The sequence below is a fragment of the Maylandia zebra genome, linkage group LG15, assembly GCF_041146795.1.
Source record: "Maylandia zebra isolate NMK-2024a linkage group LG15, Mzebra_GT3a, whole genome shotgun sequence".
NCBI lineage: Eukaryota > Metazoa > Chordata > Actinopteri > Cichliformes > Cichlidae > Maylandia > Maylandia zebra.
Genome location: NC_135181.1, coordinates 10,047,537 through 10,191,715, shown reverse-complemented (window position 1 = coordinate 10,191,715; position 144,179 = coordinate 10,047,537). Strand labels below are relative to the sequence as shown.

At 41.4% G+C, this 144,179-nt stretch overlaps 5 protein-coding genes across 11 annotated transcripts; 2 read left to right on the top strand and 3 right to left on the bottom strand.

Moving 5' to 3' along the window:
- Positions 1-45,573: 45,573 nt before the first annotated feature.
- On the bottom strand, positions 45,574-74,257 carry rps6kc1 (ribosomal protein S6 kinase polypeptide 1). Of its 2 annotated transcripts, XM_004541811.4 has the most exons (16): positions 74,059-74,255; positions 72,720-72,755; positions 71,524-71,644; positions 69,954-70,069; positions 69,784-69,877; positions 69,618-69,671; positions 68,733-69,155; positions 68,294-68,418; positions 67,976-68,074; positions 66,244-66,291; positions 65,584-65,716; positions 58,082-59,719; positions 55,341-55,430; positions 49,736-49,818; positions 47,900-47,995; positions 45,574-47,117 (listed from the first exon to the last, which is right to left on the bottom strand). In XM_004541811.4, the coding sequence occupies exons 1-16, from the start codon at positions 74,158-74,160 to the stop codon at positions 47,016-47,018; spliced, it is 3,360 nt and encodes a 1,119-aa protein (XP_004541868.3). In that variant the 5' UTR covers positions 74,161-74,255; the 3' UTR covers positions 45,574-47,015. The 2 variants fall into 2 exon arrangements, with proteins under 2 accessions (XP_004541868.3, XP_076729969.1); XM_076873854.1 differs by lacking the exons at positions 45,574-47,117; positions 47,900-47,995 and adding an exon at positions 48,666-49,495 and having other exon boundaries at positions 74,059-74,257.
- A 326-nt stretch (positions 74,258-74,583) lies between these two features.
- Positions 74,584-82,973, bottom strand: moxd1l (monooxygenase, DBH-like 1, like). The gene is made up of 13 exons (XM_004541812.4): positions 82,619-82,973; positions 80,740-80,886; positions 79,847-79,999; positions 79,681-79,764; positions 79,303-79,458; positions 78,624-78,726; positions 77,497-77,666; positions 77,334-77,422; positions 77,140-77,236; positions 76,988-77,047; positions 75,894-76,012; positions 75,722-75,800; positions 74,584-75,089 (listed from the first exon to the last, which is right to left on the bottom strand). Exons 1-13 carry the CDS (start codon positions 82,886-82,888, stop codon positions 74,934-74,936), a joined length of 1,683 nt encoding a protein of 560 aa, XP_004541869.3. The 5' UTR covers positions 82,889-82,973; the 3' UTR covers positions 74,584-74,933.
- A 5,938-nt stretch (positions 82,974-88,911) lies between these two features.
- Positions 88,912-105,161, top strand: snx9b (sorting nexin 9b). Of its 4 annotated transcripts, none has more exons than XM_004541813.3 (19): positions 88,912-89,238; positions 90,591-90,677; positions 92,506-92,580; positions 93,491-93,616; positions 94,134-94,211; positions 95,213-95,375; positions 98,412-98,550; positions 98,812-98,899; positions 99,140-99,265; positions 99,435-99,552; positions 99,632-99,762; positions 100,665-100,768; positions 100,871-100,974; positions 101,148-101,225; positions 101,454-101,530; positions 102,489-102,578; positions 103,341-103,455; positions 103,543-103,634; positions 103,828-105,161. In XM_004541813.3, the coding sequence occupies exons 1-19, from the start codon at positions 89,227-89,229 to the stop codon at positions 103,873-103,875; spliced, it is 1,851 nt and encodes a 616-aa protein (XP_004541870.2). In that variant the 5' UTR covers positions 88,912-89,226; the 3' UTR covers positions 103,876-105,161. The 4 variants fall into 4 exon arrangements, with proteins under 4 accessions (XP_004541870.2, XP_004541871.2, XP_023010189.1 ...); XM_004541814.6 differs by having other exon boundaries at positions 88,913-89,238; positions 98,815-98,899; XM_023154421.3 differs by lacking the exon at positions 94,134-94,211 and having other exon boundaries at positions 88,914-89,238; positions 98,815-98,899.
- A 921-nt stretch (positions 105,162-106,082) lies between these two features.
- On the bottom strand, positions 106,083-111,585 carry si:ch211-203k16.3 (angiopoietin-related protein 1). 2 transcript variants are annotated; one of them, XM_004541817.3, is made up of 9 exons: positions 111,386-111,585; positions 110,859-111,105; positions 110,246-110,461; positions 109,110-109,229; positions 108,887-109,001; positions 108,654-108,791; positions 107,619-107,835; positions 107,329-107,524; positions 106,083-107,256 (listed from the first exon to the last, which is right to left on the bottom strand). In XM_004541817.3, the coding sequence occupies exons 2-9, from the start codon at positions 111,012-111,014 to the stop codon at positions 107,110-107,112; spliced, it is 1,305 nt and encodes a 434-aa protein (XP_004541874.3). In that variant the 5' UTR covers positions 111,015-111,105; positions 111,386-111,585; the 3' UTR covers positions 106,083-107,109. The 2 variants fall into 2 exon arrangements, with proteins under 2 accessions (XP_004541874.3, XP_004541873.3); XM_004541816.3 differs by having other exon boundaries at positions 111,410-111,585.
- An 11,938-nt stretch (positions 111,586-123,523) lies between these two features.
- Positions 123,524-124,643, top strand: LOC101479191 (uncharacterized). 2 transcript variants are annotated; one of them, XM_004541818.5, is made up of 3 exons: positions 123,524-123,638; positions 123,805-123,852; positions 123,949-124,643. In XM_004541818.5, exons 2-3 carry the CDS (start codon positions 123,810-123,812, stop codon positions 124,569-124,571), a joined length of 666 nt encoding a protein of 221 aa, XP_004541875.1. In that variant the 5' UTR covers positions 123,524-123,638; positions 123,805-123,809; the 3' UTR covers positions 124,572-124,643. The 2 variants fall into 2 exon arrangements, with proteins under 2 accessions (XP_004541875.1, XP_004541876.1); XM_004541819.5 differs by having other exon boundaries at positions 123,533-123,638; positions 123,810-123,852.
- The last annotated feature ends 19,536 nt before the right edge of the window (positions 124,644-144,179 follow it).

Below are 144,179 nucleotides of genomic sequence, written 5' to 3'. Positions count from 1 at the left end.
CTAATCTTTTAACATGGAGCGTCAGTCGGACTGAGGGGAAGAATTTTGATACGCTTCTCCCCCTTGGACGAAGGCTACAGAGGAAGTGGACTCCAGACTCTTCGGAAAACACTAATACCCATCATCCCATGGGGACATGGAAGAATGTGTTCTGATGCTGCTTATCAAAGCAAGAACACTGAAACGCAAGCAGCCAAGTAAAGAGGCCAGGGACAAAACAAGCATTGTAACTGTCCCTCATTTGGACACTGACCATAAAAGAACACTCAGGAAGACAATCCACTGTTCTATGTAGTACGTGAAATCAATTAAGGTTAGGGCCCATGGAAAACTGGAGCAGAGAATCACTCTGGGTAAGCTCACTGTTCCGAATTGTTGGAAAGAGGGAACACTGAATACTCAAGGACAGGAGGATACTTTCTGGGATGTCTGGAGGTCATTCCATATAACAAGTCTCTCCTCAGTCTACCAGCATTAAAGTCTAGTTTAATGGTAAGCAGCGAACATAATGATAAAAAAGCATAACGTTTATTGAGGCACGCTTAGCCTCAGTCTCAGTAGATCAGTCCACTGTCAGTGCCTGGTTACCTCAGGTGATGGCTCTGCAGATACCCTTTAACACATTTGGCAAATGTATCTGCAAACCACTTTGCAACCCACCTCCATCCCCCATCTCCTCTTTTCCTGTCAGTGCCATATCAGCTGTCAGTGGTGCTGCTGCTGCTCTCCCCTCCTCTGGCCAGTGGTCAGTGGCCCTTTGGCACCAAATATAAATGACTACAGATGGAAATCAGTCACTGTTGTCTACAGTGGTTCTGAATGAAGTTTATTATGCTATGTTTGTACTTTGCACTTGCTTGGTTGCATTTACTCTAGGACTCTTAAAAGGAAAGAAGAAAGTGCTTTTAACCGAATCAGATAAAGTGTGAGAGAGCAGAGATAGGGGTGGAAGCTAGAGGGAGATTGCTAAGTCGTTGAGAGCCTATCTAATCCGGAGGTTTCCCACTGCCACCATGTCTTAAAGCAGATCTCAGTAGGAGGTGATGAGATGCTCCTTGGGGCTCAGGACCCTAATGGTTTGATTAAGCTCATCCAGGCTTGTACTGAAGCGACTTAACCTCCATTTAAGGGCTAGACAAAGACGGGGCCGCAGGGATGAATAAGAGTATTAAATCTGACTGCCAGGCTCAGAAACATACAGATGTAGCTCATACACAGTGTATACAATCACACACAGGGATTCAAGCATTGTACAATGTGTATATATATGTGCATCTACAATATATGCAAAGCTACAATGCCTTTGTTTACTGAGCAAGTTTTAGTGAGTAAAGTAAAGTAGAGTAAAACCGTCTACTTTAAGCAATGTGTTGGCACATTAAGGGTTAAGGCTGCCATCTCTCTATCCCTGACTTTTCTGGCTGGGCTATAAGGCTACTAAGTAGCAGCTGTCCACCTGGCGAAGGAAGAAGCTTCTACTGACACAGACTCGCAAACAGTTCACGCACACACACATATCACAAACACGCTAACAGAGACATAGACATATATGCCCTCTTGAGGAGAAAACAGTGCTGAAACTCCACCTCATACAAGCCTGTTGGTTTGTGCACAATAAATAATAATAACACAGACACTTTTTGCGGAGGAGAGGCCCAGATGGTCAGGGAAGGGAGCAGTGCCCATGTCGGTGAGAGAGAAAAGAGAGAAAGCGAGCTAGGGAAAGAGTGAAATAGCTGGAAAAAAAGAGGCAAGGGGACACGTGCCAGAACCAAGTGGAGGAGCTGAAACAGGAAGACAACATCACACCAGCTTGGCCAGCCAGAGCTGCAGACAGAGAAAGGGGCCATCTATGTTTTCAAACACACACAGTCTGTAATCACATGCTTCTGCTAAACTGCAGCCTTTAAGGTCTTTAGGGCAACAGTAAAGGATTTAAAGGAAGAGCTTAGCATTATCTAAAAATTTAATTAATTTATTTTCATTAGTTACACGGAAGGTGAATACCAGTAAAGATACTGATACTGTGCACAAAAGCGGAATACAACAGGAAATAGCAGTTTCATGTCCCAAAAAAAAGGAAAAGGAACCGACAAATACACTAGACTGTATGCTGAATTGTATTCAAATAGCTATGCATGCATGCAAAAAACAAAACAAACTCCTCCCCCCAAAAATCACAGCACCGTGATTACGGAGGGATCATAGATTGCGCAGAACTTCAACAAGTTATTGTTGAAGTTCTGCTTGTACTTTTTTCCTACTGCTGGATGTCTAAGGCTGCACCTAAGCCCCTTGTACAGGAACCTCAAAGATCTTCTTTTGGTCTCTATCCAGAGCTCATAGCGAATGGAACATAAATGAACTGGTAAATTGAAAGCTTCAGCTTGCATCTCAGCTCTCAGCTATTTGCTATAACACACCATTGCTAACATTACTGATGCTGCACAGATCATATTGTTCATCTTACGCTACTTCTGAACAAGCTACAGAAGTACTTAAACCTCTTTGCTTGGGGCAGCAACTCTCTGCCACCTAGCCTGGGTTTGAGATCCATGAAAATCAGAAACAGCACCAGCGAGGGGCAACTTAGCTGAGCCCAAGACCAACTGAAAACATACACACTTCATATAAGGACTGGATAGCATGTAACACATGCCCTGAAATCTCACGGTCCCAAATTTCCCTCAGCAGGGTCTCTGAGGGCACATGAGCATAAGCCTCCTCCAATTCCACATTACATGTCTAGACTGGATGCATAAACACCCATGACCCTCATACCAGTTCCATAAGTGTATGAGATCCGCTGTTCCACAGTGAGCTTAAGATGCACAGTGTAAATAACCTTTGGAGTGGTTGCTTTCAAATCTGGACAAAGACAACACCTGCTTTTCTTTATGTTAAAGTAGGCCAACAGTTGCTCTGACTCCAGCCGTGAGCTAAAAGTGAACACGAAAAGGCCGGTCGTCTTAAATAACAATTCTTTAAGTAGACAAAGTGTATTTTATTTATGAAACTAAAATGAACTACAACATTTCCAACCAGTGAGCGATATGAAAACAAGAAAATGTTTGTTCAGCCTACATATTGTACAAGTATTCAACCGATGAGTGAAAATGGATTTTAAAAAAGGGGCAAAAAACAAAGGCAGGCATCTGAGCAGTGAGTTGTTTCTGGGATGTGAAACCCTTCGTCCAGATGGCGATATTTTTTTCCAGCTTTAATTCATTTATTTCATGTCACAGTTGTGCTTTGATCGCTCCTCTCTAATAATTAATGTGGTTTTGCTGCGCGCTGCTCTTGAAGTCATTGTTCCAGTCTCCGCTGCACCAACACGAGCTGGCTTTGACTTCTCCACCTGATGGGAAAATCACGGCACTCTCCCCGTCACTTCACCTCACCCTCCCTCCTTCTGTCTGTCTAATTATCTATCTCTCTATTACTTTTCTCTTTTTCTCTTAGCTTTGAATTGTCTCAGAGGGATCTCACTGCTGCATTCACACATTAATACTTAGATACACACACATTTGGATTGACTGGTGTCTCTCCAGAGTGGTAGGGATACAGTGGTTGGCATGTGTCATTCATCTATTATTGATCAGATCCAGATGCCGTCATCTACTACGGCTCACTTAAAGATAAACCACCGTCGTTCTTTCCTTCTCACACACAACTGCTTGGGTGTGGGTTTCTGCTGTTGATATTTTGACACCGTCAGCACACATCTTTTTTGTTGGTGTTCTTTTCTTATCAACTACCGTTAACACCTACAGATATCATGTCATCAACAAGATACTGATATAATTCCTCCTCCATGATAAAAACTTGCCATCTTGCCATGTGGATGTTTAGCTTCTAATCATGTGAATGGACCTACAACATGGGTATCTCATGTTTACTTAAAAAACAACACCTTTATATTTATGGGGTTTTCAGCTATATTACGATATTAACTTCCAGTACCATTAGCATTCACTGTTTTAACTTCATGGATCATGAGCAACAGTCTTCTTGGCCACCCTTTGTTTTAGCTGCACTCCCAGTGTCTTTTGTCATTATAAATGGAGATGTGTTGTATTAAGGTAGCAAGTCCCATCATAAATACTTAACTGACCAGATAGCATATGTTAGCAGAATGCTAATGTTTTCTGGACAAAATGTACCTTTTTACTGTACTGTTAAAACTTTTCATATTTGTTCATTGTTTTTTCTGACCTAAAGCCAATAATACTGCATTTTTGACAAGTAAAATCTAATTTTACTTTTTTTGTTTAAACTAGGGGTGTATTTTCTTTAGCTCACAAGTGACTGCTTGGCACAGAGTTAATATGTCCTAGAACAGCGGTCCCCAACCTTTTTCGCGCCAAGGACCGATTTATGTCCGACAGAATTTTCACGGACCGGCCTTTAAGGTGTCACGGATAAATACAACAAAATAAAACCAGTACCAGTACCAAAAAAAAGAAGATTTATTCCTAATACATGGGAAAAGACCCAGGGAAACCGAGTTAACAATAAAAACAATTTTAAAAAAATAATGATAAAAACCGATAAAAAACCTGAAAACCATAAATTTCACACCCGAGCCTCAACACTTACAGCCCTGTACCAAACGACTCACAGACCGGCCTGGAGTTTGAGGACCGCTGTCCTAGAATAAAATCCCCCAAAAATGTTTATTAACAATCCAATAAATATCTTTTAACTCACAGTATTTATGATAAATACCAATCAGATTTCAAAACCAATCAGAACACAATCAGAACGCTCTTATAACCTGAACAGAAAAGGCAACTTACAGAAACTTTCAGTCTTAAGGCCTTTGCAAACTGGTGAATATTTTTCTGACTCACCTGTTCTTAATGCAACTGTTCACACCAACTGTGTAATTTTACTGAACAAATTTGCGGCATTTATTTTTTTCTAACCTAGCTCGATATTTCTGATTTGTGACGCAAACAAACAGATCTGGCCAATCAAATCACTGCATCTGGCAAGGTGCAAGCTGTTTTACCTCAGACACACAGTGAGATGCTCTGTAATAACCGGCTCTCTGAAATGATCTCTCTGCCTCCTCAGATCTGTTCCCAGCTATGCCAACAAGACCTCAAACTGCCCAAATGACATCCTGAAATATGTACGAAAGTGGCCGTGATACAGGTTCATCCTCAAACCATGAAATGCAAAAGGTAGCAGATTAATAGATCAAACCAAAATCTAATATTTTTTTCCTTTTCTTGTTTAGAAACATCAGGACCAGCTCTTCATCGATTGATGCTGACTTCCTTTTTTCCACTGCTTTTTAAAATGAATTTTCTACAAAAACGTAATGCATTCAGAGTGTAAATATGTTACACGACAAGTTTGCATCAAAAAAAATTGAAATTTCATGTCGCCTTTTTTGCACCATGCTCAGTGTATACTGGCCTCAAGTTGATCTCGCTGTTGCCTTCAACACTCAAGATTATGACTTTTTAATTAAAAGGCAATTGATTCTCAATTATTTCAATTTTTGATATAGAGAAATAAAAAAATCAATCAGGGGTTCCTCAAGGGTCTGTTCTTGGTGCATTAATCTTTAACCTTTACATGCTCCCACTATCAAAAACTATCGCAGTAAATCCTGTCATCCCAATGCAGATGATTTTTTGCTGCACTTATCATTTTCCTCTGATCGTCTAAGCTCTGTTCACAAATTAATGAGCTGTTTTAATCTAATTAACTGCTGGATGTCTCGAAACATTTTAGAACTAAATAGATGGAAATATTTTATTTTGTTCCAAAAAGTCAAATTCAGAATACTTGTTTATATTTATCATCCCTTTTGCTGGAACACAGTAAGCAAGTTATGGACAATGATCTCTGACATTTTGGACAATGATCTCAGTTTTGATAATCATATTAATAAAATAACCAGAACTGCTTTCTACTTTTTGAAAAAAATAATAAAATCTTATCTCAAACTGAGTCTGAGAAATTGCTCAATGAATTCATATATTCTGTCAGCAACGTATAAAGAAAGTTGACCATATTACTCTGGTACTGAAGTCACTTCATAGGCTCCCAGTTCAATACAGAATTATCTTTAAAATCCTTGTATTAGATTAAGCACTCAGTGATTTGGCCCCCCAATACCACCTCTGACTTACTCAGTGTGTATAAACCAGTCAGACCTCTCAGGTCATCAGGTGCAGATTGTTTAACTATTCCCAGAATTCGATCTGCGTGTATTGAGGGGCTTTTAGTTACTGAGGTCCTGTTGTTTAGAACAGGGCTGATCTGAAATCAATTACAACCATGTGCCCATTCAAAACCAAACTTTTTTATTCTTAAACTTACACTTATTAGCTGTGTGTGTGTTTGTGGATGTGTGTTAACTTTTATTTATGTATTTATTTGTAGTAATGATTTATTTTATGGTATTTGTTGCTTTAAGGCAGAGTAAAACTATAGGTTCTATGTATTTATCTTTTATGTTAAGCACATTGAGTTACGTGTAATGAAATGTGTTATACAAATAGAATTGAGGATCTCCATAGATGAACTCAACTGTTTTGATTAGATGAGTGCCTGGCAGTTGTGTTCACGCTCTCTCATCCAATCAAAAGCTTCCTTACTGGGTAGACATTTATGTGCAAAGTGTGAAATAGTAAATGTGGCTGGGGAGACTTTGTTATGATGAATCAGAGAATATTGGTGCGTTCTTTAGTCAAATGGCAAAAATACCATTATTTCTCAATGCAAACCAGCAAGTATGCAAACCAGAATACTTTTCAGGAAATTGTGACACACAATCCTTTGCCCTAGCTACACTTATTGGAAGAGGATCCAAGTTCAATCAAGTTCAAAGGGCCAGTCTTATGACAAAGGTATGCAACAGTGTGTACTTTGTAATGGCAGCTCTGGTCTGTCCTGAAAGTTAACAAAAATGCACTTTGGATTGTAGTCATTGAGCCAAAATAGCTCTCTTAAACTCACTACGCTCAACTCATCTTAAGCTGTCAGATAATACCTGTTTTTAAAATAAATAAATAAATTGAAAATATCTGGCTTTTCATAAGGTAAAGTTTTGCATTTGGATTTATATTATTATTATTTAATAATTGAACTGTGTCCAGGTTGGAAATAACTGCCCACTAGCAGCAAGACACCAAATCCCTTCAAGCATCTGCAAATCCAAAATGCTAACATAAAGCCAGAGTGGTGTCCAGATGGAGTGCAAGCTGACCCTGAGCAAATAGTCAAAGCTCAATTTTCAACAGTTACCAAAAAGACCGATAAAAAGGTCTGTTGCATCATATGGGGAAGAGGAAATGAAGCCCATTTTAAAAGCAGAATTACTATTGTCACCAGCTGTGAGGTTTTTGTTAGATTTGTGGTAATGGTGAAAGAGTTTTTGCTTTTGTCTGCCTTATGAGGATAGTTTTGATTTATGGGCATATATACGTTTTAATTTTTATATTGTTAACTACAAGTACGTGACAAGACATCACAGGTGTCCTTTATAATCTAAACAATGAGAAATGTATACATTGCAGCACATCTCTACAAGGAGTACAAAAAGTAAAGTAATTTATTACTTTTTAAACAGATAATACAGTTGTTTTTAATGGGAATAATGTATTTATATATATTTTTTTACTTGTTACAGTTTATGATTAAATTATGGTCTGACTATAATAATATCATTATTATCTATTTACCACAAATATAACAAAATGTGATGGTCTGGACTATAGAAAGATAAGAATTGACATCATGGTAAAACACAGTTGACGAAGTGTCTTCAACTGGCAGTGCGCCCCAGGGTAGCTGTGGCTACAATGTAGCTTGTCATCACCAGTGTGTGAATGTGTGTGTGAATGGGTGAATGACTGAATGTAGTGTGAAGCGCTTTGGGGTCCTTAAGGACTAAGTAAAGCGCTATACAAATACAGGCCATTTACCATTTACCAGTATTGGAGGGATTAGAGTTTTTAAATATTTTTGTAATTTAATAAATATCTTAAAATGTTCTTACAGCCTCGCTGCATGGTACCTCATTAGTGCATTTTAAATTTTAGCAATAAAATTTGGAGACTTGGTGTTTGTTCTGGTTGAGATTCACTTGTTGACTTGTTGGGTGAAGGGTTGTGACTGACTGAAATGGAGGAAGGAGGGAGATTTTGCCCTCAAACGTATGCACTCAACCATAAATGTTCTCAACACCACCCCCCTCTAACTCTCTTTCTTTTTTTTTCCAAATGCAAGTCACCGTGAAAAATGTGCTGGTCCAATATTTGCACAGAAGTGGTGCTGGGACAGCCAGATAAACTATCAGTATTTGAGTTTGGCTTCCCATGCTCCAAATAGCCATCCTCCGCCTGTTTAGCTTATTGATTGGCTTGGCAAGAAACTAGGTCCCCTCAGTGGTGACCAAGGTCATACAACACATGGACTCTGTGCCACCCCCCCTTCCCAACACCATCACCACTACCACCACCCCTTCTATACCCACTATAATCTCTTCCTCCACTTCATTTCTCTCTCACACACATATTGTGAGCAGATGTATGTGCAAATGCATTTGGATGTATTCACGCATGCATTCTGTTTATCGGGCATAAACTTTCTCAAAGGGAAAGGCATTAATAATATAATAAAGTCTTAAGTTTGGGAGCTATTGATATCTCTAGAATTGCAGCTGATCACGAAAGCAGTGATGGCTCACTGATACTCTCGGATGGTTCTGTCCACATCAAATTGGAAAATGTATCTAAATAATTATTTTTAATTCTTAAGTTTCACACGTATCGAACTATTGTGCATGGATTTAGGTAATTTGCACTAGTACTGTAAGGGTTTTTTTGCATGTGTGTGGTTGTGTGTGTGATTGTGTGTGTATGTAATGCGACTCAGGGCATGGACCAGAGGCGGCGTCCTCCACTCTTCTGTGGGAATCAATGAGATTGAATTCTGAAGGTTTTCTCAGGGGCATCGGCCCCACTTGTCAATACTGCTTTGTGTCACAAGTGCATTTTGTGCACGCAGACACACATGCAGACACACATGCAGACACAGAAACACTTCCAGTTCCTGTTCCCAAGCCAGACCTCTCCCTTCTCAACACATCCCTTCTGGTGCTCTTCCAGTCCTCAATTAAACTTGCCCCATTTTCCCCTTTTTTCACATCCTGTCTTTTTTATCAGCATCACCCGCTGCGCTCAGGAATGGAATGGAAACTAGATTCCTTTTTAAAAAAAACAAAAAACTTGGCCCACACTTTTTTCCTCCGTTCGTCCTCATTTCCTTTCTCTTTCTACCTTGATTTGTCATTCTGCAGGAGTTCTACAGGAGTGTATCAGCACTGATTAGTTAATGTTTTGCTATGACTCAGTCACATTAGAGTAATTTCCTTGCAACTAAGAAAAATTCAGTTGTTGCTTGGTGATTTGCATTTAATTGTTTTGTTTTGTTGCATTTGTAGACTGATTGTAAGCATTTGAAATCACCAACTGGTCACACAGAGGTTAAAGAGTATAACAAATTCAACATCTCGGTGACCACTTTCATTTGTAAGGCCAACAAGGCAATCACACCGATCACTTGGTGGGAGGCAACCTGCCTCCATACAATCACATTGCACTTCTAACTGACTCCGCTCACTCTCAGTCAAATTGGTGAAGGTTTGCAAATACTTGCTATCTAATTTACAAATGCAGACCGATTGCCAGCTTGTTGCAGTTATTTGGAGTCAGTCTGTGTCAATGACTGCAGCTCATCTGCCTCTTTGCAAAAGGGGAGTCAACTCAACTGGGTGCCAGCTTACTGTATTCTGGTTAGATTCCTAAATAAAAGCATGTTGACTGAGCACCTATTTAATTTTGCAGTTAAATCACTGTCCTGCAGCAACTACATTGCTATTTGTGAAGCAATTTCTAAACCTCTGTTTCAAATCTATGAGATTCTGGCTAGATTGAATGGAAGTAAGCCATGTGGATTTCTGTTTAATGTGAACTTCTTTGAAGACAAATTTTTCACAGTTCGTTGCTGTAATATCACAGACGGATTACACGCATCTTTATCAATACAGTTCAATTTAATTCAGTTTCATTTATATCACAACCCGATCACAACAACAATTCCCTCAAGGCGCTTTATGTTGTAAGTTAAAGACCCTACAGAAATACAGAGAAAACCCCAACAGTCAGATGGCCCCCAATGAGCAAGTACTCTGGCAACAGTGGGGAGGAAAAACTTCCCTTTAACAGGAAGCAACCTTCAGTAGGGGTGCCCATCTGCCACAACTGGTGGGAGGTAATGCAGTCTAATTAAAGCTTGCTTGTCTAAAAGCGATAATGATGCCATTTGAAAGAAGCTGTTTGTAACCTGATGACCACTGCAAAGAACTGTCATCAGTTTAAAGAACTTTAATAGGAAGTTTCAACTTCAGCTCAGGTTTTTGGTCTGAGACAACAGCCTGGAACTTGAACTTAAAGGCCTGCACATTTATGATTTTCCTCCATGATTTTTACAAAATGTATTTATTTAAATCCTATGACAGCTTATAGCTATATAAGAAACACGTTTGAGTACCAGGCATGCTTCATTTTGGCTTGTGGCGTGTTCAGTTCTATTTCAGCACACTTCAAGGAGTCAGTTATTTAATTTCCACAGTAAATAAATGTTATTTTAGGCTTAGTTTTTGGCAGCTCAAATAAGGAGCCCATTAAATATCTCAGTGAAGCAGGAATGCATTTTGCTCATCTAGCTAGCTGTCCTCTACTAGCAAAACTGATCATTCCCCGGCTCTACCATCTCATCTAAATGTTACAACTGGTTTAAAAGAACATCCAAAATGTCAAAAGTGTGGTTTCAGAATAGTAATCCAATCTACGAGCTTTTCCATCTTCTACATATTGTCAGAGAATGAACACAAGGGTTTTATTCAGCAGCTAGCTGCTAAACAGCCAGAGTCCCTCAGGGCTAGTAGAGCAACAACAGAGCTAAAAGAGAGTGAATATTTTTATATGCACCAGTTGCCAGGAATGTGACTCCAAATGAATCACATAATCTTGATCAGCAACTGCTGTGTCAGTATGATGCAACTCCGACCACATTAGAATAAAGGCTGATATGCTATTATTATCCTAACAACTTCTTTTGCTGCCCACAAGTGGCAAGAAAAGCAAAAATTAGCAATCAATTAGCTATAGGGGATCTATTTTATTTTATTATATTTTATTTTTTAACTAAGCAAGCTGGTAACACTGGGCATTTACTAAAAGTGTCTTTTATAAGTGTCCTCCAGATAGGGTTGCCAACCGTCCCTTAAAAAACGGAATCGTCCCGTATTTAGAAACAAAAGTACACGTCCCGTATTGAGCTAATAAGGGACGCACTTTGTCCCGTAATACAGTGAGAATCAAAAGTAGTCTATAAATGTTAATGGAATTAACGCTTTGTTTGAAAACATAATTCCCAGCCCCTCTCCTGCTTTGTGACCAATGAGCTGACAGCACACTTATGACAATTCGAGTATGACAATTCAGATTACCGCTCATCTCATTGGTCAAGGAAAGGTCGCTTACAGAGAAAATACCGGAAGACAACAGATGACCACAACAACAAGCATGGCCAACAGGGAAACAAACGCCGACACTGCGGTGCAAGTCTCGGACGACAGTATACCTAAAGCTGGGCAAACACTGTGCGATTTTTTCAGTCACGTTATTCAGCTCCTTCTCAAACTGCACGATTGACTCGCAGGGGTTAGAAGTTGGTAGGTCACGATGCAGGTCTCACACTATACCGCCCGATGCTCTGATGCGACCTGAGTGCTCACACTGTGCCTCCATAAAATGAAGGTTATAACAGAGAATCTGTCGCTCTCTCTCTCTCTCTCTCCGTCTTTCACTCACACAGACACACCACCACCACCATCAACTTTGCTAAATTGCTAATGAAAAACATTAATCAGGCAGCTGTGATTGAGCAGCAATGTAGATCCAACTATTTTCACGGTTGTTGTGGTCGTGATAATTTTGTGATGCCACATCGAAAAGGCTCGGATGAGCTTTCCAAAGTTCTACAAGTTGTGCCTCCATCGCTTGTGTCCAGATCACAGGCTGCACAGCTGTGCTGCTCCATCTTTTCCACCGACGTTTATGTGTTTGCACGTGAGTAGTGTGAGCGGCTGTGGTGAAACCCTCACGAGCGATTGATGATCGGGAGCTGGTCGTGAGGTGTTAATCGCTTCTCGTTACCCCACGTATACTACACGACGCACGATGAAGGCCAAAATCGGGCTGATCACCAAATCGGTCGCACGACTCAAAAATCGTCTCAAAATGGGCCAAAAATCGCACAGTGTAAGCCCAGCATTAGAGCAGCAATGTTTGTTGCTCAGAGAAAGAAAAAAAAAAGGCTGCAAAAGTACAGGGAGGAATGGGAAAAGGAAAACACCTGGCTGGAAAAGTGCACGATAACACCTATGAAGCGCACTGCACTGTGTGCCGGCGCACTTTTTCCATAGGCATGCTTCTAGTGGTGGGCACATGAAGAACATGAGGGGCGTGAAAGCTCGGGGAACCCTTAACCAATTTTTTGTCCACCAGGCCACGGCAGAAGCAGATATGGTATGTAAACACTGGTTTGTTTTTTTTAAACAATATTGTTTTCTATTAATTTATATTATTTTAAGTTAAGCAGGACAGAGTTCTTTTAAAGAAAGATTTACTTATATTCTCAAAAGTTAAGCATGACAGGCTTCTGTTTAAGAAAGAGACCTGTTTTACTGTGTTAATGTTGTCATTTTGAGCTAAAAATAAATGGCTAAATGATCATTTGTTTCCCATATGGTCATATCACAAAGAAGATGCATCTGCTTAAATCAAATTCAAGTCAAATGGTTAAAAAATAATTTCACACAAAAAAAAAGAGCTACAAAATTCACCACACTGGGAAGGGTGAACTGGGTTGCCCGGCCCTGGCCACGAGGTGTCCCTTATTTATTTTTCAGGGAGTTGGCAACCCTACCTCCAGATGGATATCAGTCTGTTAAAAAAGAGCATTTCTAGAACTGATAGTGATTCAGAGTCTTGCTTGTAAAAGAGAATAGCAGCTATTTGTGACTTAAACTTCAACTGCTTCAGGCTATTCTATTCTATTCTATTCTATTCTATTCTATTCTATTCTATTCTATTCACAGACAAAGCAACCTGTGGTTGGTGGATGATGATCAGGAGCAGCTGAGTGATTTATGACTGCTGCTGTGATGTTTTACCATGTTCTGCTGTGACAGATATGTGTGATATTCCCTGAGTCCTTGCTCAGAAAGCCACTGGTCTCCTCGGGGAATTGGCTAATCCCCCCATTTCTAATTTGAAAAAGCCCTTGGATACCTGCCGTCTGGAGGCTAAAAGTCACGACCACACAAAATACACAGATAATACACACATAATCACTTACTGTTGCACTTAAATATAGCTCTTGGGAGTTTGAATGTCACTCCGGGAGGAGTGAGGGCCCCTGGGCCACAGCTGTGTGTGTCTGAGTCCGATCTGGTATCCTGCCACACAAAGAGAGGCCTCGGAGCCCGAGGCTTGCCTGGAGGCTGCAGCCAGGCCTTGAAGGACGTGAGATACAGAAAGAAGAGAAGCTGCCTCTGACTTTAAGTCAACAGATTTTGTTACAAAATAGACATGTCTCTTGTCCCTTACTCCCAAAAATCACACAGAGATAGGCCTGGACGCACACACACATACAGGGCGTTAGCCCCTGTTGCTAAACAGCTGTCTGAGATGTGGTGGTGTGGCACGCTGATGTTTCATCATTGTCATCTCCCCATCACCTGCATTCCTTCTCCTCCTTCTCCTCCTGCGCCTCCTCCCCATCCATCAGCATTTTTAGACACAGGGCTCTGACAAGGGCACATCCATTCCCTGGCCATACATCACCTTTTAGGGGGATTATGTGGGGGGTATTGAGACGGGGGGAAGCAGTGATGTCCCAAACTCCTTCACAAATTGGGATAGTGCCAGATTTCTGTTTGTCGCTTTCCCCTTTCTTTTGCATCAGAATACTGATTTTCTTTCTTCAGAGACAACTTAAACTTTTCTTTTTATTTTCTCTTTTCATCTCTCTTTGAGGGCTTCCGGTGTTTCCAGTGAATATCCAGACCAAGACTTCTTGTTCTGTCCGCTGGTCATAGCGTATGAGAAATAGAGATATATTTTAAAACAGTTACAAAAGAAGCTTTCCATGTGAGCTATTATACCTAATTTTATAGTCCAGCAGAAGAAGCGTTTTTGAAGTCAGCTGGCAGTCGGGAGATGATCTGTCAGCCTGCAGAGAGCTCTGTTGCCAGATGAAGGCAGTGTACAAAGTGTGTGGTACAACGGGTCTGTGGGCCACTCTTGCTTCTGAAGTTGTCGATTAATCAGCCTGCCGTGGAGAAAAGCAAAGTTATAACATTGGAAGAGCTGAAGTGAAAATGAGTTGGGAGCTGTTGCTCCCTTCTCTATTCTGACTAACTTATCAACCAATCAGCAGGAATTTCTATGAGACTTTAAAAAAAATAAAAAATAAGAGTAGAAATCAAGTGAAATGCTAATGTAGTGGTGAGAAAATGTCTTGGGCCTGATCCTACGCAGAAACTATGGGATCTACTTCCACAGTAATTTTGCATTCAATTTGCTTTGTGAGTACAAATTTACTTTTTAAGTCATGTCTTATTATCATTGTGCCTATATCTGCCGCTGCATCACTCTGTTGATGATGGTGACTGGAACCTTGGTGGCTGTCTGGCACACCCATCAGTAAATCCTTCAAACTCAAGAGGTGATGCAAGGCTGCGAAACCAGGTGAATCTGTTTGTGAACGGCAGCCACCACTGTCCTAACTTTCTGAGGTTTTATGGCCATCTAAATTATTACCAAGTATATATGTTATCCAGCCTAATGAGACAGTATTTCACAAAGCCACGTGGATGAATTTGTGCCACCTGCTGATAAAAGTCACTGAAATCTGGTGCTTGCCTCCTGTTTAGGACATTTCTTTAACTTCTCTTATTGCATGCAGCTCATCATCTACTGATATGATTATGGATTTATGTACAGAAAAAGCGTAAAATATTTTCGGGTTTTCCTTTTGTATTCTTCTCCTCTGATACACGGTTTTAACTCGGATGACCCCGCCTTGCTCCTTCAGTGTTCTCCTCTAAACCGTCCTTTCTATCCCTGCCTCCCACCTGTTTCTTCACTTTTCACACCTGGACTCTATTCTTGGCTTTTTGTTTACTGCTTCTGTTTTTTCCAAAGTCCTGTCCTCCCTCCCTCTTCCTCTGTTCCCCCTCTCCCTCTGCACCATCTATCACTCACTCCCTCCTTCTCACCTCTCCCTCTCTCTGCTACCTTCTCTCCGTCTGTCCTTGCTCTGTTTCTCCTCTGGCTCACCTCTCATTAAGCCCCTTTTGCCTATTGCCACCATGCCCAATGTCCACCCACACGTCTAACACCTCGCTTTTTTTTTTTTTTGTGTGTGTCTCTTATCTCTATCCTTCTTTCTCTTTTTTGTATTTTAGTTATGCTCCATGAAATTCATACCTGGACTCAAGGACCTGGACAAGATTTAACTGATGTTTTGTTCTCTCCTCATGCTGCAGATCGTCACTGTAGTAAAAAAATATTGTGGCAAGAAAGTAGCAAGAAAAACTGAATCCTTCTTTCCTGGCATTTTATCCTTTGAGTTTTTGCATATAGCTCGGACAAAACAGAGTAAGCATTGCACAACTGTGTGTGTGCATGTGCACAGGGCTTCTCTCATGGTTTACAGACATTATGGGGACGAATGCAACATTACCTGACAGTATCACATGCGGTCAGTTACTCTTCATTTTATCTTTGAATAACATTTCAAAGTTAATCATAATTTTTGACCCTGATTTGATTATCTCATTGTTTTAGATTTATAATTAACCTTTCTCCTGTGATGCCACCTGTCTCACAGCGATACTCTTATGGCTTTAATTACTGCCGGATGAACGTAAATCAATCGTCTGTTATGATATACACTCCAAGCAGCAGCTATAAATGCTCTAATGGGAATCCACTTGTACAAGGTCTGCACAAACTGGGGCGAAGGCGGAGGGTAGCCACAACCACCACCCAGAATTGCTGAAGTGTTAGGAGGCTTTAAATACTCATAGAACTGGAGTAATTATTTTTATAGTGCCTTGTAACAGAGCTGATCTAGAGGAGTCAGTTTACCTAGAAGGTACCTCTGTCATATAGGCTAGAGACACAAACTGAGAGTGACACAAAAACAGCAAAGCAATGATGCGATCAAGAAGATCCAAACTTTAAAATAGCTTCTTCTGTGTTTGTTGCCTTAACTTTACTGTCTGCCATTATCTCTCAAACTATGTGCGAGAAATGCATTTTATTGAAGTGTTTCACGTGAATAAGCTGCAAATGAGCAATGCATTATTTTCTATAGCTATATATGAATTTTGCTCAAATTTGTCTTTCATATTGAAATTTTAAGCATAATCATTTGTCTTATTCAAAGTTTTCATGAAAATACTACACAGTTTAATACTGTGTGAAGTCTGCAGTGCTGGATTGATGCAGGGCAGCCTGTGGGGTTGCATAAAGGATAGCAAACAATTTAAACTAAAGATGATTTCTCTGCTTAAATCCACAAAGAGCAGTAAACTTTAGAGCACAGGTCAGCAGATCACAACCTTTATGAAAAGGCAACAAATCTTTACATGTCGTAGGGCCACACCAGGCATTACAGTTCTCTCAAATCCACATATAGAAACAGTAAGTAACAGTCTCAGCCGATGAAACACAAAGCTAGGGTCACTACAGCTGAGACTGTGGATGAAGTGTTGCCAGTCCAAAAAGTATTGGTGCCAATCAGAACCCAGTATTCTGTGTCATAATCAGCTTTTTTAGTCCAACATATCAAACATCAGTATCTGAGTCAACATAGCCTCCCTCTCCCTCCCATGTTTGCATGTGTTTAGATCACACAGCAGCCTTACCTTGACCGTACGGCTCCTCCATTGATTACTGCCTATACTTCTTCACTCAAACACACAATGTATCAAAAAGACCAAACTGTCCGTGAAGGGCTAAAATAATTGTTTATAATAGACCCTCCACTTGCAATCACAAGAGTGCTATGGTGTGTTTTAGGGTGGAGATAAGAGCTCCCGCTTTGTGCTCAGGTAATTTTCTTTCCAGGCGTAAGTGGTCAAGGTCTGGCGTTTTTAAACGCATGCGAGTGATGTGGTGTGGGGGAGCCGCATTGTTTCAGGAGATGCGCCAATGTCCATTTGGAGAGCAGCAACACTCGTCTCCCCACTTGAGGAACAATGGAATACACTTCAGAGATGCTGCATATGAAGTATGTTTATGAGTGCGCTCAGACAATGGGGGACAGTGTTACACAACACAAGAAATGGGTTTGGCTCTGAGAGAAATGAGATGGACCCAGTAGACATCCTTGACATTCACCAATAATTAAAACTCGCTGACATGGTGAGAAAAAGGCTGATTCACTGGCAGTGTTTACAGTAGCATATGACTGCACGGAGAGCTTTGGTCACGTTGAGTGCAGGAGAAAGTGGGCTGGAGTCATTTGGGGTGGGGAATTGTTGAGGTATAGTGAGAGAGAACACATTGTATTGGTGTTTTGTTTGACATAATAGCCTGCTAACAACTACTGTAAACCAGGAGCTCTGCCAAGGCTCACAGGTGTCATCGGGGATCTGGCTTCGTGCCACAGAGAGAGATGATCCAAAGGCCCCGAGGCACACATAAAGGTGTCATCCTGCTGCAAGATGTACCAATACATCAAGGAAAGAAGTCAGGAGGGGATGGAGAAAAGGAGTAGGCACATCCGAAAAAGAAAGAGAGAGTAGATAGCCAATCCCGAAATACAGATTGAAAGTTATCTGCACCTCTCTGTACTGTATGTAATGTTTAGAGAGGTGAAGGGAACGCGGCAAGAAATTTTTCATGCTAATTTGTTGGGTGATATAATGACATGTTAATGATCCCAGCATCTGGCCATTCCATCAGAGGTGTATATTTATAAGAAGAAAAGCATTAAAAAAATACAGCATGCTGAACAAATGCCTTTGGTTAGGTCAGAGTGTCTTCTAATGACCTCATTTACTGACAACAAACCCTGCAACCAAGCAGGCAAACACACAGCAAAGCAATACCTCTCCCCTTTGTCGCTGTGTGACAGTGGATGGTGAAAAAGAGGGACGGGAAGGGAGGAAAATGAAGACAAAGCAATAAGGAAATTCTAAGAGAAATCAAAGAAAAGCAGTAATGGAGGTAAAAGTTGAGAAAATCTTGGCAAAGAGACAAAAAGGAAAAAAGAAAAAGGTAGATTAAAGAAGAGAAAGAAGCCTAAAGGAGCAATGCAATCAAACAACACAAACACAGTCTCCGTGTGACTGCTCAACCTTGCCAAAGAAAATAGGTTACCTCTGTTTCTCTGGGTGCCCAGGGGAGCCACTAACTGGCAAGAGTTGTGCCCCTGTGTCATCCTGTAAACATTTAGCCGGAAAAAGTAACATAAGCAGAATATGAACTAAGTTCATTTATAAACTGTCTGAAAATTAGACAAGAAGCAGCAACAAAACAGCTGGAGCAAACCAGAAAATATCATGCCATCAAAGGCTGTGGAGGTGGATCTTGTGCAGGTATTCTCTCGTGACAGACATTACACTAACTTGTCACTTTTGACCTGTGAATCTATCTAATTGGACCCTGCGCACCTACTGAAAGGTCATATAAAGAAAATAAGCTATTGGCAATATAGACCGCTGTGGATTTTCAGCTGGCTGTCTATCTTTTATGTTGTTATGGCAGGTGAAGGTGGACAGCTATCCAAAGCTTCACCAGTGTTAACGTTTTTCTTTTTTTAATCAGCTACAACCTACCTTTAAAAGACCGTTTGTGCTAGAGACAGACAAAATTAAAAGATTCTTGAAAGATGACACATATTTTGTCATTTTACAGCCAAAATTACAAAATAAGTTCAGGCGGCCTGTATGATAATTGGTTGAAACAGTGCTAACCAGTGTTAAGTAGAAAGAGAATCCAGGTTCGATATTGCCTTTTTTCAATGGTATGTTACATGAATAATTAACACAATACAGATATCAACAGAAATAATTAAAAGTTATAATATTAACTGAGCATTTGTTACCTCGGCAGCCTTCAAGACATTCCATACTTACAGAATGTGCATATACTGGCTAATGCAATATATACATTATCACCTACATGAGTAAAACTTACTGGATTTGTGGGGAATATGGACATAGATGGGAATCTTCAAAAGCAAACAAACAACAACAACAACAAAAGATTATTTTTTGGTCAGAAGGCAAAGATTAAATCAGCCATCAACATTAACATGAAGCTCCACACAGCTCAGGCATGGAGCAGATTCAGCTGCACAGGTCCACGTCTTTTCTTGACAGTGAGCACAAGTGCATCCATCCGTCCATCCCTCTTTCCTTCCATTCATCTGAGCATCACTAAAGCTCATCTTAATCTCCCTCTTCCACAATCACGGAACAAAGAGCAGAGTGCTGGCAGATCCTTGTTTTTCTAACTAATGTCGATTACATATTTGATAAACATGCATTTGCATTAGCATTAGCTGAGGTCAGGATTAGCAGCGTTCATCCTCAAACTGTTCTGTCTCTATGCTTCGCCTGTTTGTTGATCTTTTTTTTTTCCTGCCCCCCCCCCCCCCCGTTGTTTGTGGCCATCTGAAATCCTAAAGGACACGACTCCACACACAAGCGACGGCACAAATATTTGAAAGGGTGATTAAAAATCGTTTGGGAAAACAGATTATTGACTGTTTCTTTTAAAAAAAAGTCAATGTGTAAACACAAATAGGCTGCTTTAAGGAGCCAATAGGAGTCATGGATTTCACCTCAGCTTAGAAGTCTTCTGAATAAAAAGTGATTTTTGGTTGTATTTTAAGTCTTTGATTTGTTGGATCCGTTGGCTTCGTCGACAATCATCCCTCGATGTGTAACATTTTGCGGCAAAATATTTCAACAAGTGCGGAGACCCCCAACAAAGTAGCTTTGCAAGTTTTTCAAAAATGTCCTTCTTCTGTTTACCCCCCTCATCTCTGTACAAAAGCAATAAAAAGAAAGAATAAGCTCCAGACAGCTGGGGCTCACGAAAAGTTTCAAGTGCCTCTGTTGACCGCACACAAAGACACTGATCTGCTTAGCAAGCTTGAAACTGTCTCCCTTCCTCTGCCGCTTCTCTATTTCTTATGTCAGGCTCTCCGTAAAACCCTTCTCATTCCCCACGTACACACACACACACACTGAGATGCCTAAAACACTGTGGGCCAGATCACTAGTCCTGAATGAGGATCTTAAAGACCTCTCCCAACCACCTATTAAACAGCTTAGAGGCATATAATTGTCAACCAGACGTTTCTCTCCAGAATGGGTTTTTAAAAGCCACATTGTTCGTCTCCGCCACCAAAGGTTGAGTAATCCTGAGGCTTAAGCAGCCGAGAAACGGTCCGTCTCATTCTGTTTTTCTCCAGCTAATAAGATCCTTCCCGTTATGAATGCTCCTGCTTTAATTGTTTGACATTAATGCTAAGCAAGCTTTTGTCTCTCTTTGTAACTTCTCTGCCCGACTTACATATATTTGCCTCGCATTTGCTCTCTGTTCTGCTTGATATTTTTCGTGGCATTTAAAGATTTGTTCGACATTTCTTTGGAAAGCGGAAGGAATTAATAATGGGAACTAATTACAGAATATTTAGGAAAGAATATTAAGATGGAAAACGAATGCAGTGGCAATGAAATGCAGAGCTACATGAGTCTAATTATGTCTGTGGAAAACAATATCGGACAAGAATCAATCAAGGAGTCCTGTTGCCACCGCTAATCAGATTTTATTAGTGTCCTTATTGTTCACTCATGAATCACAAACAGAAAGAAATTAGGCAGTGACTTCCTCTGACGGTCCTCTTCTTTTAATTGGAGAAATGACAAAACAGCTGCTTCTGAAGTCTCAACAAAAAAAACCTACTCGCTCCTTAATTAAAATTTTTTGGTCTCCTTCCGCCCTGACCACACGATTGCCATATTAGAGCCCTATTAACCTTGTAAATGCAGGCAGAAGGACTCAGAAGATTCTGTCTCTAATAAAGCGAGATGAGCAATGGAAGACATTTGGTTTATTAAACTAAGCAAGTGCAATCATCAGTTCTCTTTTTCTGTGTCTTGGTTTATGCACTCATTAATTTCTATCTATGTAAAATGCATACATGAATTTAAAATGTAAATTTCTGAAGGTTTAGCCCTGTGACAGAGTGGCAACTTGTCCGGGGTTTGCCGTACCTCTCCACTGGGATAGGCTCCGACCCCCAGATCTGAATGGATGAATACAAGTTTTTCAAAGGTATGTATTAATTGAGCCAGATTTAAATCAATAGGTCACTTCTTTTCCATTTAACTCTGGAAATTGTGTCAGAGTCAGAACAAGATGAATTGTGGTTCCTTTGGTTTTCCCAAGAATCATAACAGTCCATTTGTTCTGGACAACTCAACAGTCATCTCCACACAAAGAGATTTTTTTTCTAACATTTCCATAAAGACAAGTGCACCTCCAACACTGTTATTTCTGTCACCGAGAACTTAAACCAAATAAAATTATTTGAGAGATCAGAATTGTTCAATTAGCTTTCATTGAAGCCAAGTGATTGGTGGAAATGAAATCCCGGCTCTCCCGCTGGATCTCCGGGTCCCTGGGTCGAGGATTTTTAGAGAACGTGATTGGTTGCTCGTCCCTCCGAGAGTCGTCCAATTGCTGGTCCGTATGGACCCCTCTGACCCCTCCAGCCTCCTCATCCTCCCAACTCCATGGCTCCATTTAGCAAACAGAAGCTGCTAAAGGACTGCTAAGTTGTACTTCAGCGGTCCTCCAGTCCAATCACTCATTTACCTGAAGTGATTTTATCACTCTCCAGAGATAATCATGGAGAGTCTGACACAAAGTGCTGGGTTATTGAACTGACAACGAACAATTAACAAAGTTACAAACCTTGTCCGTGTACTGGCTGTGTGTTACGAGTATTTTAATAAGGCATTACCGGGTTGAGTTTGTGGTGTAAAATGTGCTTTATTTAGATGCTATGATGTAAATAAATACCGCTGAGTTAAAACTAGACATTAGTCTCTAAGTAATGGATGGTGGATATCCTCTCCAGATGGATTTCTCTCTGTCAAGTAGCTCTAAAAGGTTTTGGGATTTGTGGAGTGGGCATGGCTGCTGGTTTTTGCATTTTGGGTCCTGCACTTGCAGTGGTTGGTCTGAGGGGGAGATTTTAAGAGGGGAATTATCGGGAATGGAGAGGGTGGAATGAAGGCGATTTGTGTGTGAGTGTGTATGTGAGAGCGAGGGAGAGAACATGCTTCAGTGGTCCCGCTGGTCAGCGTGCAAAACCCCCCACAGAGGAGCCTGAACGCATGGGCCGTTTTTGAGAAGGCTGCCTGCATCAGCTTTGCTCAGATCTCCCCTAATCCTTCCCACTTGAACCTTAGTCCACCACAATCTGCATGCCAACAGATTAACACAATACGCAAAGATAATTCAGCCAGCCCAGGACTGACAGTGATCTCACAAATCTCTGAACGGCCAAGGGAAGATACCTCCCCAAAACCCAGATTAAGTCCACAGATCTGAAGCCTTAGACCCTCTTAGGGCATATATTAGCATTACTGCTGGATGCTTTATTTATATCTTTATCTGATTTTAAAAACAGATAATGCTGCCTGGTCAGTTTGAGTGTCACAAAATCTGCCTTGCGTAGGATGGAGAGATGAGACCATATCGCAGATTGAGGGAGAGAGAAAAGAGGCAGAGGGCTCTGTAATCCATATTATATGCTGTGGAGAACGGGGGAATTATTTAAGAAGCTCTTTGTTGTACTCTTTTTCAAAGTGTTGTTTGGGGAAGGGATGAGGATGGCGAGTCCTATTCTGTGACAGATTATGTGATTTCAATTAAGAGGATGAAGATTGAAGATTGGAGAATTATAATTTCCATTTTAAAAAGATATGAGATGTAGGGGGAGAATTGGAAGAGAATGGCGGAAAGACAACAGTTTAAGGACAAGTCTAGTTACTTTCAAATGTGCTAAAAGACTCCAGAATCTTAGTTATCGAAATGTATTTGACAAAGGAGCTCTTTGCCCTGTAGCGTCTGTCCAGAAACAGAGGACTAAATCAAAACATTTCTTTTAACGCCAAAAGAGGTCTAAGTTCATGTGGGCTCATGTGGTCTTCCAAAGAGTGTCTTAGCTGCAGTGAAGCAGTAGTTTCTGTAAACCTTTACATTATCACCAGGGGATTAATACTGTTTTGGTTAAGTTTTGGATCAACACGAATATGTGTTTTCTGTCACTCGTCATTTTAAAAAGGACTGCAGAGGGAAACATAATTATGGTGAATAGTCACGCTTTTAATGCATTACGTGTGCACTACCTGAGTACTCAAATCAACTGCTAGACACTGACATTGGACAAGTCTGCAAAATGCACAACAACGCCGATGAAATGTTTTATCATGCTTTTGTATTCACATATTCATGCTTTGTACAGAACTATTAACTGTGGCATGGTTTCAAGTGAGAAACATGAAATGAGAATTTCTCATTCACTCACACATATATGCAACTGCATTTTACTGATTATGTTGTAACAGGAGTACTGCACAGAAGATTTTTGAGTATTACAAACCTGGTAATCAAACTGCACTTGATCCATATTTGCTATGAAATCCTAATAGCAAACAACTCACCACCGCTAACATAAGTCCTTGTTGATATTGTGCCAATGCTATATTTTTTCTTCATGAAGATCTAAATGACTGAACTTTGTCATCAGAGTGTGTGTGGGAGTTTTGTGCAGATGCTCTCTCACCACCCTCCATACTTCTCATTTCAAGACACGCAAAAGCACGTCTCGGGCTCATTCACACAAGTGCAGAAATATTAGGTAAACAGACAGCATCCAACTTGAAAAGCCACCAATTCGAATCTCCACCACACACTCAACTCAAAACTTTTTTTTTTGAGTGGGGGGGTGGGAGTGGGGGTAGTTCTGGTGGAAGGTGGGGAGAGGGTGTTGCCAAACTTCTTCCCTATTGTGTTTTTCCCAGTGCAGTGCTGGGATAGTTTGGAGAGGTTGCTCTGTTCCCGCGGCGACAGACTGCGGCCCCTCTCTGCCGCGCTCAAGGGCCCTTGAGGCGGCCATTATCTGGACGCCCGCCTCGCCGAGGCATATGGGTAATTACTGAGCTAATAGAGTGATGGAGGGAGAGGCAGAGGCAGGAGCCTAGGCCAATTAGATGATGCATTAGTGCTCTGTCTTTTGTAAGCACCTAATGTGTGGGGAAAGGATGGGGTAGATAGAGAAAACGTGTCATTTCTGAAGGGTCAGGATCCTTGAGCAAATGCAAACAGTCTCTCCCTCTCTCGCTCTTGCACACACACAAACACACGGGACTGCGCACACATACAGGCATGTGTGCACGAACACACGCACTGCATTTGCACTCCGAATGTAGCAAACTGTGCATGCATGTACACACACACACACACACGCACACACTGATTACTGGGCTTTGTTTTGCTCTTTTCTCTAAGTGTCTGAAGAGTGTGAAGTTGTAATTATAGCACACTCTGGCTTTACCTCATGCCTGCATGCACACATACACACATAAACACATAAACACACGCACGCACACCAAATGCAGATGAGTCCAAATAAACGAGGAGACCCTGCCCAGTCTATTGAGGTCTGCTATGAGAATCCACTCCATCAATTACATTAAAGAGGCTGCCTAATGACGGCCACAGCTGTAATCACGCTCAGCTGAAGCATTTTACACCCCGCTTCTTTGTTTTCACCTATTATCATCCATCCCACAAAGGAGAGAAATTCTATCTCAAGCATCGGCACAGTGTTTTGAGTTAAGAATGTGCTTTTTTGTCATCATCCAGTTTTGTCAGATTGTGAATCAGTGTTTTGGCAGTTGCAGCTGGAGTCATTGAAGTTGGCAGGAAGCAGGAGCAGCGGAAAGTTGTCAGTTTGTCGCAGTTTTCATCTTTCAGTTTTTCGCTCTCACAGGTTGCAGCAAAAAAAAAAAAAAAAAAGCAAAACAAAAGAGATTAAACCCCCACCAAAAAAACAAAACAACTGGTTACGCTTCAACCATAGATGGATTTTGGATGTAAAACTGTGATTTCGCTTTGGGGTTTTTTACATGAGAATTTTGCACATGCCGTACAGAGATCCAGTTATATTGACTCTTCTTCACAATGTGCACTGTAATTATCGCAGGGAATTACGATCTCGACTTCTCCAACTTTTGTAAACAGCCGGGCCTGAGTCACTTATTATGCGTGCCAAGCATTCCCAGTACCACAAACATACTCCCTTAATTCGCAGGTAAAGAGCTCCGCGCTATTAACTTAATTATTAGCCCGCTGTACAATTAGCATCAAAACAATCTCATAGCAAGGTGAAGAAAGCCAGGACGAAAGCGCATGACAAAAAAACTCCAAATCGTCTACATTGTTACACAGGCAACAATAACTTCAAGGACCTTTGCTTTCCTCCCTGTGTTGCTGGACTGAGGTGGCTGGCCACTTTAATATCAACCCCTCAATTACAGACACACAGAATATGTGTGCTTTAGTGTGATGCTTAATATTGCACCAAGCATTGTTATTCATTCAATCCCAACAGATGAAACTATAATAGCTATGTATTATTATTTCCTATCAGAAATAGCAGCTCTCATTATCAAACAAAAGACTCTATTACTGATATCATTATCAAAAAGGGAAATGGAGGAGGGGGTCTGTAGCTTTCAGTGTTTAAATGACTTTGTTTCACAGCCCCTTAGTCGAATTTTACTGTTTTAGTGATTGGCGTGTACGTTTTTTTTTTTTTTTTTTAAACAGGTCAGCTTCACATCTTTGACCTTGTTGCTGCTGAGAGACAATGTGTGAAGTTAGTGGGCGATTATTGTTAATAGTGAAGCCGCAGCTCCGCTGTCATGCGGTTTTTGTTTTATGGTGGCTGTGGAAATACCTTAATTGCACCTAATTCAAGCTTATCTTTGATGAGAAGAAGGGGGGCGAGGGGTAAACTCAACTGCGCTCGCAGTTTCGCAGACGCATTGATCTTTTGTGCAGGCAGGAGTGGCTTCGGGGAGCTTCAAAGACATTCCCAGACTGAATCACCTTGAGGATCTTGCTTCTGGTGGTCTTAGCATATAAAAAAAGTGTCACATGAATGAGAACTGCCATGAAAATATGTTTTAAAGAACCTTTAAAAGATATTGTGACCACTCAGCACAACTCTAGTACAGAGGCACTGTGTCATTCATCAGCATCAAATCTATGTAGGGATTTGCATGTGGAGAACAAAGCGTTGAGGTTCATTTTGAAAGACATTGGTGGCTGCGCTGACCAGACCCAAGTAATGGGCGAGCATGGATAAATATTAAAGGAAACCTACCTTAATTAATAGTCAAGACCATTAAAAGGTTTTGGCATATTTGTTCTTTTTAAACAGGACATTATAATAGAACCCTGATCTGGGTAACAAGACATTTTATCTGCAGTTAAAATGACCTGGTGAAATCAGGTGCACATCTTACCTTATTCAGTTCTCTTGGTGTAAGCTAAAAGGACTGAATATGTCCTTTTCTTTAATATTTCCTTTTGCTTTCAACACAGCTTCTCTACAACACTGCCTATCATCATTGCAGGGTCCAAGCAGTGTCCACAAGGAATGTGAAAAGAAATTATGCACCAAATTGTACCTGAAACCACTTGATCTTATAGGTAGCTAGTTATATATATATATATATACACTAGATTGGTCAGAATACAAAGCTTGATGGTTTTATCATGACAGTCATTAAACTTTCTTTTACAGTTTTATCAGAACTATATTGAATAAGGTGGCAGTTTAGAATTCACAGCTACAAAAGTGCTACAAAGAGACAAAGCTTGACAGCATACACTATATTTATACGTAGCGACATTAAACCAGTCTTTTGGCTGTGTGCTGTAAATGTGTGTTCTAAAGATTTCCATAAGCCTAACACGCTGTGTAAATACGGCTCTACAAACAAGACGGCTTTACCCTGCTCTACATCCCCCTGTTCGTCAGTGATACAACCGAGTAACGGACTCTGGGACGGTCGAGCCGAAAACAAAACACATGCTAATGCGTGACCTGGCTCTCGAGTCTCACCTCCTGCGATAGAGCACCATAGTTCTCAAGTACAGCCAACCTGGTCCTTAATCTATCAATGGGAGGCCCTCTTCTCCCAACATTCAGACACTGAACCATCCTTCCCTCCTCCAGACAGAAAGCTCTCTCCTCTCCTCCTGTGCCACCCCTCCACACACACTTTGGCCCCTGCCCTGGTAAGACCAGTCCCCATCTCCTCTGGACTGAAGAGCCCTTCAGACGTCTACTGAGAAAGAGCAGAGGGGTGGGAAAGAGAAGGACAGGAGCTGAGCAAAGAACAGAAGAGACCGGAGAGAGGGGTGAAAATGTTCTTTAAAAAAAAAAGAAAAGAGATGTGAAGAGAGAGAAAGAAAGAATGAAGGAGGAGATAGAGGAGATGCATATTGGATCGGGCCCCTGAGGGTTATGGCTATAGTTCATGTTGTGTATTAATGTGTGAAGCGCTGGTATTCTCTGTCATGCTAATCTCACTGCTTTTCTTTGTTGTGTTGGCTGGTGTCTGCTAGTGTCACATACACTCATTGCTCCTCTCTTCCTTTGCTTTCTTCTCTTTATGCGCTTCCCTTTTGGAGTGGACGATCAGAGGGTGTAATAGGGGGTAAACAGTTCTGTTGTCTAAAAGGATTACATTTGAATAACTAATACATCGTTAGCATTAGCATACATTAATTATTCAACCCTGCAAAGGTGCTAACCATTTTCCAAATAAGCCTCAGTTGTTGTTGTTGTTGTTGTTGGGAGGGTTTTTCAGATGCTGTTTACAGAAAGAATGCTTCCAGGAATCAGGACACATAAAAGAAAAAACAAAAAGGAGAATGTTAAAAGCACCTCAGCTTGCTATCATCAGGTCTGTCAACCCTGGGGCTTAACAGTGCTTCATCCAACCTTGTTGCGTTTTTTTTTTGTTTGTTTTTTTTAATAGCAAGCTGTTTTTCACTTTCCTCCTGATTACTTTATCGTTTTGAAATCTTGGATAAGAAGAGTAATTGCGAGAGCAGGTCGAGCCAGAATTTCCTGGAGGTAGCGTATCTCTCAAGTCTCAGTTGGTGCGGATAGAAGAGAGGGATGTGTGTGTGTGTGGGGGGGGATCTCCTCCTGCGTGTTTATCCACAGTAATCAGGAGTCTGTGGAGCAGGAGCGGAGGCTTGGCAGTAGGGGGACACTGCCACATTAGACAGGAATGAATAGCAATGTGCCAAGCCTGGCACACAAGACACTGTAGACACAGCATCCTTTTTGATTTGGTCAAAACTTTAGGAGGGAGGGAGAACGAGTGAGAGAGAGAGAGAGAGATGCTGAGACTGTTGAGCTGGAGCAAACTGGACCAATGTTTCAGTTTTGTTGTGTTGTTTTTTTTCTTTTTTCCTCCTTCTCTCTGCCCATGAACTTTTGCAGCAAAGCAATGGGGAGGAACAAAAGAAGCCGTTCTGGGTTGACAAAGAGGAGAATAGATGGTATGCGAACGACAAGCCACCATCTGCTCTGGAGGACGACCAAAATCTTGACACACTTCAGCAATCCCACAATCCCCTGCTCCAGGAGCGTTCCAGGCACCCCATTCATACTCTCCCCTCCGCTCCCAGAGTCTGTGTGATTTCCCCCTTTTTCTCTCCTCCTCAATTAAGTCATTAATGCCTTTCTTCGCCCCCCTCTTAATGACCGCAGAGGCACAAACAAGCCCTGGTTGCTTCCTATTGAGGCCCTGTGATTGGGCATAATTGCTGCGAGGGCCTAAGTATGGAGAAACGAGAACGAGGGAGGAGGGATGCATTGTTTTTTTTTTCTTTTTTCTTTTTTTTGCCAGTAGCAAAGAAGAGAGCATAGAAGGAGATGCACATTATGTAGAACCCTTCCTATGTTGACCTGCATGACAGTAGTGTCACTGACCACTGCAAGTCTTCAGTGGACAGGCAGTGGAAAATTAACTTGAGCTGGAAGGCGATAAATAAATAAATTAATGCTCAAATTTAGCTTCACAGAAAGCACAGGGGACTGCATAAATTACCATGTTAAACAGCAGGTCCTTTGTCCACCTTCTAATTATTATGAAACAACATGTCTTCATCATGCAAGTTTCAAGACCACCGTATGTTTTAGTGCTTTGGGCGAGGGAAAGGTGCATTTGTTCGCAGTGTTAGATGCAGAGGAAGAAAACCTACCAAGCAAGCAGAATGTCCATTGAAACACCAAAAACTAATTAGCATGAGCTGTGCAAGAAATCATCTGCTACATGCATGGCGCTCGGCACGTTATTCCTGCGGTCCAGCTACACTAACTCAAGCAGGCGAGCTCTTCTTCGATCCAGTTTTTGGACTGCAGCTTGTTCCAGTTACAAGAAGATTTAGGATTGGTTGTGACTGCTGCTGGCTCACTGCATACGGCTAGCATCTAATGGCTTCTAGCTAGCAATGTCCACCAAGGATGCCCTCCAAAGGAGAGGGAGTCCAACTTTCCACCCGAAAATCAGCCGTCTTGTTTGGCTGATTGTGCATTATGTGACCATCTGCAAAAAACTGCGAGAATGTGCATGCATGTGTGAGTGTGTGTGTTTTGCTGGGCCTTGGGGGGTGGGGCTGAAGTAGCTGAGAGATGCGCGAGGAATTAGACGGTCTTTAATAACACATTTTGCAGATAAATGCATTTTTGAAATACTCACAGATTGCTCCATTTATAGATGTAGAGGAGTAGGAACAGAGAGAGGAAGAGAAACAGAGGGAGAGGGGAACAGATAGACTAAATCTCCAGATTAGAGATTAGCCATAGTAGCAGATTTAAAGGGTTGTCTGGTCCTCTGCCAGCCTGCTCAGGCATCTATCTGGCTTCTGCTGCCCAGGCCTGCCATGGCCCTTCTAAATAGATCACTCAACCCTTATTGGAGATGCCATGCTACCGCTGTTGTCTCCTATAGTCTTGCTTCCTTTTCCCTGTCAGCTCTCAGAAAGGGCTACAAAAGGTTCTGCCTGAATAAGTCCTAGAGAGGGGAAAGGCTTGAGGCAAAGCATTTTGTCCATGCTTCCTAGTACCTTTCATGTGATTTATTCCCTACTCAGAATAAAACTCCAAAGCTCCTGCGCTAATGTCCAGATCAGAGGAGCAGTTAAGCACCACCACTGACAGCTCAGATTGCTGCTTTCTGAAGGGGTGGGGGGTCTGGGAAAAAAAGGTGCTGTTTGGATATTTACTCCTTTTTAACATGTAATAGTGAGGATGTGTGATTGCGTGATGCGATGAGTGATGCTCCCCTTGGCCTAATGATTATCTTTAATGTTTTTAGGCCCTTTAAGCATGCCTTATTGGGAACTAATTCCTGTTTTTCCACGGGTGTAAGTAATCTGCTGTAATCGGCAAATTCACCCAGACACACTCACATATGTATGCACAGAAAAGCTGTCGGTCAAATAACCATTGCACAAACTTGTGCAAATCCCACTGAGGCTAAGCTGCACAGCTTGGGTTCGGGGGTGGCTCCAAAGGTAAGAGGTTAAATATAAACTGCTGGAACTTTTACCGCCTCAGTCATTTAACCCCTTTATGTATTTATAATCGGTTTTGGAAAATGCCGAGTGCATTGTCAACAGCTGGACGGCTGCAAGTGCACTGATCCATTGACTTCACATAAGCACTGTGTTTTAAAATGATCAAGAACATATGTGCGACAATAAGCGCAGATGCAAATGTGATTAAGTTGAAACTTTTATGGTGAGACGTCAGCGATAAATAGATTGAAATAATGTGAAATAAGACTTTGTACTGCAGTTTTTGACAGCGCTTTAAACAAAGACTGAGCAGCTACATCTTGCCCTGCATTATTCTTCTCTAAGCTGCTTACAACCCAGTTGTGGTCTGATACAGAGATGAAATCTTGGAGAGGCGTGTCTCTGGATCCAGGAAGCGGTGGCCACTGATTTGAGAATAGAGCTCTTGGATGGAGGATGTGCTCTGGGGGTATCACACACACCCCAAAAGACGGTGGGACACAATGAGAAATCACAGCTCTTTCACTTTTCGTCCATCTGCCCGCCATGGAGCGTGCTCACTGTGTGCCACTTGGCTTAATTCTGTCCCATCAGCCACCACAAAAGCCCCCCGATCCAATCACAGGGATCAGACCCGGGCCAAGACCATGAGATGGGGAGCCAAGGAACAGACCAGAATCAACAGCCCATTCTCTCAAGATCACACACACACACACACGGAAAATATGGGGGCAAGAAGAAACGCCGGGAAGAATATGGAGAGAGGAATGGCGTAGAAAGCATGGACAGAAAAGCGAGCTATGGTTCCAGCTACTTTCTTTCTTTCTTTCTTTCTTTCTTTCTTTCTTTCTTTCTTTCTTTCTTTCTTTCTTTCTTTCTTTCTTTCTTTCTTTCTTTCTTTTTCTAAGTTCAGTGAACTCCAGCTTTGCCTTTTGGGGATGAATGACGAGATGACAAAAGTCAAACAAAAATGAGAGCCAAAAAGTTACCATATGTTCCATCTGTAATGCCATTTTTTTTAAAGGCCAGAAGATCAGGCTAGAAAGACGAGCACAGAAAAATGCTTTTCCCAAATACCACACATTCCCCTCTCTCTCTCTCTCTCTCTCTCTCTCTCTGCTTCTGCCTCTCACTCGCTGATTGTTAATTGTGTGAGAGCAGGTCATCAGTAGCAGTGCATTAGAATAATGGAAATAGATGGCAGAGACCTACGGATGGCAACACAAGCCATCTTCCCTATTTGCATGGCTGTGTGCTCTGGGACAATTATGTCATTATCACAGACCTCTGTGAGTGTGTGTGTGTGTGTGTGTGTGTGTGCGTGTGTGTGTGTGCTGGGTGACAGGTGGGCAAACGAAGCTAAGTGCCAAGGAAATCTGAACTCACTCTCTTTCACTTTCTCTGTTGCCTGTTAAAATCTCTTAATAGCATGTTCTCAGTTTGTTTCAGCAGGTTTTTCTTTTAACTCGGAAATCTTTTCTCACTAATTTCATTCATTCAGTAAATGGAATTCCTGCAGTGAGTGCTCCTGCTAAGCTAAAAGTAAGCGTCAAATGTATTTGGGCCCTCTTTCTGAATGTTAGGTGGCGCACAGACAGGAAGAGATTAGCAGCGATGTGGCAGCCAGGACTACACACTGTAAACCTGAATGTTCAAAGCTATATAGTTTAAGCTGTGCAAACTTTAATATTTACAATTCTACTTACTCAAAATTTTGAGTTTTCGTGACTCTTTTTTGAATTAATTAAATAGATTGGTATTGAATAAGTAGGCAGCACTTGGAAGTATTTAATTGTGTGTGTGTGTGTGTCGTTGTGTCATCATGTTAATGCATGTGGCCATGCATTATAGGAAAGTACTCGTGTTAGCCTTTGTCAGGAGAGTATTAGCATGCAATTATAGATTATGCTATGATCCAGAAAGACAGGAGAGAGGTGAGGAAAAGTGAAGACCCACCAACACCATGTTTGCCAGCTTGTCATTAATGCGGTAGTGCAGAATGGGTGGGTCTGGAAAGTTCCGGATTTGCAAGTTCCAAGTAGCAAAGCTTGCACGTGTTAGCTAAAATAGTTTGCATGTAGCGCCACAATATAGTGTGTAAGTACAATCCCCAAAAAGTGCTCACGGGTTTGGTTAGTTTAATAGGTGATTTACAAAAGTTGCACCGTTTTCTAAGCATTAAATATCAGAGCAATTAGCAGTATACTCTCCAACATATATTTTGCAACAGGGTCAGTCACAAGGGTTTCTACCTCTTACACACAATCCTGTCACTGCGCTCTGTTTGTAAAAACCAGTGATTTTGAAAAATGTTTTAAAGCCAGATAGTAAATCTGGCCCTAGTTGTTTTATGTGTGTTAGATCATTGTTAAGGTTTTTCAGGTTTGTTTCATTTGGCTTCCTGCTAGAAGCTGCTGAGAGTGTGCAGAGAGATTCAAACAGTGAACTTCAAGCTTCTCTGCTCAAGCTTTGGAAAGAAACGCAGGTCCTGTTAGAACCGAATGAAAAAGAATTCAACTGAACATACACTGTGTGAGTTGATTTTACTTTAACTGTAATCTAAAGGTTTATGTAGACACAGAAAATAAAACTGCAGTGAAAACAAAACTAGAGAATAAGAATAATGTCCACGCCACATTGTTTTAAACATTGTTTTAAACCAGTGGTTCTTAACCTGGGTTCGATCGAACCCTTGGGGTTCGGCGAGTCGGTCTCAGGGGTTCGGCAGAGCCTCCACCGTGACATGCACGGCTCATTTTGTGCACCAGTAAAAACATATCTATGTCTTGAATTTGAAAAAAATCCTATTTTATTTTTCAGTGACTGCGCATATGAAAGTGGTGGGGTTCGGTACCTCCAACAAGGTTAAGAACCACTGTTTTAAACATTGTTAAAAAATTGTGTCTATTCGAGCTATAGGGCTTTGTTTAGCAAGAAGACCAAAAGTAGGTAACAATTTCATCATGTGATACCCAGTAAAATCACGATGTATAATTTTTAAACCTATTCTTAATGCATTTATTACATTTACATTTACACACACACACACACACACACACACACACACACACACACATATATATATATATATATATATATATATATATATATATATATATATATATATATATATATATATATGAAAAGTGGTATCTTTTTTTGACATTCTTGACAAGAAAACACAAAATGTCAAGCTACTTCCGGGACCTTGATTCCTGATTTCATACCAAAAAGTATATATTCAACAGAGAGCATACATCTTCTGCCAGCATGGAAAGTCCCTCTTTTTTTTCCTTTTTTTTAAAACAATATACCATTAACCAAACCTGACTACAAGGGAATCCCCATCTTAGCACCCACCGCCTATCACCCTGTGACCTTTTCTAAGCTATATTAGGATGCACCCCTCATTTCCAGTCTGCTGGTGAAAAAATACAGGAAAGACTAAAGAAAATAGTCAAAACTCAATGATAACATCTGTCCTCCTTCCTCCTGTTCCTCCTATACATCTGAAATAAGTGAAGGGTGTCAAAAGTACCGGGACCTCTTCCGATATGCGAGACTTTAGAAGCCAGTGCAAAATATCAGAGGGCTGCCCTTTGACTCAAACAAGTGTCCGCTGCCTCTCCTGTACAAGGCTAACACTTCCTGGACTCATTAAGACAGGGAAGAGGAGGCCACAAAGGATGCACTGTGTGTTTGTGTGTCTGTCTGCTCTGCACCTACTTAGATTTGATCTCACTAAAATAAGTAATAACCTATTGAAATCACCACCAGCCGGGCGCTTTTCACTCCACTTTCAAAACAGCCGTAAACACACAAAGTACTGTACATGTTTTGATGGTGGCAGCTGGATCACAGCGCTGTCTGAATTTAAAAAATTAGTATTGACATGACAAATCTGAGCAGTTATGAACATGAACAACAAGAGGCCATTAAATCCATCAGCAGAGTCTTCAGGCTGTTTCAGTAGCGTCAGAGATGTTGGACAACATGCATTTATCTCACTAGCAGCAGGCATTGTGGAGAAAAGGTGTGAGGTCTTTTTTTTCTGTGAAACCTCTTAGCGTCCCATAATCAGGAGTGATAATGTGTCTCATTCTATGCTAATGTGTGTGTTTTACAGCTATCAGGCGACAGGTGATGATAGCACACGCTCAGAGATGTTCTGCTGTGTGCGGGTGTGTGTGCTAGCGTGCAAGTGTGGACGCAAGGCACCATTAGTGACTTCCCAGGTCCTCTTCAGGAATACAATGGGCGTCGAAATTGCTTTAATGGAAAAAGGCTAATGTGAGATGCACACACACATGTACACGTACACACACATGAACACACCGCCTTAGCAAATCACTCAAGCCGTTGAGAGGTAGAAAAAAGGGAGGATATTATCACTTACACTTGAAAAAACTAGAGATGGAGGAGAGAAAATAGACAGCGAGGAGAGAGTTGGCGCTGCTCTTCTTCCACTTACTTTGTGCTTCCACCCACTAGAGTCAGTAGTTTTCCAAAACAGAGGCATAGAGTCTGTAGTTAAGATATTTTTTTCTAACTCATCTGCCTTCCTTAAACATGCAGGTGTGATTTGCAAAGGGAGTCAAGAATGGTTAGGACTAATATATGTTACAAATCCTCTGACAGCGCTGCCAATTTTTTTTGTTTTGTTAATAGAGGTTATTTCAAAAGTAGGCTCAAAGAGTTAGATTTGACAAAGGGAAAAAACTGAAAACTGATATGAATTAACTGAGTAATCTCTATAAATCAAAGTCAGCATATAAATATACTTAAAGAGTGATATGCTTTTTAGTAGCAGACTCCTATTGGGTTCTTGAAGTCCAAGTTCCAAGATGACCAATCATCAAGCAAAAGAGGGACTTGCCAGCATCCACTCTCTAAACCATTGGCTATCATCCAACATAATTTTTTTATTTATTACAATTTTATCTACATTTGTAAAAACTGACTAAACCCATCCTCCTGGGTCTGGTCCCAAGGCCGGATAAATGGGTAGAGTTATGTCAAAAAAGGGCATAAAATCATTGCCTAATTGAACTTTTGGATTATCAATAAGATTTGATACTAAATCGGTTGGGAGATTGACTAAAGGAGACACCAAAAGTTTCTTCCACTGAAAATGCTACGTCCAGATGAACAGAATCAACCTTTTGAGATTGGTGGATGTAGTGAAGGAGGACATCCAGAGGGTTGGTCTGATAAAACTGGATGCTATGGGTAGGGTGAGATGGAGGCAGATGAAGAGACTAGCTGAAGAACAAGTGGTTTGCCCTGCACATCTGCTGAAACTCAGTAATACTGCAGGATTTGCAGGATTAATGAAGAACACACACAGGTCCATGTGAAAATCTTCTAACAAGAGTGAGGAGAAAGACGATGAAAAAGTACTGCCATGCTGTAAGATCTGACCAAACTGACCAAGAGAATTCCTTTGTGGAACAGGAGGGAAAGTGGCACTAAGAAGTCAGAGGAAACGATGATTTGACAAGAATTCCGCAAATACTCGAGCCTTTGGCCACTAGTAGCATGGCATACTGCCAGTTTAATGATTCCATCAGAAAAGTTTCTAGATGCTAATCCAGCATTTTTGCATTTCACATAACACTTTGGCTAGGAAGAGAGGGATTGTGCGGATTTAAGTTAAACAGAAGCTAGGGAGACACAATTGCGTGTAGTGTTTCCAAAGGCCGACAATGAAGTTCACCATCGAGTAAGCAAAGCTCACTTCACAGTAGCAACTATAAATACTGATGCACAACCATGCAGGACGCTTAAGCTAGCACACAGCTAACTGTAACAGTGGTGATGTTTGTTTTTCTCAGACATCATAAAGGTTCAGCCTTTAGTTTGCACTCCTGGTGACCTGCAAATGGGTAATGATGTGTTATGTTGTCACTTTAAAAGAACTCAGTACAACAGAATAATTTTATCCTGCTCTTTTCTGCTGACTTAGCCACCCCAAAACAGAAGACATGCATAAGATAAATGTGCCAATTTAAACATATAACAGCACAATATTAATATGTGTACCTAGTGAACTGGAACCTTCTATGAAAACTAGTTCCTGTTAGCAGCTCACTGCGAGGACAGCATGGAATAAAGCCGCTAAATATACAAGTGAAGAAAAGTGGGCTCATTAGCATAACATCAGCAAACAGCTCACACTCTTCTTTTTAGACAGGTCCACACTCACAGACACGCTCCTGCACTGCTCGGTAAGACAAGGCACGTTCCTCCTTTGCTACTAATGGTCTCATTTGTGCCCTGCTCAAGGCTGGCAAGGCCTGCAGCATCTGTTTGACTGGAGGCCATGCCATAAGGTGCCAGGACTCCAAGGATCCTCCGCACTCCCTCAAGAACACTGCTCTATGTCCTGCTAACCTCACCCCTTTATCACCCTTTTTACACTTCACCCTCAGATGTTGCTCTCGTCCCCAACCTTCGCATCATGATGTCCAGTTAACTCTAAATCCTCTGCTCAGTGCTTCATAAAATTAGCTCTCCTCTCCCCTCTTAGATGTTACTCATCACTATAGACTTACATCTTCTTCACAGCCTCTGGCACATCAAAGTAAAACCTCCCACCTGGTTTCTTCTTTTTTCCCCCCCTTCTTTAATCGCTTCTGCCCCCTCCCTTTTCCTTTCCATCTCCCTCAGATCCCTTCCCCTTGTTTCTGCCCCCCTTGTCCCAAGATGTGTGAGATGTCATCTACCTCCCTTAACCCGCCCCCCCACCCCCCCTCCTCTAAATCTCCTCCTTTGCTCTTTCCTCTCTCCCCCGAGGGGGAGCGAGACATCATCTGGCCAGGACTCTAACTTCAACTGCGTGTGTGTGTGGTAGCAAAATGTGTCTCATCGCCAGAAAGACTTGCGCCTTGGAGGAACAGACAGATTAGCGAGAAGAGTCTTGCTCCCAGCGTGCCATTCAAGCTACATTCCCAGGAACGTCTCCTCCTTAACAAGCATCAAATTCCCCTCCAGGTGGCCTGTGGCAATCCCCTCCACCCCAAATACAAGGAGCGCAGAAAGTAATCTGATGGCACTCTCCTGCTTATTTTTCGTTATCTCTTTTTTCTTTACTGGATAGTCAAACAAATTTCACCCCCCTGACACGGTACATCCCTAAGATGCTTTTGCATGCGTTTGTGGATGTTTGTACGCCACTAACAGGAGCCCCCGCTGAGACCTCTTTAGCCCGTGAGAGAGAGAGCGATAGTGGAGAGAATGAAAGGCGAAAAAAGAAAGAGTATAAAGGCCTAGGAGGAGACATGGTCAGGGGGAGGGGGAGAGAGGAGGGTGGTCTTATGACAGAGGGGGTCTGTGGCTAACAAGCGGCGTGGAGCCACAGAAGGTGTGTGTAGTCGAGCGTGAGGAAACATTTGAGACAGCGCAGGCCCACTGAGATGACCGTAGAGCTAATGCTATGTTAGTGAGCTGCTAACGGCATGCCTGGGCCCTGGCACGGTGCCCTTCCACACAGATCACAGAGGCCCAAAGCGCAATGAAAAGAGACACCTCGGGTCTCGAGGGGAAGTATTACTAGTGACACATCTTTTGGGCACCGGTTGGGACTCCTTTACCATCTGAGCCTCCCGTACCATGACTCACATGCAGGCATGTGGGTTAGATAAAGAGACCCCTAAATCTAATGTGGCGGCGAAGGTGAGGTAGAACAATGCTCAGAGCGGTAAAACTAACTGGCACTTCAAGTCGAGGTATACAGAAAAGGCTTTATGCAGCAAGACACTCTGAGTAATTTGACTTGAAGCGAGATCAGACATTTCCCAGGGCTGTACTTGCTCTCTTACCCAGCTGAGTGTATGCTGTCTTGATATAACACAAAACGTACAAGTCTGATGTTGCTTTCATGCCATATTGTTCAAATCGTTAACTATGAGTGACATAGGTAGAACAAACTTTTCCTGTCGTGTTTCAGCTTGTAAGTCAGAGATACTTACTGGAAATTGCTGACATCCCATTAATGAAAAGAACTGGAGACATGTTACCAGACTCTCAATTTCAGTGGGTAACAACCAGCTACAACAATATGCCACACAGTAAAAGAACGAAATGTATCTACTTTAACTTGTTAGTTAGCATTAGCCCTAAAGGTTAGCCTTAATGCTAACCACTTTGGAGAAATATGTGAATAAGGAGTGGGTTTTTTCTGTTCTCGCCATTAAACCCACAGTGTACGAACAGTAAGGACCTAACAGTCTTTGTTCTTCCATAGAATTTGAAAATGCCTCCATCCTAATCAAACATCAAACAAGCCTGAATGCCCAAAAACAAAAAAAGAAAAAAACATAAAACTTGATTTCATGATGTAACAGGTTTTTTTTCTTTTTAGGTTTTGTAGTACCCAATTTACCCACCTTTCAATTCATCATATTTTACTATGAAAACAGTAAATAGGTGCAATGATTTATTGAAACGTGACAGTCAATATTTGGTATTTGGACCAACTTTATTCTTCAGCACAACCTGAACTCTTTGGCAAGCTTTCTTGTCATATCTTTAAGTAGTCTGCAGGAATAGTTCTCCGGGCTTCTTGAAGGACATTCAAAGATCTTCTTTGGAAGTTGGCTGACTTTTGTTGTGTTCTCTGTCGAGATGATCCAACCCAACACTGCTTCAATATCGTTGAGTTTCAGGCTCTGAGAAAGCCTACCCATGACTGATAGTGCTTCATTTTGTGTTTTTTCTATCCAGGGATGTTTTTATCATATTGACAATATGTTTGGGATTATTGTCGTGCTGAAACATTAAACTTTTGCCTATCAGATACTTTCTAGATGATATCAATTTATATCTGATGGTACTTTTTGCATTTATAATTCCATCAGTTTTGACAACATCACAGTTTTACAGATGGTTGTAGACACTTGTGTTATTCCTTCCTCCTGATGACCTCTGTACTTTGAGGATGGTTTCAACCAAAAATTCCATCACTCCGTAAGACCTGTTGCCACTGATTTTTAGTCCAGATTCTGTGTAATTACATACTTTAGCCCTGTTCTCCTTCCTTAAGAAGAATTGTGAACAGTAGGTTGATCAAATAAAGGGCCAGATGCATCTCCGGTCCTATCTCTAGACGTCTTACTATTGACAGAAATACTTGCAACTTTCCATACATTTTCAATCCTGTGTAGTAATGTTGGCATGACAGTAATAATAGAAATTTTGTTAAAAGGGTAGAATCTTTAATTGTTTCTCTGCAGTTTTCACACTTTATAAATTCATTCAGTCCACAGAACTATGGGACCTATGCTTGACATCCACAGTTTATGTCTTCTCTTCTTTGGGGTAAATGTTTTATTTCTTACAGCGATTTGGGATTATCTTTGAAAATCTTTTATCTTATCTTTAAAAAAAAAAAGGATCTCAGGAGTCAAAAGTCAAAGGATGCAATATTTCAAGGTGGTGTCTGATGACCTGATGACCAGACCTACAGTGTTTCCAGTGGCCTCTCACTGACCCTGGTCATTATCTTAAGGCAGAAACCAGATCATTCAAATCTGCAGCAATACAGCTAATGAAGGACCACTGCAGGTGGAGGGAGTGGTGGTAGTGGTGCACACAGTGGGTCAATGATCTGTTTCCAAAAGCCTTAAGGCCAATTGGTGGTTAATCTCGTGGCTGTGTCTACACTGAACTGAAATCATGATTGTGTGCAGGCGCAGGAAATGTTTTGTACAGTTAGAACGCTGCTACTGCAGAGCTTCTTTTTCTCAGGCTAGTGAAGGAGCTAGGGTAAGAGACAGAGCTGCTTTGTGCTTTCTGATCAGATTAAAGTGTGAGACAGCCCAAGGCAGAAGGGCAGTGACCCCGCTTTAACAAGTAGTATTACAGCAGTTAATTAAAGTCAGACCAGGAGCAGATTAAGTTAGACCTTTTTATTTTTATCTTTAGTGGACCACTTTTGCCTTTTTTGAACTCGGTAAAATCAGAGTTCACCTTCTGTGTTATCTGAAATAACCTCACTAAAAGCCACCCAGCTACTGTAAACTACAGCAGATGGTACAAAGTTGAAATATCTTTTTCTTAGATATAAGATCCTGTTCTTATGATTACACATCTGTATAATTTTTATAGAACTTTGAAAGGAAAAAAAAAATTCTGCTGATAACTGAATGATAGCTGTGCACACCTCTGTTTGTTGGGCCTTTTGCTTTTATTGGTGATGGCCTCCCCAAGGACGACACTAGAGACCATCGTAGTTTACTCTTTATTACAGGGCACCTCGAATCTATATTCACTTCTCCATAGATAAAAAGCAATAGACATGCTTTGTTGGGGTATGAAACTTTTCTGTTATTTAGATCTAAATATAATAAAAACTAAACCTGTGATGCATCATCCAACAGATGCAGTACCATCAGAAAATAAAGCTAATTTGAGAATGTACATCAGAGAACACAGACTTGCCGTCTGCATTTTAATTATTGTTTTTAATCCTAGAAAACGCAAATTCTTAAAAGAGCCCCTTAAAATTGAATAAATTATTAATTTTTACCACCTGTACCTGTTTTCACCTGCGCCTTGGCTTCTATAGCTGCTGACCACGTAGTGTATGTGTGTCTGTGCAATGTTGAGGGTGTGTGTGTTTGCGGGGGGGGGGGGGGGGGGGGGGGGGGGGGGGGGGAGATAATGAAGAGGCATTGTGTCTCCTCATAATGACATCATGGCTCTGACAGAAGCTGGAGAAGATGCCTGAGGTCTCGGAGCGGAACTCTTCAGCTCGGTGTAAGTGTATGTGTGAGAGAGTGTGAGCGTGTGTGTGTCCATCCCCGGGCGATCTGAGTCCTCCTGGGCTTTGTGAACGAAAGTCAAACCGTCAAAGACAAAAACAAAACCTGACCACCAGCAATATGAAGCAGAGGGCAGGCCATTTGGCTGCTGCCCGCACACTGGTGCCTCTGTGTGGAAGCCATGGGTGCGAGAGCTGAAGGGAGGTACATTTAAGGAAAGAGAGAGGTGGGAAAAGACAAGAGAGAGAGAGAGAAAGGGAGAGAGGGAGGTGCAGGAAGTTGCAGAATGGGTTCAGGGGTCAATTCAGCCTGCAGGCCAGGGTGATGCTTTCGGGGCTCAGAAAAAGAGGCCTCTGTTGCATCACGGGAGTCCTTGGTGTGTCCTCTTAATCTTGCCTCTGACCAGACGGGTCTCTCCCTGTGGCTTTGCACACACACAAAGACACATATAAAGCACATGCACCTTGGTTCTTTGTATGTTGGGAGCAACACAGAGAGAGCAGAATAGTCAAAGTATCAGTACAACAATTTTAAAATACTGTGTACTTAAGGTGTAATAAGCAACTGGAGGTGTGAGGTCCTCCTTAACTAGGTCACAGATAAATCTGAAGGACTGAAAAATGATTAATGAGGTGGGAAAGAAGACACAAACCTCTCCTAGATAAATCATTTGGAGTTTTCTTTAATCTTTCAGTTTTTATGAAATATTGGGTTATTTTATCAGCTACAAGCTTCCATCTGAAAAGTATTTTTTTCTTCTTGTGATTTTTAAAGTGGTCTTGTTCTCCAGGCTTTCTGAAGGTCTTTCAAAGTTTTTCTTTGGACATTGGCTGTGTTTCTTCTCACTTTCAATCTACTCCTAGTATCTGACCATTTGGGGATAACGTTTTTTATTGTTAAGACACTTAACACAAGCATAAAAAAACATGAACGAGCATTGTGTCTACACATAAAAGTGAAGTAAAAATAAACACTAAGTGAAAGTTCTGAAGCAATAAGGAAAAACAATTACGCCCTGCTGGATCCACTGAAGACTCATGGGAAATTTTCTCAGTGAAAAAGTGGCTGTCGAGAAGCCATTGATAAGGAAGGGACGCAGGACGAAAAGTCTGACATATGTCAAATTACACAAGAACCAGACTGAAAATCAGTGGCAATAGGTCGTACACAGTGAGCGTCAAAAGCGGTCTGTAAAACACAAAAACTGCACTCCTCTCACATTTTTCTACAAATAAAGTACAAATAAATAATGGGCGGCTCAGGACTTTTGCACAGTACTATCGTCGATTTTGTAAAACAGTTGGGTAAATCCTCAGAAAAAAAGAAGTTGAAAAGGTACAGAAAATGACAAATGACCCGGTGGACCAGCGAGCCCTCTAAGACTGCTCAAGGATGTTCTCCAAGACGTAGGCGTACATGTTTCCTTGTCAACAACCCAGGAAAGACTTCATGACCAGAACCTGAGGGAATTCACAACAAGATGCAAACCCCCCGGTGAGCCTTAAAAACAGAAAGGCCAGGTCGCAGCTTGCAGAAAACACAGAAAAATAAACTGGTTGAGTTTTGGAACAAAGTTCTACAATGGAAAAAAAAATTCTTGCTTTTATATCAAACAGGATGGAAAGCAAAAAGCGTGGTGACAACAAAAAAGAATCATCCTTTTATCTGTCAAACATGGTGGTGCTTATGTTAAGGCTTGGACACGCATGCCTGCTAATGAAACTGGCACGCCAGCATTTGCTGATGGTTTCACTGCTGACAGAAGCAACAGCATGAATGCAGACGTATACAGGCACTTTCTGCGTGCTCAGATTTAGACAGCTGAGTCGAAACTAACTGGACAACAACTCTAAACTTAGAGCTGAAGCAACCGAAGAGCTTTTAAATAGACGAGCAGGTAGACTAACGTGTCAGTCCAATCACCAGAACCAAACATGAACTCTAATGATCAGACTGAACCACCAAGAACTTAAGAAAGCTTTGAAGCTGAAACTTCAACTACACTAAAACTTTACATTTGTAAGTGAAAGTGTCTCACTGCAAACAGGAGTCATTTCTGAGCTGTAGCAGTTGTTAACGCCGATCACACAATCTGATGAAAATGTAACCAGGAACTAGAGAAATCATAAAAATATGCTTGGAGGGATCCTGCAGCTATTGCGAACCCACTGAAGGCATAACTCACATCTGCACTGAATAAGATTGACAGGCTTCTTCTCTGAACTGAAGTGAACCTCTTGCCCTGAGTGTGTGTGTAATGTGAGACAGGTCTTATGACAAGCACTAATAAGCCCAGACTCTTGACCCCGTGGCGGCTAAGCTGACACAGAGGAATGCACTACGACACTGCTAACAAACTCCTGCGACCTGTGCGTGGATAAGCGTGTGGCACGTCAGGTAATGGAGACAAAGCGGGAAATGCTTCGCATTCAGGTCACTGCGCTTAGACTGTAATTTTTTTCCTCAACATGGAAAAAGCCAGAATATTGATCTCTAAGAGAATTCTCTTTGATTTAAGATGTTTAATAAAAGCATCCCTTTGAGCATACATATGTAACTTCAACTCACATTTTAAACTAAACTTATGATTAATTAGTTTTCTTCTTCTCCACCTTTCAGGTCAAGGCACGTTAAGGACACTGATGTTGCTCTCATTTGTTTTAGCTAGAGTTTATGCTGTAGCTAAATTACTTCCTTCTTTCATCACAGTCCTTGTGGGCCTTTTGAAAATAATCCAATCATTAACTGCATGAGGTATGTTTATAGTAATTATGTACAATACTGTGCAAAAACCTAGAGCCACCCATCAAGTCTTTCAGTTTTTCTTTGGACATTGGCTCTTGTATTACTCATTTTTAGTTCCATCCTTGTACCTGACCATTTTCAGAGCTTTGTTTTCTTTCTTAGTTTTTTTTTTTTTTTTTTTTTTTTAAAGCCAAGTAATACTGACCTATGAATCATCCAAGCATAAAAAGGTACCTATACCTCGAGGGATGAACCCCAATTATGTCTACAGATAACAGACAACTTAGCAAACAACCAATTTTAGCAGCCAGTCACAAAAATGTACAATTTGTTTCCATTTATTTAGTTCTGCACCAACAAGGTGATTCCCAAAGTGCTATTAGTCAAAAACTTGGCATATCTCAACACGGGGTCAAGTCTGTAAAGAGAAGCCAATGTGAAAGTGCCTTAAACCTGTACTCTTTCTTTTATCAAGGGATGAGTCTGTGGGAAAATAAACTTAAGCTCTCACCCTGCATGTGACCTTAGTGACAATTTTCCTTATGATTTAATGCTTTTGAGTCTATATACATCCCCAAAGTTGAGCCTTAACAGTTTATATGGATAACTTAATCAAAACAATAATTCCCATGCACTTATGAAGAAGAAAATTATTCATTTATGTTGTAGTGTTGGCAGTTTAAAATATCTGTGCTGAGTCTGTGAGGATTGTCATGCAAATTCAACGTTAAGGGGCCATTCAAGAAACTGCAGCTTTTTGGCTCAATGTTTTTGTTGTGCTTTAGCCCTGGAGCCTGATTTCCACACAGGTGCAACCTCAGTAGTTTGCCTTTTTACTGTGAAAACTGCTCATTGTTGTCCCAAGTGTACCTCTATGTACACTCCTGCTTTACAAAGACTCTGATATTAATTTTATTGGAAAAATTGTAGTGGCAGTTTTAAATAGCCGTAGAAGCAAAATGAGGGCAGAAAAATAGTAACTGGACCCAAAAAAAAAGGTCCCTTGTGCATTAGTGACTGCTGGGTATTTACCATACTGTGTGTGTGTGTGTGTGTGTGTGTGTGTGTGTTGGCATGTCTGTGTGCCGTCTCATATTGCGCTCAACATGACACTCAGCAGGCGTGACATCAGCTTTCTAGGAGTATCATGCGTCCAGCAGATAAGACAGGTTGTAGCCTCAGAACAGGAAAAAACAAATGAAATACACACACAGCTGCTTGCACTTAATGACTGTGTACACACACAAACACACCACTACTGTACATGTGCTCATCCAGGTATGTTTATTGTTTTCCAGAGTGCACTGATACGACACTGACCACAGACAAGAGCGAGCATTAGAAAAACAAAAAAAATGTCACATTTATGTTTATGTCTCATCAAAATGGTTAATAGATGGATGAATACTGCAAAAACAGAGTGCAGCATCTAACAGCTGAGTGATTATCCGAATATTGATTAGACAAATGTATTAAGTGTATCGAAAATGCTCCAATAAAGCCTTGTATGATTATATCTGATACATGGCACGTGACCATAAAAATGTAAATCTGTCAACATAGGCAGCGCTAACGTATCTGTGGCAAGTTAGTAGACGTGTTGCTCAACCACAAAACGCACACAAAGAAAAAGGATTTAACTGAGCCAAAATGATTGACAGCTTGAACGTAATCACAACTTTGACACCTGGTGTCCTTTTGTTTATCAGTGGATCCTTAAAAATGTATATTTACATGATACGCATTATTTATATATTTTTTTATAGTATTAAATATCCTAATCCTACATGCACAAAATGCAGTGTTGTACAACACAGAGAGAGTTTTCTCTGATAATCATAAAAACAACCTTCTGCAAAAGGGCTGGTTTTAAATGTGTAGCTCACGCCTCACCCTTTTTCATTCTTCACTGAAAGCGTTACTGACCACACAGGGAGGAGGCTCAAGCCAACCGGCCCTTACAGAGTTACAGTCTATCAAATAATTTAATCTCATGGTAACTAAATTCTCCATATAACAGTACCACTCAACTCATATCACTTAACTATTTTGTTCATTCGCCTTGCATAGTGTCAGTCTATTTTACATTTACTGTTCTTGGGCTGGTCTTCAATAAAAGGATTTCACACATACACACACACACACGCACAAAAAAGTAGGTAATCATATATTATACAACACACAGCCTCATGTCAGCTAATCTCAGTGGGCTCCATGAGGAATGATGTAAGTGTCGTCTATGGAAACAAACCGAGCGTATTGCACATGGGTCTTTAAGAAAGCTGACTCAAGTGACTGAATAGCTTACAGTACTCAATGAGGGAACAAAAATGTCACCTCTCACTCTCAGTTAGATCATTTTGGCTTACAGCTACTATGCGCAGAGTGGAAATGCAACAGTGTTGCAGTGATCATCGCTCTGTACAAACACTTACTGCGTAAATTATTGCACCACACGTGTTAAGGGTTCCCTGCACCAAACGTTACACAGTAAATGAGATAAAGAAATGAGCACTGAGCAAACTCTCACTTGGCAAAACTCAGACATGGGGGCTGCGTGGCTGTAGTGAGAGGGAAAAAAAGGGGGTCAAAGTTCAGTTTACTGTATTTGTATTTGTGTGTTCGGTCAGAAGGAAGTTAACTGAGAACAGCCAGGTTTTTTTTGACGACAAGCGACTCTGCTTTCCACAATGGGGTGAGTCTATTTGGGCCACTCCACTGTGGCAAAAAAGGGGTGGGATTTGATATCGTCCACACCTCCCACACCTGCCCCCAGTCTCTCTGTCGGGTTGTACTGGAGCAGCTGCACAGGAGCACAAGACAGAAATTGAAGAGAAAAAAAAACATTAATGAAACTAATAATTTAAATGACACAAATAAACCATATTATTCCAAAAGCCTTTCTCAACGTCTGAGTTAAAAACAGTACATCTGACAGTTTCAAACTACCACTAGCTGTTGCCTATGAAAGTATAAGCACTGTATTGCATACGATGATACCAAAATCAAGACATCAGGCAGATCCAATAAATACGGTATACAGTCTGTATATGCTGTCACCTTGTAGGCATAGCCACACTGGCTTACTGTTAGCTTCATGCTACATTAAGCAGAGAGAAATCCAGGCTGACCACATTAATATATATCCAAAGATTACCAAATTTTGAGGATTTGCAATTAGCTCTAAGATATTATCACAGTGCCAGCTGTGTTATTAAGGACATGTCCATCATCAGTAGTGCATGTTCATCTGCCATAATCTGACTGACAAATGCATACTGTATATTCCTTATCATTTAATGACGTTAAAGTGAAGCTTGGCTTTTTTAAAAATATATTTGAAGATTTCACTGTTGTGTCATTGCACTTCTCAGAGATTACTAACATGTCTGGTGGAAAACATCAGTGAATGTCAACCCATTTCTTCCACTGTATTTGTTGCATACTAACCACTAGCACTACTATAAGAAATTATTAGTTGTTCTTCCTTTGTTCCTGGGAAAGCCCTACTCAATATCTGTTTAGGAGGGAAACCTAATTCTGTGTACAGCATTTAAGTTAGTAGTAATCACACTAGACTCTCACCTGCTCTAGCAGAGATCTGGCCTCATCCGAAACAGACTCGGGGATGTTGAGCGCTGTGTGACGACCGATTCCTGCTGGATGGCAGCGCAGCAGAGACTGTGCAGAGGGAAGGAGGAGTGGAAAGAAGAGAGGTAGATAACCATCATGTAAACACACAGAATATACAGACACCCGCAGAGCACAAGTCAATGTTAAAGCACCAGGACTGGACAAATAGGGAGGAGATCAGAGAGCGAGAGCACCTGAAACAACACTGATCACACCAACTGCAACAAGCTAATGATTTCAGCACTGTTGCTCTTTCTTGGAGCCGTCCCTCTGTGTGTGTCACATGAAGTGAAAATCACAGGAAAAAGAAAGAATGACAAAAACATTATTGTGTTTGGTTCGTTTGTTCTTCGCTTACACAGAGAAAGCTTCCTGGAAGGGACAGCAGCTCATCACCGGTAAATGCGAAACGTTTTTTTATATTTTGAGAGGTAAAACCTGATCAGGTCAAATTATCAGTTCACTCAGAGGAAAATAAAGCAAACCTAATCCTGCAAGTGAGAAAAAGTAAGCAGTAAGACCTCCAAATGCTTTCCTAACCACAGTATATAGCCCAATTGTTGAAATAATTGACAATAATGAGTGTAATTGCCGCTTGTTGTAAAAGCACTTTTCTCAGTGCATCTTCACTGACAGGCTGGAAATGCTAGAGCAAAATGTGTGCACCAAGCAAAAGCCTTAAACTGTGTGTGTTTGTATGGGGGGGGGGGGGGGGGGGGGGGGGGGCTGTGTGTTTTTTCCATCAGTTAGGTCGGTTGGCTCTCTCTCTCTCTCCTGATACGTGCTGCAGGAGTTCTGGCTGCGTTCCTAGCCGCAGTCAAGACTGCTCCAGGCAAGATCTTATCCTGCAAGGATCAAGAGACACTATGTGTGCCTGTGTGAGTGTATCCTTGCCAGGACTGTACCAAGACATAATCATCAAAGGAGACATCTGTGTCACTCAGTTTGCTTTTTGTTTATTTATTTGTTTTGGGATTTTTTTTTCTTTTTTTTACCCAGGTAAGTAGTTGTTTATTGTTCCAACACAATGGCCCTAACCTAACACCCCGACTCATGTCTGAGCCACTGAAAAGAAGCGCTGATGGCTGATATGAAAATGTGCCCACTGGCAATCAGTTAGAATTTATTGAAATTTAATAGACAATGAAAAATTGAAGGGACGCTCTGCACCTGCACTGGCCGTTTGTGCTTGCATCCGTGTGCGAATTTGTCCTTCAAGAGAGCAGCAAGTTATAATTAGCATGCGTTTGTGTACATGCATAACAGCTATAAATGTATCCGTTATCTTCAAAACAAAAGGCTCTGAGATTCTCCCCTTTCTCCCAAGCTGGTCTTAAAAGATGGTCCCCTCTGATCCTGGACCAGCCGAGCTGCAGCACCTTGAGAGCTGCCCTGGTCTTCACCTTCCACGGCGATCTAAGGTCGGTGTGCTCCAAGCCCAGCGCTGCTCTAGGAGCCAGCAAAGAGGCCCGGTGAGAGCTGACCCCATGGCCCAGCAGATGGAGCTCAGGCTGGGGGAGAAAGTCACACCGACACCCCTGGCACTCCCTGAGAACCAGAGTAAGAGACTGCAGCCAAGACGCACCTCGCACAAACACGCACACACCAAAACAACAACCTCCACCTACTCAAACACATACAGACACGCGCGCAGAATCACACACAACCTGGCACGACCATAAAGAGTGTGAGAGAGTTGAAAGCCAAGACACCTACAGACATCCCACAACACCTTCGCAACAAAGATAAAAAAACAAAACAAAACAGTTTTTGTACTTTTTGACTCACCATGCCTGTCAGGAGTTCAAACAGGATGGCGCCCAAACTCCACCAATCACACGATGCCGTCTCCTCACCAATACCTCCCACCTCTGAAGCGAAAGCGAGAGGAGAGAGACAGAAATGATCAATAAATTAAAAAGCAGAGAAATCATCTGTGTGTGGGAGAGGAACCCAGGTAGCAATAATAAACTAGTGACAAATGTGAAGTTGGGATATGATCAACCATACAGACGTGGAGTCGTTGATCTTAAGCCTACGATAAACTTTAAGGATCTTGCTTTTGTGCCACCGTTTCAGAGTAACAACTTGGATTAATATTTTGCTGAATTGTTGCAATCAATTCGAAATGAGCACAAAAACGTGGCCACACACACACACAAAGTGTGTGTCTCATAAAAGGGTGATTTGCATAATAAAAAGCAGTTAAATTGAGGAAACCGTCTGTGCTGCAACTTCACGCCATCTGCATGACCTGACCTCAAACATAAACACACACACTCATGCAACACACAGACACTCAGGCAGCACATACACACACACAAATCAAGAAAGATAAAGCAGGAACACTTGAGGAAAAAAAAAAAAAAAAAAAAAAAAAAAAAAAGAGTAAAATATGTTGTTCATTTTTCTTTACTCCCACATTTTCTTTTAGTTGAGCTCAGGGCTAAAACTAATGACATCAGCTTGTTTGAAGAAAAAAAATTCTTCATTCAAGTATTTTTTTGCTCCATATAGTGTCAGAAACTAGTTTCCTATTTTACTTACATCCCAAAATTATGTATTTTGTTCAAAAACCTGACAGAAATAACTGATCTACAACCCATCTGGCAGGCTCCGCAGCACAAGTCTAACTAAGACACAGAGAACAAGAGTGACACTTGTTTGCAAAAGTCAAGCGTGTACGGCAGCTCCATTGGGTACCAGATGGCCTCTTGTGCCGCTTAGTGTCCCTCTCCTCTCCTGTCCAGAGGGAGGGGGTCTGGTCGCCCACTGGGCCGGGACCCAGGGTCATGGTTGTGTGCGCCCAGGGACCTGGCTCCTCAGCTGGAGGAGGATATTAGACAAAGACCCCTCGTCTCCTGGAGGCTGCTGAGAACTCCAGGGGACTGTGCAGCTCTCTTGCAGCCAAGGTTAGAGAGGGCTATGATACGACTTGCATGTTTCATATACTCACAAACATGCGCGCGCGCACGGCCAACTGAGCAACCAGTCTTCAGGGCTCCCCAGGACTACTGTTTTGACAGCCAAGGAGAGAAGATCGTCATTGAATGGACCAGTGATACCTGTGTAGTTATAAGCTGGAGGGAAAATACTGGACACACACACACACACGCGAACGTCTCAGAGCAAGGTCGATGTCATCACAATGGATTAATGTCTAAGGAGCTGCAGGGAGAGTACAGTGGAGCTGGCTACACTTACCGCTCTGTCAGAGCGAGGCAGGAGAAAGGGAGATGCAGAAAGAGAGGAGAGGATGGGCGAATTAACTGCATCCACAGGCCATGGGTCGTGCAAAGCCCAGTGTTACGGTGTGCTACACGATCTGCACATTTTCCACACTGAGCATACTTAAACTAACTTTGCATTGTATTTCTTCAACAGCTCAAAGAAGAAGAAGAAAAAAAAAACACACGAGAATTCTAAGACAACAAAGGGATACAGACAAGTTCAGCTCCAACGCGACAACAATACAGTGTGTTCACCTCATGGCCTCTTCTTCCCTTTCCCCTCAACAATGAAGTTCCCTCCTACTTTGTATCTTAATCACACTTCATCTCCTCCCTCCTGGGGGCCATAAGGAACTTTCTCTCTTCTCCTCTCGGTCTGACTTCCCTAAAAACTTAACCGACAGTCATTACCAAAAGAGGAAGTCAAGTATATGCAGGTAGGAAGTAAGGAAGGATTGATGTTTGCTGTTCCAAGGCAAGGCGAGCACTGTGTGTAAAGGATCTCTCGACAATTTAAAACAAAGAGATTTACACAAGACATGCAAGGTATAAATACATTTGTATAAAAAGATTCCATTATAAAAACGATACGACGAAACCACAAAGAGACTGTGAATAAACTTCAAGTTTATGGGAAAAACTAAAGAAAAGAAAAGGCCAAGACCCTACACCGTGCATGAATGGAATCTCTGGATTAAGAAGGAACTTTAGATCAACACGAACATCTACAAATATACACACACTTGTGAACTTTTGACCAGTGTCCAGTTTTGCCTGCAATCTCAATGATAAACTAATTGAAAACTCCTAATCACGTGTAAGTTGGGCCAAGCAGATAAAATCCTTTAACTAATCTGACTAACAAGCAAACAAATCTTAGGATGTCTTTCTGGGAGTTCCTTTCTCAAGGTATCAACGCACAAAAAGATCTACTAACGTTTGCAACTACCATTAATACATTTAACATTGGGAAAAAAGGATATCTTATTTTTTGCACTTGATAATGAAATGAACTGACTGCGCCATTTAGTAAATCTGACCCTTAATTTTATGATGACACGGGTCCAAAGCCCCGACCAACATTTGGAACCAGTAGCTGTGAAGTCCAAACAACTTTGAATTGATTTGTAGTGAAGGTTTCTTCTAATTAGACAAGATATACTCAAATGTTGCCAGTAAAATGACCCCATATCACAACAAAGACACCAGATCACCTCCACTCTAGGGGGCAGGGGGTGAATTTCTTTTTCCATCTGCATGTACATGTATAGCCTCTCAGCCTGGGGAAACATTAGCAGCTGAATTATTTGACATACATAAAAAATGTGAGCAATGACAGTGTCACTCAGAATCTGGTCTTTCATCTGACTTGTTAGAGTGACATACCAAGATAAGGTAAATCATGATATAATCTAGAGATGACTGGTCGATAAATTTGCAGTTGCCTTAATGTAGCTCAGAGTTCATGTCCACATCAAGATTCCTGGCATATTTACAAGCAGAGTAAACACACTGAAATAGTAAAGCAGAAGTACTTTAAGGCTTCAGGGTACATGTTCTTCTTTGTATAACCTTTCAAAAAATAATGAGATGATGGCTCTGTGTCAAAAGGAGAACTAAACTGTAACTTCAATCAGATCAGGCGTGGCTGAGCAGGTAAAAGGACTTAAAAAAACAAAACAAAACAAAAACAATAAAACAAACAGTGGTTATGATGATCGTGTCCTGAGGAACTGCCTTGTCACCTCAGAGAGGAAGAATATTTAATTTCCCTTTTCTTAGAAATCGAAGACAATCGGTTTTGGCTGTGCTTCCTTCTCAGCAGAACAATAAACAATTCCCATTTCTGCTCAAATCAGGTCGTGTTCGCGCAAAGGCGTTTTTTTTTTTTTTCTTACCAGGAACAAAACATTAGCCATCTGATGTTTATCAGTAAAGAAAAAAAATGGTGAGAAAATAAATAAGCAGAAGTGCTGGACAAACGGATTAATGCCCTGCTGCCGATGCATTTTCCAAGAACACTCCTGTGTTTTTTTGGGTGTGAATATGTGTTATTTAAAAACATGTTTCTCTCCTTCTGACACACACACACACACACAGTCACAGCAGGCCCCCTGCTAGCTTTCTGGCAAACATTCATAAATCTGTCATCAGGAATGAAGCCATTGCATGAGTTGACCCTGTCTGGATAAACAGCAATGCATAACAAGGGCAGGACACACACACACACACACACACACACACACACACACACACACACACACACACACACACACACACACACACACACACACACACACACACACACACACACACACACACACACACACACACACACACACACACACACACACACCTAAAGACATATGCATGTCCATGATGTAGAAGTCTTCTGGTGTGACATAAATAAATAAACAAAGTGTGTGACAGCTTCTACATTTTAATGTGTCTTTATGGATGAATTTTAAATAAAGATGAGGCAGAACGAGACGCTAGAAAGAGAGAGAAAGTTGCCAGCGTTTGAGTAGGACAGTCGATATATGTCGAAGCAGTCTTTTCATTTAACAGCAGCGTAACACACCCCCTGTTGGCAGCTAAAATGCATTACATCCTTAAATTCACATGGGATCAACTTGTTTGACTAACTAGACCTTTCACACTTAGGCCGAGGTGGGTTCAGTTTCAGCTCAGTTCACAGGTCATCTGCCTTTTATCACAGAACCACATTTTCTTCCCGGTCACATATTGTCGTAAAATGTTTTTGATGCTACGGCATGAATTATACTAATGTGAGCCAAACACATTATTTTTTCAGGAGGAACTGCAGATGGCTTAGATGAAGTAAAGGTGTCATTATGTTGCTGTCTCCTGCGCCTCTTACCATTGAAACACGCTGTCAAGGATGACTTCCATTGAACTAAAAACTGTAAATTTTGGTTTAACTGAAACATTTTGATATCATTTTAAATGAAATATATTTATGGGTACCAAATATGTACCAAAAATACATGAGGATAGAACTTAAAAAGCTTGCATAAAATACAATGCATTAAAAAAATCTTTTAATGAGGCTATATTTACTGGATAAGCATCATCCGCATATTACAGTTTACTCATCAACCATGCATTTGAGACTAGTGTAAAAATTACCACTGCTTACAATAACTGAAGAAAAATAAACAAGTGGGATGTCTTTGCTCACCATTTAAGAGTTTAAGCTAGCTTCCACATCACTCACAACACATGTCTCAAAATGTATGCACTTCTATTAGTAAGCTGTTAAACAAGCTGCTGCCAAGGGAATAAAAATGAACACTTTGGATATTAAAGAGAGCATTTGTTCCTTTCAGATTTATTACAAAAGTGAGACACTGTACGTTCTAGACAAAAGGAGGATTTAAATCTGAAGTGACCTTCCTGACTTGAGCGAGAGGATGAATATGAAAGAATAGCTAAATATAAGTGTGTGGGAGAGTGAATGGGTGTGAGGGTCATTGTGAGTGTCTCAGAATGCATCCAGTGTTTTCAACTAGCCGCTAAAACATTTTGAGAAGATTAAACACATCACGCACACTCTGCCTGACAGCCTTAGTGTGAAGCCACCTGCTTAAAGGACCAATACATTAGACGGCACACATACATGTACAAATGCCCAACCACGCATGCTGAAGGGCTAAGTAGGGACTCGGTGCTGTAGTCTAGCACCAGTTTGTTTTAGGCAGCTTTTAAACAGCATGCCAGAGCTGCCACAAGCAGGCCCGCCGTGCTACCAGTTGACTGCTGCACAACAGCGCACTCTACAGGACATCAGAACAACTACAACGAGATTCAGCAACTCACATTTGTGGAGGAAGAGTTAAAAATGAATGGCGTTTCTTATTTATTCTTAATATACTGACCAATTAGACAGGTAAATAAAATGAATAAGAAGTATTTTAACCCCATGAAAGATTTATGTACATTTATTTTATTTTGTTAGTTTTTCAATACTTCATATTTCATTAGTTTATATAAAAAGGAGCTTTTTTTGCAAGCTCCTTTGAGTATTATGGTGGTGGGAATTATCAAAAGTCAGCATATAATTAACTGCAAATATACCCACTAACTGATAAAATGAAAGAAATCAATAGAAAAATGTACTGAAACCTTTGCATATGTCTCACCTGGCGCACAGTACATATTGGCAATGGCCTGTTTGTCACAGGATTCCTCCACATCACTCCAGCTGCAGAAGTAGGTAAGCTGAACGTGACCTAAGATGAGAAGAAAAGACAGAAAGCGTTCAGCTTGGAGTCTGTTAAACATAAATCTGTTGCTCTGCCTCTCATCAAACCCACACGTCTAGTGTCACCCAGACACTCAACTTTTCAAACTGTTCACCCCACCTTTAAAGCACTTCCTTCCTCCATTCCTTTCTGCCGCTCTACATCCCTCTGAACTTTTCAAGCACACAGCCCCAGCGATTATTCCTGTTTAGCGGGTACCCGTTAACGCTATCATTAGAACTAATGGTGTCATTAGGTAGCCATGGCCATTAGCCTGGGCTAGCCAGACTGATGCACCACACTAGGCCGTTGATGGGCCCTTTAGAACAATAATTACCACCAGGGAGACGAAAACAGCCACTCAGCTAATTAGATGCTTGTTGATAACGAGGTGGAGAGAGATGATTGTAGGACGACAAAAGAAGAAGTTGAGGGGGAATCTGTGACCTCATGGTAAAACAACGCTTTCGCTTCTCAGAGAGACTTCATTCTGCTAAACAGATTAGATCACGGCTGACTGATGAAGGCTGTGGACTGTATCTTTACAATGCAAGTTATCCAGTTTGGGGAGGGAAAAAAGGGCAAATTAAACATGACAACTGTTATATACAGTAGCTGCTTCATGGTGATTTATTTATCTCTTTTTAAACCTGGTTTTGTCCAGCTTCTGGTAAATTTAATCAAGATTAGATTAATCAAGTGCGCATTTAATTTTCATATTGACTGTTAGAGGTTTAAATTGCTTCCCTGGTTTCTTGTTTTAGTGCATTTTATCGTTTCATGTAGGGCTGTGCGATATGACTAAAATCTCATATCCCGATATAAAACATCTATCGTCCCGATAACGATAAAAATCACATTTTCTGTAAATTCTGTGAATCTCGGGTAGCTGAAGTGTTTCCAGCTGGGCGTCGTGTACCTGGAGTCGACTGTTTCAAATGATGCAAGAAACTACACATTTTTAGACATAGGTTGTAACGGCCGCTGTTTTCTTTGTGAGTATTTATTACACGCCGTGCTGCAGGGAAAAGCCTGTTCTAACGTTTGAGTCTAAGGTTTATTTTTTAGCACCTGACGGCTCTTTTTTTTGCTTCTCATCCGTAAATACTCTGCATACTTTTTCACGTGATTTCGTTTATTTTGAAAAGTCTCAACAGGATCTTGAGCTTTATTGTGAAGGATTTATGTGGAAACTAAACAAGCGGACATGCCATGGTTTTACCATTGTTGTTGCTAACGACAATGCATAAAAACAGGCGCTTGTCCGTCAGTAGTGTGGTTATATTAAATATAAGAGAAAGAGAGAACTTTAAGAAATTAATATAGCCACTACAGTAGGGCTGCTCGATTATGGCAAAAATGATAATCACGATTATTTTCACTGAAATTGAGATCTCGATTATTTGACGATATTTATTTAACAATAACAATGTATTGAATAATGACTTTAAAGATTGTCAAAAAATAATATAAAATAGTGTGCAAATACTGATAACAGTGCAAATGTTTGCAATATAAAAAATAAATGAAAAATGTAAACATCTATGTTTAGTAAACTTTGCATTGTTGCTCTGTGGTGCAGCTACGACACCGTAGCAAAGTTTACACACTATGTCTACTTGATCCACGTCTGACTCCGCAAACCCATAATGTTTCCACACCACTTTAGTTTTTTTTTACCTCTCTTTTCAACCAACGGCAGTCACTCTCCTCTCCAAATAACTTCTGCTTAGCTTTCCGAGCTTCCCTCGGGTCCTCTTAATCAGCGGTACCCAACCTTTTTTGCGCCACGGACCGGTTTATGCCCGACAATATTTTCACGGACCGCCTTTAAGGTGTCGCAGATAAATACAACAAAATAAAACTAGTACCGGTACCGAAAAAAAGAAGATTTATTCATAACACACGTGAAAAGACCCAGGGAAACCGAGTTAACGATAAAAGCGATAACAAAATAACGCTGAAAACTGATAAAAACCCTGAAAACTATACATTTCACACTTGAGCCTCAACTCTCGCGGCCCGGTACCAAACGAATCACGGACCGGTACCGGTCCGAGGCCCGGGGGTTGGGGACCGCTGCTCTTAATTATTGTGACACGTGTTCGAAATGCAGAGAGGTGCGCTCGATTTTCCACACGGAGCAGCGCGAGAGTAAAGCACGAGGGAGGGGCTAATAATCGGCTCAGTCATTTTTAATGATCGTTGAAAGCCCAGATCGTAATCGAGATTAAAATTCGATTAATTGAGCAGCCCTACACTACAGTGACCATCAAAACGATGAAAAATATTGCCGTAAACTGTTTATTTTGCGACACCACATATCGAACAGCCCTAGTTTCATGTGTAAAAGTCCTTAACATACATGTTACCCATGTACCCAGTAATCCACCAAGAAGTGACGGGAATGATGACTTGGGGTAGCTATTACCAAGGTTGGAAAAGTATGGTAAACTAGACTAATTATTAACATTCTGTCATTAAACTGCATATCCTTCTTTCTTTACTTATCAAACATAACTAAATATTAATTTTGATCTTATTCCCCTTTAAGGACTGATTAAATGCCCGACAGAATAAAAACAAAACCCTTAACACAATTATAAAGGGTATGGACAAAAAAAAAAAAAAAGTCTGACCTTGGTGGTCAAGCAGGATGTTATTGGGATTTAGGTCCCGGCAGATGATCCCTTCTTGGTGTAGAGAATCCAAGGCTGTCACCATCTCTACTGCCCAGCACCGTACAAACTCCTCCGGGATACGAGCTTGGGAAGCAGCCAACGACAGCTTGTCCAGCTCGGCAAACAGCCGTGATACTTCTTTATCAAATTCGCTGCCACCTGTATTACTAATAACTCTTGATGATTCGTCATCAAGTCCTAATAAATTCTCAACCGCTCCACAGGCCTCTGTGCCATTTGTGGCCGAGTCAGAGCCTGTGCTGTTTGGAACCAAGTCTGTGTTTACTCTTGCACTGGGCTCTAGTTTCTCACTATGAGAATCAGTGTCTGGAATGCCTGTGTCAAGAGGGAGGTCATTATTTTGGCGTTCAGAGTGGATAAACATTTTGTCAGAAGCCTCTTGTCCCAATGCCAGACTGTAGTCATCCAAAAGCGAGTTGAATGGAGATGGAGATGCAACACTCGTGTCACAAGTTGCAGAGGCTGTACATAAAGATGAAAGGTCCTGCTCCAGTGGCTGTTCCTCCTCTTCCTCAGGCTGAGTATGAAGCTGTAAGACATCTGGCTGGATGAACTTTTGAGGAGAGGCCGTGACCTCGAGGCCCAGACACACTCCTGAAGTCTCCAATTCCTCCTGTAAAGAGTCTGCAGTCCCGCTCACTACAGGGAGGTTCACCAAAAGGTCTGGTGGATGCCCCTCATCCTCCACTACTGCTTCTTTAAATGAGATCACTGGCACTGACTCATTGGAGGCTTTATCACTACAGTCCAAACCCCAAAGATCCAACCCGGGACCTTTGACCTCCTGAGCCAGCTCTGGAAGATCTTCAGTTACACCTGAGTCCAGGTCGGACGTAGAAAAGAAAGGGACTTGTTTATGAGAGGGACGCTGCTCTCCTAGTTCAAGGCACATAACCTCGCTTGCACTGTCTTTGCTGTCAATACGAAAAAACTCCATTGGCGTGTTCTTGGACTCATCTAAAGACAGAGGCACAGCGGGGGAACGTAAAGGACTAAAGACTTCATTGTGATCCTGTCCCTCACCGCGGTTTTGATCGCTGTCTTGGGCATTACCGCTTTTATCAGACAACTCACTGAAGAAGCCAAGCTCCTGAGAACTGATTGGTGAAGAAAGGCTTTCATTGCTGAGAAGTGAGCGGCTACGTGACGATGTGGTGGTCGTTGCATTAGGTACCTCTAATGAGAGCATTTCCTGCTCGCTCTTCTCTTCCTCCTCCTGCAGTGCATCCGGTTCTACTTTCTCCTGTTCATACTCATTGCAAAGGGTCAAATAGCTGTTGGTGCACTCTTCTTCAGAAGTGGCTCCAGAGTCAGTTTGCTCCACAAGCCTGGGAGGAAGAACGCTTTTAAGAGGAGAAAAGAGGCTCTCGGGTTCCTTCTGTAGCCCAGAGACAGACTCTGAATCAGCAACAGGCACCGAACCACAGCTGGCTGAATCTACTTCCAGCTGTGGCATGGTATGTTGAGGAGAGCGCACGGCAGTTGTGTGACTTTTCTGGATGAAAGGGATGTCAAAGCTGTCCTCTGGGCTGGAGTTATGCATGTATTTTCCAATGTGAGACCACAGTTTCCCACCTGAAAAAAGCAGAGCATTAAAAAGAAAACAGTGCACAATATGGGGAGAACCAGAGGTATCAGAAGTAGAACTTAGGGAGCAGACAGAAACAAATGAGCCAATATTAGCTAGATAATCACTTTCCTGTTTTTCTTTGTGATTATTATCATGAACACATAATCTTGTTCCTAGGAAACAGTTTTCTTTATCTAAAACATTTCTGCTCCAGCGTTAACAATAACAACTTATCTTCCTGTAGACCAGAGGTCCCCAACCATTGGCCTGAGGACTGCTACCAGGCCGCAAAGACAGAAGAAAATTGCTTAAAATTGTATGTATTTTATTTTTTATCAGTTTTCCAGACATTTTTACTTTTCCAAACAATGCCACTTTCGAGTTGGACTTAACTCCTGCACTTAACTTAGTTCTGAGATTTTTTTCTGCCCCCATGCATCAGTAACTCTGAAAGCTAACCCTCACAAAAAGCTGAGGACAATGGAAAGAAAACTGTATTTAAAAGAAAATGTCAAGAATCCCATTTAAATTGCAGCTTCAGGTGCAACTTTCGCAACAGGTGATTCACACGCTCCACATCTACTCTGTATAATATTGCCCAGCTAGCTAATAAAGCCATGAAACAAGCTCTGGGCTCCCACTGATTCTGCATTATGGCGAATTGGTATTGATGTGATAATCATGTAATAATTATTGACAGTGCATAATATAAAGTGCGATAGTTATATTTGCATTACAAGCTGCCACCCTCTAGTTCATGATAAAACAGGGGCCCACTGCTCTAGAGAACACATTACAGATCGTCTATGTGGAGAGGTCAGGTGACTAAGCTAACCATAACATCAAATTTTACATTGGATGTGAAACACCTTTGATTCTATGCCTCTACACTCTTCTTCCATTCTTCACTTAAAATTTACTGGTACTTGTTAACTACTTAACAAGTACTTAGTGTGCATGCGCCAACCAGCGTGCAGCCTGTTACAGTCGCTCCTGCTTTTCTCTTAGTTTAGCTTTTTTTTCCTACGTATTCTTTTTTTTCCTGACTTGTATTTTCCTCCGTTTTCTATCTCTTACTCAATCATGTGGATTGAGAGAGTTTTTGTTCTTCTGGTGGCCGTGGAACTGTTACTTTTATCAAGGAACGGGACCGCGGCACATCTCCTACACGCACGGACTGTTTACTCCAGAGATCAGCTGATCGCCCTGATGCCGGCCGGTTCGCTGGCCAGGCCCGCAGAAGTACCAGCTGAAATTTGGAGGAAAACACATCGGGGATGCAGAGGTCAAGGACAGAAGAGAAGAAAAAAGGTGACAGTGAGACAGCGGAGGCTCGAAGCGAGGAGGAGGTTTAAACCGTGTCTGCCGTCTATCGTGATGGGTAATGTGCGATCGTTGGCAATTAAAATCGACGAGCTCTCAGCACTGGTACGGAGTCAGAGGGAATACCGAGAGTGTAGCCTGATGTGTTTCACCGAATCATGGATGCACCAGGACATTCCCGATGAGAATGCTTCCGTGGAAGGCTTCCACACTGTTCGGGCGGACAGGGACAGCATCGCTAGCGGTAAGCGGAAAGGAGGTGGGCTTGCTGTTTTAGTTAACAACCGGTGGTGTAACCCTGCCAACATAACAATCAAAGAAAGGATTTGCTGCCCGGACACTGAACTGTGTGCTGTTGGACTCAGGCCGTATTATTTACCCAGGGAATTCTCTCACGTCATCTTGGTGGCTGTTTATGTACCCCCTTCTGCTAACCCCACAGCTGCATGTGACACTATCCACTCTGCCATAGCTCGGCTACAGACTCAGCACCCGAGTGCCTTTATTGTGATCTCGGGTGACTTCAACCATGTATAACTGGACAATACACTACCAACATTCAAACAATATGTGGACTGTCCCACCAGGGGAGAGAAAACTTTAGACTTACTGTATGCTAACGTCAAGGATGCATACAGCTCCTCCTCCCTCCCCCCACTTGGTAGGTCAGATCATAACCTGATTCACCTCACCCCCCGCTATGTGCCAATTGTGAGGAGGGAACCTGTGACCACCAGGACTGTCAGGAGGTGGTCAGAGGAGGCCTTAGCAGAACTACAGGGCTGTTTCGAGGTGACCGACTGGGAAACACTCTGTGAGCCTCACGCCGAGGACATCAATGGGCTTACTGAGTGTATCACAGACTACATAACTTTCTGCACCGACTCCATTGTTCCAGCTCAGACTGTTCATTGTTACCCAAATAACAAGCCGTGGGTGACTAAGGACATCAAAGCCCTCCTCAACAACAAGAAGAGGACTTTCAGAGGGGGCAACAAAGAGGAGGTGAGGAAGATCCAGGTGTTACTAAAGGACAAGATCAGAGAGGCTAAGGACAATTACAGGAGGAAGCTGGAGTGGAAACTCCAGCAGAACAGCATGAGAGAGGTGTGGAGGGGCATGAAGACCATCACTGGATTCAGGCCAACCAACAGCAGGGGAACTGAGGGAGGTGAGAATAGAGCCAATGAGTTGAATCTGTTTTTCAATAGATTCGACACCACAGTGTCTGCTCCTACCCCCACAACCTCACCTGTAGTCAGCCTGGAATCCAGAACCACACCACTGTGCCAGCCTCTCTCTTCACATGGCGCTGTTGCCTCCTGTGAGATTCCTGACACCCCTCCCCCACCCATCACCTTCACTCAATACCAGGTTGAGATGCAAATGAGGAGACTTCACTCAGGCAAGTCTGCTGGACCAGACGGAGTGTGTCCCCTTGTCCTCAAGACCTGTGCCCCCCAGCTGTGTGGAGTCTTTCATAAACTGTTTATGCTGAGTCTGAGTCTGCAGAGGGTCCCGGTGATGTGGAAGACATCATGCCTCGTCCCTGTACCAAAGACGCCACGTCCCAGTGGCCCCCAGGATTACAGGCCCGTGGCATTGACCTCCCACATCATGAAGACCCTGGAAAGGCTCATCCTGGACCAGCTGCGACCCATAGTAAGACTACACCTGGATCCCCTTCAGTTCGCTTATCAGCCTCGTCTCGGAACTGAGGACGCCATCATCTACCTGCTCAATCGTGTCTACACCCATCTGGACCAGCCGGCGAGCACTGTGAGGGTCATGTTTTTTGACTTTTCCAGTGCTTTCAACACCATCAGGCCGACCCTCCTGGGTGATAAGTTAGCAGCGATGCAGGTGGATGCTTCTCTGGTGTCCTGGATTGTTGATTACCTGACAGGAAGACCACAATATGTACGTCTCCCACAGTGTGTGTCTGACAAGGTGATCAGCAACACAGGGGCACCACAGGGGACTGTCCTCTCCCCCTTCCTCTTCACCCTCTACACCACAGACTTCAGCCACTGCACAGAGACATGCCATCTTCAGAAGTTTTCTGATGACTCTGCGGTGGTTGGATGCATCAGCAGGGATGATGAGACAGAGTACCGGGCTGTGGTCGACTCCTTTGTCACGTGGTGTGAGCAGAATCATCTGCAGCTCAACGTGGCAAAGACCAAGGAACTGATCGTGGACTTCAGGAAGACCAGGAAACACTTGACCCCTGTTTCAATTCAGGGGGTCAGTGTTGACATTGTGGAGGACTATAAATACCTTGGAGTACACATTGACAATAAACTGGACTGGGCTAAAAACACCACAGCACTTTACAGGAAGGGCCAGAGTCGTCTCTATTTTTTGAGACGACTGAGGTCCTTCAACATCTGCCAGAAAATGCTGAGGATTTCCTATGAGTCTGTTGTGGCCAGTGCGATCCTCTATGCTGTTGCATGCTGGGGGAGCAGGCTGAGGGTCGCAGATGCCAACAGACTTAATAAACTAATCCGTAAGGCCAGCAATGTTGTGGGGATGGAGCTGGACTCCCTCAAGGTGGTGTCGGAGAGGCGGATGCTGTCCAAGATAAAGACAATGCTGGATAACACCTCCCACCCACTCCATGACATGCTGGTCAGTCACAGGAGCACGTTCAGTGAGAGACTGAGATTACCGAAAAGCACCACTGAACGACACAGGAAATCATTCCTGCCTGTGGCCATCTCCCTGTACAACGCATCCACTTAACACACTGTTTGCTGCTACAACTACACATGTTTCTTTTCCAACTATTTATCTATGAGTGACTTATGTATGTATGTATGTATGTATGTATGTATGTATATATATGTATCTATTGTACTATTCTTAGTTAGTGTATTGTCTGTCTTGTCTTAATGTTGGTTTAAAATGGAGCACTGTAACAAAAAATAATTTCCCCCAGGGATCAATAAAGTATTCTGATTAATTAATAACTGACTTAAGTACAACAAAGTATTGGCACACAAATGAGTTTGAGAGTTTGGGGATTTCCATGCAGGTAGAAATCCCCATTTTTTTGACACCATTTTCCAGATGTGCATCTACGGAGCCCCGCAGGGGACATGGGAGAAAAAAAAATTAGTTAGAAAAAAAAAATTAAGACGGACTTTTGCGAGATCTCGCAAAACAAATTCGGGATGTCGCAAAAGTATTGCGAGATCTCGCAAAAGTTTTAGCCGCATTCTTCGGAGGCCGCCAGCTCGAAGCCGACCGGGAGGTCGAGGCACGATGTGCCGGGAAAGCGGTGTTCCTCCCGGCTGTAGTAGGTCTCGACCTCCCGTTAGCTTCGAGCTAGTGGCCGCCAGCTCGAAGCCGACCGGGAGGTCGAGGCACGATGTGCCGGGAAAGCGGTGTTCCTCCCGGCTGTAGTAGGTCTCGACCTCCCGTTAGCTTCGAGCTAGTGGGTGTCAGATCTCCAAAAACGTCGGAGCACTTTTGCAAATATGTGATGTCTTGTAAACCGAGCAGGTATCTGACGTTTACACAACTAAATTCACGCCTCAAAATATCTTAAAAGTGTATTTTGTGACCCAGAAAGAGTAATATTACAACTAAGTAGCTGCCGCCATTGTTGGAATTCAACTTTCGCGAGAAAGTTTTGCGAGATCCCGAGTTAGTTTTGCGAGATCCCGAGTTTGTTTTGCGAGATCTCGCAAAAGTCCGTCTTAATTTTTTTTCTCCTATGTCCCCTGCGGGGCTCCGTAGCATCTCACTTTTCTGAATCTGAAAATGCTACATCAAAAAAAAAAAAAAAGAAAAAAAAAGAGTGGCTACATACACACAGGCATACATACGTATCACACGCAGCTGTAGTGTAAGTAATTGGGAGCTAGCATCTGCTGTGTGCAATTAGAATGAATACGAAGTTCACAGTGATGATAATGATAGCGGGGCAGCTCGATGGCTTAGAAAGTAAAACCCATCCACATGTTGTTTTGTCCAATGTCACTCAGGTCACTGCCTCTTTCCGTCTGCCCGTCTATCCTTATTCAGCCTATCACCTACCTCCATGTTAATACTATAAAAGCAGGACTACTACGGGATTTTTTCGTGTAACAGGAGTGAGTCATAATGAGTGAAACGGTTTCTGATTGGCTTTATCAAATCCTGCTGAACATCCCATATGAAATTCAACACTGTCCACTAATATTAGCACAGGATGGTTATGGAGTACACCAGATTGAATAGGTTACAGGGCGTTAAAAAATATGGCTGCCATTCATAGTATGCACTCACCCACGCACACAGTCTACACACACATCCTAGAGTGAGTGGGATGTAAGGATGCCCAGGTGTTGGCATAGCTAATGAAGCATGGCGCCACCTGGTATTCAGAATAATGACCTGTGACACACACCCATCTCTATCAAACATCTGTCTGGAACAAGGGCACAGAGAGGGGCAGGAGACCGGAGAGTCAGGAGAAGGAGGGGAAAAGAGAGGTGGAGGTAAAGAAGACAAATGAGGGAAGATGAAACAGATGAGACTGAAATGTGTCCCTTACCTTCAGCATACTGCAGCAGAAGAAAAACTGTGTCTTCTGAGACAACAAACTTTCTCAGCTGCACCATGTGGGGCACAGAGCGAGGCATGATGTTCGTCTTCGTCCGCCCACAGTCACTGCTTTTCCTCAAACCCTGCAATAAAAAAAAAGAAAAAAAAGATGAGAGGTGAGTCATTAAAGGGAACATATGCACTGATTCAAATAACAAGCATTTAAGTAGAAGATAAGAAAAGAGTGTGCATGAATAGGAGGAAAAAAAATGTGGCAAAGGAGAAACTTCCCATTAACCAAGTGCTAGTTATGCCCTGTGGCAACCCAAAGTCACCGGATTCATCAAGCTACATACAGCACAAGAGCCACACAAATCTATCAGCGCTACATGTAAAGTTCACATCGGGTGTGAGAGTGTGTATGCATGCATGCACGTGTGCGCACGCGTGTGTGTAGTCATTTATGCCTGCGCGGTGCGTTGGCATCTGGCACACGTCTCACACCTGAGAGCAGAGGAGCTGACAGGGACAGGCCCATTAGAATCAATTACACCAGTCACACACAGGGGCTTCTGGCACACTTCACACTTACAGTCAGGACGAGGAGGATGCAGGGCAAAAAACCCACACCACAACATAACGCGCGCGCACACACACACACTAGACTTACTTTCAGGATGAAAGTCTCTTGTGTTCTCTTGTCCATGACCAGAAGAACCTGCAATAGAAGAGTACCATTAATTGCAGGACAGGAAGAGACATATGCAGACTAAGATGATGTAGTGGTTATGTCCTCCAAAGCAGTTTTTTTTTTTTTTAATGACCGGGTCAGGACACACATAAGGTTTACTAAGAGATTAATGCAGGCCCCTAAATTACACTAAATTGACACTACTATGTCAGATCCTGTTGTGCCAACCAAACAGTCTCAGTGATATTATACAGAAAAACAAGAATCAACAGAGCTTTAAAGGATATAAAAGACCTAAATATTCTTGGAAATATTCTAGCAAATCTGGCCATTCCTTGGTCCTTAAAAAAAACATTCAGAACAAAGTGAGAGTCACTTATAACTCTGTTTGTATACAAGACTGAGCATCAATTTTAGAGAACATGTGCTGTCTAAAACATGTCACCACAGAGCTATGCAATTTGTCATGACAGAGGCAGTAATTACTAGCAGTGTCATCACTAAACTGTCAGATGTCAACAGAAAGGGAAAGCAAATCCTTTTTTTCCCCATTTAATTTCCCTGTTCTTTTTCACTTCCCCCCTTTTTCCTTCCTGAGATCTTCATTTTCTCCCTTCTTCCTCATTTCTCCTTTCCTCTCTGACATCTCCATCGCTCGTTTACTCCCTCCCTGTCTCAGGGGAGAGCTTGAGCATATGTGTGCGACCCAGTGTGTGTGTGGTGCATGTGTATGTTTTGAGAGTGCGTTCTCTCCATGTGACCCTGACTGGGACCAAACAGGTGCAGGCTAAATGGATATGAATGGAGCAGTGAGTAAACAGAGTGGCGGTGCTAGCCAGGGTGCTAATATAATTAAGAAACAAACATCAGGGAAGGGGGGAGATAGATAGGAGGGGTGGGTGAGGCGGTGCTGGTGGGGGCAGCAGGGTGAGGACCTCTCTCCATCTGTCCCCGCTGTCCCCATTTAAAGTAAAAGGAGGAAGGAGGAGGGGGTGGAAATAGATAAGAGGAAAGAAAACACCACTGCTGGATAACTTCATCTTTGATTGAGGTTTTTTATTTTTGTTTTAACGCCTCAAAGACTTCTGACATATTGTGTATTTTGAGTGCACCTCAGTGGAGTTATACATGTTGGTATTGTGTCAACGTTTTCCTTAGGGTTTGTTGTTGTGTGTGCGTGTGTCTGAGTGAGTGTGTAGGATGAGCATCATTGATTCAGTGTTGTGTGTCGCTCTCTGAGCTGCTTGCCAAGTCATTTCATGGCTGAGTGGAGAAGTTGCTTCGCCGGCAGCTGGTTGAGAGGACCAGCAACCCAAACTGACCTTGTGGTAGTCATAACTGATGCTAAACATACACACACTCAGCCCTTACCATACATCCAGTAAATCTACTGTGTTTTATTACCCCTGATAAAAGAGATGGTCAAAGAAGTAAAGGACACACAAGGAAGAGAAATCTGGAGTTGGATAACATCCATACTCTGGGTCGAAGTCATCATTAAATTAACGAATGTCTGCTAGCCCTGAGTGTAATTATTTTGTGAGAATTCTGCTATCAAATTACATGAATGTGTATTTTAATGAAATGTGTTTTCATTAAAAAATTACTTGGTAGAAAAAAGGCAAACTGGTGATTGGGTGAATGAAACAACACTTAAATGAAGTCATACAGTCAGCTTGGAGGATGCAACACTTGTAAATTGAAAGCATACCTTATCTATGACCCCTAACACCCTGTAAGCTCTCAGCTCCTCAGATGGACTCTGCTGCCCTCCTCTGTTCAAAGAAGAGCAGCACTGTACCCCAAAGGCCTTGAAAAGAAAAACCTTTCAGTGTTTCATACATATGCAATTAAATCATTCATTCAAAAAGATAAACTTATTTCCTTTAATCATTTAATCAATTCATTCACAAACTTATGATGTTTTCACTGCAGTGCGTGTGAGGAACCTGGTAGATGCATGCATATAAAGAACATTTGTGTAATACAATACAGAAAGCCTATGAACCAGCATTTCACTCCCACTCACCACTGTTTGTGTTGACCCTTGACCCATGTTGCTTCTCAGATACTGACTAGATATTTGCTCTGCACGCATCAGATATTCGGCAGTCTTCTTTTTCACGGCCTCTCGCCGTGTAGCACTTGGCTCACCTAAAGAAAAAAATGTAATTAATATTTTTTTAACAAAGTAGATCGAATAGAGTGGAGTCTAAAGTTAAAAGCATGGAATTTAAATGGCTTACAAAGTAAAAATGATGCATTTATGCTTAATAGATCCTTTTTAAGGTACATTTGTAGTGAAATTTTAACAAATTGGACGGTTTCTGGACAATGCTTTTTCTGCATTTCAATAACTGCCAGTCTACAACATCAAAGCAAGAGTTCTAGGTAAGTTCCTGAGCCCAAGTGTCACTCAACTACTATGAGACCATATAGAAATTTATTGAGCTCTTGGTCAAACTAACCTTGCACGCCTTGCAGCAGCAAGTCAACTCCACTGCGATAGTATGAAAAAGCTGCCTGGTAGTCCTGTTCCTTCTCCTTTTGGACAGCAAAACAAATGAGCTCACTGGCTTTGTCCAAGTAGTCTGAATTAACGTCCTTAAGGTTGCCGCCAGTGGATTTTTTCAGACTGCTGGGGAAGAGCGGTGCTCGACCTGGCCAGCTAACCTCTGGGTTAGGGGCTGAGGAGGCAGGGACCGGGGCAGGTGATGGAGTGCGATGTACATGCAGGGAGGGCAAGCGAGGGCTGCAGCTGCTGCTAATGTTGGTGGCTCCCCCTTGTGGCTGGTTTGGGGAGGTGTGACCTGAGGCCATGCCATCATCCAACTCAGCCAAAGAGTCTGTGTCCACCGCAAGGGAGGTCAAGTCGCTGTCACTGGATGGGCCTAGGAATAACAGGAATCCCGCAGTCATAACGGACAGCTACAAACATAAACCTTTAACAAAACTACATCATCATCTTCCTCTCTTTAGGGGTAGCCACAGTAGATCACCTGTCTCTCCATCTCACCCCATCCCTAGTATCCTCCTCTGTATGTCCTTCTTCACTACATCCACGAACCTTCTTTGTGGTCTCCCTGTTTTCCTCCTGCCTGGCAGCCCTATATTGATTGTCCAAAATGTCCACTATTCCTTCTCTGCACATGTTCAAACCATCTCAGCTCTTCCTCTCACGTACTCATTTCTAATCCTGTCTCTTCTGGTCGCTACCATCTTATAAATCTTTAGTTTCACTCTTCTGTCACAAATCACCCATGCTCACCCTCTCCATCCTTTTTTACACTCACCATTTATTAGATCCATATATATCCCAAAATATTTAAAGTGTGCAAGTTTATTGTACATACCTCCATACTCTGATGTGAGAGTCAAATCTTCTGCCCCACTGATATCTCTCTGAACTGAAAAACATATCCAGACATCGCAAAGCAAATTTGAATTAGCACCTACTAATCAGCACCTAAGCTGAAAGGAAGACTAATAACAGGAAAGACATTCTGTGTGCAACCCTACCATCAGAGCTACAGTCTGATAGAGTGTCAGCCAGGAACTCAGAAAAGGGTTCCGCTGGTCCAATGAGCTCTGAGCCGTCATGGACCTCACCACCCTGGACAATAAAAAATAATTCAGTCAAAAGTTTTTTGCGATTATTCTTGTGTTTCTGTCAATGTGTACTAGAATACCTTGAAGAAATCTTGGATATGCTGGCTATTGTAAAGAGCAGGGATATTAGCTGAGAACTGCAGGAGATCCTCAGAGCACTGTCTTCTTTCCTCAATCACCGAGTCATCAAAACGACCTACGACAGGCACACACAGATGCAAAAAACATACATAAGTGATGCTTCCATTACGCAAGTGATTATACTGTATTTATTATAACTAGTGCCTGCTTACAGTATAATAACACCAAGCTATCTGAAGTAGGCAAATCCATCTCTACAAAGCAGGGCTGCAACGATGCGTCGATATAATTGATGACTTCAACTATGAAAATTTGTCACCGTGGAATTTTATTCTCGACGCATCATGTTCTAAAACCATGCACTAAAGACGTTACATATAAAACGCATGGAAAAATCTGGAAATCAGTTTTTGACACAACACCGGCACCCTGGAGCTGTGACGTCGACTCTGAATGGGTCAGTTTTAAGCAGTCAAGTTAGTGCATTGCGTTAATACCTTGTTTGTGTTCATGTGTGTACAGTAATGTTTATATTAGCTTACCTGTCGGAAACTTTTCATGGATGATGCTTGCTAAGCGAACACTGTTTCAGTTTTGTTGGCTAGTAAGTGAAATGCGATAGAAAACCATTAAACAGCAGTAGCTACACTGTCTCCTAGTTTCTTTCTCACATCAATATCAGGATTAAACAGTGTAATTGGTATTGATCACTACACCATCTGAGAAACTATGAAATAAAACCAAATTTGTGATTTGGTTTTATTTCCAATTCTGTTTTGTTCAGCTTTCCTAGTATTAAGCAAAGGCGTACAGATGAGTTTGTCCTGAGAAGAGGCTCTTGCACCTCTCAAATGACTGAAGTCATGACAGAGAGGATCCTCAGCATGATTATCAGCAGCTGGGGACATCATCTCAAAGATAACAGTCCAGAGCATTTTCACTGCAATCGTGCATTCATGAATTAAATCATCTGTGAACTTTGCAAATTTTTTTCATTTTGGACTGGAAAAAAAATCTTTATGATTTAATTTTAAGCTTTATTTAAACTTATGGACAGAAGCCATTTTTAGTTTCCTATTTGCACATAACTTTTTTTTTGCCAAAATACTACTAACACTTTAATTTGTATTACCTAATTTTTTATTTATTTAATTTTTATTCTCACAGAGTTCCTCTTGAGTAATGTTTAAACACATTTGATTATTTTCAAAATCCTTTGTTTCCTGTGTCATTATTTTAATTTGCTTTGGGATGAGACAACAGGGTAACAGCGGGAATAAGAGTTATTGAAATAATTGTTGACCGATTAACTAATCAAAAAAAAAATTGGCAGATTAGTCGACTAACAAAATAATCTTTAGTTGCACGCCTACTACAGAGTCTAACATTCACATTTTTCTTTGTTCAAAATCTCAACAACTCAAAGATGAGGTACTGTAGAATCGAAAGAAATCTCACAGAAGAACAAAACTGTAGAGGAGTAATTCTGTCAATCAAGACAAGCTTTCGCTCTGGATAATTTTAGGGCAAATGTGTGACACAGGGGAATAGAGAAAGTCATCTTCTTACCAAAGACCTTGGCCTTAGCAAAGGGAGGAAACAGCTCTGATTGGCCACATGCATTCTTGTGCAGCTGCCAGAGATTCTGATGGAGTTTCCGGAAATCACTGTATCTCTTCCACACTGTTATCTACAGAAAGACAGACACAGAAGACACAGATAAATCAATCATTTGGGGTTTAAAGATCTATCTATCTTTAATTGAATGGATTATGATTATTATCGTTGACTGAACAAAAGCAGCTGATTTTCTACTTGTTTGTAAATGCAAGCTCATTGTCACCGATAATGCTATCTTGTTAAACTCAAAAATAGCTAACATAACAACCAGAGTACTCCACAGCCTTTAACTCCAGAGACTTTTCCCTCATGTGACTGCTACTAGGCCAAAACATAAATCAATGTAGTCCACATTTTGCTGTCATCTTGTGTTTCGAAACTTTAAATACAAGCCACAACAACCAGAATGAAGCAGTTACTTAGTGGAATAAAGAAAAGCATAATGGCCACATATTGAGATGCTACTGTGGTGTGCGGAAATTTTAGGCTGCTGGATGGTGTGGGGAAAAACTAGGCCAATCACATCCTCCAAACAGGAAGATTACTCAGTAATGGAGGTATGTGTGTTTCTGGCAAAACATCTCTCTGTCTCTTAGAAACACATACAGTAATTGACATCATGCCTGTTGCATTAGCACTGGTTGTGGGCTTAACTGCATTCCTCAGTGTGTTTGAAATGTAAGACAGCATGCATGCACAACACAGACAAGTATGGTTGGTTTAAATACTCTGTAAAACCGTGTAAAATGAGCAGAATAATTAATGAGTAACTTCGGTGGATTTCTGTCCATACCAAGGCATATATAGATAGTAAGCATTTAGATTAAAATAAATAGTGCAAAAGTTAGATATGAACAAGTTTCCAGGTGTAGGCCTAATTATCTGTAAACTACATTTCACAATGTTTCTGGTTAAAAGACCTAAGCTTCGGTTTCAGGATATAATGTGTAAAGAAGCCATAAAGCCAGATTCTGAAATTCATGAATTAAAACGAGTAAAACGAAATATCTGAAACTGAAATATCTCCTTGCCATTATTTTTGGATGAGAAATACAGTAGCCCTTGTCTTGGTATTTCTCAGTTGTCAAAGGTAAAGAAGCATTGACCACTCAAAAAATGGATTGAAAAAAAGCTGCATGTCTTACCTCCTGGACATCCTCTGGATTCTTCCTGGAGATTATCTGTGTAAAAGAGGGAGAAGAGAAAATCCATGTGAGTGATCCCTATCTCTTGCTAGAGCAACTTCCTTGCAGGGCTGTCACAAGTATGAGCAGGGACAAGGCTCTGAGTGTCACAATGACGGCATTATGTACAGTGACGGAAGTCTCGAGTGTTAGAACGAGACATCACCCAGAGTCATAACAAGGACAGCAGCCAGACAAAGACACTCAGCCTGCCCCAGTCCAGTTTTTACAATGCGAATGTAGCAATGTGATCGCATAAGTGCTGATTAATAATCAGATAAACTCAATCATCAGTAGGCACGCTGCTCTACGTATCTCACCCTATTCCTAGCATCCTCCTGTCACACTAACCCTCTGCATGTCCTCCTTCACTACATCCATTAATTTTTTCCTGTAGTTTTCCTATTTTATTCCTGCCTGGCAGTTCTAAGTTAAGCACCCTTTGCCCAGTATATCCACTATCCTTCCTCTGCATAAGTACAAACCATTTCAGCCTTGCCTCTAAACAACCCAAGCTAGTCAGTCCCTGTGATATAATCATTTCTAATCTTGTCGATCCTGGTCACTACCAATGAAAATGTTAACATCTTCAGCTCTGCCTTCTCTCTTTTTTACAGTTCCACTGTCTCCAAACCTAAACCTAAACCTAATCTCCAACTTTCTAAACCTTCCCTCTGACATTTACTGCTATCCTCCTGCCAGAAATCTCCACTGGCACTCTCCACCCACTCCACCCAGCCTGCACTCAGATGCTTTAGATGGTTGACCCCAGGTATTTAAACTCATCCACCTTTTACTTCACTGTTACACTTGCCTCCTCCTCATTCGTACACACGTATTGTGTTTCGGTTCTGCTCAACATGCGGATCATAAAGTACTTCGGCTTTAACACAGAAGTGTTAAATAGTTTTGTTAGCTGAAAATGTAGCGAAACAAAAGAACGAGTTGCCACCTCCTGAATATCTGTGTATCACAACACTATACATAACATTAACTTAGTTGTTTAGCATCAAACCATTAACACCCGGGTTAACTCTGGGTCACATTCAATTCGCTTCAAATCGACAGTGTAAGTTAGCAAATAGAAAGCATGTATTTTGAAACAAGAGAGGGTATGAATGTGCCCATTAGCTACACATATGTTCTCAAAAGCTGTCGCCACTTTTAATTCACCGCCACACGGTTAACCTGACGTTTTTATTTGGGTCTCTTTATAATCATAACAGCTTGGCTAACACTGCTAGCTATTGACACCTAGCATTAGCCTAGCCTTCCCAGTGCTCATCGTCTATTTACTTACCCTTGCAGTGACTTTGTACACAGTGTAGCCTTTCTGGTGCTTCTTGGGATCTGTAACAGTATAAAACCGAGCAAGTTCTCCTCTGTCCCGCTGCGATATCATTCTGATATTGACAACATTGCCGAAGCTACCAGCCGGCTAGCCGTACACATTCATTCTCTGACTGCACAGTCAGTAACATGCAGACAAATAAATCAGAGCGCCCCCTTTAGGAAAGCAACTGAACTGTAATCTTTGTCTACGGGAATGGCAGTTCAATTTGCTACCGGTGAATTTCTTTATTCCGTGAGTGATCAGATTTTTTTTAAACACAGAAATTAACAATTAGACATTAAATCAATAGAATATATGTCACCAAACAGAAAGTCATTTTTTGTGCAACATGGGAAGCATATTATGTCATGTACACTTGATCTGTAATTAACTGTTAATCTTAACAACCAACATTTGGATTTAATAATACAGAAAGTTCTGATCTACTCAATTAGCAAATAGTAATGCAATAAAGGAAAAAAAAAAACTGCATTCATACTGAAAATCATGCAAACTTTTATTATTGCCATTTCAGAAACAATAAATGTTTTTATTGCTGCTGTGGTAGAGACAGTATCCCAGCTTACAAACTGAAGTTGTGCTTCAGTATTAATGGCTTAATATGTGTAATGTAAATATCCCTGTCCCTGTGCTTAGTATGAAAATCAATCAGGTGCTAAAGAAAATGACTGTGATTAAAATTTAACAAGAAAGATAAATGATATCATAAAAAGAGAAACCAAAAGCTTGGAAAATCTGATGTAATGTCGATACAGTAAAGATTTGAACAACTCTGTCTTCCTTTATAGGGATTGGAACTGGCTCTATTGCCAATGCCTGGGCTACATTAATATAATCCAGAGTAGCACAAGTATGATTCCTGCAAGATTCACAATCCAGGATGTGCTGAATCTGTTTGAAGTGTTTCTAATCTGGCAAGCAGCAGGTGTCTTCATCAGATCCCTTACAGTGCCATTTGGGAAAAGGTTTGCATTGTGCTGCAAATAAAAAAAAAGATAATCACAATAACACTTTTTTTCTGCAGTTAAAAAACAATGAAATATCTTGCTTTTTTTGTCAGTGGCTTCCACTTAAATGCCACATACTGTAGAGAAAGACAAATAAAAGCTCCAACTTTGTGATTATGCTGTGTTTATCATATTTTGATCATAAACCATAAGAACCATTTATAAAATCTTAAATACGCATGCATAGATGTGTGTGACAGTATAGAAGCCTGGCTTACTGGCCAGTCAAATATTATTATAAAAATTAACACTCCAAAGATGCTTAGCATAAATGCAAAATGGCAACAATACAGAACAGATGTAGAGGAGGAAACAATGTTAGATAAAAATAAATACATGTAAAAAACAAAAACAATAGGTCAAATGTTAATGATGGGATCACGTTCACATTCATATTATTTCCTGTACTTTAATAACCCAGCCACTATATGTCTGAAGTTGTAAAGAAACAAGCTTATTGATATAAACATTTTATATAACCTATAAATAATAAAATATAACGTGTTGTCGGTGCCAGTATCTATCTTTTAATCTTCAAAAACATTTGATTAAATCCCACAGGAAAAAAAGAACAGTATCAAATAACTAAGACTGATACTTACATTACTGTTTATGATTGCTTGATATTGCGGTGCCTTCTTTAACATCATTTCATACTCAGTGATCTTATCCATGGGTATTCTGTCAAAAATCAGTATATAGCTAGTTTACTCAAATGCATATGTATGGGGAAAAAAATCAAAAGGGTGGCTGAAGCATTGCATCAGAGCTTACTTCTCTGCGTCTATCAGCACTCCTTTGGTATCTGGAATGCTAACGCATGAGGTGATGTTGATCACAGGGTAGTAGAACAGGAAAGCAAGGCACATCTCATTGGTAGTTGCTAACCCCATCTGAAAGGAGCATGCATTAGAGATTCAATGCAGTCTAACTTGCTTTCATGGTGTAAAATGATTGCGAGATCTTCTTCTTCCAGCTGCTCCCTTTAGGAGTCATCACAGTGGATCATTCTCCTCTGTCACACCAACCCTCTGCATCTCTTCTGAGGTCTTTCTCTTGTTCTCCTTCCTGGCAGCTCCATCTTCAGCATCCTTTGTCTGATAAATCAACTGTCCCTCCTTTGCACATGTCCAAACCATCTCAGCCTTGTCTCCAAACTGTTCAACCTGAGCTGCCTCTCTGATGTACTCATTTCTAATCTTGTCCAGTGTGGTTCCTGATGAAAATAATAGAATCTTCAGCTCCAGCTCTTTTCTTTTTGTCAGAGCCACGATCTCCAAACCATACATGACAACAGGCCTCATTATGATGTATGGTTTGAAGATTGTGCTTTTCAAGGTTTACCATCCTGTAAACTTTCCCTTTCACTGTTGCTTCAATCACAAATCATTCCTGACACTCATCTCCACCCCACTTGCCCTCTATTCCTGGTTAACCCCAGGTGTTTAAGCTAGTTCATTTTCACTACCTCTACTCCCTGCAGTTTCACACGTTACAAATGTCTCCCTCTCATTTACAGATATTTTTTCTTTTTATTCATCTTCGCTCCAGAGCACACCTTCAGGTCTCCGCTTGACTCCCTATCCTCACTACAGATCACATATCTTTTGATATTATTATAATGAATAGGAAGGAACACTGTGTTCATATCTGTATGCTTCTTGATACAAGGATTTTGCTGCTATGGGAAGCAGTACATATTTAACAGTCATAATCACAGCTGAACATTGTGCATTACATGTCATTTCTAAGATATGGATGCAAAAACTAGTAAACCACTTGTTTGTTTAAGATTACTTGTGCTACATTTTTTTCTGGTTTCACTCAGGCAGTCTTGATTTCATTCAAGCCATACACTACTAACCCACCTTAGTGACTGAAGCACGATTGGTAGTATTGTAGGTGCACTCCACTACAATTTCATCCCCCTGTAGTGGAAGGAAAAAACCATAGACAGCTAATTGTTTTCCATTTTTCTCTATTGTGTTCATAAATGTGCATGGAAGTAATGAACCCTTACCTGCTTGATTGTCTTTATGCTTCCCAAACTGACAGCCTGTTGTAGATCAAAGTTGTAGTTTTCATCTATGCCCAAAAAATCTATCTGTCGTTCATTTCTGCAGTGGGATGCACCGGGAAAATCAACTCTAAATTCATGCAGACGACATTGATTGCTGTTGAGCTGCATAGAGTCTGCCTTTTTTTGTTTTTTACCTGAAGTGGCCAGCTCTGACTTTCGTCCCAGCCAAGTGAGTGTGCAAGAACACAGCAAACACTTGAAGATCAGGCACAGGGTTCAAAAACTATGGGAAGGAGAAAAAAAACTTTTACAGACTTTTTAAATACATCTTGGAATCCATATTGCAGAGGTGCATACCTTTGAAAAGTAAGCAGTGTTGCATATGCCGTAGGTGTGGAACTGGTTAGCTTTTGGAGGGATATCGTACTTCACGCTTCCTGGTAAGACACCTGTAGTCATAATGCCCACATCATGCTGCCGTAGCTTTGCAGTATAGTGTAATCTTAATCCTGAGCTGTCTTTAATGCCTGTAGAGAGAAAAAGAACAGTCAAATACTACTACTACTACTAATAATAATAATAATGATATTAAAGTTAAGTAAATAAATTCAAGATCATAGGAAGCATATAAAATTTTTGACAAACATAGTTGGATACTGGGTGTCAAAGTGCCTCAACACTTTAACTAGATCGCCAACCTAACTGGGTGTTTTGGTGGTGGCAATGGAAAGCACAGCATAACACATCTGTGCCGCAGTATTTAAACATGGCTCCCCCCACTCTAGCTGGGAGCCGGTTTTCTCCCAGCGTTGGTATGTAAGATTAAGATTAATGCTACCCGTTTTAGTCTGAGGCATCTATCCATCCATTTGCTTCTGCTTATCCTTTTCAGGGTCACGGGGGGTTCTGGAGCCTATCCCAGCTGTCATGGGGTGAGAGGCGGGCTACACCCTGGACAGGTCGCCAGTCTGTCACAGGGCCAACACACAGGGACAGACAACTATTCACGTTCACACCTATGGGCATTATTATAGATTTTTCAATTAACCTATCCCCACAAACTGCATGTCTTTGGACTGTGGGAGGAAGCCAGAGTACCCATGCAAACACTCCACAGAAAGACCCTGGCCTGATGGTGGAATTGAACTCAGGCCCTTCTTGCTGTGAGGCAACAGTGCTAACCACCGTGCCACATAGTCCAAGACACTTTCAGAATAATTTCTAAATCTCAAAATTATTCCTTTCTGGTTAAATTAAGGTTAAAACCAAAAATGGTGTTTGAAGGGGTTTGTGGCAAAAATTAAGGCTTCTATCAGGCCAGAAATGTTTCATCATAGTGAAAGATGAACATTTTGAACAACTCTGGATTAATTTTCAGTGACACTTTAAAATAATCCAGATCAATGCGGCAACCTCACTGCAGAGGTCAAGGGGTCATATTTCTCTTTTAACTTGTCCTTAGTTTTAATGAACTCACTATTTACCTTCTTTCCTCTCTGGGTTATTGTAATGGATTTCCAGCCTATAGAATGCATCGCTCTTCTCTCCTCCAATGGGAATTCCCACATTTTCCGGAAGCTCGTACACCTGAAGATTTAGAGATGAATTGTAGGAGAACTGATGTAACACTGGCACAGAAACAACACACACAAGAAAAAAATGATGTGATGTAAATTTAATTTAAAAAAAAAACAGTCCCACAAACTCAAGTTAATCCAATATTTTCTCTCATTTTAGTCAGTTCAGATGAACTTTAACTATTTTGGATATTAAGTACCCGCTACATATAAAAATATAAATAAACTTTACATTTTGTCTGACTTGTTTTTGAGTTTTCAAAGTTGATGTTTGACTTTTGTTTATTTAAAAAAACGATTATAAAAGTGAACAATAAATATTGAGTTTTGCTAAACTGAAACAGTGACTCTGTTGTACTCGTTCCTCGTAAGTTATGTCAGCTTATTCACACGGGAGTCATAAACGAAAACTAAGTTCTTGTTACTAAATATTTATGAATTCAATTATTAAACAATTTTACTTTTATTTTAGACAAAAGGTACATGTCAAATGCAATCAAAATATTGGAGTTCTGATAAGGTCCAACTGTTAAGTTAATAAACTTCTGCTAACTTCTTTAGGTTTACAGTGTACAGTCTCTCTCACCCCGCCTCCCACTCCCCAAGAAGCCACTATTCCAAAGCAGCTGTCTCCTATGTCTCCAATGTAGCATGGCTTGTCATAAGGCTCTGTCACTTTGGGGGGACAATGGTACAGCAGCATATGATGAATGAGGTCAAGGTGCTCGATCACGGGCTCGATCTGAGGTAAATTAGGAGAACGAGGTTGAAATAAACATAAAAATCACAATGACAGCATATAAATTCATAAAGTCTACTTTGTTGTGACACTTTTTTTATTACGGTAGTTTATTTATGCTTACACATACATCAATGTGGGTGTGCTTTTATATGCATTTTAATTACCCAATCAGACACAAATGAAAGAACAGTGACGACAGAAACATAAAGAAATAATGCTTACCTGGTAAATATGATGTTTTGTATTTAACTTTGGGAACTGCATAACTTTGCAGTGATAGTAGGTAGTGTTGGAAGGGACTATGATCTGTAAACAACAAATATAAAGGTAAATAAACAACAAACAATACGATATTTCTGATCTGACTGTTATTGTCAGTAATTCTTACGTTGTCCACCGTAGCACTAAGATAGCTGGAGTTGGTTGGGATGGACTTTGGCATATAGTTCAGTAGATTTACTTCTTTGGTGCCTCGTCTGGACACGTGGTAAGAGATCTCATCTGTTTTCCCATAGGCAAAGATGAGTTTGATTGGCTGAGCCTGAGAGAGAGAGATGGTAATTTAGGTCAGGCAATATGATCCCTTACACATAGAAGCAATACAGTAATATATACATTCTTGTGGAAGGTGATATTGTGAGACGTTTCTGATTATTAATATCTTTTTATACCTTGTAAAATAACTTAACATGTTACATAAAGTGGTTTAATGCGCTGACTGTGTAGATTTCTGTGCTACTGCAAAGGTGTACTATAGTCTTTGAGTCTTGTTACTAGGAACTGTGTAGCATTTCATGTGTTCAAAATGAAATCATGCCATTGTATTCTTCTGGAAACCCAGGGCAATGTGTGGAGGAAAAAAAGCCCGGGGAACCTAACAAAAGAACTGGAATTGCAGATTGTAGACTGTGAAACTTGAGCATTAGCCAGAGAATTACATCTATGGCAACAAAGAAGGAAAACAGAGAAAAGGGTACAACAAAGAGACTTAACTTGTCGTCCAGGCCTAGACAACAAAGTCTAATTGTGGTGTCATATGAGACCTATAGATGTGGTATGAAGAGAGAAACGTTGCACCTCTTCTCAGCATGATTCACTTGTTTGTTTTTATGTTTTTATGGGAACTATTTTGTAAAACAAAACAAAAAAACCAAAAAACCTTCATTAGACAAAATAAAAATAATAATTGTGATGGCTGTGTCACACTAATCCCACACATGCAGACTGTGATAAGGGGAAAGAAAAGAAAGAAAGAAAAGAAACAAGCAACAAAATAGTTACAGTGATCTGGAAGTCTTTATCATCACACGTTTTAATAGGCCTCTTAAAGGTCATGACGGTTTGCCCCTCATTTTCCCGCATAGAGAGGAGAGTGTAGCTCTGCTGTGCATCCTCTAGAGGCATGGAGTTGCCCGTGGCGTATCGATCCTAATGGAAAAAAACAACAGCAGAAAGCCAGACATTAGTCTCTGGCACTGTTAGGTGTGTCCTTTTGAAAGATCACTTACAAAAGTTGTGTGGTGTGAAAAAGGGTTTGCCCACGTCTTGATTTCTTTTTTTTTTTTGTATGTTTGTCACACTTAATTGTTTCAGATCATCAGACAAAGTTAAATATTAGAAAAAGATAACACAAGTAAACACAAATGCAGTTTCTAAATTAAGCTGTTTATTAGTAAGGGGAAAATCAAAACCTGCATGGTGATTCCTCTCTATAAACCTAACAACTGGTTGGGCCACCCTTAGCAGCAACAACTGCAATTTTGGCCCACTCATCTTTGCAGTATTGTTGTAATTCAGCCACACTGGAGGGGTTTCAAGTATGAAATGCCTTATTAAGGTCATGCCACAGCATCTCAATCGGATTCAGGTCAGGACTTTGACTAGACCATTCTAAAGTCTTCATTTTGTTTTTCCTAAGCCATTCAGAGGTGGACTTGCTGGTGTGTTTTGGATCACTGTCCTGCTGCAAAACTCAAGTGTGCTTCAGCTTGAGGTCACGAGCAGATGACTGTAATTCACGGTTCCATTTACCACAGCAAGTCTTCCGGGCCCTTACGTAGCAACACAACCCCAGACCATCACACTACTACCACAGAATTTACTGTTGGTATGACGTTCCTTTTCTGAAACGCTGTGTTACTTTTACACCAGATGTAACAGAATACACACTTTCCAAAAAGTTTAATTTTGACTCATCAGGCCACAGAATATTTTCCCAAAGATCTTGGGGATCATCAAGATGTTTTCCGGCAAAACTGAGACGAGCCTTTCTGTTCCTTTTGCTCAGCAGTGGTTTTCATCTTGGAATTCTGCCATGAAGGCCACTTTTGCCCAGCCCCATTTTTAGTGGAGTCACTAACCTTAACACTGACCTTAACAGAGGCAAGTGAGGTCTGCAGGTCTTTAGATGTTGTTTTGGTTTCTTCTGTGACCTCCTGGAAGGGTCATCAGTGCACTTTTGGAGTAATTTTAGTAGGCTGGCCACTCTGGGGAAGCTTCACTACTGTTCCAAGTTTTCTCCTTTCGTGGATAATGGCTCTCACCATAGTTCACTGGAGCCCCAGAGCCTTAGAAATTCCTTTATATCCCTTTCCAGACTGATAGATGTCAGTGACTTTGTTTCTCAGCTTTTTCTTTGGATCATGAAATGTTTTGTTGAGATCTCCTAGCCCGCTTCAGTTTGTCAGACAGGTTCCATTTAAGTGATTTCTTGATTCAGCAGGTCTGGCAGTAATCATCCCTGGGTGTGGCAGTGACACTGAACTCAGCTTTGTATAACATGTGGTTAATCACAGTTAATTTGTGATTTAACAAGGTGTGGGCCATCACTTTTTCACACAGGGCCATGTAATAATAAGAAAACAGGAAGGTGGCAAGCACTTTTTCACACCGCTGTATCTATTTTTTCTATTTCTGTCCTTGACAAATACCGAACAGGACACAGTAACACTAAAAACTAAAACTATGCAAATCTAAAAACTAAACAAAAATTAATAATTTTCAATAGAATCCAAACTAAAACAACTGATATGAAACTGAAAAGAAAACCAAAACACAAAATTAAATTAAACAAGATGAATGAGGATGAAAGCTTCCAGCTGTTTATACTAAATAAGTAAAAATACAACAGCTGCTCATTTATAATTATTTCATAACTAACCGAGAAGTAGCTTCCACTGGATCCAACTCCTCCTATGACGATGTCTGATCCTTTCATGTCTCCGTTCGGGCTCAAACCAAAACCCACCCAGCCTGTGGTGTTGACCGCCAGCTGGAATGTAATGTCACCTGCTGGATTGTCAAAGCCCCACTTCAGGCACACCAGTTGCTCCTGGTCCAGGTACTCCATAAAGGGCATTGTGACATCCATCGCCCATGACCCTGTTGCGCAGATCAGTAGCAGGGAGAAAAAGGGAAGCGGAGAGCACATGATGCCTCTGCAAAGCTGCAAAGCTGAAACTCTTCAAACTGAGCTGAATACTAGCAGGGCTGCCAAACTCCCTCCCACCATCCAAAGACACACCTGCGTTTCGAGATCAGCTCAAGTGATAGTGGGGGGGGGGGGGGGGGGGGGGGGGGGGGGGGGGGGGAAAGTGCTCAGGCATTTACTGTTTGCCCTTGCTGAACAATAAAAACTGGGCTCCCTGTCACATTCTCATCCTTGTAAAACCTCACAAGAGTTTCAAACTCAACTTCTTTAAAGCCTTAGTATTAAATCCGTAATTGAATCTTTTATGTACTAGCAGTCTCCAGCCACAGTGCTTTTCATACAGCACTAAAATGTCCACAGGTAGGCTGAAGATTTCACCTACACTTTGTTTTGTTTTGTTTTGTTTTTTAACTGCCAGGCTCAGGTGATTGACATATGAATGGGTGCTAAGGAGAAGTGAAATGTATAATACTTTCTTCTCACCTACTGTCACGTTCTCATATGTCAAAGGCTTGAGTCGAGTCAAAAGAATTTCATGGCGCAGGAATGTGAATTGTGTAGTTAGTCTCTGCGTGCTGCATTCAGATCCTAAGATACAAAAGTTTTAGGTTTATTTCCTTGTTCATGTGTTATTTTTTACAGTGTGCAATCTTTAACCGTCTCATATTCTTTAGCGAACATTTCAGAGAGATTCTTCTTCTATGCAGTGGCTGAACAAATATCTAATATTTTAAGGAAAAGCACTTCACTTCAAGTAGAGTTACAACTTACATAACAACTGACTTGAGTGCTCTTACACATGACACTTCTTTGGTCATTTTACTGTGCAACTCATCCTGTTCACAGGTTCAGTTGCACAGTCTAGGTTTGTTTTGGTTTTTTTTGGTTTTTTACCAACATATGCAATGTTTTCTTATCTTGAACACATAAGGAGAGAGGAAGATTTCTTTAGTCATCGTCATCATTGTCAGTGATAAACTGGTTGACAGCAATGATCATTGCAAACAAATATTCATAGAAGTTTTTGCATGCTAGAATTTATTGTTTGTTGGACTTTCTGTACCTCCCCCCACGCATTTACATTACATACAAGGTGTTCGGGTCCACTGGACCCAGGTCTAATAAAAGTGTTGAAAGTGTAGGTCCTGTGTTCCCACACTCTGTCTTCCTCCTCTCTGGTGCTGCTGATAGTGTTTTCTTCCCCTTCTGCTCCCGCACAAAGTTGCAACATTGTTGAAAGTTCAACTATCAACACCGTCTGCTCTTACATTCCCGCACATTTTACCCTCTTTCTTGAGGGATCCAAATTTTATTTTCTCATACCCTGTCCCACCTGCAAATTAGGGGCATAATACTATAAATAAGACTTTGCCAGTGTGGTTCCTTATCACAACTGATCAAGATGGCAAAAGATTATCTGCTGCGAGGGCCATCCAATTGATTTTGGAAGAGAGAGGGGCTTCGGATGATGATGTTGACAAAGAGGTTTCAGAATATTTCACATTTCTGAAAATTCAGTCTGACAGTGACTTTGAAGAAGAGGATGAGGTTGAGCACCATTTAGTAACAAAATGAAGACGAGTGCCCCATCAGCAGCCAGCTCCAGGACCAGAACAAGCCCACCAGACAGCAAGTGAAGAAATATGGATGTCAATAACTGGTGAAATTGAATGGTCTTCTTGTGTGTGAATGTGTGTGTGAATGGGTGGATGACTGGATATGTAAAGCGCTTTGGGGTCCTTAGGGACTAGTAAAGCGCTATATAAATACAGGCCATTTACCATTTACCATTCTTGCCCAAGAAATGAGCCACCCTGCAGAGCTGCTACTGTGATAAGCCAGGGCCAACACGGCTGACAGTTACTCATGTGCAGGACATCAAGTCTTCATTTGAGCTTTTCATCCCAGATTCCATCCAGAAAATTATTCTGGATTGCAGTAATCTAGAAGGAAGGTGTGTTTTTGGAGAGAGGTGGAAGGAGATGGACCAAATTCATCTAAGAACCCCAAAGGCCTACTTTGGGGTTCTTATCCTTGCAGGAGTTTTCAGGTCCAAAGGGGAATCCACAGAATCCCTGTGGGATGCAGAAACCGGCAAGAACCTTTCCATGCATCAATGTCTTCCACCAAATTTCCAGGATTATCCGTTTTGATAACCGAGACGACAGACCAGCTCGACGGCAGAGAGACAAGCTAGCTGCCATTCAGGACAGTGTGGGATAAGTGTGTGCACCGCCTCCCCCTGTTTTACAACCCTGGGCCTAATGTCACCATTGATGAGCTGCTGATCCCATTTAGTTGTGAAACATATTGCTTCACGTGTAAATGTGCTGTGTCTTTCCACTCACTCCACTTGATTATAACTGATTTATTTTTTTTATAACATTTTATAAAAAAAAACACAAAAAAAACGAGAAGCACATTAATTCATAAATGTGATCTAACAAAGGTAAAGGGAAAAAAATAACCATGTTTGCTGTTCATATGGCTTGTAATTGGGATGAAGTAAACATCTGTTGAGTAATTTAACATAAAATTGTTTGATAGTGTTAATTTGGAAAGCCAAAACTCTAGCGGGTCCACCAGACCCATGAACACTGGCTGAGTAACAAAAATATGAACACCACACAAGGGTTAAAGAATAAAGGTTCAAGTGTATTAGAACTGTACAAGCTCTGTTTTTGTCTTTTGTCCTGTATTTCTATGTATGCTTGCACTTGTTTCACTGCAATTTCTGAGAAAAATATATAAAAAAAAGACTTTTACACAGTGCTGTAAGTCCATCCATCCATCCATCTTCATTTGCTTTATCCGAGGCCGGGTCGCGGGAGCAGCAGCCTAAGCAAAGAGGCCCAGACCTCCCTCTCCCCAGCCACCTCCTCCAGCTTATCCAGGGGCACACCAAGGCGTTCCCAGGCCAGCCGAGAGATATAATCTCTCCAGCGTGCCCTGGGTCTGCCCCGGGGCCTCCTCCCGGTGGGACATGCCTGGAACACCTCACCCAGGAGGCGCCCAAACCACCTCAGCTGGCTCCTTTCGATGTGGAGCAGCAGCGGCTCTACTCTGAGCCCCTCCCGGATGGCCGAACTTCTCACCCTATCTCTAAGGGAGAGGCCAGCCACCCTTCGGATGAAGCTCATTTCTGCCGCTTGTAACGGCGATCTCGTTCTTTCGGTCACTACCCACAATTCGTGGCCATAGGTGAGGGTAGGGACGTAGATCGACCGGTAAATTGAGAGCTTCACATTTACACTCAGCTCCCTCTTCACCATGACGGACCGGTGCAGCGTCTGCATTACTGCAGCTGCAGCCCCAATCCGTCTGTCGATCTCCGGCTCCCTTCTCCCATCACTTGCAAACAAGAGAGATACTTGAACTCCTCCACTTGGGGCAGGAACTCATCCCCGACCCGGGGTGGGCACTCCACCCTTTTCCGGCTGAGAACCATGGTAAGTCTTTACCAATAATGATAACCCAGGAAATCAGGAGACAAAATAAAAGATAATTGTAACTGACAGGTATCAAAAATTGAATTGAATTGAACTGAAAGCCTTTATTGTCATTATGCACAGTATAATGAGATTTAAAACAGCTCCATAAAAGTGTACAAGTGCTTAGCATATTATAAAAAACTATACAATAATATAACTATACACATAATATAAATACACAGCACCGAGACAGAGTATGGTGAAGAAGCTATCTCTGAGTCTGTTTGTTCTGGCCCATATGGATCTGAAGCGCCTGCCAGAGGGCAGCAGGTTAAAAAGATGGTAGCCGACGTGGGTGATATCCTTAAAGATGTTTCTGCCCCTGCTGAAACAACTGCAGTTATAGATGGTAGACAAGGAGAGCAGAGGCCAGCTGACGATTTTTTGTGCTGTGTTTACCAACCTCTGCAGTCTCTTCCTGTCTGCCTCCGTGGAGCTAGCGTGCCACACGGCATCCATCTCGACGATGGATATGTAGAAGGTCACCAGCAGTGGGGTGTTTAGTTGCTCCTTCCTGAGCACCCTTAGGAAGTGTAGCCACTGCTGGGCCTTCTTGACTAGCACCGTGGTGTTGACTGACCAGGAGAGAACTGCAGAGATGTGGATGCCAAGGAATTTGAAGGATTGCACTCGCTCACCGTTGATGGGCAGGGGGGCAGGGGCAGCTTTGTTCCGCCTGAAGTCCAGGATGAGTTGCTTGGTCTTGGTGATGTTAAGTGCCAGGTTGTTTAATGCACACCATTCTCCCAGTTTCAGGATCTCATCTCTGTAGGCCACCTCATTTTCCCCTGTGATCAGCCCCAACACCGTTGTGTCATCAGCAAATTTAATAATGATGTCCTCTGGGTGGGCAGGACTGCACTCAGATGTGTAGAGGGAGTAGAGTAGTGGGTTAGTACACAGCCCTGGGGAGAGCCGGTGCTGAGAGTGTGGGAGGAGGAGAGGCAAGGATCCAGTTTCCCCCGCTGGGATCTGTTGACTAAAAAGTCCTTTATCCAAGAGCAGGTGGGTGGGGGGAGCCCCAGGTTGAGTAACTTGGTGATCAAAATGTCCGGTATTATTGTGTTGAGGGCTGAGCTGAAGTCAGTGAAGAGCATTCTGACATAGCTCTCCTGTTGCTCCAGGTGACTCAGTACTTGTTTGGAGAGTAGTGGCTATGGTGTCTTCGGTGGATCTGTTAGTCTGATATGCAAATTGGTGTGAGTCCAGAGCGGGGGGGAGACAGGTTCTGATGTGCCCCAGAACCAGTTTCGTGAAGCACTTGGTGATGGCAGGGGTTAGTGCAATTGGACGGCAGTCATTGAGACTGGTTGTGGGTGACTTTTTAGGGATGGGGATGATTATGGCAGATTTCAAGCAGGTGGGATGTTCCAGAGACAGGTTGAAGAAGATGCCAGTGAAGACCTGCGCTAGCTGCTTGGCACATGCCTTGAGCACCTTCCCAGGTACTCCATTGGGACCTGCAGCCTTCCTGGGGTTTACTGCACATGCCTCACATCCTGTGTCTCAAGAGTCAGTGGGGGGTTGCTAGAGTCTGGTGTGGGTTGTAGTGGTTGTTGGAATGGTGTGGCTGAGTGCAGTGTTTGAGACTCAAAACGGGCAAAAAAGCTGTTCAGCTCCTCTGCTAGCCCTGCATCTGAGTGTCACAGGACAGATGTCACAGGACATCCTTTGTTGGTAATAGTCTGTATGCCCCTCCACACCTGTCTGGGGTCGTTAACATGTTCCTCTATTCTCCTCTTGTATTCTGATTTGGCAGTACTGATGCCCCTCCTCAGGTTAGCTCAAGCTCAAATTACAAAACATCAGCTGGACAAAAAGAACAAACCATGGGTTTAGGATTTGTTTGAAAATATATTAAAGCTGAAACTCAGATATTAAAAATAAAGACATGAAGACTTACTGTAGCTGAAATTTTGAATAACAAAAACTCTTTGTGGCCTTCAGAGATTAGGATTTTAATACAATACTCAGAGAACAACCACACTATTCACAGTCCTGAACCACGGAATTATTTTGGCTCGAATAAATATTTGATATATGAGAAGGTGATAATGGGTGAGAAAGACTACAGATGTCATGCTGTTGGCATGTGCTAGGCGTTTGAGCTGTTATTGAAAACATTAAGAAAAACCCCACCAACAATAAAAACGCACTTGCACAATGAGGCCAGCAGAGGGAGACTTAAACAAAAGAGTAAACATAAGTTTAGGTTCAGGGTCACTCCCTCTGAGCTGTCAGGCCCATAGTGAGTAAACACACAATTAAAAAACGCACTGGAAAATGTAAAAAAATCCCGCAAATAGTAGAAATTCTTTTATTACTACTACTATTTTGATTATTATTGTTATTACTTATTTTTTCCGACAAGTTAAAAATTTTAGTTACCACGTTTTATTTGTATTGTATTTTTTTTAATCATCGTTTAATTATGAAGTGTTTTATTTCTTTATTGAAAAAAAATTATTTGCGATTTTAAACAGTCGTGTAGTCTCTCTGGAGGAGCCACCATATCGGACCTGGACTACCTTTCCGGTTTCTGTGCGCGTTGCAGGTCACTCCCTCCTCCTTACTGTCAGCAGCTCTTTACGCGCTTCAAACTTGGTAGTCGCACTCAGCTGGTCTCCTTCCCACCTTTCGTTTTCTCGGATTTTTGAGTTTTTAAACGACCTACTGTTTTTAAGTCATGTGTTAATGCATTTGTCGCGGCGGCTTTCCACCGGGAGGAGTTATCGTGTTTGCTTCGCCTCCAGTTGAAGAGAAGCGCGGAGGAAATGTCCAGCTGAGGACTGGAAATCCTGAAAACTACAGGGCCTGTTTTTGTAATGATTGATCAATGCTTCGATAATGGCGCAAAAGGTGGGTTTGACAACTTTCCTGGGCTTCTCTTAAAGCCCCAGCACGACTACGCTGGCTTCTTGGGTTCCCCCTGGAGCTTGTTTTTCACCAATACTGAGGGCTGTAGACTTGGACAGTCAGAAGTGTAGTTTCTCGCATTAGTTTTACAGTGAAGCCTTCACTCGGTGAGCTCCGCATTAAGGCTGAAAGCATTTAGGGAGTCTGCTTTAAAAGCGTTATGGCCGCTTGTCGCACATCTGTATGCGCTCAGCGAGAAACGAATGCTTTTGCTATACATGGAAAATGTGTCTCATTAACGAAGTGTCTTGTGACATTTTACTACCTTTCCACTGTGGGTCATAGCTGCCTCCGCGGAATTCTGGGAAATGTAGTCTTTTCTCAAAACACTGTTCGTACCATATGTGACTACTGTTTACCTTAGGTGAGGACTACAGGGCCATAAATGTAGCTGCAGCACTGCAAACACGATAATTTTGCTCATAGTATTGTTCGCATTTGGACCTAATGAGTGTTCTTTTAGGGGAATGGTACGTGAAGCAGAGTGTGTATAAAGATAAACCGTACGTAAAACTAAGAAGTTAAATATCCCCTCTACTCTAGATATGGTTTATGATATGCAAAAAATCCTACTGAGAATAATAACACAGGTCTGCTTTTTATTTTAAGTAATCCTTAATAAAATAAAATAAAATAAATGGTGTTAATAAAAAATGCAGCAGTCAGCACAGTAAAAAACATGTATGTGAGGGACCAACGACAGAACGACCTGATAATTCAGTTTGATTTTTTTTAAGATCATCAGTAGACATGAAAACATTTATTGTCATTTTCTGGTAATATGCTTCTGTTCAAAAACCTCATTCAGCTTCCTGGACTGCAGGGTGGTGGTTGGTGGACACTGAAACAAATGTTATTTTGATGGCTTCCTAATAGCCTTGCATTCCATCTCAATGGTTAATGAACAATTTCCCCACACACTTTGTGTGTGGGTTTGTGCTTATTTAACTTTCAACATACTGGAAAGGTTTCCGTCTACTGTCTCAAATTCATTTGAGTATAGATGAATGTGTGTGTGTGTGTGTGTGTCTGAGCTTCTCTGGGGCCATGGAGGAATGACAGATTAGTACATGTGGGTCACTGTGAGAGACCTTGTTGGCTCCTGTATTAAGCTGAACTGGGTAACGTTGTGGGTCTGCCCGTGTTTTGGTTGATGCAAGAATTTAGTTGAGAGTAAGCATACCATACCAAGAACAAGTTTGGCCTGTTTCACTATGGCCTCATATAAGTCTGAAGTTTGTTAATCAGTTATATAGTAAACCTTAGAACTTTTTTGTTGTTGTTGTTGTCTGCAGGCACAGGTTTTATACGACTTCACTGCTGAGCCTGGAAACAATGAGTTGTCAGTGAAAGAAGGCGAGACAATTACCATCACCAATCAGGTAAATAATACAAACACTGCTCTACTTTTCATCTGTTTAGCATCAGGGGTAAAGTCTCACACTCTCAGCTGTAAAGAAGCTGTCTAGATGTGACGTGTACGATATGAGTTTTTTTTTTTTTTTTTTGCATCTGCCTGTAATCGTTAAATCATAAAACTTGCTTGTGTTGTGGATACCATCATTTTTTAATTACTTTGCCTACAACAACATTGCAGACATTAGTCCAGGATCAAATGTTTAGTGCGGATCTTCCAATTTAAAAACAAAAAACTTAAAGCACATGACCTCACGTTGTCATGTATGTCACAAATGTGGACAAAAGAAGGAAGGACAAGAGGTGAAAAAAAAAAAAAAAAACTAAACCAGAAAGCAAACATGATGTCATTGCTGCCAGCCACAAACAGTTCAAAGGTCACTGGTTAAGTGCTGTCCTACATAGTTTTCCAATCGATGTCTCTGTCATGGCTATCAAGGACTCAGCGTATCAGAACTTTTATTTTTCATCAACTTCACTGATGAGGAATTTGTCTCAGGTGTGTACATACATACCTGGCTTACCTGTTTATTTCTTTTTTGCTTGGTACTAAACATTAAAATGATGTTTAAATGGTAAGCTCGAGATCTGACTCACAATGAGTCAAATCCAAGTGTGACTGATAAACAATCTGTTGGGTTCCCACAGGTGACATGTAGTTTTTGTGTATAGGCTATCACATATGTACAAGTTATTACTGAGCCTGTTTTAGTTACCATACAGCTTCCCTTAAAAATGTAAGGTACAGGATAAAGTTTTTGCAGGACAGCTTTGTAAGCAATGAAGATATTAATCAAAGCAATTTAAAAAAAGAAAAAGTTAAGGATACATATGTTGCCACAATAGACACAAACACAAAAAATAAGCAGGAGGCTACCAGGCTTAAAATATAAATAGGGAATTGAAGATGATGCAAATGACAGTATTGACATTACGAAAACATAACTCAAATATATAAATAAATATAAATCAATATAAAGTTTCACACACTATTGAGCAGAGAGAAAATATAGAGATAATATGGTGTCTTTAAAGGAAAGCCCCCGTCACCTGTTAAATCTATCTGGAGTATTTGGTTTATGGGTAAGTGATTCTTCCATTTGTATATAAAATAACTTCTCCTTAATCCAGTGCGCAAAGGTAAGTGGAGAGTTAGACTTCCAAGTTAAAAGTACACGTTTTGTCTGTGGGTCGAGCAGGACTGAAAAAAATGTGCGAGCTTCATATCAACCAAGCAACATTTGTTGCATTGAAAGGATATTTTTAAGGAAAGATGTGGTTCTCTTTGTTTTTTTAGTAATACGACCTCTGCAAGAAAAGTAAATCAGAAGCCGTTCAGAAGCTATGTGCTACATTATTACCTTCGTTTTCAGTTTTTGGCATTGAGGTTACTTAAAAATGTGAAGCAGAATTTCCTTAAATGTTGATACCACAACATAATGTTCTTCAGAACTTTATGTTGTGGTATTGTGGCCTCAGTGTAACAACTGACCATAGGACTGGACCTTATTACACAAATATGTGGCATTTAAAGAAGTAGTAGTCGGAGAGAAAAATTGTAGACAAAACATTTTGTACTTTGAAACATTTCTTTGTAAATGTGATTCAAATAATTTCCAGTAACTTAATACAAATTTTAAAAAGTAAGTAACTAAAACATTAACTGACTTAGTAAAATGAAAAATCTATCTGATTATTGGCTATTAAACTAATATCCTGAAGGGAGAAATACCTAAGTACATGCCTTGTATTTTTTTTTCCTGTAACTAATATGCAGCTGGGTCTCTCTTTCAGAGTATTGGAGGTGGCTGGGTGGAAGCACAGAACTCAAGAGGGGAGGTGGGACTGGTTCCTGAAGACTACATTGAAGTGAGTTATATTGTGTCTGTTGATGTGAAGAGTATGGAGGAGATGCCAGCAGAGCTTTCAAACCCCATAGAATATTCAAAAAGACTTTAATTCACATAAAATTAAGCAAGAAAAAAATGAAACGAAAACAAAACATTCTGTACCGAGGTCATGATGTACCGTGGGTGCAGTGGAACATTAATCAGCTAGACATTTCATAGACACCTCATCACAGACAAAGATGTATCTGCATACTGTGGTGCCATCTCTTATGTGAAACTAAAGTCACAACAGGATGTGCCTCATTCAGGGTTTTGCTGATTTGGGTGTTTGTGTGTGCGAGCGTGCGTGCGTGCGTGTATGGCTCGATCCAGTAACTCTGACTTCATGTGGAGGATATGATTCACTCTGAAGAAATTTACAGACACAGAAAGAGTTGTTTAAAACTAAAGTCTGTGATGTTAACAACTTAACATCACTGTAAACACTTGCCACACAAGAGCTAACGATTGTGTGTGAGGGTGAGAGGCATTGATATTAAACATCTGCTTAACTTTGCAAATTTTGGTGGGTGCGTGCTTGTTTGTCTGACCTTGAGTTACCTCCCCAGCTGCTCCCGGACTGTTTTGATTCTGTGTCCAAATCATATAAAACCCACAGATGACAATTGCACTTGTAGCTTATGTAATGCCTCATGAAAAACACCAGAACTCAGTCTGTTTTTCAATCACATTGCTGTTTTTTGGAAAGATTGATAAAATTAAAACCCTGTTTCACAAAGCCACGAGTGAAAAATGAGACGATCACATTACCGCATGAGGATGCACCTTTAAAAATCATTAGATCATGCTGGAATGTCTGGATCTGTTCACTAATGGGAATTTTTTTCTTTCTCTTCCATTGTCTTTTTTCTTTTTTTCTTGATTTGCAGCTCAATAAGCAGTTTTCTGTGTTCCCATCAGCTGCAGCACCTACTCCAAGTTTAGGAAATGTTGCAGCTTCAGACCTGTCCTTCTTTGATGCATATGCACCTGCATCAACACCTGCACAAAACCAGGTAATGCATTCAGCCAGTGAAGATTTCTCAATTTCACAAGTCTAGTGCAATGCTGGGTAAGTAGGTGTACAAAATATAGAGCGGTGCACCTGTCGTGCTTTCATTCTCCTATTCAAAAATGATATATGGTAGGGTTACGCTACAGAAAACAATCAAAAAGCAGAAGTGAGCGATGGCAAAAATGTACTGACGTTAATGCATCCCGTCAACCCCAGAGATGCAGAAGTGAGACCAGCTGGTGTGGGAGATATTAATCTTTGTCATGTCATTTTTAAACGATATGCAGTCCACCAAAATCTTCAGTTAGCAGGCAGGAAGTTCCACAATAGTGAACATACTGCTGGATCAGTAAAAATATGTTGCGGCTCAGCAAGTGAGGTAAAGCAGGAAATGTGTCGGCTATTGTTCCTCTGACACATCTATATCACTTTAACAAAAAGCACTGCACAGTGTATACTGTCACATCTGGCGCTTTGTGATGATGTCACCTTTGTTTCCCCCTCCCCCTCCCCTCAAGGTGGATGCTGGGGGCTTGAGCCCCCAGCCGGAAACCCCTGACACCCCAGTTTCCCCCTACCTTTCGTCCCCTGATGAGGTAACCGTGAGTTTGGGGTGGTGGGAGTGGCCTAAAAGCATGAACCCAAGCCCTCCCGCCCTCACTCATTCTTTGCCCAAGCGATCCTCTCTGATTGGTCTGCTTTGGCAAATTCCCCTGCAACCCTTACTGCCTGCAAAAAGCATGAGCTCAACTTCTCCATTCACCTTGCAATTCAGCACAAGACAAGACATTCCACCAATCAGCACCCACACACTGTTAAAAAAGAAAAGAAAAACTGTATGAATCGGTGGTAAAAGAGTTCATGATCCCCACATGTATTTTACTAATCACACTGACAAATCATCAGGCCAGAACACACGCTTGTACCAGAAATCATGATGAAAATTATGCAAATATCAGTAATAATCACTTTTTTTAAGTGCTGCTCTGTAATGAGAAGTATAAGAGCTGCAAAATTTAAAAGCACATGCTCTTAGAGTGTTGTTCCTCAATGCACTTGCTTGTTAATGTCATTTGAGTAGTTTGCCTGTTTATTTTTTTCGGTGATTTGTTTTTTTTTAACCTACAGAAGAGAAACGCACAACAGCAGTGTTTTTGCATGCCTTCGAGTTGTTAGAATTGTGTATATGCCTGCCTTACAAGCATGGCATGCTGCATTTTGAGCATTTTTAAATACTGTAAAAACAAAAACAGGTTGTGTAAAAACACAAATGGAAGTTTTTGTATGCAAGCATGTGCCTCTTTCTCCAGATTATCGGGTATTATTTTGATCTTTTCAGTTAACCCTTCTGTACAGCGGCATATGCAAACTACACACTCACTGCCGGGCTGCTTTATCTCTCAGCAGATTCCCTCAGAGAAGCCCGGTCCTCATCAAATGTTTGGAAAAGGATGTTGTTTTGAAACTACTGTCAACTTCTCATTAAACAGACTCCATACAGGACTGGACTTGACTCTGCTCCTTCTCTTCTTCTCGCGTTTGATCTGTTATTACCGCCCGTCTTCCATTCCTCACAAGTTCTGTTTCACTCTTGCAGGCTACTAATGGTAATGATCCGTGGTCGGCGTGGAACGCGGACTCATCAGGGGGCTCCACCAACAACTGGGCATCTAATCCAGAGGGCACACAGACTGGGAAGAGCGCTCCTGACCCCTGGCCCCCTGTATCACATGGTCACCCTCAGGCTTACCAAGGCCCAGGTAAAAAAACAAAAAAAAAACCCCGAGATAGCTTCAGGAACCATGGTTGTCCTATTATTAGAAGTATAATGTAAACCTTTTATTATCATAAAAATCACTGTAATATCTTTCGACAGTTTGAAATTTCAACTTTCTCTTTTGTAGCAATACTCTCATACGACTGTGTTTATGTCATTCTGAAGTATGTAAGCTACATTTTCAAGGCAATTTTTAACGTCTTAATGTGGTTACAGGAAAGGTAAAGTCATGCAATGGTTTTGGCTCATCACACTACCTCGTGAAACAGTTTAGCTCACTCTTTACTTGTTAAACTGTTCTTCTGCATAAGCTGTACTGTATATATGGCTGCAGGGGAGGGAGCAGTTCTACAAACACGAGTGACTTCAGAGTCCCTCGCACTTAATGCATCAAACAGTCAGGCTCACGTTGACTAGTTAGGTTGTTTTGTTGCAATCACAATTGGTTGATGTGATAAAGGTTGTTGCTTCAAACAGCCTTTGGTGCTTTTTAGTGATTCTGCGTGAGTTTGTGAGCTCGGCTGACGTTTGGTTAAAGGTGTTTGAATTACAAACAGACAACAACTTGCGAGTTTGAGAATGCCTCTGTGGTAATACAAAAGATAAATTAAGCTTTGTGTTAAATTTTTGATTCATGCTTGATATCAAGTGTTTTGTTTTTGAATCATGCTTTCTGAAAAGCTCATTTTTAGATATGTGTTTAATTTAGCATATTTTTTCAGGCCATTGGATAACATGGTGTTTAAAGTTCTTTAACTATTGTTGCGACAAATTGATATACCAAGTGTTTTTATTACTCCACAAATCACAAACTGCTGTCAGTAGTTGGAAAAAGTCCATTGACTCTTTGTTTTCAGTGATAAGATGTTCAAGAGGTCAGGCTTTTTATATATGGAAAAAGTCCTACTGTGAAAAAAGTGCTACTGAATAAGGATTTCTGGCTGAGTGTATGAGGAAAAATCAATAATATGTGATGTAGGAAGAACACCCAGATGTATATTTTGGATGTTTCTTTTCCCGTGTCGTGAGAAATAGATGTTATGGAAACAAATCTTAAAATTGCAATTATGATTTTTCATTGAGCAGCCAGTGAAAGGTGTTTGTATATATCCTGTCCTTCATGTTATCTGATATGAACAGAAATGCATGCTATGTACAGTAGGACCTGTAATCTTGAACTCCACATACTGTATTTGAAAATACTACGCGACTCAGATTTTCACAGATTTGCAGTGACTGTAACTCCTCGATGTGGTTTTTCTTACTTGTGCAGTCCCGCCACAGAGAGAAGCTCCAGCACGGGGACAGAACGGTCAAATCATGATTCTGTTTTCTCTAGACTGTGGAAAATTGTGCCTCACTCATGACTCAGAAGGATATATTACTTGAGCTGCTTTTTAAATTCTTCACTTTCTTTTGTAAAAAAAAGCCCCCCAAATACATAAAAAAAATTGTACATTGGAAAAATGGTCAGAGGGGAAATTAACAGACTTTTCCTCTGTTTCTCTCTTGCTAAAGACATCTACCCATATCCTTACCTTATTGATTACACAGGTATTCTGTTTATTGCTTTTTGGAAGCCTGTTGCTCATTTTTGTGTGTGAACTGCCAATAATATGAAGAAAGAAACATTTCTTTTAAAGCATGTGTGTACAGTTTGACACTAACAATATTATCTTTGTATAAGAGGAGGTTGGAGGAGCTTTGTTAGACGCCCTGCACAGATAGAGATCAGTAACTAAACAGAGATATAGTTTTCAGTTATAGACTTTGGTGAGTGGTGCAGGAATAAACTTTTAAACATTTGTAGATTTATACAAGAACACTTTTGGCAGGACTACCTTTGCTGCCTTTCTTAATTGTTTACCTTTATGGCATTTTAAATTTACAGATAGATAGCGGAGGAGAATGGCTGAGGCTGTGGCTTACTAGCAGGTTAAATATACCCCAAGTGTTTACCCCTAGTTGGTCAACTCGCTTTGGAGCAGGTGGCAGACCACGGCAGCACATTTGCTTTGCCTTTTGTAGTGTTTCGTTTTCAGTTTGATTGTGATCCGATTGCAGTAAAAAGGAGTTGAACTGGGTCTGAGCTTGTCCTCCTGTGCTTGTCTGTGTGGGTTGGAGCAGTAGCAGTGAACAGGCACACATACACAACACACGTCTCAACTAACTGATCAGACACAAGGACACATATATTTAAAAAAACAAAAATGAAAATTAATGAGTAAATGTGATTCGGCAGGCCAACATGGAGATAGAATGAAAGTTGCTGTAATTTATGGGGGATTTTTGTGTATTTTCTTTGCTGTTTTATCCAGTGTGATTTGTTAGTATAATATGATATTTTACATGCCAGTTTCAGTTTTAACTAAGTTATTATATAGTCTCCAAGTCTGGCTTTGAAAGGCAGTGTTGGAACAGTGCAGCTATATGTATATGTGGAAATATTTTCTCTTACCGCCTGCTGCCTGATTCAGACTTTAATGGTCTGGCTGGCACCAATCCTAACAAATCATGCTCAGCCCTTTTTGCTTTGAACTGTGTCAATGCGTTTTGAAACCTGCTTTGAAATGAAGTGTGCAGCTTCTGACAAAAGCAATGATCTAGATATCATGTCTGGTTCAGTATGCATGCACTATTTTCACAAATGAGACGTACTGAAGGACAAATTTAAGCTTTGCAGTGTGTAATATTTTTAGCCATTTAATTGAAAAAGAGAGGGATGATGCTTAAAATCTTAAAGCATGAGAACCATTAATAGATTTGCATTGCTTCTGATATAGATGTGTGCTGCATGCCCTCATGCTCAAACAACTGACTCCTCTATCTCAAGAAAAATCTGTTATGTTATATTTAGACCCACACTAAGTAAAGCTCAGTGAAGCATTAAGGTTTGAATTTTCACACAACTCTTGTAGTAGGAACATCTATAAATGTAGTATAATAGTTGTACACAGTGCTTTTTTTTGTGCATGTGATCTGAAAACAAACAACTTGGTGTACACGAATCTTACCTCAGGGGCAGAGGATGATGAGTGGGATGATGAATGGGATGACATGAAATCCACTGGCGGTTATGCTGAGTCAGAAGCCGGAGAAAGTGGAGCACTGCAGAGGGGCGGATCACATGCAACTTCAATGAAAATCTCCCTCAACAAGTAAGAGTTAATAAGTCAGTAATGTGCCTGGCTTCAAATCAGCTTTTAACATAAAATAAGCTGCACTGTACAGTTTGAGCTGCTGATCAGAGTTTGGACAGCAGAATTTACTTCAGCCAAAGTGTGTTCAGGCTCTTACTGTAGATAATAATAAACGGAGTTGCAGCAGCACAGAGTAATCTTGTTCTAATAATGGTAACATCGTATCAAATAACTGCTCTACACAAGACTAATCAGGAAATTTTGTCTTGTGTCTTTGAGCAGGTTCCCTGGGTTCTCCAAGTCGGGTCCGGAGCTTTACCTCCTTTGCAAGCAGCTTGTAAAGGGCAAAGACAGACTTCCAATTTATGTAGGTCATCTCCAAAAATGTTTTTTTTGTGTGTGTTTTTCTTTAGTTCTGTTAGAACATCAACGTGCTTCTTATTAAGTTATTACACAGAAGTCACCAGTCATAATTAAAAACCTATGGCTAAATTATTTCTGTCAGAATATTCGCCTTTATATAAAGTAGTATTGTAGCATCTTTTGCCAGCTTGCCATATGTTTGTCTGGCGCAGTAGACTTCTGAACCTTCATGTTTTGTGCTCAGATGGGAGAAGTTGGTCCAGTGTGGTCTTACCCAGAAACCCAGCTAGACTGTGTTGTAGCTGATCCCAAAAAAGGCTCAAAGATGTATGGCCTCAAGAGCTACATTGAGTACCAAGTCACACCCAGTGTAAGTATCCAAGAGCTATTTTTTAGGTTATCAAATCAACTAAATGCACTAAGCTAATCTTTAGACGCATAAATAAATATAAGAAGGACTGAAATGTATATCTTTACTACCTTTAATGGAAGCTGTACTTCCCCCCCCCCCCCCCCCCCCCCCCCCCCCCGGCATGCAGACCACAAACCGACCTGTCAATCACAGATATAAACACTTTGACTGGTTGTATGAAAGGCTTCTGGAAAAATTTGGGTCAGCCATTCCCATCCCTTCTTTACCAGATAAGCAGGTTACAGGTAGGTAACTAGCCAATAAATGCGTATGGCTGAATATATTTGTTTTTTCCGTTCTTTACGCATTGATCTCTTTTAAAAGGCCGTTTCGAGGAAGAGTTTATTAAGATGCGTATGGAGCGGTTACAGGGTTGGATGACCAGGATGTGCAGGCACCCCGTTATTTCCAGCAGTGAAGTATTTCAACTTTTCGTCACCTACAAGGATGAGAAGGTAAACTGATACATCCACTTCCCATCTTTTAAGGTCTTTGAGTATGTGTTCTAAGACTGTGTTGCTGAAATCAGTCTTACATGAATGATTTGAGGTGTCAGTTAGTTATTTAAAGCTAATGTAACAAAAGAATATGTAATATATAACTACAGAATAACTAGCTATTGTCAGTTGACTGAGTTGACGTGTGTCCATGTTGGTGTACAACTAAAAAGGTACTCTTGGCTGAGCCCTTATTTCCCAAGTGATGGATCTGCATGTTTGATTTGGCACAGATTTTGCACTGGATGCCCTTCCTGACACAATCCTCCCATTCATCCAGGATTGGGACCTCCACACAGGAAGGCATCACCTTGTGGTGCTGTTCAGCAGTTGCATTTAATCAGTTAATTGCTCACAGATGTAAATTCTAGACTAGACAGACTGCCTAACTAGCAAAAACTAATGAAAATCATGCAGAAACAGCTGGATATGGACTCCCATAGTTGTCCGGTTGCCCAGCCTTCTGTATGGAAGTCTTGTCTCTGGAAAGGCATGAAGGAATTTCTTTAAAATTGTCACAAATATTAATTGTGCCCCAAATGAACTGAATTTGCCGGTTATGATTTTGACCATAACTTGATAATTATTACGCTAATTATTACAACACCAGACTGAAATGTCTGTTCAAAAAGTGCAAACTCAGCTTCAGTTTGACTTTATAAAGTATCGCAGAAACCCTTTTCTGGCCACGACTATAAACTGCAAAGCAGTAGCAAACAACCGCAGGAAGTTAATTCTACTTTCTTTCAGCCAAATGTTGCCGATCAAAACTAAGATTGTTATTACTAATAGTTTAGGGTTGGGGCTTATTTTGTGGCATTAACTATTTCTTTTTTAATTAAAACAATTGATTGTTACAGGACTGGAAGATGGGCAAGAGAAAAGCAGAGAAGGATGAGACGGTAGGAGTGATGGTCTTCTCCACAATGGAGCCTGAAGCTCCAGACCTGGACCTGATAGAAGTGTGAGTTTTACCAAGAGAAACTATAGCACCAAAAAGTGTTTATGTAACTTGTGTGTAGTACTGTATTGCGTAATTCATGCCACTGGTGTTCCTCATTCACAGAGAACAGAAATGTGAGCAGTTTAGCAGGTTTACCAAATCCATGGATGACGGGGTGAAGGAAATTCTCACAGTGGGGCATGAACATTGGAAGAGATGCACAGGCCGTATGTTCACACTGCACTCAAGCTAAATAAGTGTTTAGCACACCTAGGCCACACCTTAAGTCTGTGCTGTAATTACTATTTACATTAAATGTTCATTATTCTGAATATTTTGTCAACTTAGAAAGATTGGGGGGAAAATGTCTTTGCTACTTTGTTCATTTGTTTTACCATAGCTCTGCCCAAAGAGTATCAGAGAATCGGCAAAGCCTTCCAAAACCTTTCCTCTGTCTTCACCAGCAGCGGATACCAAGGTACGGAGTACAAATATCGATTCAGCGTCATGTGTAATTTGGAGCACTTGAGGCATTTTCCTGGGTGTAAGGATTTGGGTTTGTCACACCGATGTCTCAGGTTACAGCTGGAGACATCTGGAGCAATCAGAGCTATGCTGTAATGTGGACTTTGGTTTTGAAATCGAGTGTTCGTTATTTACTGTTGGGAAACAGTAGGATGTATTTTAACAGTGTTTCTCGCTGCAGGTGAGTCAGCCCTAACTGATGCCATGACAGCAGCTGGGAAGACATACGAAGAGATAGCTCAGCTGGTTGCAGAGCAGGTACGTACTTTGACCGCTGCTGTAAAATAATCTAATGTGACTGCTATTAAAAGTAAGAGAAATGTGTCTACCCTTACTTTTCCTCTTGTGATTATGTCTGGAAACTCACACACAGACCATAAAGAGAGAGGGGTGGGGCAACATCTTTCTGTGGCCATTATCTGTGTTCACTGCATGTCTCAATATCCAGTTCCCCTGTTGCTGACCTCTTTAACCCAGCGTCCTGCTCGTCAGTTTCTATCTGTGCAGGAAGAGGCTTATGGCAAACTTATTCCTAGTGCTTCCTTAGTTTTGCTTTGACTCATGTATCAATGTGGCTTTTTTGTTTTTTTTGACTGAATGACCCGATGAGTGTGCAAAGTAATAAAGTCCATTCTTGGCCTTTTTGATGTCCCAGCAGCTTCCAGAGGAAGGATTTGTCTGGTAAGCTCGTCCTGCTCCAGGCAGACTTTGTTAGTGATTTGGTAGAATTCTGATTTTAGTTGAGTGAAACCTGTGATGTGGTTTAGTGTTGGAGAAATACGATCACTAGACACGGATTCATCTCAGGGCACAAAAGGAACCAGTCCAATTTATCTGATGTTATCCAAAATGGATGCAAACAGCACTCCCCTGCAGAATAAGGTCAATAGTGAGCAAAGGAATTGGCACTACAATTTAAAATGATAGTTTGGCTAAATATTGTTTTATTTCTGTGCCATCTCATCCCAGTGTGTCTCCCTGTTGGATGTTCCTCTGAATACATGATGTTTTATATATAGTACTGCTATTTTAAAAAAAAAAAAAAAAAAACACAAAAAAAAAACCTACACTGAATTATGGCTTCATTGTATTTTCTCTTATCAGCCTCTTGCATTCCTTCCTGCTCTGTTTTACTTTCTTCTATTTTTAAGTACTGGTGACTTTTACCTTTTTACATTTATAGTTCATGTTTGTGTCTATTTTTGTTTTCTCTCAGCCCAGGAAAGACCTCCACCATGTCATGGAGACCAACAATGAATACAAAGGACTACTTGGATGTTTTCCAGATACCATTGGAGTCCATAAGGTACACTAACATCCATGCCACAGGAAATGGGCTGGAATGTGATAATTTGCCGTTATGGGGTATCTGATAGGAACAGAGGTGCTGTGCGCGCCACAATATAGATAGTACAGACACCATACCAACATCTTCCTTTATTTACACATTTACATATACACACACCCCCACATGCTAACACATACACTTTCAACCTTCAACTACAGTATAAGGATACCTGTTTAAAATATGTCACCGCCTCTATATCACTACTACACCTTTACAATATATGTCAAGTGTTCAAGTTAATTATTATCCCTTTTCTTTGCCTAAGATTACAAAAAACTTGGGAATGTGTATGCACACACATTTTTGCATGTACAGTCTTTTTGAGGGACCCAGTGCTTTTTTAAAAAGTATTTTCTAAGTAATATAGAAGGAAATTGCCTATGCACTCCATACTAAAGTGTGAGCAATTTCTGTTTTTCATAGTTATTATCATTGCAAAGTGAAAACTCTGAAGCCCCTGACTGTTGATGTCTGGGACCTGTACTATTTGCAGAAATCACTATAGCGGAAGTTCCCAAAACTGCTCAACACACACTCAAACAATCTCTGATAGGGTAAAAATAGCACAGCAGGGGAAAAACATGCATATCTGATTTTATGGTTGAACTGTCCCTTTATCAGATAGAAGCAAAAATTAACAAGTAGCAGTGTGTGCATATTATTATACAAGGTTTAAATAGTCTAACTAAAGTGCCTTCTGTTTACTTTTGGTCCCTGCAGGCAGCCATAGACAAAGTGAAGGAGGGTGACAAGCTGGTAGCCGCCAGTAAAATTACTCAGCAGGACAAAGTCACCATGGCTAAACGTGCCAGCACCATGTCTTACGCATTACAAGGTACAGCACGGTCACAGATACTGAAGTAATTTGCTTTATCACTGCATGCAGGCTGATCACTGTGGTTTCTCTTGTCTTGTGCTGCAGCTGAAATGAACCATTTCCATAGCAACCGTATCTATGACTACAACAGGGTCATGCAGTTGTACCTGGAGGAGCAAGTCAAGTTTTACGAGACGGTAAAGGCATTTTAATAGAGCATTTCTCACAGTAAATTTGACTGTGAAACAGTTTGTCCTTTTCACTTCCTTATTACCTGGAAAGAAAGTAGTTTCATACCAAAGTGACGATATGAAGGCATCACATGACCTTTTTGTATTAATGCTCGTTTGTCTTCCTCTGCACCCCCCCACCCCCACCCCCCACCCCCAGATCGCAGAGAAGCTGAGACAAGCGCACAGTCAGTTCACTACAATGTGAAAGCGGCCGCTGGCTGTCTTGCACTAAGAGACGAGAAGATTTAAACCAGCTCAAGATCCAAAATAATTTTGCTTATTTCGCATTTTTCAACCCCTGTCCTCTTTAATTTAAATTTCACTTCTGTTTTTCTCTTACCTCATCTCCTCTTCTTACAACTCATCCCAGCAGTCCCTGCTTTGCGGTATCCGCTACTTCGATGTTAAAGAGTACGGACGACATCTGAAAAGGCTTCAAGAGTGACAGCAGCTGTAATTCTTAACACAGACAGGAAAAAAAATCCATGTTGTAGTTACAGTGGCGATGAAATCAAACCCTGGCAATTCTTTAACGTGATACAGTTTTGTTTTTTTGTTTTTTTTGTACAGCTTCACGTGCAAACATAACCATCTATCTCAAGGTAACGCTCTGAAGCTTTTCACTTTTATTCCATGTTAATAGTCATATAGGAAAGGGCGCCAAATACCAAAGCTATTCTCCGCTCTGCCAATAAGGACAGCCAGGATATATTCAAGCTTTACTGTAGCTTCATTTGAATAATTTTGTTACCATATATAGTATTTATATGTAAAAAGAAATTTTCACTATTGTTAGCAGAAGCATTCCTTTAAGGATTCAAATCTTGAAAGAGTTAGCAAAGGCAGTGTGTGCGTCCTCCCTGTGTATGACCGCCACTCGCAGCTCCCAGCTCCCCTTCATCCCACACTTCCTCAAAAGCGAACAGGAAGCTCCACCTTCTTCCTGTTTTCCCTTTTGACAAAAATCGAAGTGGTCAACCTGGTTGGCACCCCAAAGCTCCTGCATACTCACACACTGCAGTTTGCATTTTAAGAAACAGAATCTGGAATGAGTCTTTTTTTCTGTTCTTCTTTTTTCCTTTTCTGTTCTTTTCTTTTTTAAGACATTTAAACTAAAAGTCATTGGATCAGTGTTTCCCTGTCACACTAGTTAACTTTCTCTCAGTACTTCGAAAGAATATTTGCCCTTGTTTGACGCAGTCATTGTGTTTGACATGATGGTACAAGAATAAAGTCATCTGTAAGAATTCGTACTATTAGAGGAGTTTGGAAGAGCCATGAATTATGTGTTCTTGTTTTTGCTTATCACCGCCCAGTTTTCAAATCAGTCTGTAATCTTGTTCACTCTTTGTTAGAAAATATAAATTCTACTGCACCTATCAGGGGTTTCTTGTAATTGATATGTTATGTATAGAACTATTTGCAATACACGTGTCATTTAAAAAGAAGCAAAAGTTCAGTTTGATTTATTAAACAATGATTTGTACTCATTAGGATGTCATTTATTGCGTATGTGTGTGTGTCTTTGTGTGTTTTGTGTTCTGACTCGGAGGGGACGGCACACTACGCACCCGGATTTCCTCACACTAAAGCCTTTATTCGCTGCAGCAGATTCTTGCGTAGATATGGACAGGAATGGGAATGAGCTGGCAGCTTGTGTGAAGAGTGCATTTTGTGAATTCTTGTTGTGAAGGAAGTGAAAGAGCCCTTTTTACCCTGCTCTCATTTCACGCTGCCATCAGGTGCAGTTGTTCATGTAGGCCACAGTGGCCTTATCAATGGAATCACCCGCAGTGTGTTTGTTGCTTCACAAGACCATATAGAAAGCTTACAGAATTATTTTCCAGTTTTTGCAAGAATTGAACTGATATTTTGCAATCCCGAGGCTTTTTGGGAATATATCTGCTAAACACATACCATATTATCATACTATAGTAACATCAAATGCTATTGGTCTGTGGAAACCCCAGGTTTAAATCAATACGATGTAAGTAACTAACACAGATAATGTGTTATGTGTAGAATGATTATACAGCAATGAATGCCATGCCATTAAAAATATGTCTATAGTCATGCATAACTTACAAGACATAGAAAGTGCCGTGCATTTAGTACTCAGTGCTTTAAAGTGCCAACTGTAGGAGTTTGAGTCCTGCATTACACAGTCTAATTTCCAACTCGCATGAGCTACATCCTGCTCATGTGCTCAGCTGCACATTTGCTGCTCAGTACTACCTCTTTCTGGCACCATGACCACAGAGACTGGTTTGATTGTGTCACTTTTTTATGGCATGTGGTGTGAAAACAAACACTTGGCAATTACATTATTTTATTTTATTTTTTGCTGTAATTACTGCATCCCCCCCCCCCCCCCCCCCCCCCCCAAAAAAAAAGAAGTGTAAGCATTCATAACTGTGTTATTGACAGCTTTTAATAAGCGCATACAGTGCTGTCACTTAAAGCTGACAAAGTCATGTAATGTCTCTTCTAACTCCATATAACACTATTGCATGCTATGCAGAATGTTTGGCATGAAGGTATAAAGCATTATAAAGTTCTAAAAAAGTATGACCCACGATGGTAAATTTTTTTTCTAGACCTCGTTAAAAGCTGTCAATTTAAACACTTGTGGAATGTGTTATAAATGTATTATAATGCCCTGCACATGATGTAAGATGCTTATAATGCATTACAGATAAGACCTTGATGGAGAGTTGGGGAGAGGGGATGCTCTGCTTGTAGTTTCTGAATATGAAACATGTCTTTAAGCCACATTTTATTAAGTATATATAGTGTTTATTGCACAATTAATACATTAATGTGTATTTATATGGAGTCTTCAGATAGCACATGACCTAATACTTTGAGACAGTAGCACGTATCAGATATTAAGTGACTTTGTTTAGTAATATCAAACCCTTTTTATTTCAATGATTTTTTTCCCCATTGATTAAAACAGTAGAAGAACTCCAAAATAATAAAACTGGCAATAGAGTGATTACAAATAAGCACATACATGCAGAGTGTTCAGCAAACTGTGTCATGTGATTCTTTCCAGTTGCAGGTTGTCTCCACATGGTGGCTAGAAGACAACCTTGTCATCACACAAATACATTTTGGCTGGTATTTTACACGTCAACATTAACAAACTATAGTACAAAAAGAAGTATAAAACAAGGAAGAATTCACTTACCAGGAGTGAGTGGGGGGAAAGAAATAATCAGTGAACAGGATGATGTTTATATTCACACAATACAACATGGATATCAGCCGCAGTCACATAAGATTTAAAAGCAAAGAGGTTACCGGGTAGGTCTGCTCCACACACAAAACGTTTCCCGAGCATACAATAAAGTGTAATCATCATCGTCCTGATCATCAGATATCTTCATCCCTACAAATGCTGCCAAGGACACCAGTTCCCGTGTCCTCACCATTGTTATGGTGACGAGCGGCTTTGGAAGCTGCGTGGCCGGATCATCATGCTGACTTTGCGTAGGGAATAATAATCAGAGTCTTTCCAGGAGTGCCAAACAATTCCATCTGGACCCAGCGGCCCTCGCCCTTTGGGAGTGTAATGGCCTCCCTGTATGATGAGGAAGAAGATAAGAATTTGTCTTTAAAAATGTAAAATGCAGGGTAATTTGTGTATCCTTACCCTGTAATAGACTCCATTAAGGTTGGCGTAGAAGCACTGGTTATACCACCAACCGCCATGTGAGATCTCAGCGCAGATGTTTCCACTGTCTGGTGTACTGAAGCCCTGCTTATTGTGGTACCAACTGAAAGAGTCCTGAACCGTACCACTGAAGCCTGACACATGGAGACGGTACTGATGCTCCTCATCTTCCACACTGCAAGAAATTATGTAAGGAACACAGTTGCTTGTGTATGTTTTGGAGTATCCAGCCCAATGTAAGTCTGCACAGTTGGTTATCTGACACTAACCTGAAGCTCTGGTAGAGGGCATGCTTGTGCTTGCTGGTCCAGTCTTCCAGGTCAATCCGCAGGCTGTAGTCTCCCTGGGCACTCAGATCATGTATGTGGTCATTGCCTAACCAGAACTCTGAGTGCAGCTCACCAAATCCATCCCTGTAGTCCCTCCAGTTGCGGTCAAAGCTCACTGAGCCATCAAATCGCCGCTGAATCACAGTCCAGCCGCCACCTGGGAGAAAATGTAAAATTCATTCCATGTTTGATGGGTTATCATCTGCTCAGCTGATGACTATAGGTCAGGTACAGAATACTTAACAATTTGATGAAAACATTAAGTAGCTATTATAAATGGCAGTGCATATTTTAACTCTGGCCATTTTTCTGATCTCAGTAATCGGTCTGATATTAAATAAAGTGACTGTATCAGCTCAGAAAGCCTAAATCCATAGACAAACTGTGAAGGCTTCATGCAAGTGTACCAAGTAGAACTGGTTTTAAAGGAGGTTTGGTCACAAAAATGGTATTGCATTTATGTGTTGGATGAAAATAACTAATGGATGATCTATGGCACTGCTTTTGAAGTTATGCACATGAACAACAATATTTGGTGTTGTATGGTCACATTAATCATGTCCAAAGTTTTCAAATAATGAGGGTTTACACAGTTAAAGCTCAGGCTTTAGACTGCTCCAAATACTCTGTTTTAGTCAGGTATTTCTACCCTTGGCTCTGTATGATATCACTAAGAGTAGACATGATCATATGGTCATTTCAGGCACACAGCTCTGGCTGTCAGCACAGACCTGCTGTTCGAATCTTTTGTTTTGAGGGGCAGCAAATCAGAAGAAAGTTGGCTTAAAGAGAGGAGGAAGTGGGGGTTAAAGCAAACTGTTTTAGACAGGAAATGAACTCAGGGACTTTGCCAAGGATGAGCGTGAGATTGTAAATCATGCAGTGCTACTGCAGTAGAGTCCCAGAATAATAACATGGAGTTGAAAATTACCACCATAGCTTCCCTTTAATCAGGACCGCTTGCACATGACTTACCATCTGTGTCCATATCGCAATAGACTTCCACAGGCATCCCTGCCAGTGATGGCACCACAGTGTAAAGGCCAGATCTCCTGACACCATTGTGGTAGATAGAGGCACAGTCTATAGGACAGTTCCTCACATGCTGGATCTCTGAAAGAAGAGTAAAACAGGCAAGAAAGTGTCAGAGAAAATCAACAAGTGGTATTTGGCACCCTCTGCTGGAACATCATCGCTTGAGTATGTACCTGGGTGCAGCCGATCGTGAGCATTCATGAGAGGATTGGGTCGGACAATGTTGATCAAACAGCCGGGGCTTCTTTTTACTTTATCCACCAAAAGTGTCAGATTATGTAGTTGGTTCTAAACATAAATACAAACAGAGGCCAACACTCAAAAACACTTTTGCTAACATTTATGACAAAAAAAGAGAGAAGAAATTCTAACAAAATATCCCCAAATGGTAATAACCTGAAGGTCTAGGATCAGAGTCCCCTGTAAGTGCAGCAGGGTAGTGGCTTCAGCGTAGTGCAGCTCCAACTCATGAAAACGCTGCTCCAAGGAGATGTTCAAGTGGACCCTCTCTTCACTCTGAAATCATTGAAATAGAAATACACAGACTCACATGTGAATGAAAGGACGTTCAACAACTGAGACAAGTGCATTTTTAAATTAGTTAAAAATAAAGGAAAGAAATCATTCACATTCCTGTGACAGATATACCAATCTGTTACAGGAACCCTTCATTCACATGTTAAGACATGCAATATCTGCCAAACCAACATCTAGATCCATCCATCCATCCATAAAGGGTCATGGGGCCTGCAGAAGCCCAGACCTCCCTCTCCCCAGCTACCCTCTGCAGTTCATCTGACGGAACACTGAGACGTTCCCAAGTTAGCCAAAAGATATAATCTCTCCAGCATGTCCTGGGTTTGCCCCAGGGCCTCCTCTGGGTATAACAGGCCCAGAACACCACACACAGGAAACGTGTGGAGCAAGTCCACTTGTAATACTTAAAGACAGATTAATCTATTCAGAGCTCAGACACACCACCACCAACAACTCCCATTACCACAAACTCCAGAGCCCTCTCCCCTGTCCTGTGCTTCCTGTGCAACACACAAGGCACGAGCTACTTCATCTGTGTCCACCGACCAGTGTCTCTGTTTAAGCTCACACTGAGACGAATGAGGCAACACATGCAAGAGTAGAGTAATCCTGTTAGTGACTAAGGTCAAGGGCATGCTGGGAGAGAAGCCAGTTTGATGACCAAGCACCACATCAGAGTAAAGAACTGCAGCACGTTTCCTGTCGTAGGCGGACATGTTTATTTCAAATAAAACTGCAATCAAGGCTTATTTGATCACATGTGGCTATATTTAATACTACAGACAGAACATATTAAGTTATAATAGCGCAAAAAAAGTGAGCCACTACAGGTATAGTCTTAAAAATAAAACAAGAAAATATGTTTTCACACTGTCACAATATTCTCCATGTAGCTATCAAAGCTAAAAGGGTTGCTGCTGATGGTTGACTCAAGTCTGCTAAGTATAGCATCCCCTCTTCTCCCACCTACTTAAGTATAAAAATGGAAATCACACCTGCAGCTCGAGGACTTTGATACGATGCCGATGGTTCCTGAGCTCCTCCTGCAGCTCAGAGATGGTCTCTTTCAGCGCCATGATCTGCTGCGTCCTCTCCTCATTCTCATGCAGCCAGTAAGAGACCTCGTCTGTGCAGCGAAACATATCGGGGCATCTACGCTCGTCCAGCTGAGGCAGTGTGGCCACCAGGCGACACATCCCATTCTCCATCACCTGTTGAGGACAGGTCCAGACAGCCGAAACAACCGCTGTCTTTGTTCACTTGTTTTTGTCAATGCTCTTATACATAATCTCAGATTTATATCAACTCTTAACAGTGTTATCTTTTCCTCACTTAAATTATCTGATTTCCCCCCCTAAAATCTCTTAAATATATATACTTAAAAAAAAAATAGGTGTCTTGCCACCTTAGTGTATTATTTTTTTTATATTTTTTATGCATTTCAAATGTACTTGATGAGAATATTATTCTGATTTCTGCTCAGATGGAAAGCTCCTTAACCTAGCTGATGGATCTCTGGTGTACGGTAAAAGTAGCAAGTTGTTGCAGTGATAAGGCTGTGCTACTATTGTCTGGAGAACATCACTGCAAGATGGTTATTGTAATCACCTGGTTTGTGTACTCCCCACACTGGGAGCCCCCACCGTTGCGGATAATGGTAGCGTTCAAGCTGTCTGTTTTGGCCTCTGGGAGAAACACAATGAGGATATAAAGAGCAGAGCACATGCTCCAGCCGGGAGGGGCAGTTAAGGACAGGAGCGACATTGCTGCCACGGGTTGTTAGTCTCTCCCTGCCTTGTCAGCAAGAGTGGGCGTGGGACACCCAGACTGTGCGCTTCACCATGTGAGGCTCTGTCTGCAAGGAGCGAAAGAAAGACAACACGGGCATTATCATTCCACGAGAAAACAGAAACAGAATATAGAAAGGAAGGAATATATATTTCACAAAGCCATAAAGACACTTTAAGCTCACTAAGATATGATTACTTTGACAGACAAGCAACAGTCAGACAACTTAGTGTACCACTCATTAAGTGTCTCACTTACAGTGGATAAGTCATAAAGTTATCCACTATTTTTATAGACATAACCTATAACTAAAAAGAAGATATGAAAAAACAAACAAATAGTAGCACCTGTGGAAAAGTAGATGTTCTCACCCTAGCTAAACACCACCTTCTACCCCATTCCTGGCTTGCATGGGGCCAAGGGGTCCTTTCCATTGTCTTTGTCTTTTTCTTCTTCTCTTTGTTGCGTGTTCCTCTCACTCTGGACGCTTCATGCTCCTTTTCTCTCTCGCCATCTCTCGCCTTCGCTTTCCTTCTCGATGTGGACATCGTAGTCCAGTAATCCACCTCTAAGAGGATTCACATGACTGAGGGGTGGGAAGGAGGCAGGCATAGAGGGAAGTGATAATGGAATTATGGGTAAAAGCCAAACATGTGCCAAGAGCTGAAAAAATGTCTTTTAATTTACTAGAAATATCCATGTTTTCTGTTAAATTACTGTTTGTCCTGATTACATCAAACAAACTGTGGCAGAGCAGAATGTGCGCTGAACTGTTACATTTAATGGTTATAGATTTTTGTTTTTAATTATTAAATAAATAAAAATGATCATCTTATAGACCCACACGGTCAAGGATTGCTGTAAGAGGTGCACATAATGACTGTTTGCACTTTAGAAGAGAACATAATGTAACTAATATGCATCAGCACACACAGTAAACAAACATCACCCACAAGTAATCCCGCTCTGAGCTAGTAATAAATGATGATGCGCGTCGAGGTATGATGGGTGCTGATCCTATTACAGTATCAAAGTCTTTATATTTTTATACCTTTGACTGCAGCTCAGCATGCACGGTCTCATTAAGAAGAAAATGAACTACAAATCATACCCTCTATTGCATTTTCATTAAGCTGTTATTCAATTGAAAAAATCTTTTCCCAACAGTCTTCGCAACTGTGTTATACTGTATCAGTTGAAGAACTCGTGCATTGCAAATTGTCTGATCAGTCATTCACCTGGTCTTTTCAAAGAATTTAGCAAATCACACAGAAGAGAAGGCAGTGTCTTAACCTCCAAGTATAGATGTAATAAATGCAAATGAATTCCACATAGAAACTCTCAGGAACTAGATGTGTCCCTGCTGTATATGTCAGCAAAATGATGTCTGTAAGGCCACATGGTGGTGCCACTTAACCACTTTATTATCTGCTGGCCTCTCCAGAGCTCACTGACCTTTCACATGTCAAACTAAAAAAAATTACTCAGAGTTACAAAAAAAGGGCAAGATGGGAAACATTTTACAACATATACAAGAGATTAGGACTGTGCACTGAAGAAAGAGATAAGCTACAAGCGTAATGTAAACAACAGAACACTAAGCATTGCAAAGCTTTTAAGTGTCCATTCATCACCCTGAAAAGGAGTTTTTTTCTTCTTTGTTTGCAACATACAAACAGTGCGGGGTCAGCAGATTTACAAAGTGTGGAAAGAAATGCAGACAATTTCACATCATGCTCTCTAATCTTCAGGGATGATTAAGATTAAAGAGGAATCATTCTATCAGGGCAGGCAGGAAGGACTCAGGTGCAGACTTGAGAATAACAGTTAAACAGTACTTTATTTTCAACACAGTGCTCTATATACAAGTGGGGGGAAAGCCACTTGTGGCCACGCTGGGACAGCTGGGCAGGCACCGGGACCCCAACACATTCACAAGTACCGGTACTAGCTGATACAAGTACCACAATTGTCACATATATTCTTTTATGATTTACTATATATAAATAAAAAAAATATTAATACAATAATAAAAAAAAATACCTAAAGCTACATAAATACATCATCATCATCATATGATTGTTTGGGTTTTTTCTGTTTTCTTATATTATTGTAGGGCCTAAGAAATACAGCAAGCTGTCCATACCTGAGGCCTTGGAAACTGCCAAGCAAAGACTCACAGCCTTGGCCAGCCGCTTGAGGAGGTACACCAGAGAGATAGAAGGCAGGAGAATAAACCAGCTGTTCTCCACAGAACCAGCAAAGGTGTACTCTCAGTGGCAAGGGAACAATAATAATAAGAGAACAGCACCACCAAGGCTGGAGACGGAGCAATACTGGAAGAGCATATGGGAGAAGGACGCAACCCATAACGGCAATGCTCAGTGGCTAGTGGATCTGAGGGCAGACCACAGCGACCTCCCTGAACAGGGTCCAGTAACCATCACAGTGGCAGATATCCAAGAAAGGGTCTCCAGTATGAAGAGTTGGACAGCACCAGGGCCCGACATGGTTCACGCCTACTGGCTGAAGAAGCTGACTGCACTCCACGAGCGTCTGGCAGCACAAATGAACCAGCTGCTAGTTAACGAGAGACACTCGGAATGGCTAACCGAAGGCCGGACGGTCCTGATCCCCAAGGACCCCAAGAAGGGACCGGTCCCCTCCAAATACCGACCAATAACCTGCCTCAGTACTACATGGAAGCTCCTGTCAGGCATCATATTGGCTAAGATGAACAGGCACATGGGTCAATACATGAGCGGGACACAGAAAGGAATTGGCAAGAATACCAGAGGCGCAAAACACCAGCTACTGGTAGACAGAACAATCAGCCGAGACTGCAAGACCAGACTGACCAACCTGTGCACTGCCTGGATTGATTACAAGAAGGCCTATGACTCAATGCCCCACAGCTGGATACTGGAATGCCTAGAATTGTACAAGATCAATGGGACCCTAAGAGCCTTCATCAGGAACTCAATGGGGATGTGGCGTACAACACTAGAGGCCAACTCCAAGCCCATAGCACAAGTCACCATCAAGTGCGGGATCTACCAAGGAGATGCTCTGTCCCCACTGCTGTTCTGCATAGGCCTGAACCCCCTCAGTGAGATCATTAACAAGACTGGCTACGGATACCGACTACGGAACGGAGCAGTTGTCAGCCACCTCCTGTACATGGATGACATCAAGCTGTATGCCAAGAGTGAACGAGACATCGATTCACTGATCCACACTACCAGGCTATACAGCAATGACATTGGAATGTCGTTCGGACTGGAGAAGTGTAGTCGGATGGTAACAAAGAGAGGGAAGGTAGTCAGAACTGAGGGGATTGAACTACCAGAAGGCAACATTGCAGACATAGAGGACAGTTACAAGTACTTGGGGATCCCGCAGGCGAATGGGAACCATGAAGAGGCCGCTAGAAAAGCTGCAACCACCAAGTACCTGCAGAGGGTCAGGCAAGTCCTGAGGAGTCAGCTGAATGGTAAGAACAAGATCCGGGCCATCAACACGTACGCCCTGCCCGTGATCAGTTACCCTGCTGGGGTAATAGGCTGGCCAAAGGAGGAGATAGAAGCCACTGACATAAAGACAAGAAAGCTCCTTACCATGCATGGAGGGTTTCACCCCAAGTCCAGCACCCTGAGGCTGTACGCTAAGCGGAAGGAAGGGGGCCGGGGACTGGTGAGTGTCAGCACCACAGTCCAGGATGAGACAACGAACATCCAAGAATACATTGGGAAGATGGCCCCAACTGACCGAGTGCTCAGTGAATACCTCAGGCAGCAGAAACCCAAGAAAGAGGAGGGAGACGAGGAACCATCATGGAAGGACAGGCCCCTGCACGGTATATACCACCGGCAGATAGAGGAGGTGGCTGATATCCAGAAATCCTACCAGTGGCTGGACAAAGCTGGACTGAAAGACAGCACAGAGGCACTAATCATGGCAGCACAAGAACAAGCTCTGAGTACAAGATCCATAGAGGCTGGGGTCTATCACACCAGGCAAGACCCCAGGTGCAGGCTGTGTAAAGATGCCCCAGAGACAATCCAGCACATAACAGCAGGGTGCAAGATGCTAGCAGGCAAGGCATACATGGAACGCCATAACCAAGTGGCCGGCATAGTGTACAGGAACATCTGTGCTGAGTATAACCTAGAAGTCCCGAGGTCAAAATGGGAGATGCCCCCAAGGGTGGTGGAGAATGACCGAGCTAAGATCCTGTGGGACTTCCAGATACAGACGGACAAAATGGTGGTGGCTAACCAACCGGACATAGTGGTGGTAGACAAACAGAAGAAGACGGCCGTAGTGATCGATGTAGCGGTTCCGAATGACAGCAATATCAGGAAGAAGGAACACGAGAAGCTGGAGAAATACCAAGGGCTCAGAGAAGAGCTCGAGAGGATGTGGAGGGTGAAGGTAACGGTGGTCCCCGTGGTAATCGGAACACTAGGTGCGGTGACTCCCAAGCTAGGCGAGTGGCTCCAGCAGATCCCGGGAAAAACATCGGAGATCTCTGTCCAGAAGAGCGCAGTCCTGGGAACAGCTAAGATACTGCGCAGGACCCTCAAGCTCCCAGGCCTCTGGTAGAGGACCCGAGCTTGAAGGATAAACCGCCCGCAGGGGCGTGCTGGGTGTTTTTTATACATATATATATATATATATATACATATATATATATATATATATATATATATATATATACACACACTGTTTTATATACTGTTGATTATAAGATGAAATATCTATTTAAAAAAATAGAGAAATTATCCCAGTAAAATGCAACACAGTCCCTTCCCTGGCAATCTTTCACCATACACTCAAAGAAATGATGTACCCTGAAATCCTGACTCATGCCTGTACTGAAGTTGTGCACAGTTCACTTCTAAAACAAAAAAAACCCTTTTTACATGACAGTCAAAGCTGTGATCATAAGATGCAAATATTAAACCCAAAGGTTACCTGAATGAATTTCCTAGTTTGAGTTTGTCTCCACCTGCTGGGCATCAGAAGTGTTTAGGATGGAGGATGTATTTGCAGCTGTCCTGCAGGTGGAGGTGGTGTAGGACAAGCAGAGCAGCAGGTTTGTGAGTGTGTTTAACGTCAATTAAAAAGACAAAGAAGGACTGATGAGGTTGCTGTGTGAGGTAGAGACAGGTATAAGGGTGTATATAAAGATTGGGTCTCGCTGCATTGCTCAGGCTGCGCTACAGCATCTATTCACAGGCACGATCCCACTACTGAGCGACACGGGGGCTTTGACCTGCTCCGTCTCCGACCTGGGCCGGTGCACCCCTCCTTAGGCGACCTGGTGGTCCCGGGCTCCCCCAGGATCACCATACCGATGCCGAACTTAGTGTGGACACCCGATCGACACAGCCTGCTGCAGCTCAGAGCTCCTGAGCTCAAACGATCCTCCAACCTCAGCCTTCCGGTAGCTTGGATTACAGGCACGCGCCACCGCACCCGGCGAGAAGCAGCTACGTTAACAAGGATTTTAACTATGTCTGAGGTGACATCATCACATAAACTTCCTGCCCATCATTAGCCAAGTTGTAATGCAATAAGTTATTAGATAGAGAGATAGAGAGATAGATAGATAGATAGATAGATTGATTGATTGATTTAGTTTGTCTCCACCTGCTGGGTGGCAGGAGTGTTTAGGGTGGAGGATGTAGTTGCAGGTGGAGGTGGTGCAGGACAAGCAGAGCAGCAGGTTTGTGAGTGTTTTTGACGTCAATTAAAAATATAAATAAGGGCTGACGAGGCTGCTGTGTGAGGTAGAGACAGGTATAATGGTGTGTATAAAGATTGGGTCTCGCTGAATTGCTCAGGCTGCGCTACAGCGTCTATTCACAGGTGCGATCCCACTACTGAGCAGCACGGGGGCTTTGACCTGCTCCGTCTCCGACCTGGGCCGGTGCACCCCTCTTTAGACGACCTGGTGGTCCCGGGCTCCCCCAGGATCACCATATCGATGCCGAACTTAGCGCGGACACCCGATCGACACAGCCTGCTGCAGCTCAGAGCTCCTGAGCTCAAACGATCCTCCAACCTCAGCCTCCCAGTAACTTGGATGACAGGCACGCGCCACCGCACCCGGCGAGAAGCAGCTACGTTCACAGGAAGTTTTACTTTCATTCATGTGAGCTCATCAGGTTAGTGGCCATCATCAGCCAAGATGAAATGCTGTAAAAGTAAAAAACCTAATCATTTCAAAATGAGGAAGTCAGCACAGTAATAACAGGTTGTTGTTTTATGTTGCAAAAACATGACATAGCCTTTTTACAGTTTTTCTCAGTCGCTTTGGTGCGTTTCTCAGAACACCATTAACATTTGCACAGCAGTTAGTGCATTTCCCAAAACAATTAGTGCAAACTGCAAAACCTAGTGGATAGCCTGCAAAAATTGCACGTCACATGCACAGAATTGATTATCCATACCTCAAAAGCAAGTATCCATGTCAATGAAACTGTCAGTGCCATCAAGATGAAAAGTCTTGACACCATCTTTATGAACAAGATAGTCAAATGGCATTGTCATGTTTCCACTATGACAGTTTATAATTTCAGTGTTTCCCATTGCAAAAACAATTGGTGACACCTGAAAATGCTGACGACAGCACTATGGCCTACCTGTACAGCCATCTGAAATGTGCAGTAAAGTCACTGTAGATGTTATGGGAGTCTTGGGAGTAACTGAGACACTGAATACGTACGTTTCACATTTCCATTGTGTAGAAGTGTTTGTAATCCTACAGAATTGTGCAAAAGAAAAATATGCTACAGTCACTTGTTCACTGTAGAATACATGTAAACATAAAATCACCAATTTGGTAGAGCCTCCTCATGAGTGACAGCTGTAATTCACCTGAGATCAATTGTTCAATTTCGGAGACATTTCCAGGAAAAATGATACAGAAAGGTATAGGATTTGCTTGACAGATGGCCAATATTTGGCATGTGATAACTAGTTCAACAATTTTGTGTGTGATGACTTAAGCAATGGATGTATGACTATTAGTTTTATTGGGAATGACTATTCAGCATCCATAGGTATGATTACTTTTGACTGACATGACATAAGTAAATGGAAATGTCAGAAAGCAGCAGGGAAATGTATGGAAGCAACTGATTCATGTCCAAAATCATTTGCAGTTTGTTCAGAGAGAGGAGAAATTGCTACTATGATGTGCACAAATGACTGAGTGTTGTGGAGGTTGAACTAATAGTTATGAGAATTTCAATTCTGATCTGAGAAACGCACCAAAGCGACTGAGAAAAACTGTAATAAGCCGAAGGACAGCGTATGTGTATGTGTGTGTTTGTATATTATTGTTTTGTGTGTACACTGTCAGAAATACAATAAAAATGTTGAAGAATTTTTACTCAGTGTTTACAATTTTTGCAAGTATCTGATTGAATTGATGACAGCCTGTCATATTTTCATGCCATGACATGGGATGGGACCAGTCCTTATTTTAGGCTAATTGGAGTCAATAAGAAAGATTGTTTCAACTTGCTGAAAGTTTTGACTTCACAAAATCAGGTTTTTAGCAGATCAGTGTCAATGTGAGCACATTCAAAGATGCACACATTTAGTTGTGCACCAGTAATCAGCTTCCTGTAGTGAATTTTATTAGAATTATGTAGAATGTTTTTACAGTGTACATCATTATAAAATCCACTACAGTTCAGGGATGAACGGTGCACAACTGTGATAAGCAAGTTGTGAGAAACCTCGTGGTTTAACCAAATTTCAAGTGTATGTTGTGACAATATCAAGAAGAGCAAAGGGAGAGGTCAAGGTTTGCTGCTTGATTTTATATTTATATAGCGCCAAATCCTTTGGCGCTATATAAATTACATATTGTATTGTAAGGTAGTACACTCATTTGTCGAAACTTTAAACTAATGTGCCAGCCTTTAAAATGACTGTATATCAGTAACAACACATGAAAAAACAGTTTTAATTACCTGACAAAGACAGCTTCACATTTGGCATAATGCTAAGAAGCTTTTTCCAGCATGTTAGCATGAAGCTGAGAGCTGAGACTGAGTGATGTGACAGTTTGACAGGATGCAGGGTAGGTGTTGATGGTTGAATATGGTGGTGGTAGACAGGAGGTAGTGTTGGGAGGTATGTGACTTTGTGATGTGAACATGATGTGTTTGTAAAGCGACATGAAAAAAGGTATGAAAGCAAATATAGTTTGTAAATATTTATGCAGCTCTCTTCTTCTAACTAACAATAAAAGACCTTTCCTTTAAAAGCTCTGTGGAGATCAATCACAACACTGTCTCAAAGATCCTTTGAAAGCAGATGAATATGTTTTTTCAGCTTTATATTCTTCTTCAAAAAAATCCAGTGATCTCTCGCCCTCAAAGAGTGATTTCTGAATAAATGAGTAAAGATGCATGATGTATGCAAATGCTGCTAGACTGGAGACATGGGGTCACAAGAAGGTTTGATTAGTATGGAGAAAAAAAAAGATATGAAATTAAATGCTATGGCCTTCACAGCCATTCAGAGGATTCCTCTGCTAATTGGAGTTTAAAAATAGAGGACATTATGGCCATCATGTCATGATAGCATCCCTACCACCTGAAACAGATTACATTTCTTTTAAAAATATAGAGCCTCAGAAATTACATGTTTTTTTTTGACTCTGTAATTATTTTTCTTAGCAGCTAATAGCAGGGTTGCAGTCTATCCCAACTGGCACTGAGACGTACCCCGAATAGGTACAATTACAGATTATAAGTGATTAGTGTGATTAGACTTCAACATATGTGCCTATGAGTGCCTATGATTGAACTTGCAACTCTACCATCTGGATGGATGGATGGATGGATGGATGGATGGATGGATAGATAGATAGATACAAACAACTTGCATGGGTGAGTGAATAATTTTGACAGTAAAGTGTAGTTGCCATCATACTCACCTTCTGTAACAGGTGTAACACCCTCCAAAGTAACATACTGCAATGCATTATTGTACTAAATAAATTTATTACATTACACTTACAACTGTGTCATGACAGTCCTATAATAATACAATACAATGATTGGCAGCAATGGGAAAGAAAATCTCTCTTTTAACAGGAAAGTGTAAGGTAATGTGAAAAATTATAGGCCTAAGTTTCCAAACAAAAGCTTGGTTTTGGCTATGAAACGTTAATGTGTAGCTTGTATTTTTGATTTTTGAGTGACCAATGATAACGTCATAAGTGGGCAATCACACCTGAAGAATGAAGACTGTGAAGTTTTTATAACATGAAAAATAAATCATCGTTCTTTGTGGAGTTCATTCCAGAAATAAATTGCTGGTTCATGCTACACTGATGTAAGTGGATAAAATGCTGCGGTTGAATGGGCTGACATTTTCTTCAGAAAAATACAGCATGACATGATCTTCATTAGCAACAGGAAGGCTTTTAGTATCAGATCAATGCTGGACTTGCCTTCCATTTAAAAAGCTTTATATCTAACCGCATAAAAATCACAGAACAGTGGATAGATGGATTGTTATTAAGTGCTGCCAGTAGTGTCCATTTCCTTTGATTTCTTTCTAATGTGACTGTCATGAAAATCTCATGAGAGGCTTTGAGTGCCCACATCAGTCCATCAGTAACAATCATTGTGTATCACTCGCTACGGGCTTATGTATTTAGTGATCTCGGGCAGCTCAATAATAAGGGATTTAATTTGTTCCATTCATCATGTCTCATGTAAAAAATATTACCAAAAAGCTCCATAGAAGAGGTGGGTCAGTCTAACAGACAGTTGCCCTCTTTGATCATAACAGCGTCAGGTTTCAGCCTTTCAAGGGGGTCGCGCAGAGCAACTGGATAAGTCACTGTGCGGTGATGCAGTTTGTTTTTCCAACATGTCTAGGAGCTGGGAGGACCTTTGACCTCCAGCCATCGGCAGTGAGTTCTTCTGTTCTTCTCTATTGTCTTTCTGAATTATTTATACGACGACACTGACGCGTCAGCAGATTCATCAAGCGCACCATTGGCTGTGTCTCATTGTTTAGCCTGAGGAAAGACTTACTCGACCCCAAACGCCTCACTCTCTGTTAACCTAGGTCTCTTAATTTGATATAGCACAGACAAATGACACATAACGCACTAAATATTGCTGAGCTAGATCCAATCAAAAAACAACTTTGAATTTCAGTATTTAAAAAAAGTAAATAAAGAGCTTCTTTTGTTGCTAAATACAAAGACGTAGATGGTATCTTGCATATGATGTCAAGCTAAAATAAAAGCCAGTCATTCATGCCCCGTCCTCTTGACCTTCACTTCACATCACAGAAAAAGCATTTCAGACATAGTGTGCATTTCATGCATTGGTGCACCAGCGCAAAGTGGGGTTATATGTGTCTTGATGTGCACATCTGTGTGAGTGTGTGTCTTGCACAGTGAGAAAAGACATGGCTGACAAAATGTGCATTAGCTGGAAAATTGAGTCCCTTGTACTTTGCAAGTGCTGGTACAGTCACCTCAACATTTTCATGCCTTATTACAGAAAACCTGCTCAGAGCACCGAGCGCAGAAACACATGGCTGACATTTTCTTTGATGTAAACCGACAAAGAATAAACAACGAATGGCCCGAATCTCCTTATAAGAGAGCGAGGCATCAAAACCATCATAGCCAACCATACATTACAGAGCATCACAAGTGGTATATACAACCCTGAAATTAGACACAGTTTCTAAAGGTTACCTGCTGAAATCTCGAAAAGGTTAAACAAACAGCACAAAGTAAAAATTCGATGAAAAGAGACACTTTCCATACTGATAAAAATACCATTCTTGACTATTCAAAAGTGCCGTCTACCACAGTCGAATTTGATTCCTGGTAACTGCTGTCACATTTAATATCAGACGTCTGAGACGGGTCTCGCTCTCATGGCATTTGAAAGTTGTTTTACAGCTGATTTGAAATTAAAGTGTTGGGATTAAAGCAGAAACGAGCTAAGGCCAGTAAGTGGTGTGACTTTCAGAAACAGTTTAAACAGTTTGAAATTACTAGAAGGTTTCATTAAGGAATCAGCAGAATTTAGAATTATTTCTAATGCAGGATTTTCAGGTGACTCAGGAGGTTTTACTCTCGGTGAGATGTGCTAGCACAAAGCACGCACTCTGTTCAGTGTTTCAGTCTGGTTTAATAATGAAGCAAAACAACAAACATATAGTAATCCCCATAGCCATGTTGTGTTCCTTAATTCCTAGAAATTGGCTCTTTTTTGTTGTTGTTTTTTTTTTTTTTATCTCAGATGTTCTGTTTTTAGCATTTCTTTCTCAGATTTGATGGCACCTGCTGATTGAATAAATACTTGTTTTCTCAACACTTAATGTTCCTGTGTCCACATACCCTCTGGCTACCTGCAGCATGGGAACACTCAGAGACTGAACAAGACATAGGCACCAATACACTTACGAAAAGAAAAAAAAAAGCCCACGCTGTTTCTTCTGCAGGTAAGTGACAACCTGCTGCTTACACAGCTTTTACACAACAGCGTTTACACAACCTGGATCACAGGGAAACATATTGATTTTAATAAATGTAAAAATTACCTAAGTACTCACACTCCTAACAATTTTGACAGAAATGGCTGAGCCGATGAGTCACAATTATTTAGTGACTTTGTGTTTTTTCTAAAATGCTGAACTAAAATGAGCTGCATGAACATTTCTGAGGCCACTGCTGCTAACACTAAAGTGAATCAAACTCCCTGCAGAAGCACACTGTATTTGACAGCCTATTTCACCGTGTGTGGCTGCTTTTGAGCAGAATGAAGTGCTGAATTAATGTTTTATGAGCGTGTCTTCGTGACCCTCCTCTCCCCCTGCCTGTAATGTAAAAGGGGATGCAGCTTCCCATACATTATCTATACAGAGTCTTCAGCTCTGGTCTCCTGCTTCTCCTGATTGTTGAAAGAAAACAAGGCTGCCGCCATCATGAAAACACTCATGAGCAGGTGTAAAATAGGAGGTCAGTTTTTTCCTCTTATTTATGATGTTTGTGTTGTCAGTTTTATATGAGAAGACTAAATATATAAAACTGTTACTACTGCTAAAACATTAATAGTATTATTTTTGTTTCTTTACTTTAAGCACATAAGTACATGCAATATTAATTAAATGACTCACATCCCAGCCATTGCCGACTTTTTTGTCACAATGAAAGAACCAAGCTCAGCTTTTTATTTTTACTGCCATCACTACTTAGAAATGGCTGTCTGTTAGCATGGTTATGTTTTTTATATATCAGTATGATATATGACCCTGATGGGTCATAGGGTACCAGGAGTACAGTGGCTACATTGGTAGTCCTGAAGTAAGCTTGCATAAGCCCTGATGAAGGCCATCAGAGTTGGCCTTCCTGAGGTGGAATCTCATGGAACACTCATGGGGTGGAATTCTGGTAGTTCTTATGACATCACTGCTATTGCACAGTTACAGTGCAGGTTTAAATGTTACAACTGAAACATATTTTTGACTCCAGCAACAAGCAGATACACACACAGCTGAACTAGGACATTTTCATAGAGCAGTTTCTTTGAAAAAGAGGTGAGTTTTGGGGGAACTGCTTTATAAGTGAAACTTACTTTTGACGCTGTAACTTTGATAGCTGATGGTAGATATTTACAGTGAGATTTTTGAGCATGCCCAACAGTACAGATGGGAAATGTACTGCTTAACTTGAATAACTTATGTCTTTGTGGGATCTTTAAAGCTCAGATGACGGAACAAGGAGATGGGGCCCATGCTCAGCCTAATGAGGGTAAGAACTTGATCTGTTATTGTACAAAAGAAACATAATGCAGTGTTGAAGTTTCTTTTGATTAGCTGTGACTTTGCTAACTGAACTTTCATGTAGAGCAACCACTCTTGGCTGAAGATGGTAACTGGGGAGATATGGACAACTTCTTTGAAAATGGTGTGGAATATGTTATAATGTTTGCACCACGTATCTTTGAAGTTGCGAGACTTTGGGAGCCAGAGCAGCTTAACAACAACAATGGTGATCACATCAATCAGAATAATTTCTTCAACATTCATTTTGAAATTGATGACAACAACTCTGATGATGGAAATGATGGCAATAATGCTGGCAATAATGCTGATGATGAAAATGACCACAATAACAGAGATACTGAAAATGACCACAATTATTGCAATTATAATTTTGCCGATGATGATCAAAATGCTGACAGCAGCAACGATGAAGAAGAACGCAATGAAGCTCATCAAGATGAAAATGACCTTGCTGCTGCTGAGGTTGACTATGAAGTCAACCCGGATGAAGGAGAAGCAGCGGAGGATCTGCTTCCTGGAGGATTTGGGAGACAGTTTAGAGAGGAAGACAGTGATGATGAGAAAAGTCATGCCAGCGAACAGTTCCACTGGTGGGATGAATTTGCTGACAGCGCCTCTGAAGAACAAGACTCCCTACTTGAAGGCAATAAAGAAAGCGATGAGGGTGATGAAGACGAGAGGTGAATCCAAAAGTGACATGCCAACCGTCACTCAGAGTGACTGAATGGAACCTCTTTAATAAAAATGCATCTTCTACTCAGTTGTCCTTTGATTAAATACGAGCACTGCAACACACTTGTTTTTAAAAAGATATAAAACTGCTTTTGTAAAACCAAATTACTCTTGCAGAATAGACGTACCAAGGTATGGCAGTATTCTGATTCTGATATTTAAACACAATCAATGTGCCATCCTACCAAAACAACTTAACACATAAACTTTAAAAGTGTAACAAGATGCTGAAAAATAGTGCTAAAACATCAGTCCTCAACCACAACATTTACTGTAATCCAGATGCTGATATTTTTTTAGATGTGACATTGACAGGATAGGTTAGAGTGTGATGCAGAGTCCACAGACTACTAAATGTTTAACATGTACAAGGGAAACCAGCAACATGACGAGATACTATGAACATCTCAGGAGCAAAAGGTAAACGGACTGGTACTTATGCAGCACTTTACTACTCTATTTGAGCACTCAAAGCCCTTTTTTTTACTACATTCACACTAAAAGGGCCAACTCTGTATGTAGTAACATGCCCAAGGATACTTTGATTACAGGACTCAAGGGGTCAAACCAGCAATCTTCCAAATGTTGGATGACCTCTTCTACTTCCTGATCCACAGTAACTGGGCGGTTACTGGTTATTTTAGTGGCGGTAGAGAGGATGGCATGACATGACAAGAGGTAACAAGAGGATGGCAAGACATGACAAGAGGTAACAAGGAAAGCAGAGACAGTATGGGAACTAAACACAGCTGAAAACAATCACGATAAACCGCTACCAAAACAAAACAGGAAGTTAGCCACAGCTAATCAGGAGAGCAAGAAAGAGCTTGACACAAAGGAAGACAGGTATTGGACAGAAGAACGATAGACAAGTACAGAGAGAAAACAGAAGGAACCGAAAGGGAACACAGAGGGAACTAAGTAAATAGAACAAATAGAAACAATAATGGAACGAAATTACTATAAGAAATAAGGGGCTCACAACAACTTGGGAAAGAAATCAAAACAGGAATAATAGTAATAACAAAACTGTGAGGGACCAAGCAGCCAAGGCATAGAGGACACAGGCAAAAAAAAGATATCTTCAAAAAGGGTTTTCTTTATTTCAACCCTCAAAAAGTTCAAAAAATGACAAAGTTTTATTAGTTTTAATCTTTTAACTTTATGCATCAAGCAAAAATTTAATTATATGCAACATTCTCTGACTGGAAGAAATTTGTTTAACATTTAAACCTATTTTCTGCACATTCCAGCACATAAAATAAAATATTTTTTTGTGTTTACACTCAGTCTTTCAAATAAATGCAAGTGAAACACAGCAGAAAATAATTAAAATCAAAGACTCAGCGGTCCTGTTGCTCTATTTTCACCTGTATAGCAGGCAGATGTTTGCCCTGGTGCAGGTGTGCCGCAGCGGTCAGTGGAAGAATCCGTGAGTTTGTCTGTGAATTTCCCATTACGTGGTAGCGCACTGGGTGCTTCCTCGGAAGTTAAGGGGTTTTTTTAGCTGTAAAAAGAAGTTTTCTTCCCATGCAGTGAACAGTGGACACTAATGTTTTTGTCACTTTTTACAGAATCAAACTCAAAGTAAGGTCAGTACTTCCACGCTTTAAACGTTGCACGCTCATACTCTCTCCTGCACTCGATAGATTATCCATTGTTGATCTGCACACAGCTGTTGTCACAAACGTCGCACTCGCTTACGTCACTGTCATGAGACACGGTTTTAGTAATGCAGTAACGCGGCGTGCTTACGGGAAAGTAACAGTAATCTAATTACCTTTTTTTGCAATAGTAATCCCCTACATTACTCGTTACTTCAAAAAAGTAATCGGATTACAGTAACGTGTTACTTGTACTGCCCATCTCTGTTGTTGACAGACATTAACATTAACATCAGGTTGTTTTTGTTGTAATGATGTATGTTTCGGTGCAAAAACCTGTCATTGCCAAAATCTCAGTTTTGCAAAGTAAAACTTTGTTAGTTTAGTAATATTGAAAAATCTTAAAAATAAACACACTGGTTGGTCTAAACAGTGTAAGAATGTTGAATGTTCACAGTTTTGCTTAATCATTTTAGGATCTGGATAATTTCATTATAAAGTTGTTAAACTTATTGCATAATTTCTCTTCTGGAGGAAGAAGAAATATATGCAGAACTAGCTGTTGACTGATTTTCATGGTGAGGGTGTGCAGGAGGTGCTATGATGAGGCAACATAATGACATTGGATGAGCCCATTAGAAACATGGGTTTTGCAAGTGATTATATTTTCAGATCAGCATTGCGTGAGGCGCATGTGGTTGTTATTCAAGGCCATGAAAAATTTGTAATTAAGATGTATTTGGTACAATTTAATAATCTAACTGTAAAACGTGTGTCTGTATGACTGTCCTCTGTTTTTCTTAGTGACTCATCATCCAATCTACTTTACTATAGGAGGCCAAGAAAGTACAGTGTTAAGAACAAAGTCATTTGGCTGAGTAGGTGGCTTACTTTCAATGATGACATCATGATCCTTCACCATTAGGACCCACTGACAGAGCATTCACAAGAGCTGACTGACTGCAGCTTATTCTGTACTCAAACTGTAACTAAATGTATTATTACCCTCCACCTTCTTTTCCCTCAATGTCAAGTTGTTTTGGATGCTATCTCGGGAATTGGTTCTGCCACTACTTCTTTTAAAAGCACAGTGGTAAATGGAAGCGTGATGAAGGTAGGGGCCTGATTTCAGTGCACAGTTACACAGTGCTTTACAGTTTGAATAAAACCACACATTGAAGATAAGTAAACATGTTCCAGCATAGAGACAAAGTCAAATGGGTGAAAGACTGAGAAAAATGGACCTATAAAAACGAGTTTTTAGTAGTCTTTGAAAAACACCACAGATTTAGATGGCTTGATAGGCAGAGACAAGTTGTTACAAAGTTTAGGCACTTCATCCTCAAAAGCTTGATTGCCTCTGGATTTAATACTAAAGAGGGAAACAGTTAAGAGTTAAGAGAGGCTAACTGCTGGAATAAGGTCTCTGCTATATATGCAGGAGCCTGACCATCGAGCTTTTTATGTTTTTATTAAAATTTTTAAATGGATAAAGAATTTAATTGGGCAGTGAAGAGAAGAACGAAGAGGAGTGATGTATGAGTGTCAGCTAGTTTTTTGATGGAAGATGGAAGAAAGTTAAAGCATATATACTCAAGATTCAAATTAGAGGTTGGATTTTTGCAGTGTTTCTTAGACGAAAGAAACAAGATTGGATGAACTTTGAGATGTGAAATGTGCATTTCAAATGCTGGTCAAAAAATATACCAACGTTCTTGGCAGATTTGATATTAAGCCGATGTAATGACCCCCCCCCCCCCCCCCCCCCCCACCACCCCCCCACCCCAAAGAAGCTGTCGGGGTGAAAAAGAAGAAGCTTAGTTTTGCCAGGTTTGATTCTGTATTCAGCTGTTGTATTATAGTTAATTCCTCTTATTATACTTAATTATACTCTGTTATTCTGGCAGCTTTTTTTCTTCATTGCTGATAAAAACAAGAGTGTGGATGCTGATTTAGTAATTGGCAAAAATGAATAAAATAACATGGAGATCATTTATCCGAATTTCAGGAGCAGGCTCACACTTCATGCATCCCCTTTCCATTCTCTGTTGATATATGACCCCCCTGCACTATAAGCAGTTTGTTCTCATTTTCATGCCCCAACCTCCCTTGGGCAAACATGGGGATCTGCCCTGTCCGGAAGCCATCTCCAGTCCACTTAGAGACCTTTTCTAAATCGTAGACTCAACTCATTTTCATGCCATTATCTACTAGAAATGCTGTGAGAAATAAATGAGGATGTGGTCTCAGCCAGTGAAGCGTCTTACTAAGAAAATGTGAGATAATTGCTGTTAGATCCTCCTTCTTCTTTCAGCAGTTCTTAGAGCTCACCACAGCAGATAATATGCCTTCATCTCACCCTGTAACTAGTATTCTCCTCTGTCACACCAACCCTCTGCATGACCCCTTTCATTCATTCATTCATTCATTCATTCATTCATTCATTCATTTCTTTAAGTAGTCTTTAGGAATAGTTCTAGGACGTTTAAAGCTGTTGTTGAATGTGGGCTGACTTTTGTTTTGTTAGTCTGTCTGCCTTTTGATGCCGCTTATTGGTTCTTGCAATTGGGCTACCAGCTGATAGTGACACAGTGTAGAGTGAGGATATGGACATTTATTTTTATTGTACAGAAGAGTGACATAAATGGTAAAGGGGAAAACTGCTTCCAGGACAGAAACAACCACATTATTCTGCTAACACAACTTCAGTTCTTTGCAAGCATTTGTGCAGACAGCATGCTAACGCTAAGCTAGCCAAGATCCCCAAGTGCTCAGCGAATGCCGACCCCAGCAGCCAGACCCTTAATATCAGGTAACAAACAGATGAACAGTCAGGCTGTAGCCTCTCTTTAACATGCTGCATTCCTTTTAAGAAAAGTTTTCGGTGTAATGTCTGTGAAGGTTCTCAGTCATCCAGGTCATCATAGTGTAAGGAGCTTGGAAACAAAAGCGTCCGGACTTCTTTAAGTTTCCTTGAAGACGTTTCACATCTCATTTGAGAAGCTTCTTCAGTTCTAAGAGCAATTGGTGCAGAGTCCCAGATTTTAAGCCCTATGGGAGTGTCCCCAAGAGAGCCATGGACCCCTTTTGGTCCTACCTAATCACACGAGGCAAAGTGTGGAAACGGGTGTAGTCACAAGCAGCCAAGGTTTCGGGTGAACCCATTGTGAAACCTAGCCCCACCCTATCATGCGATTTACTGAGGTGAAATTGTCCATGTTCTGTTTAAAATGTGTAATAATTACTTTTTTGAGTAATGACTCCAACACTGATCTCAAAGAAGAGGGGAAATACCTCAACAAACATGAAACATTTGACACACAGCATGCAATTAATTTGCATTAATGTAATTTCTTTATTGCTGCTTAGAGATTGTGGTGACTCTCAAAACAGAGCCAATGAGAAACCAATGACAATCCATAAGAGAATCAATAAGGAATTGAATCGATAAGTGATATCAATAATGGAGTTTTTGGAATCTCTGTCATGCTAAAAAATGAAGCTGTTGCCAGTAGGAACTTTTATAGATGGTATTGCGTGGTGGATCCAAATCTGACAGTACTTTTCTGAGTTCATAATTCCATCAATAGTGACAAGCTCTCCAACACTGCTGGCTGCCCCAAGCCATGACAGAGCCTGCACCATGTTTTGCAGAAAACTGTTATATGTCTCGCCTGACCTCCTTCAAACATGGTTTGAATTAAAAATGTGGATAAATCACTCTCTGAGGCCCGTTGCCACTCATTTTTCAAACATTAAACCAAAGAAATGAAAACAAATTATGTATTTTTGTGACAAGCTGCTGTTAACAAAGTGGCTAAAGATACAATTTAAAATTGGTTCTTTGCTAAGTTGTCTGCTTAACACCGGTTCATCCCCTGAAATAGGTAAAATTCTTGAATTATTCATAGGTCAGTGTTAACTGTCTTAGTAAGCAAAAGAAACATTTCTCTGAAAATGGTCAGGTACAAGGACTGGACCGATAATGGGTAAAAAAAAGAAGGAAAAAAAAGCAATTGGCTTTGTTTTATGATTGTTAGAGCATTGAAATGAAATCAGTTAGCGGCACTTGGTGTGTCTTGTCCACTTTTTCTTATGTTCTTGGGGCATAGCAGGACATTGTCATGACTCACATTTGGAGAGTTTTATGTAATCAAGTGTCAAATAATTATGTATTGTGAATAAAAATGTTTAATCACACATTCACAGTATGAATGTGCTTTATCAAATGGCAGTGTTTTTCACACTGAATTGCAGCAGCTGCATTAGCAGCAATGATTTCTCTGCAGACAAAGAAATGAATATTGTGCTAATGTCATTGTAGGTGAAAAAAACTTGTATCACTTATACTAAGGACTTGGAGACCTAAAAGATATTACACTAACCAAAGTGCATTAAGGGGTTGCTGCATGGGGGTATACGGCACAAAGTACAGGAGATATTCTGACACTTTTGTAAATACAGAAAACAAAATATTGTAGTTAAAAGGGAATAAATAAGTTTGGGGTCAAAATACACTTCATCCCACACTACACATGCATTGAATACATATGAGTTCACACTATCCAGCCCTCTTCACTCAGGTGCCCTGATAGTAAACAAGGTCATGGTCTGTCATGCATGTGCGTCCCACACATGAGCACAGCTTTTGTGGCCAACGTAAAATCAATAAAACGCTGATTCTGATTTTATTGTTCTCCACAACATCCAGTCAACCCCACCTAAAAACAAAAATAAAACATAATCAAATTGGAGGTATGAGGTTTTCACATCATTTAATAATAACAGCTTCACTTACTGATGCTCTACAGTAAATCTGCACCCGATATCAGTTTCCTCATTGCATAGTAACATGTGTTTGTCATGACATTTGTTGTTTGGGGATCCATTACTATTACTGTGATTTCATTATACAATATATTATATTACACAGAATTGTGTTTCTTGCTGACAGGCATGGGTAAAACGATAACAGAGACAATATCATTTCACAATCTCACCAATTTATTACCCATTACCTTCGTGCCTCTCCAAGAGTGGCTCCACAGTGTCTACGCAATACAGTGACAACATTTATTTCTTTTGTTTTTACAAATCGCCTGGCTCTATGGACATAGATGTGCATAGAGACAAGTTTGACTAGATATGCCACTATTTTTGGACAGGTAGTTGTTGGAAGAAGTGTAGTAAAAGATCAGAAATGTCCCTGAACATTTTTGTGGCTACATAAACAGGATTTTGTCCAGTAGTTGAAGGTGAAAAGCTGGTTGAGTTTGGTTGTGAATGAAACAAATGTAGTTAAGTTGTGTAATACAAAGCTGTCAGGACCTGATATGTGTATGCTGCTAATAACAAACAACAGATACATGTATCTGGCTCATTGTTTATTCATTATTGTTCCAAGGAAAAGAAAAAGAAAAGGATCTAATCAAAACACTGCAACACAATAGTTCATGGAGAAAGGAGGTCTGCCGCTCTGGATTTTATTCATGAGGCACACTGGAACCTGTGTGTGTCTGATGCTGCAGATTACCCTCTGACAGGTCTGCAGCCCTGGGAACAGAACAACAACAGGGACTGCACGATATCAACAAAACATGCTTCCAACAAACTGTTACCTACTTACACGGCAATGTCCTGATAGAAGGAAAACTATTACATATCTGATATTTTACATTCTAATATATCGTTTAAAAACAGTGTTTCAGAAGCCTCTTTTTATTTGTTGCCTGCTAATGACAATACTCTGCGGAAATTTTTAAGAAGTGGTTGTCTCCCAAATGTCATTATTCTAAAAAAATCATTTATCCGCCTGCATTATCTTCTTTGCTTTTGTTTATTCCCCTTATGCCTTTACAAAAACCGAATAATGAAACGAATTTCTGCAACAAGGAGGTGCAGTGTCGTGTTTTAAGTTGTTTCTCATATTTTCAGTTGTTACATTTTTACAACAGTCATTTGCTAAGTCACTCCACCGGCTAATAACCTACAGTAATTACTTGAAGTGCCAATAAAGCCAAGGGAGCATCCAACTGGTAGAACTTCAGTATTCAGTTGTGACCTGCTTGTAAACAAGCCCCTGAAGAAGCCCACCTCACCCCACCCCGTTAGAGTGAATGAGCTGGAGTATGGACGGGTGTTCCCCATAATGCTCATGTGCCACCATAACAGCCTTTCCCATACAGTGCAGCAAATGTTGGCATGACAGAGTTGCAAATAATGCAGACCTACAGTACAGTTCTTGGTAATATTTGGTATGACCACATTTATTTTTCAACACAGTTTGAGATCTCTCATGCAAGCTTTCTTGTCATTTCTTGGAGTAAAAGAGTCTCTAGGCTTCTTGAAGTACATTTAAAGCTCTTCTTTGGATGTTGGCTGCCTTTTGAATTGAATTGAATTGAATTGATATACCTTTATTAGTCCCACAAGGGGAAATTTCATAAGGCTGCCGACCTATTGCACGCAATGGCGGCGCCATCTTACCCTCTGACCATACATACATTACACAAAACATCACATGGGGAAGACAGGTCAGAGAGGTATAACAATGGAAAATACACCACATGAGGAAAGATAAGGAGAAAAAAATAACTCCCCCCAGACTGAGCTCCAACAGGGAGATCAGTTTGAGAACAGAAAAAAACACCTCTGCACATAGCACATAAAAAAACTCTTAATACACCAAAGAAACACATGACAAGCAACAGGGGTGGGTAAAGGGTGAGAGACAGCTGAATTAGACAGTACATCCGAGCCTGCGTGCGCTGGTCTCCTTGATCCACCGTCAGCATCAGAAGGGAATAAGCGTCGAAGGCGTTTGGAAAGGGAGGGGGGATGAGTGTGTGCATATCAGTGTATATGTATGTGTGTGCGTGTCCAGAGTTCAGCTGAGACAGTGTCCTTCGCCCTGCTAGCCTAAGTAAACAGTCTTCCAGCCAACCCAGGTGGCCTTGCATGGAATGGGAAGGAACAGACTAAACACAGTCGTTACCAGGGTGTTGTTGTTCAGCTCCAGCCTTGAGACCGCAGCTGGCGCCAAAGGGGTATCCGCATGAAGTGATGGTGGTTTTTACTTTAGTGCGAACAGCTATGAATTTCAAAGCAGTTCTACAGTCCAACACTGGTCTCTCAATCTCCCGTTGGAGAGCCACGAGCTTCGCCATACTTGCATTCTGTGATGCTGTCATTTCTTGTGCTCAAGGAGCCAATTCTGAGAACTCACGGCAGTGTGCCTCCCCGAAATGTCATCCAATTTGCGCCCAGAGATGTTATTCCGAGCTAGCCCTTCCGAGATGTATCCAGTCTGCAGTCAGAGATCTTATTCTGAGTATTCACAGCAGCCGTAGCCTCTCCAAGATCTTATTCGTGCTGCACTCAATGAGCCCATTTTGAGAAACTCACGCCTCTCCCATCGTTCCAATCCCAGCAGGCAGCCTTGTGGGGGTTTGAACAGCCGGTTCCGCTTTCTTAATTCTTCAATAAGTCAGGGCCAAGCCAGCTCCGATCCGCCAGAACCCTGTTACCATGTTTCCGAGTAGGTAGATATCTTCAGCACTCAGGCTCACCCAAGCCCAAACTTCTTGTTGAGAAAGGGGTGTCAATTGCATTTAGGGACCAGTTGATCCAATCCATAATTCCTCTTTTAGGTTTTAGAGAACAGACTGTGAGAGAATGTTCCAGGGAAAAGTAATACAAAAAACACGAGACTAGACAAGGACTTAAGAGGCTAAGCAGGGAAGCTAAGGGAGAGGAGGAGGAGGAGAGGAGAAAAGTGCGACCGCCTTCGTCTAGCTCTCTGTTAAGATGATCCCACACTGCTTCAATAATGTTGAGTTCCAGGCTCTGGGGAGGCCAATTCCCAATAACTGATAATCATCTGTTGAGTTTTTTTATCCAGGTATGCCTGTAGCATTCCAGCCGGACTTTATTCAGACGATGCACTCAATGATCATTACGGATGGACCATGGTGGGGTATTCCAACCCATTTATTCACAAATTGCCATAGACACATCGTAAGAGCTGTAATCATAACATAAAACAAATAAACATTCACTTGATATAACCACGTTTCTGTTATGCTAATCAATTCACAGAAAAGGCACAGGAGGTGCTAGCATCAGCCTACTAGATCGCTCATAAACTTATTAACAATCAAGTAATACATTTACAAATTTAACTGTTTGAAAAATATCAAATAAACAAATAATCTGGGTCATTTACAATGCCTTTGCTGTATTGCCAATGTGTTTGGGATCATTGTAATGCTAAATAATGAAGCCATTGCCAATGTCCAGATGGCATTGCATGGTGGATCAATATCTGACGGCGCTTTCCCTTTCTGTGCTTTGAAAGATCCCCAACACTACTGTCTGAAATCCAGCCCCAAACCATTAGAAGTGATGGATCAAAAATATTTTTTCATGTCTGTCAAACTGTTTTATGTTTGGCATTTTTCACACATTCACATTCAGCCAAAGAAATGGGAACGTGCCTATATATACAATTGCCGATTTTTTTTTTTGCTAAATTGACGTTATGTGTAGATATATCACTTTATTCTTGAATGATTCATAGGTCAGAGTTAAGTGGTTCATCAAGTTAACAAAAATAAATTTATAAAATTCCTCTAAAAACAAGCAGATTCAAGACTCGTGCTTTGCATCCCCCCCCCCCCACACACACACACAAATCTCAAACTTTAGCTCCACAACTAAGTAGAAAATATGTGAAAGGCATAGTGAGACACAAACATAAGCAATATTGCGCAACTACCTTGTATTCAATGCACCATTTTGAGAAGTCTGCCACTCAAACGAGAAATTCTGAACTTAAAGAGCTGCACATACTTTTTCTCTCTTGCACCCTGTAATTTCAAAGTCTCCAAAGGCAACATGACAGGCCACTCATTCACACTGGTTCTGTTCGGTCTTTCGAATTTTTAATCTAACATGAGGAAATTGATTTGCTATGAATAAGGAGCCAACAACGGCAAACAGCTAAGTAAATACACGCCAGGCAAACCTGATCAAGTCAGAGGCTGCCAAACATTACACCGAAGAACATGTGCCATGTGTTCATGAATGCAGCATGCAGCCACAGATTACATTTTGCCCTCTGCGACCTGGTAACCATGGCAACAACATATGCATGGTCATCGTAGCAGAGTAAAAGTCACCCTCCTGCTCAGATGAAGGGAACAAGAAAAGTAGATGGATGAAATACAGTGAGGGGCCAATAATGGATGCGTGCAACAAACTACAGATGCATAAAAACAAGGTTCTGCTGCTGCTGTGCTCTGCTCTTGTGACTGACAGTGTGTAATGAATTGCCATAATCCCTCAGACTGCATGTCACTACATAACTCTATCCTCCCACTCTGGGATTTTAACTTATAGCTCACTCAGCCTACTTTGTGTGCTAATCGCACTGCCATGCTTTCTTTCACATTTTCATTTGCATAATGACAATGACAGGAGGAATGTGTGCTTGTGTGTGCGAATGTGTTTGGGGAATCTAAAGTGTCCCTCTGCTGCATCTGTTAGGACTGTTATACAGTTTTTCTTGGGTATTCTCATTCAGCGTCATGAGACTAATTCTGCCATTAAGCTGGAGATCCTACAAATGACTCGCTATTCATTACCGCATCATCTACTAATTTGAAAGGCAATATTTAATAGTCATACACCAAAAACAATGAGATCATCCAGGCACTCAACTACAGGAGCCCTGTGCTCACATTAAAGTGATAAGATCCATCTGCCAGACAATATATCAGAACAAGATTTAAATTAAATAACCAAAAAGGTGTCATGGTCCTGGCAAGCCCCACTCTTCTTTCTCTTTCACTCTTCCTCTAGATTCCCCTTTTCTCTCATTTAGTGTTCGGAGCAGGTTTTCTGGTTCTCAGCTCCATCTCTGGGCAGGGCGGTGCCGGCCCCTCTGACCCAGCTGGCACACAAATCCTTACTCTTCTCATTACTCCTTAGTTCAATGGATTTAAGGCCATGCTAATTTATCATCTTTTGCCAGATTATTGTTGCCTCTATGGTGGTAAATTGGCCTCACAAGGTGTATGCCTGTTTCTGAAATCTTACCTGTTCCTGACAAAACTCTCTTGGGCCTCTCTTAGTTTATGTCCCTGCTTGTGCTTAGATGGATCCCTCAGAGGAATCGATTTACTTTCAGCTAAATCGCCTGTGATCTTCTCAAGCTGGTCTCAGTAAGCCATTCATCATTTTTACCTGTAGTTACCTGCCTACCCACTTCCCACCTTTTCGTCCTCTGAATTTATCCTGGCAGTTCTCCTCCACCTTCAGCCTAAGGAAAAGATTTAAGCGGCCTCCCTGGAGAATAGCTGCCCAGTCCCAGAAAAAGCCTTGCCTGACTTCAATCTGTCAGCCTCTGAGTCCAGATTCCTGAGGTCCTTTCAAATGAAGTCTTTTTAAACTAGTCACTGGTCTCTTGGGTCGTGCTTTAGAGTCCTTCTGCTTTGATATTAGACAAACGGGTAAAAAGAAAGACGTTTCCACCTGTTCAGTGTCTTCTTTTAAACCCTCTATTTTTTATAGCTATAGACTTTACCTGATCTCACACAATCTGCTGACTGCTAGTACTTTAATGAAAACAATGACTTGCTTTACTGAAATACTTGAAGAAGCTATTAGAAATACAGAAAAAAAGCATTGGTTAAAGCAATGTAAAAAGGGCTTATTAAAAATGTATGCAGTTTGATTCAGATCCACTTTCATAAAGTCATTAGATAAAGTCAGTACAAAGTTATTAGTATAGTTGTTTTCAAAATGGACATGATTTGTTATTACCACATTGTCCCCATTTAATAGCAGCCCTTCAAAAAATACTAGTAGCACCACTTTGTGTTTTAAAAGTTTCTGATGAAACTAAGGTGTCTTGTAGTTTACTCTTTCACACATGGGCAAACACACACAATGCTGCCAGCTTGGGCATTTCAGCAGGGAAGTGCACAATATAGAATAAAAAGTGTATTGGCTCTTGTCTTCAAAGATGGAAACTGTCGATCACTGATCATGACACCATATATAGTGGCATGTGCATTAAGCATCAAACACGAGGAAGCTGTCAAGGTTTAACTGTGTGGGAGGCAGAGTAGGGCCAAATTACAGGACTTAGAGACAAGGGATTACCTAAAAGAGGTAGTTTTATTGTTGTTACTACTCAATTTTACACAAATTCAGACAAAGAATGAAACTAGGTGCAAAGAACAAAGGAACAAATAACTAGGAAGAAACTAGGAGGAACTAGGAGATGAGGAGATTGGAGACATCTGGTGAACACAGCTGAACAGAATCTAACAGGGGAAACCAAAACAAAGGACAAGAGGCTATCATAATAATGAGGAAATCACTAACAGTGAAACCAGGACTAAAATATACAAACTTGAGACAAACACAGAAGATAAGAAACAAAGAAAAAAGAGTGGAAAGACAGACTAGGAAGACCAAAAGGGGAATAATCATCACCTATCAAGTAACAAACAGCACAGAAAACTGAATCATCATAAGCCCAGGAATGTAAATATAACATTATGACCAGATGACTAAATAATACAGAATATAGGATCCAAAAAATACAAAACCAGAAAAACCCAAATTCCCCAGGAATTCAAAACCCTCATCTAAAACCACGACAGAAGCAGTGCATTCCCGTCTTTCCAAAAACATGGACACGGACAGATATACCTCATTGTTATTACAAAGACAAAGTGGGCAAAGTGTCCTGAAGAATTAGCTGACTCAAGAGCCTGGTGAGATATTTGTAAAGCAGGCTTCATTCATTCATCCAACAATGTCACTTATCCAATTCAGGATATCTGGAGCCTATCAGAGCTGTGGACAAATTGCTAGTCTATCACAAAGCAAACACGGAGAGCTAAACAACCAATCACGCTCACATTCACACACATGCAAAATATAGTTTCACAAAACTGACCAAACTGTGAGAGGAAGCCAGAGTACCTGGAGAAAACCTCCACAGGAACATGCAAACTCCTTGCCCTGTGTGGAAGCATCTGCATTCACTGTGTTTCTCCACTTATTCTGCATTCTTCTTATTTGTAAGTACAGCAGATCAAAGGTCACAAAGAGGACAGCAGGGATTCACATAATTCTTGCTTTTAGTGAGTTAAGTTCATGCTCATTTTCCATTTTCAGAATTTTATGAGATGTCGTTTTCTGAAAGCCTCAAACCTGCACCACTGCTTACAGGCTTGAGACAGTGATAAAGAAAATTGTATTCTTGAATTAAATCAAGGATTATATTCCATCTAGACAAGACGGATAATTAAATCTCTCCAAATTCAAGGGTCATTCGTGGTAACAAAGAAAAAAATCTTCTCAGGCTGAGTCGCCGTTCCCATGCATTTTATGTGTTTTGGTTTTGATAGATCCAAATAAAATATTGATGTGTGTTTACAGACATTTCTTAATATCACAGTTTTGTTCTTTTTTTTTAAATTTTCTGCTAGTGCCAAAGGGTTTCTTTCACACTGCAGAGGCGGTTGTGAGAACAGGGCATGCATGGGGAGAGGTTATGTAACAAAGAAAGCAAAGTGCTGCATGTTTTAGTGCTGCCTCAGCATTTTGTTTTTAAGATGTTTTTGCCCAGTATGTGTTGCAGTCCCAGACAGTGACAGCCCTGAGTGATATAATCCAAAATATAAACATTTAATTTTCTCTTAAAAATCCACTTTTTCCATTAGGGTTCTGGAAAACTGTTTCTTATCTCATCTGTTTCACACAGTTTAGGTAATTACAGGCTGCTGCATACCACCAAATTACCCAAATCACTTCTCTTCTTAGCGCCTGACAAATTGCAGCATTGAGAAAGGTAGGAGGTTCTCCTTCCTCTGCCTTAATTTGGGGTATTTTTGTGGCACACAGATATTTGTAAGGTGAATGTTCAATACGTGGCTGAATTATTGATAAATTTGATGAATTTTACAGTGGAAAGTTCAGAGTATTCCAGGTCAAAAAATTCAAAATGCATGCCCATCATAGGAGAATATATGATGTCCAGCACCTAGACTATGAAATCACATGTAATATTGGAATGGAGTCTGAACTCTACATGAGATGAGTTGTGTGGAGTTGAGGCAAATCTTGAATGTAATTAGTTAGTTAGTTTATCTGGTCTGGATGGGCCTGGGCCCCCTTTCCCTGGCGGGTCGCGGAGTATGGGGGTGCCTACTGGGGTCAGCGGGGGAGCTGGCCCCAGGGAGGGGTCACTTGCCCCTCCCTTCCTTCCCTCCCCATCTCCAGCTGCCTCCCTCTTCCCGCTCCACCACAACCACCCACACATGCAGGGCCTTGGAGTAGGGGTATGTCACCAGGGTGCAGAGGAGGCTACCCCCCCCTCTGTCCCCTTCTGGCTGCCTCTGCCTCAATTTTATCCCACAACTTAGACATTCACATTACTCACACTCTCATTACACATACATATAGGATCTTGGGGGTGGGCACGATACACGGAGTCCAAAGTACCATCAGGGTGTACACCCCACCCCTGGCATCGTTGCCCACCTCTCAATTTTAAATACACGTAGACATTGAGGGCTAGCAGGAGGGACCATGCGCTTACCTGCTGCTCTCTGGCAGGTAGCTCCATGCCCTCCTGGGTTTTAAATGCACCTTAGAACACACATGCATCAACATTACAATGAGCGGGTGGAGGGAGGTTTGGAGTCTTCTCTCACCCCCGTTCTCTGCGACCTGCTGGAGCAGGGGGGCTAGGACTAGGAGGAGGAGTTGGCCGTCCGACTGCGGTCTGGAGTGTGGAGCCTTCCTGCTGCTGCGGAGTCGGGGCGGTCTGCCTCCCCCCACCGCAGGGAAAAGGGAAACACCACCTGGGTCTGGGTGCAGTTCCCCCCTCCAGGGGCGGGGGCACCTAGACCCGGTTTGTAGAGTACGCTTGGGGAGTGTGATCGTGTGTACAACGTCTCTTTATGTCTGTCTCCACGTTGGTTGAGTGTGGAGTAAGTGCATATGAGAGCATGAGGGTGGGAATGGATGTTTGTATCTGTGTGTGCCTGTATGTCTGTGTCTATATGTCAGGTTGGGTGTCAGGCGCCACCTCTCTGGGGACATCTCAGGCCCTCCAAGGTTTGGAGGCCTATCTCCCCCTACCACCACTTCCCCTGCCAGTGGCGGACTCCCTCAGACATCGGTGCGTTGGTGGTTCTTTGTGTCCGGGGATGGGCGTCCAGGTACACACCGGCTCACTCCTTGGCGGCCGCTTATCGGGGCCTGGAGCCTGGGGCTCGCTCGGGCCACTTCGGAGGTGGGGTGCCCCCGGCCTCTCGGCCTGGGGCTCGGTCACTCAGGCGCAGCTGGCTGCCGGCGGAGCTCACGGGCGCGTCACTGCAACTCCCCCTGGCTTCTGCTCCGCGGCTGCTGAGTGAGCCCTCATCTGGGACTCTCCTCAGCTCTTTCCGGGACAGTGGCGCAGCTGCCCCTCTGTTGGTCTTCCTTGGTCTCTTGTGTTCTGGGGGCCTCTGGATGTCTGGAGTTTTGATCTCCTCCACACCTGCTTCATGCCCTGGAGGACGGGGCTGTGGCCCCCCCACACCCTCTAGCAGATTATTACATGAAGGAACCTTTTAAAAAAACAAAAAACAAGCGCGTCCATGCTCACAGGTGATCACACCCACAAACTACACCCTTTTTGGCTCCTACCTCAAAGCACACTGTGTTCTGTTGATCTTATGTGCTGCACAATAATGTTTAACATTTAGTATTTACTGTCATATTCCCATATATCATTGTGATGTTGTTTATTCTATTACTCTTGTTCTCTTCTGCTTGCTTTCTTTTTTCTTTCTCAGCAGGTGATCCAGGTGATTGATATATGCATTTTTTTTTCTCTGCCCGTTCTGTTGGTTTTTGTCTTTTGCCCTTCTCCCCCGTCCCTCTTCTCAGCTGTTTCTCTTTCCCTCTTTCTTTCTCCCCTTCTTTCCCCCAGTCAAGTCTGTCCCGTATTCAGTAAGTGAAAATAAAATAAACAATAAAAGGTGAATCAAATGGACCATTACGGCAAGGCTGGGATGGTCAGTTTGGTAAAGTAAATCCGTTGGGCATCTTTCTTTGCCTTTAGACAACAATTTAAAAAAAAAAAAAAAAAGTTAGTTTATTTGCTTGTTTTAATCAATTTTAAATCATGCTTTTTATTTGTTGTTTCTAATGTTTCTAAAGCACTTTGAATCACCTTGTTGTTGAATTGTGCTATACAAATAAACTTGCCTTGCCTTGCCTTGCCTAATTTAAAAACCTACCTAATTTTAACAGCATAATATCCAATCTTATTGCATATCCAATACAGCATTAATGGGATATTATGCACAAAAATATTGCAAATGATTGCCATTTAAGTGGCTTTTATGATCAATTTTGCTGTCGCCTATTGTGGACTCTGGATAGCCGACAGCAAGTGATTGAAAATTAAAATAATAACCTAATAAACCAGAGAGCCAGGAGCCTTGTTGCTCCTTTGCAGTATTGCACTTCATTGTTGTTCAGCCTCAACATTGTGCCCTGGTTCAGCTAATGCAACTTGTGAAGCTATCAGTGTCTCTGAAAAGAAGTGCTTGAAATTATAGTTCAAAACTCTTCACTGGAAAATATCTTCTTGGCAACTGGAGAGCCGGCGTCATTAGTTCCAGCATTCGGGTCTCACGGGTGGAAAAGTTCTTCTCCAGCACCTCAGCAAACGGCATTTGAGGTACCAGGTTCATCTGGCTGTGAAAAACCTGCTGCTGGATCTGGTTAGCGGCTCCTTGACAGCTCTATGCACACTTGAAAAGAATGAATAACCCTCAGTAGCGTGAAGGGATTGTGTAAGCAAGCTGTCTACTGTGGCAAACGGTGCTTGTGCAGTTATTTTTATATCGTTCTCTGAACTGCAGAAGTTAGAGAAAGTTGCTGGAATAGGAAGATACTTTAGTACAAACATGAAAGACATATTATTTCTGGAGCACGTTGATGCTCTGAACAGATGGTCATTACTAACAAGTTAATTTCCATTTACTGAATAAAAATGTTGCCCTTCCTAAGCACCCTTTTCAATATGAAACCTTTCGTGTTACGGCAGTTCAACTGAAAGCTTGATTTTTTTTTTTAAAAATGTCAGCGCCATGCCATTCTTCTTCGACTTCCATGTGTTAAAGTGAGGAAATACCTTCTGAAAAGTGTACAACAGATGCTTTGTGGAGAGTTCTTCCACCACAATTTGCTATTCCTGGTATGTATGTCTGCAATTTGGACGATGGTTAGTTGCCCAGCAACACAAGCTGCAGTTATTGTGATCCTTTTAACGTGATGCTGGCACACAGGCACTGAAGATGCAAATACAGGTCAGTGAGTCAAGGTCCCCTTCCCGTCTCCTCTAAATCGCGCATCAATTAGGAACGCATATGAGGGAATCATATACTAGAAGTCAAACGTGTTCTCTGTTCACTGTTACATAACTTAAAACGAGGGAGAAAGAACCTGTTGTAAAACTTCAGCATCACTTTTTTAAGCAAGAGTTCAGATTTCTTGCCAAATTCAGAATCATTGTTTGTTTTTGTTTTTTTAACAGTTTCGCTGCCAAAGCAGAGCCTCATATATGCACAAAATTTTACACCAAACATGCCCACAGGACTAAATGGGTGAAAAGCTGAATTATTTATGAAGGTTTAGCAGCAGATTTATTTTTTGATTGATCATTTTTACTGTAGAAGTCAACAGACTCTCTGCAATATACCATCTGGCATTCAGTTACACAAGAAAAATTAATGTGAGATGATGTGTGCAGGGAGCCCCACAGGACCCACAGGACTGCATTTGATTTCAAGAACATAAAAGAACAATAAGCTTTGTGGAGAAAAACACAGACAGGGATATTTTTGTGTCAACATCAGCATTTGTCTTGAAAGGCTTTGGCCTTTAGCATCTTGCCTCATTGTTTCAGTGATGTTTAAGTAGATGTGGGAGCTAGAAACAGAAAATATTGCAAGCAATACTTTAAAACATCAACCTGCTAATAACTGTCTATTTGTGAACTGTTTTTGGTCAGCGTTCATGTCAATAACATGGTTTCCACTTTGCTTTCATAGCAAGCTGTGATGGAAAAATACATCTAATTTCCTGAAACTGCTGCTAATGATCATCTTTTCATCAGGCGAAAAATAATAAAGAAAAGAAAGTATGCATCAGACTTTATTTCTATTATGAGCAGCAAGCTGATGTAATTTGGCAAGATAGGAGGTGCCTCTGTGGCGAAGGCAGACAAGTTAATTCTTGATTAGCGTCACATACAGAGTGTTGCAGGTAAACAGGACACCTTGTATTAACATCTAGCTGGCCGATATCTATTTTCTGACAGTTTCATTTCCACACAGGTGGCACCTGCTTTCTGGCGAGCATGACAAGATAGCAGAAGCACCTGGACGCGAACTACAAATATATCAGAGTCATTTCCCCTTTTTAGAATTTTCCGTGTTTGCATGCGTGAGTGACAAAGTAAGCAATATCTGTGTTGTCCTACATGGCAGGGAGCATGTGATCTAACACCCCCACTACTCATCGACTGGCGTGCAGCGCAGCGAGTGTTTGAAGAGAGCAGCAATAAAAATGTCTTTGCAGCAGCACAAGTTGAGAATGTAAAGCACGTTTTTAAACGAGAGGTGCTGAAAGCACCAGATAAAAAGCCAAAGTGAATATTTCAGCATAAAGGATTATCTTTTTTCTCTCTCACAAAAACCGTTAAGAATAAAGGCCTAATCGCAGGTTCGAAAGGCTTCAGATGGCGCAAATGAATTCACATGCACACAAAAAGCTGCCTTCCAAGTATAGTATTTGCCACTGAGATGAATGTTATCCAACTGATAATGAGCTGTTGGGCTGCAGCGAGTTGAAGTCTCCAAAAGGGAAAATGGGTAAC

What these genes read in the sequence shown, in the direction of transcription:
- moxd1l (XM_004541812.4), bottom strand. Translation starts at nt 82,888, where the DNA reads ATGTGCTCTCCGCTTCCCTTTTTCTCCCTGCTACTGATCTGCGCAACA. An exon ending in GTCAGAGCTGGCCACTTCAG is followed by an intron (nt 77,237 to 77,333) that starts GTAAAAAACAAA and finishes ATCCCACTGCAG; the next exon opens with AAATGAACGACAGATAGATT. An exon ending in GTGCTGATAGACGCAGAGAA is followed by an intron (nt 75,801 to 75,893) that starts GTAAGCTCTGAT and finishes GATTTTTGACAG; the next exon opens with AATACCCATGGATAAGATCA.
- LOC101479191 (XM_004541818.5), top strand. Translation starts at nt 123,810, where the DNA reads ATGACGGAACAAGGAGATGGGGCCCATGCTCAGCCTAATGAGG. An exon ending in CCATGCTCAGCCTAATGAGG is followed by an intron (nt 123,853 to 123,948) that starts GTAAGAACTTGA and finishes ACTTTCATGTAG; the next exon opens with AGCAACCACTCTTGGCTGAA.
- snx9b (XM_004541813.3), top strand. An exon ending in TTGGAAGAGATGCACAGGCC is followed by an intron (nt 100,975 to 101,147) that starts GTATGTTCACAC and finishes GTTTTACCATAG; the next exon opens with CTCTGCCCAAAGAGTATCAG. An exon ending in ATACCATTGGAGTCCATAAG is followed by an intron (nt 102,579 to 103,340) that starts GTACACTAACAT and finishes TGGTCCCTGCAG; the next exon opens with GCAGCCATAGACAAAGTGAA.
- rps6kc1 (XM_004541811.4), bottom strand. Translation starts at nt 74,160, where the DNA reads ATGATATCGCAGCGGGACAGAGGAGAACTTGCTCGGTTTTATACTGTT. An exon ending in ATCAGACTGTAGCTCTGATG is followed by an intron (nt 69,672 to 69,783) that starts GTAGGGTTGCAC and finishes TATGTTTTTCAG; the next exon opens with TTCAGAGAGATATCAGTGGG. An exon ending in TTGAACTCCTGACAGGCATG is followed by an intron (nt 47,996 to 49,735) that starts GTGAGTCAAAAA and finishes CCCTCTGCACAG; the next exon opens with TCTCTGCTGCGCTGCCATCC.
- si:ch211-203k16.3 (XM_004541817.3), bottom strand. Translation starts at nt 111,014, where the DNA reads ATGTCGCTCCTGTCCTTAACTGCCCCTCCCGGCTGGAGCATGTGCTCT. An exon ending in CTCTGATCCTAGACCTTCAG is followed by an intron (nt 109,002 to 109,109) that starts GTTATTACCATT and finishes ATTTATGTTTAG; the next exon opens with AACCAACTACATAATCTGAC. An exon ending in TTGCGATATGGACACAGATG is followed by an intron (nt 107,836 to 108,653) that starts GTAAGTCATGTG and finishes ATTTTCTCCCAG; the next exon opens with GTGGCGGCTGGACTGTGATT.